The 132,121-nt window shown below is 44.1% G+C and overlaps 1 protein-coding gene across 1 annotated transcript; it reads left to right on the top strand.

Annotated features, from left to right (window-relative positions):
* Nucleotides 1-65,431: 65,431 nt before the first annotated feature.
* PLVAP (plasmalemma vesicle associated protein) lies at nt 65,432-107,297 on the top strand. The gene is made up of 5 exons (XM_077252296.1): nt 65,432-66,018; nt 76,577-76,643; nt 89,783-90,366; nt 94,854-94,898; nt 104,067-107,297. Exons 1-4 carry the CDS (start codon nt 65,641-65,643, stop codon nt 94,890-94,892), a joined length of 1,068 nt encoding a protein of 355 aa, XP_077108411.1. The 5' UTR covers nt 65,432-65,640; the 3' UTR covers nt 94,893-94,898; nt 104,067-107,297.
* Nucleotides 107,298-132,121: the final 24,824 nt, after the last annotated feature.

Genomic DNA, 132,121 nt, shown 5'->3' with positions numbered 1-132,121 from the left:
CCCGTAGGGGTTAGGAAGTGAGTCCTAATAGGAGCCAAGTAGAGCCGGCTCAGTGTTCTAAAAATGAAAGGAATGTTATGTCTATACCATGTATAGTAGCGAAAGGCAGTAGGCCCTGGCTGAACGGGGCGGTCCTGTAAAAGAAAGGAGAGGCAGTAGGTCTGGTGCCATAGGGACAGGCGGTCCTGCAGGTTCAAAGTAGGAGAATGTAAAAGTTAACTTGCCCTGTAATGTGATTATAGGAAGGCCTTTAGCGAGCTAGGAGTGTATGTTCCTTGAAGGCAAGGTTAAATTATTGTTCATAAAATTTGCACTTAGTAGAATACCCGGTTGGGTAATAAGAGTTAATGGTAGCCTGTTGCTATGATGTTTAATTATGTTTGTAACGTTAAAGTGTCCTCACCTCCCATAAAGGGAAGCCTGTTCAAGTATACTTATTGTTTTTGCACTCAACAAAATTGTATGTCTTTTTGCTAACCTGTATTGTTGTTTTCTTCCCAGTCCCGGAGTACTGTGTTTAACCAGGGGGGAGTGCAGCGCCCCAGAGTCCTGGTCGTTGCAGTACTGTGGATCTGCCACTATGGGGAGCCATGGTGCGTTCGATGGCACTGAAGGAGTTCCTCTAATCAGGTATCACAGACACCAATATGTTTCACAGCTGGGCCTCCGGGGGGAGCTAAGGGTTCTATTCATTAGGCCACTCCCCACCATAGTGGGTAAACTGGGGGTCAGGCAGGAAGTTAGAGACAGAAAGCTGACTGGATTGAACGAAGCAACACCTTGTGGCAGAGGGTGTTGTGGAGGAAGAGACAGTAGGGTCTCTGTCAGGGGTGGGATCCTGACAGAGGCTTGGCATTGGAAAGAACGTAACGGGACCGTGCCTGCTCAGCATAGCGGCGGTGCCCAAAGAAATGACTAGAAGCGAGATAGATTGTGCTGAGTGAGAAACGAGATCAAGCAAAAGGAGAATGCCAGTAGGGGTCATGCTGTAGGACCGGAGCAACATCCTACTGAGGCGCATTACCGGTGGCCGGAACGCCGAGGGAGTGGAATAGCATACAGCTTCAAGCCATACTCCAAACAGCGGCAGGGCAGTCGGTTTAAGGCGGGCTGCCTAACACATATCACCTATGAAGTCTTGGGGGGCAATTGCGGGAGAGGGGCGTCTCTAGGGTCCCGGAAGAACTCCAGGCCTACCTGACAAACGGGTGCCGTTCCAACCTGAATAACAGGGAGGGATGGAATACGAGAAGAACATCAATTAGTCGAGTTGTGAGGGAACTTAAGAAACAGACACAACCGTTGTGGGGTACTTTCCGTGAGCACAGCAGGGAAGGACTACAACACACAGCGCTAGAAGGAGGGCACTGATTTCCACCTGTGAGGAGAACTCTGGAAGTGCCATTGGACCGGCCGGACTTGCGCAGCCTGGTGAACCGTATTCTGGACTGAGGACCGAGAGATCTCCAGTAAAGAGGTAAAGAGACTGCAACCTGGTGTCCTCGTTATTTACCGCGACCTGCACCCCACAACTGCACCGCTGCACCACCATTAACACCACGTATTGCATCGGACGTCCCCCACTGACAGACAGGGCCACGGACCGGGTCTAGCCACCGTGACAACCCCAGGACTGAGACTCAGAGGCCCGGCTCCGGGTACCCCTCGGCCCTGCGGCGGTGTGGGGGCGCTCCAATAGCATTTGGGGCCCCATTTTAAACTTTACCTAGGGCCCCACTTTGTCACCATGTGACAAGTGGGCCTGTGTGACTTCAAATGCCAGGGCTGAATTTTAGTCCCAGTCCGGCCCTGACTGTATGTGACTACATAGATCTCACTGCATACCTCCAAAAGCTCCATTCCTGTCTGCTGCTGCTGCTTATTTTCTATATACCTAGATGCAGTTCTCCGAGGCAGTTTTTTTTCTGCTTATACCTGCTCATTTTATTCAAAAGGAATCCATAGCCCCCTTTTTTCAACATTTATTTGCTTGGTCACGCTGCAGACTACAGCCATGTTATTGTAATAGAAGAGTGTGCAAATCTTAGAATTTTTTTTTTGTCCCAGGCATCAGATGTGAGTGCACCAAAAAATCTGTCCTTTTTTTGGTGTAATCTAATATTTTGTAGTGTCATACAACATTTTTGGACACCATTTTGCTGCCCAAAAATCTGTAGCTGGCCCAAAAATATTTAGCTACAGTTCTTAAATTTATCACTGTGAATTATAAGCCACACGCATCGCATATCATTGCGCAAGATATATTTCCATTTTAGTACTCCCTTTTTTTTGTCATAGCCAACTTCTTGACACAATTTTGGTGTGCCCAAAAAAATCAAGGCCACATTTAGATCAGTCTGTTATCTGAGGCTGACGGCTGGCATATCTGTGGTAGAAAAATCTTTTTTTTGGCAGGCATACATTGCATAGTTTGGTCTGCTAGCTGTGTTCTACTCATTTTTTATTGTTTTCAAAAAATCACAAAAACATTTTTTTTAAATATACGTGCTGTTATCTCAGGCTGAGAATGGTTGTATCTGTGGTTGAAAAATTTTTTATTGGCAAGAATAAGTTGCATAGCTCTGTCTGCTAGCCTTGTTCTACTCATTTTTTTTTCAAAAATTTCCAACAAACATAAAAAAATTAATACAGTCTGTTATGTCAGGCTGAGGCCTGGTGTATCTGTGGTGGAAAAATCTTTTATTGGCAGGAATATGTTGCATAGTTCTGTCTGCTAGCTTTGTTCTACTCATTTTTTATTTTTTCAAAAATTACCAACAAACATAAAAAAAATACAGTCTGTTATGTCAGGCTGAGGCCTGGTGTATTTGTGGTGGAAAAAATCTTTTTTTGGCAGGCATACATTGCATAGTTCTGTCTCCTAGCCTTGTTCTACTCATTTTTTATTTTTTTCAAAAATCACCAACAAACATAAAAAAAATTAATACAGTCTGTTATGTCAAGCTGAGGCGTGGTGTGTCTGTGATGGAAAAATCTTCTTTCGGCAGGCATATGTTGCATAGTTTGGTCTGCTAGCTGTGTTCTACTCATTTTTTATTGTTTTCAAAAAATCACAAAAACATTTTTTTTAAATATACGTGCTGTTATCTCAGGCTGAGAATGGTTGTATCTGTGGTTGAAAAAATTTTTATTGGCAAGAATAAGTTGCATAGCTCTGTCTGCTAGCCTTGTTCTACTCATTTTTTTTTCAAAAATTACCAACAAACATAAAAAAATTAATACAGTCTGTTATGTCAGGCTGAGGCCTGGTGTATCTGTGGTGGAAAAATCTTTTTTTGGCAGGAATACATTGCATAGTTCTGTCTGCTAGCCTTGTTCTACTCATTTTTTATTTTCCAAAAATCACAAAAAACATAAAAAAAACATACAGTCTGTTATCTCAGGCTGAGGCCTGGTGTATCTGTGGTTGAAAAATCTTTTATTGGCAGGCATACGCTGCATAGTTCTGTCTGCTAGCCTTGTTCTATTCAGTTTTTGTTGTTTTCAAAAAATCACAAAAAACATTTAAAAAATATAGTCTGTTATCTGAGGCTGAAGCCTGGTTTATCTGTGGTTGAAAAATCTTTTATTGGCAGGAATATGTTGCATAGTTCTGTCTGCTAGCCTTGTTCTACTAATTTTTTATTTTTTCAAAAATTACCAACAAGCATAAAAATAATTTATACAGTCTGTTTTGTGAGGCTGAGGCCTAGTGTATCTGTGGTGGAAAAATCTTTTTTTCAGCAGGCATACATTGAATAGATCTGTCTCCTAGCCTTGTTCTACTCATTTTTTATTGCTTTCAAAAATTACCAACAAACATAAAAAAAAATACAGTCTGTTATGTCAGGCTGAGGCCTGGTGTATTTGTGGTGGAAAAAATCTTTTTTTGGCAGGCATACATTGCATAGTTCTGTCTCCTAGCCTTGTTCTACTAATTTTTAATTTTTTTCAAAAATCACCAACAAACATTAAAAAAATTAATAGTCTGTTATGTCAAGCTGAGGTGTGGTGTGTCTGTGATGGAAAAATCTTCTTTCGGCAGGCATATGTTGCATAGTTCTGTCTTCTAGCCTTGTTCTACTCATTTTTTATTGTTTTCCAAAAATCACAAAAAACATAAAAAAAATACAATCTGTTATCTCAGGCTGAGGCCTGGTGTATCTGTGGTTGAAAAATCTTTTATTGGCAGGCATACGCTGCATAGTTCTGTCTGCTAGCCTTGTTCTATTCAGTTTTTGTTGTTTTCAAAAAATCACAAAAAACATTTTAAAAAATACAGTGTTATCTGAGGCTGAAGCCTGGTTTATCTGTGGTTGAAAAATCTTTTATTGGCAGGAATACGTTGCATAGTTGTCAGGACTCTGAACATTTTTAATTACCTTTTTGTGCATTACTACCCTTTTCCAAGATGGCGTCTTTGGTCTCATGTGCACTGTGTCTTTCTGCTATAAAACTCCACCCCAGCCTTCAGTCTGTGCTAGAGTATTCTGCCTTGCATCCAGCTGCTGACCTCTGGTGACTCCCCGGCTATATACCTGCTCCTGTGAACCTGTTATCCTGCTACTCTGCTCTGAGTTCCTGCTGCATACACCAGTTCCAGTAATCCTCCTTCATCTGCTGCTCGTGTTTACTTCCATCTGCATTTGCTGGACATGTAAGCTGTTTCTGCTTTGCAAGAACCTGAGACTATTACCCAGACCTCCCTGGTTGAGCTAAGATATTATTTGAACTGCCTTATAAGCATATCTATCTGTGTTTTGGAGTAAGCAAGGACTTATTCGTGTCAAGTATCCTCAAGAGTAATTGTGCTTCATAGACTTTCTGCATGATTGCATTTTCCTCTGAAATTTCCTATAGACTGCTGAGCTGCATTTGATGTTTGCACCAAGTGTTGTGGACTTGAGTTTCTCTCTGCACCTGTTTGAATCACCGTGTGATAATATAGCCTTAACCACTTATAAAACTGTGTCCTGTAGTTGTCTTGTTCCACGCAAAGAGTCTCCTGAGTTATCCCCTATAATTATTACAACAGGGATCACTGGTGACATTATACACAGGAGCTCTGTATATAGTATACAGTGTATAGTGTCAGTGTATAGGTAACACACTGACTCACCAGTGACATCTCTAGGTGAAGTCCTTCATCTTTCAACTTTCATCCAGCACAGACCGCCATCACTTCTTCCAGCCAGGACTCGTCTCTGCAGGAAATAACACAGTTATCTCGAGCTCCACTTGCAGAACACATTACTTAATTTTTCCCAACTTCTACATTACACCACATGAAGAAAAAAAGGCGACATAGTTTCACTCTACACAGTAACAGGACCCCCCCCCCATTTAAAACATTATCCTCAAAAAATAAAATAAATACGTCCTTGCAGTAATAATATCCCTTTAATTAGCCCCTATCAGGGCCGGTGTCAGCACTCGGCGTACCCGGGCAAGTGCCAGGGCCCTGGCGAGACAGGGGGGCCCATTTAGGGATGGCGTTAGGGGCAGGCAGCTGCCAGTGCCTAGGGCCCCCGCTCCCCCAGGGGCCCTCAGCTAGCGGCACATCACGCAGCTGCTATGCGGCCCCTGTGAGGCAGGGGGGCCGCCTGTCGCAAGTGTCAACTCCCCCGCCGCCGCTTTGAACTTTACCGGCATCTGCCGGTAAAGTTCAAAGCAAATGATGGAGGAGAGAGCGTCACCTGATGCTCCCTCTCCCATCATTCCCCACTCTGCCTCTGACACTGCCGCTGCGGGTGCGCGATGATGTCATCGTGCACTCTCTGTGTGTCAGGCAGTGCAGCGGCAGCCGCTGAGACCGGAGCAGGGAGGGAGCAGCGCGGCACGGGAACGTTGAGAGGTGAGGAGTGTGGGTTTTTTTTGTAACTAACAGTGAGTACTGGACTATGGTGCCATTCTTGGGGGGAGGGGGGCTATGCTGTATACTACATGTCTGTGCTATATACTACATGGCTGCTCTATATACTACATGGCTATTCTATATACTACGTGGGCCAAGTTATATACTATGTGGGCTGTTATATGCTATGTGGGCTGTGCTATTTACTACATGGCTGTTCTATATACTACGTGGGCCATGTTATATACTACGTGGGCTGTTATATGCTACGTGTTCTGTGCTATACACTACATGGCTGTTCTATAAACTATGTGGGCTGTGTTATATACTATGTGGCTGTGCTATATACTATATGGGCTGTTATATGCTACGTGGGCTGTGCTATATACTACATGGCTGTTCTATATACTATGTGGGCTGTGTTATATAATATGTGGCTGTGCTATATACTATATGGGCTGTTATATGCTACGTGGGCTGTGCTATATACTACATGGCTGTTCTATATACTACGTGGGCTGTGTTATATAATATGTGGCTGTGCTATATACTACATGGGCTGTTATATGCTATGTGGGCTGTGCTATATACTACATGGCTGTTCTATATACTACGTGGGCTGTGTTATATAATATGTGGCTGTGCTATATACTATATGGGCTGTTGTATACTACATGGGCTGTGCTATGTATGATGTGGCTGTGTTATATGCTACGTGGGCTGTTATATACTACATGGCTGTGTTATATGCTACGTGGCTGTGCTATATACTATGTGGGCTGTGTTATATACTACATGGCTGTGTTTATATGCGATCATGAATCGTGGTATGTGTTAAAGGGGGGGCCCACTGAGACTCTTTCGCCCGGAGCCCTCAAAAACCTGGAGCCGGCCCTGGCCCCTATGGTAACAATATTCCCCATCCTGGCCCCTGTGTCTCATTTCTGGCTCCAGCCATATGTTCTCACATCCTGCCCCATCTGTCTCCATAATATCCATCCTGCCCCATGATCCTGCACGATCTGTCTCCAATCCTGCCCCCAGTGTCTTCAATCATGCCCCCATGTCTTTCATGCCCCGTATCTCCATTATGCCCTGTATCTCCAATCATGCCCGTATCTCCATTCTGCCCCAGTGTCTCCAGCATTCTGCCCCCAGTGTCTCCAACATTCTGCCCCAGTGTCTCCAGCATTCTACCCCCAGTGTCTCCAGGATTCTGCCCCCAGTGTCTCCAGCATTCTGCCCCCAGTGTCTCCAACATTCTGCCCCAGTGTCTCCAGCATTCTGCCCCAGTGTCTCCACGATTTTGCCCCCAGTGTCTCCCGGATTCTGCCCCCAGCGTCTCCAGCATTCTTCCTCACCCTCCGTGTCTCCAGCATTCTTCCTGATACCCCCCCCCCCCCGTGTCTCCAGCATTCTTCCTCCCCCGGGTGGTCACCCGCTGCCTCTTCTGCTCCGCTGTCCGCAGCCACGTGGCACACCGCACGCTGCTCTGCTCCGGAATGAGGAAGTGGAGCAGGGCTACGTGTGACGTCGTGAACTGGACCATAATGCACCGGGCCCGGCCGCAGGCGGTGTCTTAAAGCTACAGTGCTCATTTCTGCTGCATTTACAGCACTGTGGGTGTCTCTATTACACCACAGTGTTGTTGGCGTTCGGCAGCCTGAATAAAATGTCAGGGGGCCCAAGCGGAGCGTGGATCGGGCTGCCAGCATGCTCGGGCCCCCCTTTTTGCTCCTCATCACCAGGCCCCATACTGTAGTAATGGCTGTAATGCCCTGATGGCGGCCCTGATTCTGTCCATGGGAATTAGGGCTTGGGTCACATGGGGGGAATAGTACGTCTAATGGCAGAAAGGGGTTAAGCATAAAACAGTATAAAAAATCAAACATACACATATTTGGCATTGCTGCATTTAGAATCACCCGATCTATCAATATAAAAAAAGAATTAACCTAATCAGTAAACGGGGTAATGAAAAAAAACAAAAAACACCAGAATTACATTTTTTTGGTCGCCGCTACATTGCAATAAAATGCAATAACGAGCGATCAAAAGATCATATATACACCAAAATGGTATCAATAAAAACATCAGCTCAGTGAGCAAAAAATAAGACCTCACCCATCCCCAAGTCAGGACTCAGAAAATGGCACCATTTATTTTTACCAAAGTTTGGATTTTTTTTCACCACTTAGGTAAAAAAGAGCCTAGACATGTTTGGTGTCTATAAACTCGTGATGACCGGGAGAATCATAATGGCAGGTCAGTTTTTGTATTTAGTGAAGATGATTAAAAAAAATTATTATGACTAAGGCTGGCTACACACCTGCGATTGGCTGGTCTGCGTATGGCTGCGTACATCCTCCATTAAGCTCCGGCTATGCTCCGCCTATTACCGCATGCATCCTGCGGCATCCTGCGTACCTATCTTTAACATTGGATATGCAGGGACATGCGTTGTATGCAGATGCATCCACATACGGCATTTTGATGTGCCCTTCAACCGCACAAGAAAGCAAAAAGTTGCATTCCACTACTGTCGGCGGGCACGTCAACACGCCGGCTTGTGGCCCTGGGCGTCCAATAAAAGTCCATGTAATAGGGAAATAAAGTTTATGGGGAGATTGTTCGTGACGCCACCCGTGGTGTTCGGCAATGGATGGCCGATGCTGCGGTTCAGGTCCACTGAGGCAGTTGGTGATGCAGCTGGGATGGTTCTGTTCTCAGCAAGTAGAGCTTAGCCCCAGGGCAGTTATGGTGTTGTATGTGATGGTGGTGGTCATAGTGTAGAGGGGCTGGCGCAGCAATAATTCAGAGGACACAGCATGGTGCAGTTTCCACAGTTTAATCACAGTTCTTTTGCAATCCCAGCCGGGTGCTGTGTCCTCCGGGTTTGTGGTCCAGTCAGATCTCTGGTAATTCGGGGCACACTTTACCAGAACCCCCTTCTTATGTTTCTTTCCTGTCCGTCTCACTGCGCTAGTTCCCGCCTCTCCTGCCCGGCGCCTTCACACACAGTGTCCCAAGCCAGCAGCCTCGGGTCTTGTCGGGCGAAGATCTCTGTTGGTCCCCTGGATCCTGTACGGCTGCCTTTTCAGCGAATGTGTGTGGCTGTGGTACATACAGATGCCATAGCCTCCGGTTGGCTATCTGAGCCTTGTAGTTCTACACTAGTCTGGAGCTGGTCCCATACTGCGACCTGGTCCCTCCACCCAACTACGGTCAGCGTGGATATGGGCCCTACGGGTCGATTCCTCACTACCCGTGCCCCTAGGACCCCTTCTTCCTCTTCTTTCTGTCAGGAGCTTCTCTCTATCTTCCTCGTTCTCTCTCTCTGGTCTCTTGTGCTGGGACAAGCTCCTTACTGCTCAAGTCCCCAGCTCCAACTGTCTAACTCCCCCTCACATCTGCTCTGCTCCTCTCCTTCTCACAGATTTACTAACTTTTTAGACTTTTCCCGACTCCTCCTACTGTTTCCATGACAACCCCTCTTACTGTCACTTTCTCCACTACCTCCACCCAAACCCTCTACCTAGCTCCTCCCGGGCCCTGAGAGGACTGGTGTTGGATGTAAGTGTGTGGGTTCTGGATTATGCCCCCTCCTTACCTGAGAGCGGAGCACCACACCTCCGACCGAGGTGCAGTACCTTTGTGGCGACTGGATTTCAGGGGCACCACACATACAAAGCATGTCCTTGTGTACCCAATGTTAAATATAGATATGCAGGACACATGCAGAAGTAGGCGGAGCTTAAGGGAGAATGTACGCAGCCATATGCAGACCCGCCAAACGCAGGTTTGTACTTAACCTAAGACTTAAGTAGAAACCCACTGATCTTTCCTAACTGTGTGACAGTGTCCGACAATGTGTGTCTGTCTTTTATTTTTATAACTTTCAAATAAAAGTTATTTTTTTAGCTACCTACGCCCATCGCTGGATCTTCCCCTTTTTCCTTTTTCAGAGAACTTTGTGGCTACTCACCTCGATCCATGCGGGGCATTGGTCAGCACAGGGGAGAAACCTCACACATATTGGTAAGCTGACTATTCCATTTATTTTTTGTCACTTTGTTATGCCCCTCCACGGTAAACCCACCCAGTGGCACAGTCCACACCCACCAGTGTCATACGCAGAACTAAAGGAAAAAGTTAAATATATAACCAGTAACATATAACATATAGAAAAAGATTGTTTGTCCTTCCTTATGTTTTTGCAGGTTTCCTCTAGATATTCTGGTTTCCTCCCACACTCCAAAGACACACTGATAGGGAATTTAGATTGTGTGCCCCATTTGGGACTGTGATGATAATGTCTGTAAAGCTCTGTGGAATTAATCTAATATATAAAGCTGAATGTGTGTATGTGTGTATGTATGTATGTGTGTATGTCCGGGATTGGCATCTGAACCGTCGCAGCTACAGCCACAAAATTTTGCACAGTCACACGTCTGGACCCCGAGAGCATCATAGGCTATGTTGTGAGGTGAAATTTTAACCCCGCGCTTTCCAATTCACCAAACAATTTTGCCCCTATCTACATAATGGGGAAAAAGTGAAAGGAAAAGTGTTGGAGGCAAATTAACAGCTGCCAGATGTGAACAAGGGGGACTTAAAGAATGACAGTGATGGCGCCAAAGAGTATATACTGTACAGTTGCTAAGGTGGGGCCCCAACATGGGATAATCACCACACCACCACGGGGATATGAACACACACACAAAATGCTCACACACACTACCACGTGCTCGAACACATATACCACCCTCAGCGCACATTTCACCACACATACACCAACCTCGCCACATAAAAGTCGAAACACAAAAGTCGCCGCTCAAAACTCGCCACGCGCAAAACTCTCCACATGCAAAACTTGCCACACGTGCAAAACTCACCTCATGGAAAACTCGCCACACGCAAAACTTGCACACGCAGAAAAATTGCCACACGCAGAAAAATTGCCACATGCACAAAAGTTGCAAGACATGCAAAAGTTGCCTCACACAAAACTTGCACATACTCAAAACGCACCACACATAAAACTCGCCACGCGCAAAACTCGCCATGCGCAAAACTTGCTGCACACAACTTGCTACACTAACCTGTCACATGCAACTCGACACACAAAAAGTTGCTACACGCATGTCGCCACACAAAACTCATCTCACAAAAGTCCCTACATGCATGTCGCCACACGCAACTCAACACACACAACTTGACACACGAAACTCGCCCTAAAACACACACAAGTCTGGTATTATCCTTCAAAAATAAAAATCTGATTAATAAGCAGACAAACTACAAGAGCAACAAATGTACCATATAGGAATCCGGCAGCTGTCAGTCACATGACCAGTCTATTATGTGTATGTGTGAGCTAATATATACTACCAGGGGGTGGGCTTACTGTTGGCTGGGGATTTATCAGGCTGCCATTTTAGCTTACAAATACTGAGGTAAAAATACTGACCAAATAACGTGTGAACGAGGGCTAATACAGGAGGAGATGACATACAGATATATACTATATACAGGAGGAGATGACACACAGGTATATACTATTTACAGGGGAGATGACACACAGGTATATACTATATACAGGAGGATATGACACACAGATATATACTATATACAGGAGAGATGACACACAGGTATATACTATATAGAGGAGGAGATGACATACAGGTACATACTACATACAGGAGGAGATGACATACAGGTATATACTATATACAGGAGGAGATGACAAACAGGTATATACTATATACAGGAGCAGATTACCTACAGGTATATAGTATATACAGGAGGAGATGACATACAGGTATATGCTATGTATAGGAGGAGATGACATACAGGTATATACTATATACAGGAGGAGATGACACACAGATATATACTATATATAGGTGAGATGACACACAGGTATATACTATACACAGGAGATTACATACAGGTATATCTAATATATAAAGCTGAATGTGTGCATGTATGTATGTGTGTATGTCCGGGATTGGCATCTGCACCGTCGCAGCTACAGCCACAAAATTTTGCACAGTCACACGTCTGGACCCCGAGAGCATCATAGGCTATGTTGTGAGGTGAAATTTTAACCCCGCGCGTTCCAATTCACCAAACAATTTTGCCCCTATCTACACAATGGGGAAAAAGTGAAGGGAAAAGTGTTGGAGGAAAATTGACAGCTGCCAGATGTGAACAATGAGGACTTAAAGAATGAGAGCGATGGCGCCAAAGAGTATATACCGTACAGTTGCTAAGGTGGGGCCCCGACATGGGATACTCACCACACACGGGGATATGAACACAAACACAAAATGCTCCACACACTACCACGTGCTTGAACACATATACGACCCTCAGCACACATTTCACCACACACACCAACCTCGCCACATAAAAGTCGAAACACAAAAGTCACCACTCAAAACTCGCCACGCGCAAAACTCGCTACATGCAAAACTCACCATATGCAAAACTAGGCTCACGCAAAACTCGCCACACGTGCAAAACTCACCTCATGGAAAACTCACCTCATGCAAAACTTGCACACACAGAAAAATTGTCACATGTACATAAGTTGCACCACATGCAAAAGTTGCCTCACACAAAACTTGCACATACTCAAAACGCACCACACATAAAACTCGCCACGTGCAAAACTCGCCATGCACAAATCTTGCTGCACACAACTTGCTACACTAACCTGTCACATGCAACTCGACACACAAAATGTTCCTACACGCATGTCGCCACACAAAACTCATCTCACAAAAGTCGCTACATGCATGTCGCCACACGCAACTCAACACACACAACGTGACACACAAAACTCGCCCTAAAACACACACAAGTCTGGTATTGTCCTTCAAAAATAAAAATCTGATTAATAAGCAGACAAACTACAAGAGCAACAAATGTACCATATAGGAAATACGGCAGCTGTCAGTCACATGACCTGTCTATTATGTGTATGTGTGAGCTAATATATACTGCCAGGGGGTGGGCTTCCTGTTGGCTGGGGATTTATCAGGCTGCCAATAGCAACCAATCACAGCTCAGCTTCTATTTTGCTACAGTTAATTAACCTGAGCTCTGATTGGTTAATATAGGCAACAAAGACATTCTCAGTATAACAAAGCTAATATATGTTGTGAAATGCTTCTATTAGCTTAGTTTTTGCCTTTTAATAATTACATTTCTATCTATTTGTTTTGTGGTTTTTGTGTGCAGAATAAATTTTTGTTAACACATTCTATTTTGCTAACAGCAGTCATTAACCCGGGCGAAGCCGGGTAGTACAGCTAGTGTTACTATAAGTGAGCAAAATAAATAATATACATATATATATATATATATATATATATATATATATATATATATATACATAATCATGTGCTGCATATATTTATATAATATTGTACACATCTTTTTTCATTGACTAACTTGTCTTGTGTTTTCTGTATATATATGTCGCTTTATTGCATGTGATGTAGCAGTATTCTTTATTACAGTTACACAAGTATTAACAAAATTATCCACTAGATGGAAGTAACACACTACTACTCTGCACAGGAAACCCAGATAGTATTGAATGTGAAGGAGTGACATTTACTACACATAGCCCAACTTTGAAAAGAGATAGCAGTACAAACTTTATGGGTTTGTGCACATGTTGCAGATTTTGATGCGTTTTCGCAGCATTTTTGGATGCGCAGAATTGTTTCAAATCCGCAGTGCATTGTGCACACAATGTTAATCAATGGGAAATACATAAACGCTGTACACATGCTGCAGAAAAAAACATGCGTAATCGCAGTGTTTTATTTTGCTCAGCATGTCAATTCTTTGTGCGGATCTGCAGCTTTTCTGCACCCTTTGACTTCCATTGTGTCAGGCCAATCCGCAGCAAAACCGCAGATGTAAAAAAGATCTACAGTTCTGCCGCAGATGAAACGCTGCAGATCGGGAAGGGGAAGAGTGTGGGTGGAGTGTGGGCGGAGCTATGTGCGTGTATGTGTGTGTGCCGGTGTCTGCGTGAATCTGTGTCTGTCTCTGTGTGTGTGCGTGTGTCCCTGTGTGTGTGCGGGTCTGTGTAAGCAGCCATTGTCTGATGGGATTACTGCTCCCATCCGGTAATGAATGCTCACACTGACAGCATTACCGATGATGGGAAAGTAGTCCCATCAGACAATGGCTGTGTTCAGTAGTTAAAAAAAACAACATACAGAACATACAACATATAACATCCAGTACATACATATAACATACAACACATAACATAGAGTACATACTCACCAAACACCTAGTTCCCAAAGTTCTCGATTCTCCTGTAATAAAAATAACATAATAAACCAACCTATACTTACCTTTCCGCCGTAGTCCAGTTAATAACGAGTGTCCCATGATGATCTCCCATGTAGAACACTGACATCAGCCTATGTCAGCGCTCTACAGGGTCCCCGCGATGAACTGATAGCTGAGGTAATCTTCCGCAATGAATATCCCTCCGCCGCTGCCGGGACAAAAGTCACTTAAGTTCATTTTCTCGCCGACAACGCTGTGTGAGAAAATTCCCACGCAGCATTGCCATAAAGCGAGATAATGACCTAAAGTATCCTCTTCAGTGATGCACTGCAGGAGCCATTGTCTCCTGTCAGTGCATCACAGGAGGCCTATAGAGCAGTGACATCACCCGATGTCACTGTTCTATAAGAGAGATAAAAATTGAGAGCGTGTGCACAACCAGTTAAGGGTGCAATGGTAGGTTCCCACACCATACAGTATATAAAATAAAAGACCTTGCACTCAACTTAAATGCTCAAGTGAGATATTTTAATGTAGTACTCCACAAAACGTTTCGGTCCAAAACCGGACCGAAACGTTTTGTGGAGTACTACCTTAAAATATCTCACTTGAGCATTTAAGTTGAGTGCAAGGTCTTTTATTTTCTATAAGAGAGATAGTCATGGGACACTCGTTATTAATTGGACTGCGTCAGACAGGGCGTATACGGTTGGTTTATTATTTTTTATTTTTTGCAGGCGAGCGATGGTTTTGGGGGAATTAGGCATTGTTGTAAGTATGGTGAAATTAAGAATATTAAAATACTTTTTTCTGACTGTGTATTTTTTAACCCTTTCAATACTATAGGATTATTAATGGATAGGTGTCTTGTTGACGCCTCTCCATTACTAACCAGGCTTGATGTCACCTTACAATACAAAGGTGACATTAACCCCTTATTACCCCATATGCCACCACTACAGGGCTGTGGGAAGAGAGAGGCTAAGTGCCAGAAAAGGCGCATCTTACAGATGCGCCATTTCTGGGGCGGCTGGGTGCTGGTATTTGTAGCCAGGGGGAACCAATATCCATGGCCCCTCTCTAGACTTTGAATATCAGCCCGCAGCTGTCTGTGTAGCCTTTCTGGCTATAAATTATAGGGGGACCCCACGTCATTTTTTTTGGGCCCCCCTATTTTAATAGCTAGTAAATGCTAAGCAGACAGGTGCGGGTTGATATTCATAGCCTGGGAAGCTCCATGGGTATTACCCTTTCCCAGGCTATAAACATCTGCCTCCAGTCACTGGCTTTCCCACTCTGGACTTGAAAATTGCGTGGGAGCCCATGCAATTTTTTTTCCATTTTTTTTTTAAATTAAGCAGATATTTTGTTTGAGGCCAGGGTCACACTTACGAGAAACTCGCACCAGTCTCGCACCTCAATACCTGGCACTGCTGCCGGCACTTGGGATAGGAGTGTGTGGCTGCATGTATTTCTATGTAGCTGAATGCTTCGGTCCGAGTGGTGGCGGCAGTGCCGGGTATTGAGGTGCGAGACTCGTGCGAGTTTCTTATAAAGTGTGACCACGGCCAACACAGATTTTTTTCTGTCTATAGATAGGTCTATCTATCTATAGATATATCTATCTATTTCATTCCTTCAATCTATCTATCCCATATCTATCCCATATCTATCTCATATCTATCTATAGATAGATAGATAGATAGATAGATAGTAGAAATTAGATAGATAGATAGATAGACAGATAGATAGATAGATAGATAGATAGACAGATATGGGATAGATGATAGTTAGATCTATAGATAGATATTTATTTATTATTATTAGTTATTATTAGTTATTATTTATTAATAGCAAGCACTGTTCACCTATTGTGTCCCCCCCTTTCCTTGTAGATTGTAAGCTTGCGAGCAGGGACCTCACCCCTAATGTCAGTGTTTAAATTGTCTAAACTTGTATTGAGTTTATTGTCTGTGCATGTCCCCGCTTAATTGTAAAGTGCTGCGGAATATGTTGGCGCTATATAAATAAAAATTATTTTAAATTATTATTATACACTGTGTGCAGAATTATTAGGCAAGTTGTATTTTGATCACATGATACTTTTTATACATGTTGTCCTACTCCAAGCTGTTCAGGCTTGAGAGCCAGCTACCAATTAAGTAAATCAGGAGATGTGCATCTCTGTAATGAGGAGGGGTGTTGTCTAATGACATCAAAACCCTATATAAGGTGTGCTTAATTATTAGGCAACTTCCTTTCCTTTGGCAAAATGGGTCAGAAGAGAGATTTGACAGGCTCTGAAAAGTCCAAAATTGTGAGATGTGTTGCAGAGGGATGCTGCAGTCTTGAAATTGCCAAACTTTTGAAGCGTGATCACTGAACAATCAAGCGTTTCATGGCAAATAGCCAACAGGGTCGCAAGATGTGTGTTGGGCAAAAAAAGGCGCAAAATAACTGCCCATGAATTGAGGAAAATCAAGCGTGAAGCTGCCAAGATGCCATTTGCCACCAGTTGTACCATATTTCAGAGCTGCAACGTTGCTGGAGTAACAAAAAGCACAAGGTGTGCGATACTCAGGGACATGGCCAAGGTAAGGGAGGCTGAAAAACGACCACCTTTGAACAAGAAACATAAGATAAAACGTCAAGACTGGGCCAAGAAATATCTTAAGACTGACTTTTCAAAGGTTTTATGGACTGATGAAATGAGAGTGACTCTTGATGGGCCAGAGGCTGGATCAGTAAAGGGCAGAGAGCTCCACTCTAACTCCGTCGCCAGCAAGGTGGAGGTGGGGTACTGGGATGGGCTGGTATCATCAAAGATGAACTTGTGGGACCTTTTCAGGTTGAGGATGGATTGAAGCTCATCTCTCAGACCTACTGCCAGTTTCTGGAAGACAACTTCTTCAAGCAGTGGTACAGGAAGAAGTTGGTATCGTTCAAGAAAAACATGATTTTCATGTAGGACAGTGCTCCATCACATTCCTCCAACTACTTCACAGCGTGGCTGGCCAGTAAAGGTCTCAAAGAAAAAAAAATAATGACATGGCCCCCTTGTTCACCTGATCTGAATCCCATAGAGAACATGTGGTCCCTCATAAAATGTGAGATCTACAGGGAGGGAAAACAGTACACCTCTCAGAACAGTGTCTGGGAGGCTGTGGTGGCTGCTGCACGCAATGTTGAACAGATCAAGCAACTGACAGAATCTATGGATGGAAGGCTCTTGAGAGTCATTATAAAGAAAGGTGGATATATTGGTCACTAATTTTGGGGGGTTTTGTTTTTGCATGTCAGAAATGTTTATTTCTAAATTTTGTGCAGTTATATTGGTTTACCTGGTTATAATAAACAAGTGAGATGGGAATATATTTGGTTTTTATTAAGTTGCCTAATACTTCTGCACAGTAAGGGTAAGTTCACACAGGACGTTTTTGCTGTGTATTTTTTTCTGCAGCAAAACCTGATCATCTTGGCAGGAAAGAAGCGTTTTTTTGGTGCGTTTTTTTTCTCTTTGTCCAGGCTAATGTCCTTGGATTTCCAGCAGCAAAAACGCAACAAATAATGATACCTGTGTTTTTGCTGTGTTTTTGCTGCGCTTTTTTCAACACCCATTTAAGTCAATGGGTGAAAAAACGCAGCAAAAACGCTGAAAGAAGTGACATGCTCTATGTCCAAAAAATGCAGCAAAGCACAAAATACTGATCAAACAAAAAACCAATGTGTGTGCATGAGATTTCTGAAATCTCATAGGCTTTAATGGTACTGCAAAAAGCAGCTGAAAATTAGCATAAAAAAGCAGCAAAAACGTCCTGTGTGAACTTACCCTAATAGTTACCTGCACAAACAGATATCCTCCTAAGATAGCCAAATCTAAATAAACCCCACTCCAACTTCCAAAAATATTAAGCTTTGATATTTATGAGTCTTTTGGGTTGATTGAGAACATAGTTGTTGATTAATAATAAAAATAATCCTCTAAAATACAACTTGCCTAATAATTCTGCACACAATGTAGATAGATCTATAGATAGATCCATCTATCCCATATCTACCGTATCTATATATTTATCTATCCCATATCTGTCCCATATCTATCTATCTATCTATCTATCTATCTATCTATCTACTATCTATCTATCTATCTATCTATCTTTCTATCTGTGTGTGTAATGGAGTTGTGGGTTGGACAAATGTTAAAGAGGAGGTTGGACGAGAAATTACATCACAATTCTTTTTTTTTTTTTGTTCAATAATAGATTTTTATTTAGCTTTCAAAACCGCATACAAATCTATATGAAAAAAACGCATCAAAAATGCATTAAAAGCGCATAAAAAACGCATCAAATCAGCACTTGCGTTTTCTGCCAAGAGATGCAGTTTCTGTGCGAAAAATTCCGCAGGCTAATCTGCAACGTGTGCACGTAACCTAACAGTGCTTCAGATTGTGCTGTTTATGAGTATGAATTTTTTTATTATAAAATGTAACTCTATGTTGTCATGTCGGCACTGCACTGACAGAAGTATATTCTTCCCCTCACAGTACGATATGCCGTTACCTCTAACTGATCAGGAGAACGTGTGACTCCTGATTTCATTGTATCACTAAATAGATGATTATCCCCAATGCCACCAATGATAACATTTTAGTAGCTATAAATTATTATTTCTTACTATAAAAAAAAAACCTCCACCTTATTTACATATGTTGAATTCTGAAATCCTAAACATACAGTGGCATGTAAAAGCTTGGGCACCCCTGGTCAAAATTACTGGTATTGTGAACAGAAGGCAACCGAAGGATAGACCGCAAGGCCTCAATATCATTAGAATCACAAAGAAAAATGGACTCCTAAAAATTAACTACAGGTAATAAGTGGAAGACTAAGGAGCCTCTTAAAGAAGAAGTTACAGGTCTGTGAGAGCCAGAAATCTTGCATGTTTTTAGGTGACCAAATACTTATTTTTCCTCCACAATTTGCAAAATTAATCTTGCCAAATCAGACAAGGTGATATTCTGGATTTGCTTTCTCATTTTGACTATCATAGTTGTGGTCTACCTATGATGTCAATTACAGGCCTCTCTCATATTTTTAAGTGGGAGAACTTGCACATTTGGTGACGGAATAAATACTTTTTTTCACCACTGTAAATTCATCCTGTGTGTTCTGCCTTCCTCCACGTAGGATGCTGTGTGGATTCCAACATACGGCTAAACCTTAATCCACATCCCATTAAACAGACAGTATTGAAGCTCAAGTCTTATTTATTAGGGTGATGATAACATAAACTATAACGTTGAACAACAATGGTGGATAGTATTCATAGTAGATGATCGAATAGTGAATGATGTTGATGTACAAAGTGGATGTTCAGTGAATAATCATAGTGGATGACTGGTGAAAAACTGTAAAGAATAACAGCATATCAGTATATGCACATACAAGGTGCAATCACATAAATAACTGGGACATTACAGCAAGAATTATACAGAGTGCATTACACAGTAATTCTAGCAGCACTGCCCTATTCTATACAAAGATGCATCTATCTACATGCAAGCTGCAGAGCACAAATCTGCCTAACTACATCAGACTATAGGAGCTGCATAAGGCTCAGATACTAACACAAACATAAGATGCATTTAACCCTTTATAAACGTACCGAAATCCGTTAGGACAGGGGTAGGAAAGTAAGTGAGACAGGAGCACGTGTGCCTCCCTTCAGTCCTGAGGAGAAATGGCTACTAAAGCTTGTCTTCCACAAGAAGAATGAGGGCGGAACTTACCCAGAAGACACTGCTCTTCTGGGGAAAGAGTTGGTAAACAACATGAAAAGTAGGCAACTGATGACCTCCAGTGGCCACAACTTGAATAACATGACAATTAACTTATTGCACATTAGGATGGGCAGAACACTCCCCGCTTGGCATCAACAGATGCCACAATTATGTTCTTTTGGGGAAAATAATAATACAAGTTCGGTAACGGGCCTGAGGAACAGTTTGTTCTCCTCAAGCTTGCACACTCTGACCTCTACTTTCCGCACTTTCCCATCTTTGCTGGAAGGGTCTTGATGACTAGGCCGAGTGGCCACTCGTTCCGATGTGACTGACTGTCTTTGACGAGTACAACATCGCCAGATTGAATATTTGGGCGGTCTTTTTGCCACTTTGTCCTGGTTTGCAGAGTGGAGAGATACTGTTTCCTCCATCTATCCCAGAAGACGTTGGACACGCTTTGTACTTGCCTCCATTGTCGTCTGTAGAGGTCTTTGTCATTGAATTCTCCGAGTGGAGCTTTCGGGACACAGGTTTTCTGTGTGAGTAACATCGCCGGAGTAAGGATGGATGGATCTCCGGAATCACTAGAAAGTGCTGTCAGTGGCCTGGCATTCATGATGGCTGAGACCTCTGCCAAGAACGTGATTAAACTCTCTTGTGTAAGTCTGGTGTTAGCTTGCAAGAAGATAGAGTCTAGTATTTTGCGTGCTATCCCTATCATCCTTTCCCACGCACCTCCCATGTGTGAAGAGTGTGGTAGATTGAAAGTCCAGGTACATCCTTGCTCACCTAGATACCTTTCCACATTAGCGATGTCCAGATTGGAAGGGATTTGGAGTTCTCTTGCCGCTCCGACGAAATTCGTACCTCGGTCAGAACGAATATGCTTCACAGGGCCTCTGATTGCGATGAAGCGTCGAAGTGCGTTTATAAAACTTGATGTGTCCATCGATTCGATTACCTCGATATGAACGGCTCTGATGGACAGACACGTAAATAGAACTGCCCAACACTTTGCTTCTGTAAGTATTTTCCTAGTCCGTCTTGTAGCCACAGACCAAGGACCGAATACATCTAGTCCAACGTTGGTGAAGGGCGGTTCAGTACTGAGTCTGTCGGGTGGAAGATTGGCCATCTTTGGATTTTGGAATGTGCCCCGGAGTTTGCGACACGTAACACAGTCGAAGATGAGTTTGCTCACTCTTCTCTTAGCTCCAACTATCCATAGTCCAGCCGCCCGTAGGTTTCCTTTAGTGAACAAACGGCCTTGGTGTCTCACTAAGACATGATGATGTTGAATCAGCAGGGTTGTTATGTGATGACGTCCAGGAATTATTATCGGGTGCTTCTCTGAAACTTCTACCTCAGCTTCTTGAAGACGGCCACCGACTCTCAGCAGCCCATCTTGATCGACAATCGGATCGAGCTTCCTCAGCCCACTGACTTCAGGAATGGGTTGTCTATTTCTCTGCCATAGGTTTCTCTTTGTACGACATGAAGTATTATAACCTTGGCTCTTTCCAGGTCGGGAGCAGTAAGCGCAAGCCTGCAGTGATGCCAACCTTTACAAGGTCTCGGGCTATCAGGTAGTGTTGACTTGTAGGACTGGGTTACATGAAATAGACAAGATATAGCTCGAACAAGTGACTTCCAGGTGGAGAACCTGCTAAACCGGTGAAATTCGAGGTGACAGCTTGAAGTCTCTGTATGTAGAGCAGACACTTGAGGTCGGATCTCTTCATCTGTGTCTGGACCCACTAGTTCGAAAGTATCAGGCCTGCTGATGTGGGGCATCGAACGGTACAAAGAGGGAGGACCTGTGAACCATGTAGTGTCCTTCAGATAACTGGGTGCAACGGATCTAGTCGCATGGTCCGCAGGATTGTGGTGAGTAGGTACGTAGTGCCACTGATTAGGGCCGGTGGATCTTCTTATCCGAAGTACCCGGTTGCTGACGTAGAAGCGTCGAGTCTCGTTACAGATGTACCCCAGTACCACCTTGCTATCGGTGTAGAACTCTGCATCCTTGATCTTCAGATTCATCGCATCTTAGATCAGTTCGGCCAACTCAACTGCAAGGACAGCAGCACACAGTTCCAGTCTGGGTATCGTGTGTTCACGAAGTGGCGCCAATTTCGTCCGGCTCATAACGAACCCGATATGGCATTGTCCGCTTACGTCTATGGTTTTGAGGTATGCTACTGCTGCAATCGCTTTGACTGATGCATCACAGAAAATACAAAGTCTTTGCGTTTTGACCTCTGTGGATGGCACAGGAGCATACGGTCGTTTCACACGAAGGTTGGTCAGGGCTTCAAGAGACTTCTGAAGCTTGTGTCTTAGGGAGATGAATCTGCTGTAGACCAATTCCCTGTTGTTGGGTAGGCGTCTCCTCTGAGGTCGAAATGGTAGAGGTGCGACCCAACTGTTCAATGTATCTTTGACTATTTGTTCATCCATGATGTCCAAGAACATCTTGTCTTCTATAGACATTGCTAGCTTGTTGTCTTCCTTCGTCCTGTGGAAGACTGTACATCCTATGTGGTCTTGTTCACCTTCACAGGCGTGGTCTTCGTTGATAGGAACTGAGAAAGGGCAAGGTAGGGGAATGCTGCTCGGTAGTTCCTTTACCAGCAGACTATTGTGACACGGCTGGAAGAGAGATGGACGTCCATTTTCTAGTGTGCTGGCAAGCATACTGTTGACTGAGACCGGCTTGTGTGCTCCTCCTAGACAGACATCTCCTACAATGACCCATCCAACGTCTTGCCTCTGAGCGTATGGAGCATTCCGGGAGCCGTTGATATATTCTCTAGTCTTGTGGACTCGTAGTATATCTCTTCCCAGAAGTAAAGCTATTGGGGCTTCTGGTTCCAACTCAGGTATCAGGTGGGCTATACGCTTCAGGTGGGGGTGATATGTTGCCACCTCTGAAGAAGGTATCTCCGACCTGTTGTCAGGAATCTGGTTGCACTCCAGGATGGTCGGTAGTGACAGGCAGGTCTGGCCATCTATGGACTCCACTTCGTATCCGGTAGCTTTCCTCCCCGCCGTCTCAACGGTACCTGAACATGTCCTAAGGGAGTAGGGAGAACCGGGGCCTACAATGTTGAAGTTGTCAAAGAAGATGGACCTGGCTAAAGACCTATTACTTTGGTCATCCAGGATTGCATATATCTTGAGCGCTTTGTCTCTGTGGCCTGCTGGATAGACTCGGACAAGGCAGATTTTTGAACAGGATCTTCCTCCTGTGAGTCCCTTACAGATCTCCGTACATTTAGAGATGACCGCAGGGGTGTCTTCGTCGGTGTTCTTCTGCTTCTCATCGTGCTCCTCTGCCTGTGACAACACTCGTGGAGGTGGTCCGGGGTACAAGGCTGTATTGTGATCCGTGCTGCTGCATTCTGCACATTTCACGCTAGCTTCACAGTTCCTGGCGAAGTGAGAGGTTGTAGCACAGCATTTGAAGCAGATGTTGTTTTCCTTGAGGAAACCTTTGTGATCCTCTAAAGTCTTCTCCCTGAAGGCTCTGCACTTTAGTAGAGGATGTGGTTTCCTGTGTAGAGGACACTGCTTACTGACATCCTGAGGTTTGCTCTCTTCCGTAGGGGGCTTAGTTGTCTTGTGAGGAGGACCTGTGGAATCAATATTAGTTTTATGGACTGCCACGGGTGTCTTACTGGGTTTGACACCAGGGGTAGTGGAACATGACAAAGTGAAATCAAAACTAGGGTCATTTCTGATCTTGGCTTGCTGGGTGACAAACTCAACAAATACAGTAAAAGGAGGGAATGGTACATTATGAATTTGTCTATACCGTGAACCATGTATAATCCACCTTTCTTGAAGATTGTAAGGAAGTTTTTGTATTATTGGATTGACACCCCTAGCAGTGTCTAAGAATACCAATCCAGGCAAGTGACCTTCCTTCTGGGCAACCTGTAACTCTATCAATAAATCACTCAATTCTCTAAGCCTTTGATAACCTTTCGGCCCTATCTTAGGGAAATCATCAATTCTTTTGAATAAAGCATTCTCTATTACTTCTATGGACCCATAGCATTCGTCAAGTCTTTCCCACACTTTACGTAGACCTATGTGTGGGTATTCTATGTTAATGTCTCTCAGTCTTTTAGCATGCTCGACCGATTCAGTTCCAAGCCACTTTACCAGGAGATCTAACTCCTCACTACTAGAAAGGTCCAGTCCCTGAATGGTGTTCTGGAATGAAGCTCGCCATGACCTATAGTTTTCGGCTTTGTCTGTTATGATCCTTAGTGGTTGAGGATCACAAATTACTCCAGCTAAGTAACAAACGTAGGACAAGCTCTAGGGAGGTGGTAAACTGGACTGACCGCAAATCTGAACCTATCCAAACACACTAGAAGTAGCCGGTGAACGTGCCTAAAAATCCTAGACGTCTCGAGCCAGCCTGAGGAACTAACTACCCCTAGAGAGAAAGAAAGACCTCTCTTGCCTCCAGAGAAATAATCCCCAAAGATATAGAAGCCCCAACAGATAATAACGGTGAGGTAAGAGGAAGGCACATACACAGGGGTGAAAGCAGATTCAGCAAATGAGGCCCACTAATACTAGATAGCAGAAAATAGAAAAGGGAATCTATGCGCTCAGTAAAAAACCCTTACAAAATATCCACACTGAGATTTCAAGAACCCCCACACCAACTCACGGTGTGGGGGGAGAAACTCAGTCCCCTAGAGCAACCAGCAAGCGAGGAAATCACATTTTAGCGAGCTGGACTAAAAACATAATGAACACTGATAATCAAAAAATGATCAAACAAAAACTTAGCTTGTCTTGGAGAGACTGGGAGCAAGGTAGACACAAGGAATCTGAAGAGCACTGAATACATTGATAGCAGGCAAGGAACTGAGTATCCAGGTGAGCTAAAATAGGAAACCAACCAAGGATAACGAACCAGCTGATGCTGCAACCTGCAGAAAGACAACACTACACAGTACCGCTTGTGACCACTAGAGGGAGCCCAAAAATAGAGTTCACAACAGTACCCCCCCTTGAGGAGGGGTCACCGAACCCTCATCAAGACCCCCAGGGCGATCAGGATGAGCCGCGTGGAAGGCACGAACCAAATCGGCCGCATGAACATCAGAGGCGACAACCCAGGAATTATCCTCCTGACCATAGCCCTTCCACTTAACCAAATACTGAAGCCTCCATCTAGAGATACGAGAATCCAAAATCTTCTCCACCACGTACTCCAATTCGCCCTCGACCAGCACCGGAGCAGGAGGCTCAACAGAAGGAACCACAGGTACCACATACCTCCGCAACAAAGACCTATGGAACACATTATGAATGGCAAACGATGCTGGGAGATCCAAACGAAAAGACACCGGGTTAAGGATTTCCAAGATCTTATAAGGACCGATGAAGCGAGGCTTGAATTTAGGAGAGGAGACCTTCATAGGAACATACCGAGAAGACAGCCACACCAAATCCCCAACACGAAGTTGGGGACCCACACCGCGGCGGCGGTTGGCAAAGTGCTGAGCCTTCTCCTGTGACAACCTCAAATTGTCCACCACATGGTTCCAAATCTGCTGCAACCTATCCACCACAGAATCCACCCCAGGACAGTCAGAAGACTCAACCTAACCCGAGGAAAAACGAGGATGGAAACCAGAATTGCAGAAAAAAGGTGAAACCAAAGTAGCAGAACTAGCCCGATTATTAAGGGCAAACTTGGCCAAAGGCAAAAAAGTCACCCAATCATCCTGATCAGCAGAAACAAAACATCTCAAATAAGTTTCCAACGTCTGATTAGTTCGCTCGGTTTGGCCATTAGTCTGAGGATGGAAGGCCGACGAAAAAGACAAATCAATGCCCATCTTAGCACAAAAAGTCCGCCAAAACCTGGACACAAACTGGGATCCTCTATCAGACACAATATTTTCAGGAATGCCGTGCAAGCGAACCACATTCTGAGAAAATAGAGGAACCAAATCGGAGGAAGAAGGCAACTTAGGCAAGGGCACCAAATGGACCATCTTGGAAAAACGATCACACACCACCCAGATGACAGACATTTTCTGAGATACTGGAAGATCCGAAATAAAATCCATGGAAATGTGCATCCAAAGCCTTTTCGGAACAGGCAAAGGCAAAAGCAAACCGCTGGCACGAGAACAGCAAGGCTTAGCCCGAGCACAAATCCCACAAGACTGCACAAAGGAACGCACATCCCGCGACAAGGAAGGCCACCAGAAGGACCTAGCCACCAAATCTCTGGTACCAAAAATCCCAGGATGACCCGCCAACAACGAAGAATGTAATATTTAATAGATAAACGTGTGCACAGCATATAGCATATGGTGCCCAGGTAGGTTCCAACACCTTACTGATATATAATAAAACCTGGCACTCAACTTATACTTGGAAGTGAATTTAATTTTCCAGCAACAAATTTCCAGCAACAAAAACGTTTTGGTCATTAATTAGACCTTCATCAGTTACTTTAGATGCAATCAAAACAATATACAAAGAAAAAAAAAAAAAAGTAAATAGAACAGAAAAAATTGAATAAAATAAAGTATGTACAAAACTGGACTTCCAGTATATCAATAACATGGCAGGGTAAACAGTAAAATGGTACATAGAAACCGTACAAAATCAACCAATCTTGGCACAATAAAAAAAGGAAATGAATGGCTAAATCATGAGAGAAGGAGAACCTCGGAAATAACTCTGCTGGTCCATCTATCTGGGACAAACAGTCTCTCTGGTAGACAACGGTCAGGTCTATCCGCCTGAAATTTCTGCAGCACTCGTCGCAAATCTGGGGAAATGGCAGACAAAATCACTCCCTCTCTGAGAATACCAGCCAGCTCAGAAAACTCCCGGAGAGTCAGGCACAAAACTCCTAGAAAGTGCATCAGCTTTCACGTTCTTCGGACCAGGCAGGTATGAGACCACGAAGTTGAAACGGGAGAAAAACAACGACCAACGAGCCTGTCTAGGATTCAGGCGCTTGGCAGATTCAAGGTAAATCAGATTTTTGTGATCAGTCAAGACCACCACACGATGTTTAGCTCCTTCGAGCCAATGTCGCCACTCCTCAAATGCCCACTTCATAGCCAACAACTCCTGATTACCAACATCATAATTCCGCTCGGCAGGCGAAAACTTTCTTGAAAAGAAAGCACATGGCTTCATCACAGAGCCATCAGAGCTTCTCTGCGACAAAACAGCCCCTGCTCCAATCTCAGAAGCATCAACCTCGACCTGGAAGGGAAGACAGACATCTGGCTGACATAAGACTGGAGCTGAAGAAAACCGGTGCTTCAGCTCCCGAAAGGCCTCCACGGCCGCAGGAGACCAATTAGTCACATCAGAACCCTTCTTGGTCAAATCCGTCAAAGGTTTAACCACGCTAGAAAAATTAGCAAAACCCAAGAACTTCTGAAGACTCTTAACAGACGTGGGCTGAGTCCAGTCATGAATAGCCTGGACCTTGACTGGGTCCATCTCCACTCCAGAAAAAATAAAACCCAAAAAGGAGACCTTCTGTACTCCGAAGAGGCATTTTGAGCCCTTCACAAATAAAGCATTAGCACGCAGGACCTGAAACACCATCCTGACCTGCTTCACATGGGACTCCCAATCATCAGAAAAGACCAAAATGTCATCCAAATAAACAATCATAAATTTATCCAGGTATTCTCGGAAGATGTTACGCATGAAGGACTGAAACACAGAAGGAGCATTAGAGAGTCCAAAAGGCATCACTAAGTACTCAAAATGGCCTTCGGGCGTATTAAATGCTGTTTTCCATTCATCTCCCTGCTTAATGCGCACAAGGTTATACGCACCACGGAGATCTATCTTGGTGAACCAACTGGCACCCTTAATCCGAGCAAACAAATCAGACAATAGTGGCAAAGGATACTGAAATTTGACTGTAATTTTATTCAGAAGACGATAATCTATACAAGGTCTCAAAGAACCGTCCTTCTTGGCCACAAAAAAAAATCCTGCACCAAGAGGGGAAGAGGATGGGCGAATATGTCCCTTCTCCAAAGACTCCCTTATATAACTCCGCATCGCGGCATGCTCTGGTATAGACAAATTAAAAAGTCGTCTCTTAGGGAATTTACTACCAGGAATCAAATTTATAGCACAGTCACAATCCCTATGAGGGGGCAGGGCACTGGACCTGGGCTCATCAAATATATCCTGGTAGTCAGACAAAAACTCAGGGACCTCAGAAGGAGTGGAAGAAGCAATAGACACCAACGGAGTATCGCCATGAATTCCCTGACAACCCCAACTTGACACAGACATAGCTTTCCAATCTAAAACTGGATTATGAGCTTGCAGCCATGGCAGACCCAAAACGACAACATCATGCAAATTATGCAGATCGAGAAAGCGAATCACCTCCTGATGTACGGGAGTCATGCACATGGTCATTTGCGTCCAATACTGAGGCTTGTTCTCAGCCAATGGCGTAGCATCAATTCCCCTCAGAGGAATAGGAAATTCCAAAGGCTCCAGGACAAAACCACAGCGCCTGGTGTCATGATTCCCCAATGGCATGGGAACATCAGAAACACAAAAATAACTGACTAGCTCTCGGGTGATGGAAACTCAAGCTGACCGTGACCTAAATCTACCACACAACTAACAGTAGCCAGGAAGCATTCCTACGGCTGCCTAGATGCCATGCGCCAGCCGGAGAACTAACTACGCCTGGAAGAGGAAGGAACAGACCTGGCTTACCTCTAGAGAAATTCCCCAAAGATGATAGTAGCCCCCACGTATATTAACGATGAGTTCAGAGGAAAAGACATACACAGTATGAAGGTAGATTTAGCAAAGCGAGGTCCACTTACTAGATAGAGGAAGGATACAAAAGAGGACTTCACGGTCAGCTGAAAAACCCTTTCAAAAACCCATCCTGAAATTACTTTAAGACTCCTGTGTCAACTCATGACACAGGAGTGGCAATTTCAGTCCACAAGAGCTTCCAGTAACAGGAAATGACAAAACTGTAAACTGGACAAGAAAAACAAAACAATAAGGACAAGAGTCCACTTAGCTGATCAGCAGACTAGTAGCAGGAACATGCAACTGAAAGACTTAGGTTTCAATGATGACCGGCAAGGAAGTGACTGGAGAGCAAGGCTAAATAGGGAACTCCCAAAACTGATGGAAGCAGGTGAGCTGAGGCAGAAAAGCACACACAAGTCTCCAGTACCACCAGCCACCACCAGGGGAGCCAAAAAGCGGATCACAACAGTACCCCCCCCTTAAGGAGGGGGCACCGAACCCTCACAAGAACCGCCAGGGCGACCCGGATGAGCCCTATGAAAGGCACGAACTAAATCCGAGGCATGAACATCAGAGGCAGTTACCCAAGAATTATCTTCCTGACCATAGCCCTTCCATTTAACCAGGTACTGGAGTCTCCGCCTGGAAATACGGGAGTCCAAGATCTTCTCTATAACGTACTCCAATTCACCCTCAACCAGCACAGAAGCAGGAGGCCCAGCAGAAGGAACCACCGGCACCTCGTATCTCCGCAACAACGACCGATGGAACACATTATGGATAGCGAAAGATGCCGAAAGGTCCAAACGAAAGGAAACAGGGTTAATAATCTCCAAAATCCTATAGGGACCGATGAACCGAGGCTTAAATTTAGGAGAAGAAACCCTCATTGGGACAAAACGGGAAGACAACCACACCAAGTCCCCAACACGAAGGCGAGGACCAACCCGACGCTGGCGGTTAGCAAACCGCTGAGTCCTCTCCTGGGACAAATTCAAATTGTCCACCACTTGTTCCCAAATCCGATACAACCGATCCACCACAGCATCTACTCCAGGACAATCCGAAGACTCCACCTGACCAGAAGAAAAACGGGGATGAAACCCCGAATTGCAAAAGAAAGGGGAAACCAAAGTGGCAGAACTGGCCCGATTATTAAGAGCAAACTCCGCCAACGGCAAAAAGGCAACCCAATCATCCTGATCCGCAGACACAAAACACCTCAAATACGTCTCCAAAGTTTGATTAGTTCGCTCCGTCTGGCCATTAGTCTGAGGATGGAAGGCAGACGAAAAAGACAAATCAGTGCCCAACCTGGCACAGAATGCCCGCCAAAATCTAGAAACGAACTGGGTACCCCTATCAGAAACGATATTTTCAGGAATACCATGCAAGCGAACCACATTTTGAAAAAACAAAGGAACCAACTCAGACGAGGAAGGCAACTTCGGCGATGGCACCAAATGAACCATCTTAGAAAAACGGTCACACACCACCCAGATAACAGACATCCTCTGAGAGACAGGAAGATCAGAAATAAAGTCCATCGAGATGTGCGTCCAAGGCCTCTTCGGAATAGGCAAGGGCAACAACAACCCGCTAGCCCTAGAACAACAAGGCTTGGCCCGAGCACACATATCACAAGACTGCACAAAAACACGCACATCACGAGACAGAGATGGCCACCAGAAGGATCTAGCCACCAAATCCCTGGTACCAAAAATTCCAGGATGACCCGCCAGCGTAGAAGAATGAACCTCCGAGATGACTCTACTGGTCCAATCATCAGGAACAAACAGTCTACCAGGTGGACAGCGATCAGGTCTATCCGCCTGAAACTCTTGCAAAGCACGTCGCAGATCTGGGGAAATAGCGGATAATATCACCCCATCCTTAAGGATACCTGTAGGTTCCGAATCACCAGGGGAATCAGGCTCAAAACTCCTAGAAAGGGCATCCGCCTTCACATTCTTAGAACCTGGTAGATATGAGACCACAAAATTAAACCGAGAGAAAAACAACGACCAGCGCGCCTGTCTAGGATTCAGGCGCCTGGCAGACTCAAGATAAATCAGATTCTTGTGATCAGTCAAAACCACCACCTGATGTCTAGCACCCTCAAGCCAATGACGCCACTCCTCAAATGCCCACTTCATGGCCAAAAGCTCCCGATTACCGACATCATAATTTCTTTCGGCGGCAGAAAATTTTCGAGAAAAGAACGCACAAGGTCTCATCACTGAGCAATCGGAACTTTTCTGCGACAAAACCGCCCCCGCTCCGATCTCGGAAGCATCGACCTCAACCTGAAAGGGGAGAGAGACATCGGGCTGGTGCAACACAGGGGCAGACGAAAAGCAGCGCTTAAGTTCCCGAAAGGCCTCCACAGCGGCAGAGGACCAATTGGCAACATCAGCACCCTTCTTAGTCAAATCCGTAAGAGGCTTAGCAACACCAGAAAAAACAGTTATAAATCAACGATAAAAATTAGCAAAGCCCAAGAACTTCTGAAGACCCTTTAGAGAAGTAGGCTACGTCCAGTCACAAATAGCCCGAACCTTGACAGGGTCCATCTCAACAGAAGAAGGGGAAAAAATGTACCCCAAAAAGGAAATCTTTTGAACCCCAAAAACACACTTAGAACCCTTTACACACAGAGAATTCTCCCGCAAGACCTGAAAAACCCTCCTGACCTGCTGAACATGAGACTCCCAGTCCTCAGAAAAAATCAAAATATCGTCCAAATACACAATCATAAATTTATCCAGATATTCACGGAAAATATCATGCATAAAGGACTGAAAAACTGAAGGCGCATTAGAAAGGCCGAAAGGCATTACTAAATACTCAAAGTGGCCCTCAGGCGTATTAAATGCGGTTTTCCACTCATCCCCTTGCTTAATTCGCACCAAATTATACGCCCCACGGAGATCAATCTTGGAGAACCACTTAGCCCCCCTTATGCAAGCAAACAAATCAGTAAGCAGCGGCAACGGATACTGATATTTGACAGTAATTTTATTCAGGAGTCGATAATCAATACAAGGCCTCAGCGAGCCATCCTTTTTAGAGACAAAGAAAAACCCAGCTCCTAAAGGTGATGAAGAAGGACGAATATGTCCCTTTTCCAGGGACTCCTTAACATATTCTCGCATGGCAGCATGCTCAGGTACAGATAGGTTAAACAAACGACCCTTTGGAAATTTACTGCCAGGAATCAGATCTATGGCGCAATCACACTCTCTGTGGGGAGGGAGAGAACCAATTTTAGGCTCTTCAAAAATATCCCCAAAATCCGACAAAAATGCAGGAATCTCAGAGGGAATAGATGACGAGATAGGAACCAAAGGTATGTCCCCATGAGCCCCCCGACATCCCCAGCTTAACACAGACATAGTTTTCCAGTCCAGTACTGGGTTATGAGATTGTAACCATGGTAATCCAAGCACTAAAACATCATGTAAATTATACAACACGAGGAAGTGAATCATCTCCTGATGGTCTGGAGTCATACGCATAGTCACTTGCGTCCAGAACTGTGGTCTATTACAAGCCAGAGGTGTAGAATCAATACCCTTCAGAGGTATAGGAACTTCCAGAGGCTCCAAATCAAACCCACAGCGCCTGGCGAAGGACCAATCCATGAGACTCAGAGCGGCGCCAGAGTCCACATAGGCATCCACGGTAATAACTGATAATGAACAAATCAGAGTTACAGACAGAAGAAATTTAGACTGTAAAGTGCCAATAGAAACAGACTTGTCAACCTTCCTAGTACGTTTAGAGCATGCTGATATAACATGCGCGGAATCACCACAGTAGAAGCACAAGCCATTTTTGCGCCTATAATTCTGCCGCTCGCTTCTTGACAGAATTCTTTCACATTGCATTTTCTCTGGCGTCCCTTCAGAAGATACCGCCAAATGGTGCACGGGTTTGCGCTCCCGCAAACGCTGATCAATCTGAATCGCCATTGTCATGGACTCATTCAGACCTGTGGGCGTAGGAAACCCCACCATGACATCCTTAACGGCATCAGAAAGGCCCTCTCTGAAATTTGCCGCTAGGGCACACTCATTCCACTGAGTAAGCACAGACCATTTACGAAATTCTTGGCAGTATATCTCAGCTTCATCTTGCCCTTGAGACAGGGCTATTAAAGCTTTTTCAGCTTGAATCTCCAAATTAGGTTCCTCATACAGCAACCCTAAAGCCAGAAAAAACGCATCCACATTGAGCAACGCAGGATCCCCTGGTGTCAATGAAAATGCCCAATTTTGAGGGTCACCTCGCAGCAAAGAAATCACAATCTTAACCTGCTGAACAGGATCTCCAGAGGAGTGAGGTCTGAGAGAAAGGAATAATTTACAATTACATTTGAAATTCAGAAACCGAGATCTATCTCCGGAAAATACCTCTGGTGTAGGAATCTTAGGTTCAGAAATAGGAGTACGTATAACATAATCTTGTAAATTCTGAACCTTCGTAGCAAGATTATTTAAACCTGCAGCCAAACTCTGAGGGTCCATCCTTAAACCGGAGAGATCAGAGCCATTCAAGGATTAGAAGGAGAGAAAGGCAAGGCTGTAAATAGAGCAGAAATACAACTGAGCCAACTAAGTAGCAAACATGAGAGGAAAAAAAAAAAAAAATCTACAGACTTCTTTTACTCTCCTTTCTTCTGCCAATTACTTTAACAGTGGCCGGTCATACTGTCATGATTCCCCAATGGCATGGGAACATCAGAAACACAAAAATAACAGACTAGCTCTCGGGTGATGGAAACTCAAGCTGACTGTGACCTAAATCTACCACACAACTAACAGTAGCCAGGAAGCATTCCTACGGCTGCCTAGATGCCATGCGCCAGCCGGAGAACTAACTACGCCTGGAAGAGGAAGGAACAGACCTGGCTTACCTCTAGAGAAATTCCCCAAAGATGATAGTAGCCCCCACGTATATTAACGGTGAGTTCAGAGGAAAAGACATACACAGTATGAAGGTAGATTTAGCAAAGCGAGGTCCACTTACTAGATAGAGGAAGGATACAAAAGAGGACTTCACGGTCAGCTGAAAAACCCTTTCAAAAACCCATCCTGAAATTACTTTAAGACTCCTGTGTCAACTCATGACACAGGAGTGGCAATTTCAGTCCACAAGAGCTTCCAGTAACAGGAAATGACAAAACTGTAAACTGGACAAGAAAAACAAAACAATAAGGACAAGAGTCCACTTAGCTGATCAGCAGACTAGTAGCAGGAACATGCAACTGAAAGACTCAGGTTACAATGATGACCGGCAAGGAAGTGACTGGAGAGCAAGGCTAAATAGGGAACTCCCAAAACTGATGGAAGCACGTGAGCTGAGGCAGAAAAGCACACACAAGTCTCCAGTACCACCAGCCACCACCAGGGGAGCCAAAAAGCGGATCACAACAGCCTGGCAAACGACAAATCCATCAGATTCAGGGCAGCACCCGAATCCACAAAAGCCATAACCGGGTAGGACGACAAAGAACAAATCAAAGTAACAGACAAAATAAATTTAGGCTGTATAGTACCAATGGTGACAGGTTTAGCGATTTTTTTTAAGCGTTTAGAGCATGCTGAGATAACATGAGTAGAATCACCACAGTAAAAGCACAACCCATTTTGACGTCTATGACTTTGTCGCTCAATTCTGGTCAGAGTTCGGTCACATTGCATAGACTCAGGTCTCTGTCCAGAAAATACCGCCAAAGGATGAGCAGATTTGCGCTCCCGCAAACGCCGATCAACCTGAATGGCTAAAGCCATAGAATCACTCAGACTTGTAGGGGTGGGAAACCCCACCATAACATTCTTAACGGCCTCAGAAAGACCTTCTCTGAAATTTGCAGCCAGGGCACACTCATTCCATTGAGTAAGCACCGACAATTTCCGAAATTTTTGACAATACACCTCTGCTTCATCCTGACCTTGAGAGACAGCCAGCAACGCTTTTTCTGCCTGATTCTCAAGATTAGGCTCCTCATAAAGCAGTCCAAGAGCCAGAAAAAATGCATCTACATTAAGCAAAGCAGGATCTCCTGGCGCCAGAGAGAAAGCCCAATCTTGAGGGTCGCCACGCAACAAGGAGATAACAATTTTAACTTGCTGAGCGGAATCACCAGAGGAATGAGGTCTCAGAGATAGAAATAACTTACAATTATTCTTAAAATTTTGAAACCTAGATCTATCTCCAGAAAACAACTCAGGAATGGGTATCTTTGGTTCTGACATAGGGCTATGAATAACAAAATCCTGAATACTTTGCACCCGTGCAGTAAGATGATCCACACTAGAAGTCAGAGTCTGAGCATTCATGTCTGCAGCTGAGCTCAAAACCACCCAGAGTTCAAGGGGATGAAAGAAGCTAAACAGACTGCAGCAAAGGAAAAGCGGGAGGAAAAAAAAAATAATGTACTCAAGTCTTCTTTTTATCCCACTTCTGCGATGCATTAAACACTTTTTGGCCTGCTATACTGTTATGATCCTTAGTGGTTGAGGATCACAAATTACTCCAGCTAAGTAACAAACGTAGGACAAGCTCTAGGGAGGTGGCAAACTGGACTGACCGCAAATCTGAACCTATCCAAACACACTAGAAGTAGCCGGTGAACGTGCCTAAAAATCCTAGACGTCTCGAGCCAGCCTGAGGAACTAACTACCCCTAGAGAGAAAGAAAGACCTCTCTTGCCTCCAGAGAAATAATCCCCAAAGATATAGAAGCCCCCAACAGATAATAACGGTGAGGTAAGAGGAAGGCACATACATAGGGGTGAAAGCAGATTCAGCAAATGAGGCCCACTAATACTAGATAGCAGAAAATAGAAAAGGGAATCTATGCGGTCAGTAAAAAACCCTTACAAAATATCCACACTGAGATTTCAAGAACCCCCACACCAACTCACGGTGTGGGGGGAGAAACTCAGTCCCCTAGAGCAACCAGCAAGCGAGGAAATCACATTTTAGCGAGCTGGACTAAAAACATAATGAACACTGATAATCAAAAAATGATCAAACAAAAACTTAGCTTGTCTTGGAGAGACTGGGAGCAAGGTAGACACAAGGAATCTGAAGAGCACTGAATACATTGATAGCAGGCAAGGAACTGAGTATCCAGGTGAGCTAAAATAGGAAACCAACCAAGGATAACAAACCAGCTGATGCTGCAACCTGCAGAAAGACAACACTACACAGTACCGCTTGTGACCACTAGAGGGAGCCCAAAAATAGAGTTCACAACATTTGTCAGTGAACTTTACAAGTCCTTTTGTTACCAGTTCTCGGCGGGCAAAGAACTTTGCCAAGTCTATGGTGGCTTGATCAGTGTTGGTACGAGCCGGTATGTTATAGTCATGTCTAGTGTGTGGTGCATCACCATACCTGTGAGACGCTCTTGGCTTCGAACAGTCTGCATAGTACCTTTCTGGTGAAGAAGATGTCTCTTTAAGGTGAGGTGGGAGCTGTACCTTCTTCTCAGTGGAACGGTAGCTGTGGTCGACATCTCTGTGCTGAACGTCTTCTTGTTTGTAGTAGCGAAGTTCGGGGTTGGATCGATGATAATCGGCGTAGGCTGATCGATGTAGTCTGTCGAGGGTGTTGTCCATGCTGTAGTGTCAATGGACGTACTCTGCAACGCGCTGAGCTGGATCTTGCTGCTCTAGATCTGTTCCAAGAATGTTGCTGCGTCTCCCATAATCAGGATCCTTCATGGCTTCCAAGTACTCTGCCTTAGCTATTGCAGCTGCTGTCTCTTTGTCTGCCATAAGTCTTTCTAGAGACACTTGCAGGCGTGCACTTTCTGCCTCTTGTTCTGCCCGCAAACGTGCGGTCTCGGCTTGCAGGCGTGCACTTTCTGCCTCTTGTTCTGCCCGCAGGCGTGCGGTTTCTGTCTCTTGTTCTGCCCGCAGACGTGCGGTTTCGGCTTGCAGGCGTGCACTTTCTGCCTCTTGCTCTGCCCGCAAACGTGCATTTTCTGCTTCATGCTCTGCTTGTCTCAGCTTTAGATGCATTTCTTTCTCGGCGAAGGAGGACCTCGCTTTGGCTGCTTCAGCTTCAGCACGGGCGACAGCAGCTAGCTCTGCTAATGATGACCTGCTAGAGCTTGCTCGTGATCTCGTCTTGAGTGAGGATGTGCTGTTTTGAGACATTGTGCGCTTAGCTGCGTACTGCTGAGTGTTTTGGCGGGAAACTGAGTCTATGTGCGGTGAGCTTCCTCGTGGCGGGAATAATGTAGCTCTTCTTGGCGGGCTGCAGTATAGTTCTGCGGCTGTATGGTGGCTGCTGTGGTACCCGAATGTGGAGCAGTGTGGGTGTTAGCGGTTCCGTACAGTCGGATCAACTACAGCCTGCGACAGGCTATCAGTTTCACTGAAGGCAGCTAATCTGTTCTTGCTTTACAATCACCGCCTGCGACTGGCGGTCTCGTTTTTCACTGTTCTGCCTTCCTCCACGTAGGACGCTGTGTGGATTCCAACATACGGCTAAACCTTCATCCACATCCCATTAAACAGACTGTATTGAAGCTCAAGTCTTATTTATTAGGGTGATGATAACATAAACTATAACGTTGAACAACAATGGTGGATAGTATTCATAGTAGATGATCGAATAGTGAATGATGTTGATGTACAAAGTGGATGTTCAGTGAATAATCATAGTGGATGACTGGTGAAAAACTGTAAAGAATAACAGCATATCAGTATATGCACATACAAGGTGCAATCATATAAATAACTGGGACATTACAGCAAGAATTGTACAGAGTGCATTACACAGTAATTCTAGCAGCACTGCCCTATTCTATACAAAGATGCATCTATCTACATGCAAGCTGCAGAGCACAAATCTGCCTAACTACATCAGACTATAGGAGCTGCATAAGGCTCAGATACTAACACAAACATAAGTTGCATTTAACCCTTTATAAATGTACCGAGATCCGTTAGGACAGGGGTAGGAAAGTAAGTGAGACAGGAGCACGTGTGCCTCCCTTCAGACCTGAGGAGAAATGGCTACTGAAGCTTGTCTTCCACAAGAAGAATGAGGGCGGAACTTACCCAGAAGACACTGCTCTTCTGGGGAAAGAGTTGGTAAACAACATGAAAAGTAGACAACTGATGACCTCCAGTGGCCACAACTTGAATAACATGACAATTAACTTATTGCACATTAAGATGGGCAGAACACTGTGATTCATGCTGATATTAACAAGACTAAGCATGCTAAAGTATTAGTACCAGGGAATAGCCCAAATTAAATTCTCTTTAGAGTTTATGCATAGGTCAGTGTGAAACAATACATCCAAATATAGTGCCAATTTCAAATATATTCCTCATTTCACACTTCCTAAGTACTAAACCCATTCAGCATTCAAACAAGTAAGCATGCTGCTATATACACAGTTTTCAGACAACTTACTAGTGTATCATAGTCAAGAACACAAATCCATCACAACCATTAAGTCTGAGATTAATTAGAAAAACATGATACTTTTTTGATTGGTACACTTTTAATTGCGTAATAAAAGTTAATTTTTAGGGCTCTATTTTTCTTTGTACTTCTAATGTTATTGAGAACAGTTAAGCAAGTCGAAGATTAAATGATCTCTAAAATGGCTACAGTTAAAGTTGACACATTTCCTGTGGATTTAAGGGAAATAAATATATATATATATATATATATATATATACATATATATATGTATATATATATATATATATATATATAGACAGGTGTTTCTCATGAAATTAGAATATCATCAAAAAGTTAATTTATTTTAGTTCTTCAATATAAAATATATATATATTTATATATATATATTATATAGAGTCATTACAAACAGTGATCTATTTCAAGTGTTTATTTCAGTTAGGCTATGTGCATACGTTGCGGAATTGCGGCGAAAATTTCCGCGGCAATTCCTCAACTCCCTGCAGTGGGAAATACGCATGCGGAATTGGCTTGCATTTTAACGCTAAACACTAGGGTTTTGCAAGAGTAATTAGCTTGCAGAATGCTAGCATTTTCCAAGCGATCTGTAGCATCGCTTTGAAAAATTATTGACAGGTTGTTCACACTTGTCAAACATAGTGTTTGACAAGTGTGACCAACTTTTTACTATTGATGCAGCCAATGCAGCATCAATAGTAAAAAGATATAATGTTAAAAATAATTTTAAAAAAAATAAATCGTGATATTCTCACCTTCCGGCATTCCCCGCAGCCTTCCCGAACTTCACGATGCTCCCGTTCCCAGCGATGCCTTGCGACAATGACCCCAGCATCACGCAAGACCACTACGTCATCACAGGTCATTGTCCCAAGGCATAACTGGGAACGGGAGCTGCAGGGAGCATTGCTAAGGCCTGGGCCGGCCATAAGGTGAGTATATAACTATTTTTTATTTTAATTCTTTTTTAAGGGACTGGAGGAGAGTCTCCTCTCCTCCACCCTGGGTACCATCCACACCTCACATGATCCGCTTACTTTGCGCAGGGTGGGCATAGCCCCATGCGGAATGTAAGCTGATCAATGCATTGCTATGTGTGAAGAGTCACCGCGATTCCACACAAAGAGTGAGCATGCTGCATATTTTTCCGTGGTGCGATTCCGCCGTGGAAAAATATGCAGCATTAGCACAGCACCGGAGATGCCGACATTCGCATCAGCTGCTTAGGAGGATATTTAAAGACGGGCGGTTGTAATAGTAGCACACATACCCCTTATTGCAGAAGCTAGTACGGCGCTGTCGGGGTGTCCGAGGGTGCAGTCAATGGGACTAATACTTATGTAAGTAAATATTAGTGAATTGAGACATGGTCATTGGCATATGGTTGAGCACCAATTTGCACTATGCACTTTATAATCTATATGAGGCTGCAACACAGCTAAGACAATAAGGATTTTTAGCACTGGGCTGTTTCTATATGTGTTGTTAGCTGGGTATTAAATCAATTAGGTGCAAACCGGCATTGATTATATATGTTCCATTGCTCATAGTCCTTGTTTTCTGCTTTACCCTCAGTTATAATTGTGAAATTCCCTTGTTTTATCTTTTAATTTATATTTGTAATAGATTTTTTGAATTTTAATAGTACAACATTTGGGTTTTGCCTCTTTTTCTCTGTGTTACACATGGGGTATTTGGTTGGTATTAAATATTTGGAGGTTGGCATTATATGATTGGACTTTGAGATGTATTAGCACAGCATTGCGGAATCCCATTGAATTCAATGGGTTGTGTTGTGCATGCATTTTCTCCGCGTTTTCGCTGTGAAAAAATGCAGCAAAAACGCATGCAATCCACAACGTGTGCACATAGCCTCAATGTTGATGAATATTGCTTACAGCCAATAAAAACCCGAAAGTCATTATCTCAGTAAATTAGAATAATTAACAAAAACACCTGCAAAGGCTTCATAAGCATTTAAAAAGGTCCAGTGTTTCAGTAGGCTCACAATCATGGGGAAGACTGCTGACTTGACAGATGTCCAGAAGGCAGTCATTGACACACTCCACAAGGAGGGGAAGCCACAAAAGGTCATTGCTAAAGAAGCTGGCTGTTCACAGAGTGCTGTATCCAGTGCTGCCATCAGGGCACTACTGCCCTTACTGGTGTATGGGGCCAGGAGGTCAGCAGGAAAGAGGAGGGCCCGGAAATGCTGGCTGCTCGGGCCCCTCCCCCTTTGCTTCAGCTCACCGGGAACCAGAGGCAAGGGGGCCGTCACGTCACTTACCAACAGTAAGGCTTCTTTACTTTTCACGACTGTGTGCAGCATCTCCCATCTCCTGTCTTCTTCCTGCTCCTCCTCCCGGCTCCTCCTGTCTGTCTGGCACAGTGGCACCTGCTAGATGCCTCCTTCTCCCTGCACTGCACACACTTCCAGCCTGTGCAGAACAGCATCTGCAAACTCGTGGCTGGAGGTAAGCTGTGTGCAGGATCTCAATCACCCCCTGAACAGGAGGTAAAGAACGGCCTGAATGTGTCCGATTGTTTAGCAGAGTAAAGAGTGGAGGCAGAGGCTACAGTCAGAGATTAGAAGCAGTGATTTACTGACTGTGACCCCAGAGGTTTGTGCTTTCTGGTTAGTGTAGGATTCTCATCCACACACAGCACCGACCAGAGAGCTCAGAGCTGGGGAACACTGTCACAGTGTCACTAAATCACTAGCTGTATTCTCTGACAGTCTGCCTCATGTCATTGATACTGTAACAGATCCAGGCTGGGACTGAGCCCATCCCCCAGTGAAGACTTTATTCACATAAACTGTACCTGTTGCATTTAACACACAGGTACAATACATAGACACATAATACATAAATGTATAGTATATCACCAGGGCTGCCATCAGGGCTTAAATGCCATGACTGGTGTATGGGGCCTGATGACTAGACGGGGCCTGCATCGGGCCCCCTCTCTTCTGGTCTGGTCTCTTCTGCAGTAACTGAACCTGTGTCGGAGATGCAGGTTCAGTTAGGCTACTTTCACATTTCCGTTTTTGGGAATCCGTCACAATGCGTCGTTTTGGGAAAAAACGTATCCTGCAAATTTTCCCACAGGTTGCGTTTTTTCCCATAGACTTGTATTGTCGTTGGATTGCGACGTATGTCCACACGTTGCGTCTGTCGTGCACTGGTTGCATCGGGTTTTGGCGGCCCGTCGTCCCAGAAAAAAGTTCAAGGGAACGTTTTTCTGTACATCGCATCCAGTGTTTCAGACTGCGCATGCCCAGCAGGAAATATTGCTCTCACGATCTTTCCTCACCCTGCAGTCTGACGGAAATGTGAAAGCACACACTTCCATCAGTACGTCGCGCCGACGCTTCGTGACGGCCCCGTACCGACGGAAATGTGAAAGAAGCCTTAAACTCTATTGCCATGCGGGCCCGCACAGCAATAGTGAAAAGCTGCCAGCCAAACAGAGGCTGGCAGCTGATGTCAGTGCGCACGTCGCCGGCGTATGACGTCATTGTCATTCACCGGCGAGTGTGCTCCTGGACTGCGTTGAGGGAGCATCGCCGCAGGAGCGTCGCAAGGTAAGAGGAAATATTTCTTTATTTTTATTGAAAGCTGCAAGTCCGGTGCAGAATTGGAGACACAGGGGGAACAATGGATACACAGGGGGAAGTATGGAGACATGGGGAAGTATGGAGACACAGGGGGAAGAATGGAGACACAGGGGGAAGTATGGAGACACAGGGGGAAGAATGGAGACACGGGGAAGTATGGAGACACAGGGGGCAGAATGGAGACACGGGGAAGTATGGAAACACGGGAAAGTATGGAGACACGGGGAAGTATGGAGACACAGGGGGAAGTATGGAGACATGGGGATGTATGGAGACACGGGGAAGAATGGAGAAAGGGAAGAATGGAAACACGGGTAAATATGGAGACATGGGGAAGTATGGAAACACAGGGAAGTATGCAGATTCGGGGAAGTATGAAGACACGGGGCAGAATGAAGATGCAGGGGGAAGCATGGAGACACAAGTATGGGGACACAGGGAAGTATGGAGACATGGGGGAAGAATGGAGACACGGGGGAAGAATGGAGACACGAGGAAGAATGGAGACACGGGGAAGAATGGAAACACAGGGGGAAGTATGGAGACACAGGGGGAAGTATGGAGACACGGGGAAGAATGGAGACAGGGAGAATGGAAACACGGAAGTATGGAGACACAGGGAAGTATGGAGACACAGAAGTATGGGGACATGGGGAAGTATGGAGACACGAGAAGTATGGAGACATGGGGAAGTATGGAAAGGCGGGGAAGTATGGAGGCACAGGGGGCAGAATGGAGACACAGGGGAAGAATGGAGATGGAAGAATGGAGACGGGGAAGTATGCAGACACGGGGAAGTATGGAGAGACAGGGAAGAATGGAGACACGGCAAGTATGGAGACACAGGAGCAAGTATGGAGACACAGGAGGAAGTATGGAGACACGGGGCAGGATGCGAGAAATGGCAGGATGGGAGACACGGGGGCAGGATGGGAGACACAGGGGGCAGGATGGGAGACACGGGGGCAGGATGGGAGACAAAGGGCAGGGTGGGAGACATGGGGCAGGTTGGGAGACACGGGGCAGGTTGGGAGACACGGAGCAAGTTGGGAGACATGGGGCAGGATGGAGACACGGGGCAGGATGGGGACAGATGGGGCAGGATGAAAACAGATGGGGCAGGTTGGAGACTGATGGGGCAGGATCATGGGGCATGATCATGGGGCAGGATGGAGACAGATGGGGCAGGATGGAGACACATGGTGCAGGATCATGGGGCAGGATGGAGACACATGGTGCAGGATCATGGGGCAGGATGGAGACACATGGTGTAGGATCATGGGCAGGATGGATACAATGGAGACAGATGGGGCAGATTCATGGGGCAGATAGGGCAGTATCATGGGACAGATGGGGCAGGATCACGGGACAGATGGGGAAGGATCACAGGACAGATGGGGTAGGATCGGACATCACATGGGGGCAGAATGGATACTCATGAGGGCAGGATGGGAGAACATATGGCTGGACCCAGGAATGAGATACACGGGGGTCACAATGGGGGATATTATTACCATAAGGGCTAAATAAGGGATATTATTACTGCAATGATGTATTTATTTTATTTTTTCAGGATACTGCTTTAAATGCGGGAGGCGGTACTGTTACTGTGCAGAGCGACACTATATCGCCTTTTATTCTTCATCTGGTGTAGTTTAGAAGTTGGGAAAAAATTAAATAATGTGTTCTACAAGCAGTGCTCTAGCTAACTGTGCTATTTCCTGCAAAGACGAGCCCTGGCTGGAAGTGATGGCGGTCTGTGCTGGATGAAGATGAAAAGCAAAGATGAAGGACTTCACCTAGTGACGTCACTGGTGAGTCAGTGTTTTACCTGTAGACTGGCACTGCACACTGAATACTATATACAGCAGTCCTGTGTACAATTTCACCAGTGATCACTGTATTACCTTTACACTGATACTATATATAGAGCTCCTGTGTATAATGTCATTGATCACAGTATAACCTGTACAATATATACAGTTCTCGTGTGTATAATGTCACTGTTGATCACTGTATTACCTGTACACTAATACTGTATACAGAGCTCCTGTGTATAATGTAATCTGGATCACTGTATTACCCGTACACTATACATTGTATACAGCGCTCCTGTGTATAATGTCACCGGTGAACACTGTATTACCTGTACACTGACCCTATATACAGAGCTCCTGTGTATAATGTCACCGATAATCACTGTATTACCTCTACACAGACACTGCATACTACGTACAGATCTACTGTGTATAATAACACGTATGGTGATATTAGTATTGTGGTTTTTTTTAATTAATGATCAGTATTGTAGTGTTCAGTCACTATGTGATGGTAATATGTTGTCCGGCCATGGTGTGGCGGTATTTGTTCCTTGTATGTGCTATTTGGTCACTATGTGGTGGTAATATGTGATCTGGACATGGCGTGTCGGTATTTGTTCCTTGTATGTGGTATTATAGGTCTCTATGTGGTGGTAATATGGTGTCTGGTCATGGTGAGGTAGTATTTGTCCCTTGTATGTGATATTATTGGTCATTTTAAAAATTGAAAAATAAATAAAAATATACCTAGATTGTATTGCTTATTTTAACAAATGATTATTAGTTTACAGTAGAGTAGGGCCCGACCAAAAGAGTCTACCTTGTCGTGGTGGCGGCTTAAAAAATATTTTGGGCAAAACAAAAGCTGCCAGCTATATGTGTGATCTGGTGATGGGAACTGTTAATGTTGATTGGTGAGAAGTGGAGTTTTTCCAAGAGAGCAGTGGGGCTGTGGCCAGTTCGAGGGGTGGAGGCGGGGCTGGGGTGGAGCCTGGGCAGAGTCTCAGGGGGCCCTGAAAATTTTGCCAGTATGGGGCCCCAAAATTCCTAGTGGCAGCCCTGGCTGTATCCAAGCATATTAATGGAAAATTGAGTGGAAGGAAAAAGTGTGGTAGAAAAAGGTGCACATGCTTTCAGAATAAAGCGATGCAGAAATAATTATTTTTTTCCATAAAATAGTTTTTATTGTGTAAAAGTGAATCTCCAAAAAAACAATATCTAAGTTTTAGGGAATATTTTTAACTGTGTGAACATGTAGTCCCTTTAAAAAAATACTTTATTAAATATATCTTAAAATTTCAAAAATCCCAGTGACATAAAGCGAAAAGACAAAATCAAAAACAGGATCAAAAGAGGTGTGAACCTATCCTCACGATATCCCTACACTTTGCTGCTCTCCCTGCCTAACAGTGGAGGTTGGCACCCTGATAGAGTCGATTTTGGCGCCCCCACTCAACGGCGGCTATCCACTGCTCACCCTATCAACCACCTATACACTACAGGTGGGAAAACAATGGATTAATATAAAGAGATGAAATATAGTGTGGAGAGAAAAGCAACAAAAATTAGGTACACCGAACAATTATAAACATCCCCAATCTTGTCCAAAGTATTTTGATACACATGGGACAGATAATAGCAAGGGGAGTAATAGTCCAATATAAAATGGTTCAAAATAATTATACCAGAACTATACACAAACGGCCCATCTCAATCACAGGAAAAACAGGTCCATTATGAGCCTCAATAGCATAGTTAGTGCAGTCTTTTAGTCCTATGGTATCGGCCAGTAGTGTATAGTCTGATATAAAAATGAAGCTATAGCGGATAGCAAGCAGAGGGTAAGATCATCAGATTGAAACACTTAGCTTCCCAGCTTCTCAATAATCACCTCGACGCGTTTCCCCGAACTGTGGTTCATCAGGAGGCAGTCAGGATAGAAACCATTTCTCAAGAGATGCAGGTGCTGTGATGTTCAGCAGACCTGAAGATCCAAGAGGGGTGGAGATCTTTATACCCAAAAAAGGCTAACACCGGTCAGTAATCACCTGCCGGTGGAACAGCCATCCCCCTATTTTCAGAATGACACCGGATAGCTCATAGTCCAGAGATATGGACTAATTGATGTAAAAACGTCTATAATCATATATGGGTCCCTCCCCCACATCTAAAAAGATCATTAGTAACCATAAAGGGCGTTCATAACGTACCGGAGGTGTGTAACATAGGTTGCGTCCTGCAATTCATGCGCGCCATGTGTTATGGACGGCGCCATGTTTCCCATTCCATCTGCGCACGCGCTGGAATGACGTAGTAGCGCATGCGCATAATAGTTAAAGTGCGTGCCGCCCGGAGATATACAGCGCATGACACGGGGCGCTAGCAGCCAGTGCGCAGATGCGTACAATAAAATAGAAACAAACGCTATTTAGCGATGCAGGGTAGCTTTTAAAGCCACCAAAAATCGTTCCGAATGTGCAAACGCACGTCATATGGTAAAGGATACAACAATTGGTGGTGCAAAAAAGATAGATCAAACAAATTCAACATTAAATCTAGCTTAGCAGGGAAAGGGGGGAACAATAGTATCCCTTAGTGCCGAAACTACGCCATAAAGCCAATGTGCAAACATAGATAATAGCACAAGGTAAAGAAACAGAACCGGTACAATACAAAAGATAAGGGAAGCAAAAAAAATTACATAAATATTAGTCCCAACAATAGACTACTGCAACAAGTAGAATGCAGTTTTTATGGCAGTCCCTAGAGTAATTTATCCCCATTGTATATACAGTAGCACATAACGCCAACAAAGTTTATATAAATAAACAACTAAATATCATAAAAAGCAGGTATAGGTCAAAGACTCGTTAAGTCCCCTCGGTGATACAGATTGCATACGAAAGATCCATTCTGCCTCCCGTTTTAAAAGGGCTTTATCAAAGTCTCCTCCTCTAGTTCTTGGTTTCAACAATTCAACCATGCAAAAAGTGATTCCCTCCAGACTCCCCCCATGTACCTGGTTAAAGTGCCTGGCCAATGGGGTGTCCCTCCCATTTCTTATGTCCCCAAGATGTTCACCAAATCTAGTTTTTATCTCCCTGGTGGTCTTACCTATATAGTCCAGGGGACAGGGGCAAGTGATCTTGTATACTACTCCCACTGACCTGCAGTTACCAAAGTCCCTTATGTCAAAACACCTTCCACTTGCAGCACTAGAAAATTGCCTTGATGGTTTAACATACTGACATTTAGTGCAGTTTCCACATTTGTAGAAGCCCAGTGGTTTCCTATCAAGCCATGTACCTTTTGGCTGTGGTCTCTGGTATAGGCTATGTACCAACCTATCCCCGATGGACTTCCCCCTGCTATACGTAATGCTGGGTGTATGTGGAATGATATCCCTTAGGCCTGGATCCGCCCGGAGTATCCCCCAGTGTCTTTCCAAGTGTATCTCCGGGCGGCACGCACTTTAACTATTATGCGCATGCGCTACTACGTCATTCCAGCGCGTGCGCAGATGGAATGGGAAACATGGCGCCGTCCATAACACATGGCGCGCATGAATTGCAGGACGCAACCTATGTTACACACCTCCGGTACGTTATGAACGCCCTTTATGGTTACTAATGATCTTTTTAGATGTGGGGGAGGGACCCATATATGATTATAGACGTTTTTACATCAATTAGTCCATATCTCTGGACTATGAGCTATCCGGTGTCATTCTGAAAATAGGGGGATGGCTGTTCCACCGGCAGGTGATTACTGACCGGTGTTAGCCTTTTTTGGGTATAAAGATCTCCACCCCTCTTGGATCTTCAGGTCTGCTGAACATCACAGCACCTGCATCTCTTGAGAAATGGTTTCTATCCTGACTGCCTCCTGATGAACCACAGTTCGGGGAAACGCGTCGAGGCGATTATTGAGAAGCTGGGAAGCTAAGTGTTTCAATCTGATGATCTTACCCTCTGCTTGCTATCCGCTATAGCTTCATTTTTATATCAGACTATACACTACTGGCCGATACCATAGGACTAAAAGACTGCACTAACTATGCTATTGAGGCTCATAATGGACCTGTTTTTCCTGTGATTGAGATGGGCCGTTTGTGTATAGTTCTGGTATAATTATTTTGAACCATTTTATATTGGACTATTACTCCCCTTGCTATTATCTGTCCCATGTGTATCAAAATACTTTGGACAAGATTGGGGATGTTTATAATTGTTCGGTGTACCTAATTTTTGTTGCTTTTCTCTCCACACTATATTTCATCTCTTTATATTAATCCATTGTTTTCCCACCTGTAGTGTATAGGTGGTTGATAGGGTGAGCAGTGGATAGCCGCCGTTGAGTGGGGGCGCCAAAATCGACTCTATCAGGGTGCCAACCTCCACTGTTAGGCAGGGAGAGCAGCAAAGTGTAGGGATATCGTGAGGATAGGTTCACACCTCTTTTGATCCTGTTTTTGATTTTGTCTTTTCGCTTTATGTCACTGGGATTTTTGAAATTTTAAGATATATTTAATAAAGTATTTTTTTAAAGGGACTACATGTTCACACAGTTAAAAATATTCCCTAAAACTTAGATATTGTTTTTTTGGAGATTTAAATTTATTGTTATGGCAGGTTTCCTCTCAGGTCCCATTAATACGGATATATGGGCGCAGGATGCAAACTTAGTTTTTTCAACTAGTGGTAATTCCCTCCAGAACACTGAAAACCCTTCTCTGCAAAACCAGTTTAAAGATATCTATCTCTGCTATAAAGACAATATAAAATCCTGGTGGGAGATAAAAGGACTGGAAAATTATATCAAAAATAGAATAGTACCCAAAGGGTTACGCATTGCTATTAGGCCCTCCCCCCGCACTACAAATCCCACTGTGTTGGCAGCTTGGACAAAAGAGTCCATTGATTCCTCCGTACGTTTCATGCAAATATTACTGACGGAGGAAAAAATATTGTTTGAAGAGTCTGGTAAGAGGTTGAACCTACTGATAGAACAGGTACAGAAGCAAAAGACGGACCCAGACTACAGTAGGAGAGAAAATTTCCTACAAACATCTATTGAAAAATTTCAAAATAGGCTTAAAGAGAGGAAACATACACAGTTCATAAGGGATTTGGCTGAGTTTAAAGACAACAAAGCCTACGACTATCAATCCCAAAAAACTGTGGATCCTTCCTCATCGGATGTGGATACATCAGATACGGAGAAATCAGAATCAGGTCCAGCCACATATACACATCGTGGTAGCATTCCTAATACCAGATGGCGTTCGAACAAAAATCAGCGCAAACAGAGGGGAAGAGGAGGAAGAGATGGGGGAGGAAGGGGTCCTATGGGCCTAACCTATGGCTCTATGCAACAAGCATCTCCCTTGCCGTCTACATCCTCGTCTTTTTTAGACAGCAGACCGATAGTAAATTACGATCTGAGAAAGAGACATCAATAGTACAAGGCCAGATCATTAATCTTACTCCTTATGTTTTTTCAAGAGAGGAGTATGCTGTGATGCAGAGAGGACTCAATTTTGTACCCACAAATACATTTAATTGCTTCAATTGGGTGAAAGACGTAAACCTGTTCGGGCGAAATCTCAAATGGAAACTATTTTTCCAAAAAAATGATCTAGAAAGATGTAGGGAATTGGGCTTGACTCAAGATGATCTGGAGGGATATCATGCTTTATGTGGTCTCCTACAGGAAAATGAGAGAAATAGGGGTGAAGGGCCGTTCACTACTTTGAAGAGCAGGAGTAAAAAGATGCCACCGGGTAATGAGGTCACCAGTGTTGACATCTTTGTCAAACTAGTAGAAGCAGACTTATGCAAAATCTCTAATAATAACATAAAAAGGGAATACAATATGACGGCTAGTGAGTCTCAGGTTTTGAAGGGACTGGAAAAAAATACAGACTTGATCTTTAAATCATCCGACAAGGGTGGCAACCTGGTGGTCATGAACCATACGATATACTTAGAAATGTGTGGCCTACTCCTAAATGACAGAGAAACGTATGAAATTCTATCAAGTAATCCAACAACAGCATATTCTGATGAACTGGTATGCATTTTGAGCTTAGCTCTGTGTAAAAAACTCATATCACAAAATGAGTGTACCTTCCTCACCCCGTCTTTTCCATCAGTGCCAACATTTTATGCCCTCCCAAAGGTGCACAAGGGCCTTTCCCCACTCAGAGGTCGCCCAATTGTAGCAGGGATAGATTCTGTGTCGCAGAATGTGGGCGTATATATAGATCATATTCTGAGACCCTTTGTACTCTCATTACCATCATATGTGAGGGATACATCCCACCTATTGGGTATGTTGGAGGATGTTGTTGTGGAACCTCATGTTAAACTTGCCTCCATTGATGTTGAGGCGCTCTACAGCAGCATCCCCCACGATGGGGGGATGAGAGCGGTGGACCATTTTCTCAAAACAAGAGCCATCGAGTGCAGAGATCATAATGTCTTTGTCAAGGATCTTCTTCACTTTGTGCTCACCCGGAATTATTTCATCTTTAATGGGAAGTACTTCCACCAGCTCAGGGGCACGGCGATGGGGAGCCCCTGTGCCCCCACGTATGCCAATTTGTTCCTGGGCTGGTGGGAGGAAACCCATATTTTTCCGGGTGAGGATAGATGGTGGCATCCCTTTGTCTGCCTCTGGGCCAGATACATTGACGATATTTTGGTTCTTTGGTCTGGCTCAGAGGTGGAATTCGGGAGGTTTATGGAGGAAATCAATATTAATGACATTGGAATGAGGTTTACGTCTGATTTTCAGGAACAAAGTATCGCCTTTTTGGATCTTACCATCACAAAAAATGTAAAAGGGGGCATTACTACATGTACTTATCGCAAACCAACGGCAACAAATAGTTTATTGCAGTGGCAGAGTCATCACCCAACTCCCCTTAAACGTGGCATACCGAAAGGCCAGTTTCTTCGTATCAGAAGAAATTGCTCTGATGATGCCACGTTTAAACATCAAGCTAACGATCTGCATCGCAGATTCAAAGAGAGGGGATACCCTACAGGTGTTTTGAAAAGTTCTTATAATGAGGCGCTGGGTAGGGATAGGTCCCTTCTCCTAAGAACTAATGAGGAATCTAGGGTTGCCCCAGGTCCCGTTAGATTGATAGGGACGTTTGACAATCAGTCCGAAAGAATACATCAAATCATGAAAAGACACTGGGGGATACTCCGGGCGGATCCAGGCCTAAGGGATATCATTCCACATACACCCAGCATTACGTATAGGAGGGGGAAGTCCATCGGGGATAGGTTGGTACATAGCCTATACCAGAGACCACAGCCAAAAGGTACATGGCTTGATAGGAAACCACTGGGCTTCTACAAATGTGGAAACTGCACTAAATGTCAGTATGTTAAACCATCAAGGCAATTTTCTAGTGCTGCAAGTGGAAGGTGTTTTGACATAAGGGACTTTGGTAACTGCAGGTCAGTGGGAGTAGTATACAAGATCACTTGCCCCTGTCCCCTGGACTATATAGGTAAGACCACCAGGGAGATAAAAACTAGATTTGGTGAACATCTAGGGGACATAAGAAATGGGAGGGACACCCCATTGGCCAGGCACTTTAACCAGGTACATGGGGGGAGTCTGGAGGGAATCACTTTTTGCATGGTTGAATTGTTGAAACCAAGAACTAGAGGAGGAGACTTTGATAAAGCCCTTTTAAAACGGGAGGCAGAATGGATCTTTCGTATGCAATCTGTATCACCGAGGGGACTTAACGAGTCTTTGACCTATACCTGCTTTTTATGATATTTAGTTGTTTATTTATATAAACTTTGTTGGCGTTATGTGCTACTGTATATACAATGGGGATAAATTACTCTAGGGACTGCCATAAAAACTGCATTCTACTTGTTGCAGTAGTCTATTGTTGGGACTAATATTTATGTAATTTTTTTTGCTTCCCTTATCTTTTGTATTGTACCGGTTCTGTTTCTTTACCTTGTGCTATTATCTATGTTTGCACATTGGCTTTATGGCGTAGTTTCGGCACTAAGGGATACTATTGTTCCCCCCTTTCCCTGCTAAGCTAGATTTAATGTTGAATTTGTTTGATCTATCTTTTTTGCACCACCAATTGTTGTATCCTTTACCATATGACGTGCGTTTGCACATTCGGAACGATTTTTGGTGGCTTTAAAAGCTACCCTGCATCGCTAAATAGCGTTTGTTTCTATTTTATTGTACGCATCTGCGCACTGGCTGCTAGCGCCCCGTGTCATGCGCTGTATATCTCCGGGCGGCACGCACTTTAACTATTATGCGCATGCGCTACTACGTCATTCCAGCGCGTGCGCAGATGGAATGGGAAACATGGCGCCGTCCATAACACATGGCGCGCATGAATTGCAGGACGCAACCTATGTTACACACCTCCGGTACGTTATGAACGCCCTTTATGGTTACTAATGATCTTTTTAGATGTGGGGGAGGGACCCATATATGATTATAGACGTTTTTACATCAATTAGTCCATATCTCTGGACTATGAGCTATCCGGTGTCATTCTGAAAATAGGGGGATGGCTGTTCCACCGGCAGGTGATTACTGACCGGTGTTAGCCTTTTTTGGGTATAAAGATCTCCACCCCTCTTGGATCTTCAGGTCTGCTGAACATCACAGCACCTGCATCTCTTGAGAAATGGTTTCTATCCTGACTGCCTCCTGATGAACCACAGTTCGGGGAAACGCGTCGAGGCGATTATTGAGAAGCTGGGAAGCTAAGTGTTTCAATCTGATGATCTTACCCTCTGCTTGCTATCCGCTATAGCTTCATTTTTATATCAGACTATACACTACTGGCCGATACCATAGGACTAAAAGACTGCACTAACTATGCTATTGAGGCTCATAATGGACCTGTTTTTCCTGTGATTGAGATGGGCCGTTTGTGTATAGTTCTGGTATAATTATTTTGAACCATTTTATATTGGACTATTACTCCCCTTGCTATTATCTGTCCCATGTGTATCAAAATACTTTGGACAAGATTGGGGATGTTTATAATTGTTCGGTGTACCTAATTTTTGTTGCTTTTCTCTCCACACTATATTTCATCTCTTTATATTAATCCATTGTTTTCCCACCTGTAGTGTATAGGTGGTTGATAGGGTGAGCAGTGGATAGCCGCCGTTGAGTGGGGGCGCCAAAATCGACTCTATCAGGGTGCCAACCTCCACTGTTAGGCAGGGAGAGCAGCAAAGTGTAGGGATATCGTGAGGATAGGTTCACACCTCTTTTGATCCTGTTTTTGATTTTGTCTTTTCGCTTTATGTCACTGGGATTTTTGAAATTTTAAGATATATTTAATAAAGTATTTTTTTAAAGGGACTACATGTTCACACATATTGTGTAAAAGTGCCAAAACATAAAAAAAAAATATAAATGAGCTATCGCGGTAATCGTACTGACTGAAAGAATAAACTACCTTATCAAGTTTACCATGCATGGAAGGGATTAAACCCACCCACCCCCCCACCCCCCCCCAAAGAAATTCCTGAATTTTTTGTTCATCCTGCCTCAGAAAAAAAATCAAAAATCAGAATAGAAAGCGATCAAAAAATGTTATGTACCCATCAATGGTACCAATAAAAACGTCAACTCGTCCCACAACAAGACTGTGGGCTAAGATAAGGAAATATTATAGCTCTCAAAATATGGTGATGCAAAAACTATTTTTTGTAATAAAAAGCGTCTTTTATTGTGTGACAGCAGCCAAACATAAAAACCCAATATAAATCTGGAATTGCTGTAATCGCAGCGACCCGAAGAATAAAGTCGCCTAATCACTTATACCACTTATAATCATGAGGAACAGCACAAAAGATAAATAAAACCAATTCTTCACCTATTGTTAATTTTTTTATTCTGCCTCCCAAAGATTGCAATAAGGCTTGGCGCACATTTATCCTGCGCAATGCATTGAGCGCTTGCACCGGGGTTTCCGTGTAAATCTCTGAAATACGTGATTCAGATGGAACCTCTGGCGGAAGATTCCCTATATGGAGGCAGATGGAGGCACTGTGGATGCCATCTGACCTGTTGTCACGAGGTTACGGTGACAGTGTGGAGCCAGAACACGACAGCATCTGATTGCTCCTACACTTGCGCTGAGAAGAAGCACTTCTTCATTTGAAATGTGTTTATTTCTTATGGCAGAAGAGGGGTTAATCGACCATGTTGGAAATCCCTGTGCTCACAGCTGAGCTCGGTTAGCCACTCCTTTCCCCTTTATAATTTGGGCTCTGATACAAATCCTGGTCAGAGCTAGCATTATTGCTGCATGGCTAACGTAACAGAGGGAGAGGAGTTCTTATAAGAAGGAGAGTTGGATGAGTTATTAGTGACTGTTGCTTGGTTTGTATGCGTGGTAATTCCTTATCCTTCTCTATTTTGGTTTATTCCCCTTCCTTCACACCTGGTGCATTCTTCTGTTATATGTGACTGAATATTTTGTATGCTTGGAGTTTTCTGTTATCCCTTGTTTGTTTTGCCTTGTTTGTCAGGTTGGTGTGCTAGGGGGCATAGGATTGCATAGAAGTGCCATCGGCCACGGTTTTGTGCAATTCTGAAAAGACGGACATGGCTGAACAGCCAGACGGAGTCCGGAGTAACTCTGCTGCCTCATTATAGTGAATGACACACGGTCCGTAAAAACACGCTGACATGTGCAGAGACACATTGATTTTAATGTGTCTATGTGTGTCAGTGTCTCCGGTATGTGAGAAAACTGTCACCACACGTACCGGAGCCACTGACGTGTGAAACCGGCCTAAGGAGTACTCCACTCCAGTAAGCTCTGATCAATTTCCATAACACAGGTTTAGTACTTTTTTTTTATTTCTTTTATTCTGTGTGATTGTACGTACTGTATTGTTTTGCTCCCATTTTGTAACATCTTTGTATATTTTGTATAAACACTGCATACCTTTCCATATTACATATATAAAATGTAATAGCTCTGTTGTTCTTGCTCTGTAAACCGCACCCCTGAAGCCATACGTTACCTGTAATAAGTGTTCAATTGGTCTGTATAAATGATTGATGGTGGCAGGTAGTATTTCCTTTTTTATTGTAGAGTTGGTAGTGATCGTAATGGGTGATATATATATTCCATGCATTGGAATAGGAAGTGTATAGACTATACACTCACCGTGAGTTCCCCAATAACCAGCATAGCAGCGGCGGCCTTCACTTGTCAGTCAATTGCGCAATTGTCCTGATGATTAGCCCTGACAATCTGGTGGCAGTTGTGGGATCTGTCGATTCCCCCTGCTTCTATCCATGAAAAACTGGTGGCAACGGTGGGATCTGCATGATCGCTCAGGTGTTCTCCATAACAATGTGTTTTTATCGCATTTTTGACACTGCATTTTTGTCTCTTGTTGGTGTATCATGCTTTAAATAAAGCATATTTTTGGTACTGGTATTTGGCTTTGACAAATCTTTTTTGATACAGTCAGGCGTGGGTTGCATTACTGTAGTGGAAACGCAGTATAAGGGTATGTTCACACGTTCCTGATTTCAATCCTTTTTTTTGAGGACTAAAACCGCAGCTCTTGGCAGAAAACGCAGGTGCGTTTTTGGTGCGTTTTTGATGCGGTTTTTTATGCAGTTTTCTCTGCAGATTGTCTGTGTTTGACACAAATAAAGCTTTAACTGCAGTGGGGGGAAAAAAAAAAAAATGATGTCATTTTCTTGTCCAACCCTTTTCTTCTTCCATCCTCCATTTTGGGACTAAACACCAAAATGAGTTGGACGTGTTTTGAATGACAGCGCTCCGCAGAGTGCTGAGCGTAGGCCAGATCACAGCCCGCGGATCCAGCTCTATCCAGCTATTTAAGTATACGTTCACATTTGCGGTCTGCGCCGCAGCGTCGGGCGCCGCATGCGTCATGCGCCCCTATATTTAACATGGGGGCGCATGGACATGCGTCGCACTTGCGTTTTGCGCCGCATGCGTCACTGCAGCGCACGCATCCGGGCGCAGAGGACGCAGCAAGTTGCATTTTTGCTGCGTCCAAAATCAATCAAAAAAAGGACGCATGCGGCGCAAAACGCAGCGTTGTGCATGCGTTTTGCTGCGTTTTTGTTTGCGTTGTGTGTTGCGGCGCCGACGCTGTGGCGCACAACGCAAATGTGAACATAGCCTAAGTGCCACGTATTTCAGTGCCACGTATTTCAGTGCCACGTATTTCAGTGCCACGTATTTCAGTGCCACGTATTTCAGTGCCACGTATTTAAGTGCCACGTATCACGTGTTTAAGTGCCACGTATTTCCGTGCCACGTATCACGTGCCACATATCACGTGCCACGTATCACACATATATATAACGTATAACACACTGACAGGAGCCATAGTTCCTGTCGGTGTGTCACTGCGCATGCGCGAGCGAGTTTACCTGCGGTCATTGACCCCGGCACTCTCGCTTAACGGCAGTGCTGCGTGGGAAAGTTCAACGCAGCTGTACTGCCGTTAACCGAGACGCCGGAGCCATTGAACTCTGGAACAGTACGCGATACACTGCTAGGAGCTTCGCTCCTGGCAGTGTATCGCCGGAGAGCAGCCGACCGGCGTGGGACACTCGTTTTATGGATTCTGCGGACAGGGAGTATGAATTTGATTTTTTTTGGGGGGATTTTATCTAGGGGATCGAGGGCTTCGCCTACCAGTGTGCTGTTGGTGAGTATATACTCTGTTATGTGTTGTATGTACTGTACTGTGCGTCATGTATGTGTATTGTGTGTAGGTGTTTTGTGTAACTTTACAATTGTGCTAAGTCGCCGGACACAGGGACAACTCTCCCATCCTAATACCGGATGGGAGTAGTAGTCACATATGGCGACTTAGCACAATGGTGGCACTAGCGTCTCATGGGGACACACACGCATACACACACACACACACACACATATACACACACACACATATACACACACACACACACGCATACACACACACATACCAAATCAATCAAACGGCCAACACGATCCCCATGCGACGGTACGCCTCCATGTCTCTCCGCCCAAGCACTTCCGCCCACGCACTTCCGGCCGCTTCCCCGCACTTCCTGCTGCAGCGGTTCTGCACCACAAACCGCAATAAAACCCGCTGATATATTTTTGATCTGCGTGTTTTACTGCGGGTTTGACCTCACAATGGAGGTCTATGGGTGCAGAACCGCTGCTGTTCTGCACAAAGAACTGACATGCTCCTTCTTTTTTCCCGCAGCTATTCAGCGCGGCTTTTTTTTGGAAATTCAGGATCGTGTGCAAAGTGGTTCCCGTTTTCCATAGGGTACATTGTACTGTACCCTGCATGGAAAAAAGCTGCGGAACCGCAGCGGCAAAACCGCTGCGGTTCCGCGGTAAAAAACGCACTGTGTGAACATGGCCTAAATGCATGTATGTTTTTTACCTGTGGATTTTCCATATCTAATGCAATTCTATGGGGAAAATCTGCTCAGAAAATTTAGCGTACCCGTAAAGAAATTCATGTGTTGCGGATTTGAAACGTACACCGCAGGTCTGTTTAAGCTGAGTAAAAAAAGCACAGTGGGCATGTAATTTTTTAAATCCCATCTACTTTGCTGAAACTGTAGGATGCTGCGTTTTTGACGGAGCTAAAACATGCAGCATGAACAGTCACCAAAAGCTCATCGTGGACGCACAGCCTAAGGCTTCTTTCACACTAGCGTCGAGCCGAGGTTCCCGACGCTAGCGTTGTATACGCCGCACAACGGGGACAGCGGATGCATTTTTCCAGCGCATCCGCTGCCCCATTGTGAGGTGCAGGGAGGTGGGGGCGGAGTTCCGGCCGCGCATGCGTCGGCGGCAAAAAACTTTACATGTAGCGTTTTTTTGTGCCGACGGTCCGCCACAACACGGCGCAACCGTCGCACGATGGTGGCGACGTGTGTCAATCCGTCGCAATACGTCGCTTAATGTTAGTCTATGGGGAAAAAACACATCCTGCAAGCACTTTTGCAGGATGCGTTTTTTTGGCCAAACGACGCATTGCGACGGATTGCAAAAAACGCTAGTGTGAAAGTAGCCTAAGACGATACATTTTTTCCTCAGCAAAAATAGGTAGCATCAAAAACTCACAAAAAACTTTTTGTGGGAACTTAATCTTAACCCCTTAACCCCCAAAGCTTTTTTCAGTTTTGCATTTTCGCTTTTTGCTCCCCTTCTTCCCAGAGCCATAACATTTTTTTATTTTTCTGTCAATATAGCCATGTGAGGACTTGTTTTTTGCTGGAGGAGTTGTACTTTTGAACAACTCCATTGGTTTTACCATGTCATGTATTAGAAAATGTGAAAAAAAATTCCAAGTGCAGTGAAATTGCAAAAAAGTACAATCCCACACTGGTTTTTTGTTTGGCCTTTTTGCTAGGTTCAATAAATGCTAAAACTGACCTGCCATTATGATTTTCCTGGTTATTACGAGTTCATAGACACCAAACATGTCTAGGTTATTTTTTATCTAAGTGGTGAAAAAAAATTCCAAACTTTGTTAAAAAAAAAAAAATCTGATACCCGTAGCGTCTCCATTTTTCGTGATCTTGGGTTGGGTGAGGGCTTATTTCTTGGGAGCCACGCTGTAAATTTTAATGAGACCATTTTGGTGCAGATATGATCTTTTGATCACCTTTTATTACATTTTAATGCAATGTCGCAGCGACCAAAAAAAAACTTAATTCTGGCGTTTTTACTTTTTTTTCTCACTACGTCGTTTAGCGATCAGGTTAATCCTTTTGTTTATTGATAGATCAGATGATACCAAATATGTGTATGGCCGGCGTCACACTCAGCGTATGAAAATACGGTCCGTTTTTTACGGCCGTAATACTCAGAAATGTTCCCAAAATAGTGATCCGTATGTCATCCGTAGGCAGGGTGTGGCAGCGTATTTTGCCCATGTCATCCTCCGTATGTAATCCGTATGGCATCCGTACTGCGAGATTTTCTCGCAGACTTGCAAAACCGACATCTAATGGATTTTTGGGCTCAAATGTTCGTTAAAACATATATACAGTCTCTCTCTCTCTCTCTCTCTCTCTCTCTCTCTCTCTCTCTCTCTCTCTCTCTCTTTCATTCATTCATTCATTCATACACATATATATATATATATGTCATTGAGACACATAATATATATATATAATTACTGTATTTATATTTAATTCAGCGCGAGATAGCATAAAAGCCGGTAATTCAATTGCCGGCTTTTGCTATCTTCTTCCCAAACCCGACATGATATGAGACATGGTTTACATACAGTAAACCATGTCATATCCCCCTTTTTTTTGCATATTCCACACTACTAATGTTAGTAGTGTGTATGTGCAAAATTTGGGCGCTCTAGCTATTGGTGTGGGCTCCCGCGCAATTTTCTCAACCAGAGTGGTAAAGCCAGTGACTGAGGGCAGATATTAATAGTCTAGAGAGGGTCCATGGTTAATGGCCCCCCTGGCTAAAAACATCTGCCCCCAGCCACCCCAGAAAAGGCACATCTGGAAGATGCACCTATTCTGGCACTTGGCCACACTCTTCCCACTCCCGTGTAGCGGTGGGATATGGGGTAATGAAGGGTTAATGTCACCTTGCTATTGTAAGGTGACATTAAGCCAGATTAATAATGGAGAGGCGTCAATAATGACACCTATCCATTATTAATCCAATAGTACGAAATGGTTAATAAAACACACACATTATTACAAAGTACTTTAATGAAATAAAGACACAGGGTGTTGTAATATTTTATTATTCTCTTAATCCACCTGAAGACCCTCGTTCTGTAAAAAAGAAAAAATCAACAATATCCCATACCTTCCGGCGTTCTGGAACGTCCAACGATGTAAATCCATCTGAAGGGGTTAAATCATTTTACACCCAGGAGCTCTGCTAAAACAGCTGTGCTCGTGGCTGTAAAAATACGGGGAATGAATGGAATGCAGGGGAATGTCCTGTAGTTACCTTGAGTTGCAGTGATGCGCCCTCTGCTGGATGTCCTCATATGAACTCGAGCGTGGGAACTTTTCGCTGTATGAAATATAAATATATATATATGTGTCTCACTGATATATATATATATATATATATATATATATATATATATACCTACCTATTCTATGTGTAGACATTTATTCTACCTATGAATTGCCGGCTTTTCTAGAGAACACCGGTGCGTATTTCTCGCAAGTCACACGCATGGTCCGTGTGTAATCCGTATTTTTTTCGCCCCCATAGGCTTTCATTGGCGATTTTTTTTTTTCGCAATACGGTGACAAACGCAGCATGCTGCGATTTTCTACGGCTGTACAAGACCGTATAATACAGTTCAGTAAAATACGGCAGATAGGAGCTGGGCCATAGAGAATCATTGTACCGTATGCAATCCGTATTTTCTGCACCTCTCATACGTCCGTAAAACTCGCTAGTGTGACGCCAGCCTATGTCTGATTTTTTTTCTTTTTATTGTTTTATTTTGAATGGGGCAAAAGGGGGGTGATTTGAACTTTTATATTTTTTTATTAACTTTTTTTTTTACTTTTGACATGCTTCAATAGTCTCCATAGGAGACTAGAAGCTGACACATCCTGATCGGCTCTGCTACATAGAGGCGATGATCAGATCACCTCTATATAGCAGATTTACTCACTTGCTATATGCGCCGACCACTGGGTGTCGCTCATAGCAAGCTGGCACTGACAACCATGGAGGTCTCCAGGAGACCTCTGGTTGTCACCGATGTGCATATTTCCAGCGTGATTGCCGGAAGCGCTTGTTAAATGCCGCTGTCAGAGTTTGACAGCGGCAATTAACTGGTTAAAAGCCACGGGTGGGTCATGATTCCACCCGCGGCTGTTGTGGGCACATGTCAGCTGTTCAAACAGCTGACATGTCCCCGTAAAGATGTGGGCTCACCACCGGAGCCCACATCAAAGGGAGGGTGTCCGACATTGGCGTACTACACTGTGTTCCAAATTATTATGCAAATTGGATTTAAGTGTCTTAAAGATTTAATTGTTTTGTTTTTCAAATAAACTCGTGGATGGTATTGTGTCTCAGGGCTCAATGAATCACTGAAATCAATCTTAAACACATGTGATAATTAGTTTTCCAGGTGATTCTAATTAAAGGAAAACTACTCAAAAATGATGTTCCACATTATTATGCAGGTCACAGGTTTCAAGCAATATGGGAAATAAAAAGGATCTCTCTGCTGCTGAAAAGCATTAAATAGTGCAATACCTTGGACAAGGTATGAAAAAATTAGATATTTCACGAAAACTTAAGAGTGATCATCATACTCTGATGAGATTTGTGACTGAAACAGAGCACAGACAGAGTTCATGCAAATAAAGGCATAATGAGGAAGTTTTCTGGCAGACAAATTAATTGGATTAAGAGAGCAGCTGCCAAAATACCATTACAAAGCAGCAAACAGTTATTTGAAGCTGCTGGTGTGTCTGGAGTCCCTCGAACCGCAAGGTGTAGGATCCTTCAAAGGCTTGCTGTGGTGCATAAACCTACTATTCGGCCACTCCTAAACAGTGTTCACAAGCAGAAACGGTTGCAGTGGGCCCAGACATACATGAAGACTAATTTTCAAACAGTCTTGTTTACTGATGAGTGTCGAGCAACTCTGGACGGTCCAGATGGATGGAGTAGTGGATGGTTGGTGGATGGCCACCATGTCCCAACAAGGCTGCGACGTCAGCAAGGAGGTGGAGGAGTCATATTTTGGGCTGGAATCATGGGGAACCAGCTGGTAGGGCCCTTTAAGGTTCCTGAAGGTGTGAAAATGACCTCAGCAAAGTAAATAGAGTTTCTGACTGACAACTTTCTTCCATGGTCTAAAAAGCAGAAACGTGCCTTCAGGAACAAAATCATCTTCATGCATGTCAATGAATACCTCTGAGTAATTAATTGGCTGCTATGGGCATAAAAGGAGATAAACTCATGGTGTAGCCACCATCTTCCCCTGACCTTAACCCTATAAAAGAACTTTTGGAGTATCATCAAACAAAAGATCTATGAGGGTGGGAGGCAGTTCACATCAAAACAGCAGCTCTGGGAGGCTATTCTGACTTCATGCAAAGAAATACAAGTAGAAACTCTCCATAAACTCACAAGTTCAATGGATGCAAGAATTGTGAAGGTGATATCAATGAAGGGCTCCTATGTTAACATGTAACTTGGCCTGTTAGGATGTTTTGGAGTTAAATAGCTTTTTTGTTCAGTGAATGTGACCTCCTAATGCTGCAAATTCCACAAATGAGCATTTTCAGTTCTTTAAAATATATCAAATGTTTAGAAATACTACTGTGCCTAATAATTTGGAACAGTGCATTTTGAGTTTTTATTCATTTTGGAGATTATACTGTTATCATTGGGAGGTTTCTTCATTAAAATACGATGTATACTCTAACGTGTGATGACTTTTATTAGACTGACTGTCATTTGCACTGACCATTTAGGAAAATCAGACAAAAATTTCATTTGCATAATAATTTGGAACATAGTGTATTACACCTGATGTCGGAAAGGGGTTAAAGAGGTTGTCCACTACTTTTTCATTCATGACCTATCTTATACTAACTTGCAGAGCTGGCCGTCTTATGATAATGTCCGCCGCATGGTAATAGGAGGCAGATGTGCAGTACCAAGCCTCGAACACTACCAGATGACGACCAGAACCACAAGTGAGTACTTTCTGCCGACACCACTCATAACAGCTGATCAGCAGGGGTGCCAGGTGTCAGACAACGGCCAATTAGACATTGATGACCTATCCTAAGGAAAAGTTCTCACAAAACATTTTTGGTAAGTTTTTGATGCTACTTATTTGCACTGAGCAAAACCGCAGCGTCAAAAACTCATTGGGGGATCCTAACCTTAACTATAAGGTTTAGTTAAGTTTTTAACCCTGCATTTTTTTGTCAGCAACAATAGACACCAACAATAGAGGGATCTTAACTTAAGGCTACGTTCCCACAGTGAGCTTTTAGTGTGCTTTTGATGCTGCATATTTTTGCTATGCCAAAAATGCAGCACCTTACAGTTTCAGCAAAGTGGATGGGATTTACAGAAATCTCAAGCCCTCTGTACTTCATTCTAAGGCCTGTCCCACACGTCCAGATAATTCCGGTACCGGAAAAATCGGTACCGGAATTGTCCGTGTGCCCGTGCGTTTCTGCGGCACATCAGTGTGGCACACGTGTGCCGCCCGTGTGCCGACTGGGTACCACACACACCGTGTAGGAGACAGCGCTAGAGATAAGCGCTGTCCCCCCCACGTGGTGCTGAAGCCGCCATTCATATCTTCTCTGCAGCAGCGTTTGCTTTAAAGAAGATATGAATAATTATTTTTTTTTTTTTGTTTCTCGTGTTTAACATAAAGATCTCTGTCCCCACTCCCCTCCCCCTGTGCGGCCGCCCGCTGTTATTAAAATACTTACCCGGCTCCCTCGCAGTGTCCTGTCCTGGCCGCAGCTTCTACTGTATGAGCGGTCACGTGGGGCCGCCGATTACAGTCATGAATATGCGGCTCCACCTCCCATAGGGGTGGAGCCGCATATTCATTTCTGTAATGGGCGGCCCCACGTGACTGCATACAGTAGAAGCTGCGGCCAGGACAGGACACTGCGAGGGAGCCGGGTACATTTTTTAATAACAGTGGGCGGCCGCACAGGGGGTGGGAGGGGGTTGGGGACAGGGATCTTTATGTTAAACACGAGAAACAAAAAAAAAAGGATTATTCATATCTTCTCTACAGCAAACGCTGCTGCAGAGAAGATATGAATGGCGGCTTCAGCACCATGTAGGGGGGACAGCGCTTACTGTAGCGCTGTCTCCTGCACGGCACACGGACAACGTCCGTGTGTGGTTCGTGTTTTACACGGACCCATTGACTTTCATGGGTCCGTGTAATACGTGCGCTCCCACGAACAATTACATGTCTCCGTGTTTGGCACATGGAGACACGGTCCGCAAAAAAATCAATGACATCTGCACAGATGCATTGATTTAAATGTGTCTACGTGTGTCAGTGGCTCCGGTACGTGAGGAAACTGTCACCTCACGTACCGGAGCCACTGACGTGTGAAACCGGCCTAACGCAGTGTGAACTCATCTGTGGTGTGTGTTTCAAATCCACAGTATGTCAATATCTCTTGTGGTTATGCTGAGTTTATGTGCGGATATTCCCTATAGACTTTCACTGGGTGTGGAAATTCCGCAGGTAAAAAACGCACATACGTTTTAAGTGCGTTTCCACAACAGAAACACGTAAAAAATGCATGTAATCCACACCTAAGTATTTCAATAGTTTTGTCAAAGCCAAATGCCAGAAAATATCAAAAACAAAGTAGCTTTATTTAAAGCATGACACACCAACAAGAGACAAAATTTGCAGTATCAAAAATGCCGCAAAAACACGTTAAAAAATCCTACACAAAAATGCAATAAAAACTAAAAGTAACATAATTTAAATAATAGGTGTGGAAATTCTGTAATATCAAAAACTCAACAAAAGGTTGTTCTTGAAACGTAGCCTAATGTAGCTAATCTGCGTGTAGCTCCATGCAGCAGTATTTAAATGCAAAGTGCAAAATGGATATACAGTTTTCCAACTGAAAATGGGAGTGAGTTTGGTGGGTGGTTTTTAGATTCCAAAATAAGTATAAATAAAACTCTGTGTGATCATATCCTTGGGGTGTGTTTGTGCTGCATCTTTTTTCTGGTGCTCAAAAATATCAGTTTTGCAAGCGAAAGATGCAGGACTTTTTTTCTGGCATTTTCTTGGCGTTTTGCAATGTTGAGCAATTTGTTGTTAGCATTTTTTGCTCGGTTCCTGAAGGGCTTTATTGACTTTTTTCCTTCTGCATTTTTAGTTAACATTTTTTGAGTGTCTTACATTGGCATTTTTCTGCTGTTTTTAGAAATCCATTTAGCAATAAATAAAACAATCAGAATTTTTTTTTAGTGAATACACTTACAAAAAGACACCTAGTTTTGTCACTTTTTTTAAACATTTTAAACTGTTTGAAGCATTTAGTCATAAAAGATGCACAAAAGCTGGAACAAATAAATAGCAAGTCATGTTCCCATACAATTAGGACCATTAAACATCAGATAAAAACGCATTATGAAATTACCCTTACGATTAGGTCTAGTGCAATTTTCAGTTTTTATTGCAGTCCTGTACTACAATTGTTTTACAATTTATATAAGACAGTAGAAAATATCAAACACGACTACCATTAGTTCCCCTAAAAACAATGTTTATTACCTATTGGTTAAAATACCCACAAAGACAAAAAAAAGTATTTCATTCCTCAGATACACATGCCAAACTAGTAGTCATCCTAAAAAGTCGACAGAGGATCAAGGAAAAACTGTGATAATGATGGATAGTCCACGTAGATCTGAAAGTATAAGGGGACAAGCAGAGGAATAGTGGTAGCCCTGTGTTACTAAACAGTCCATAATTATCAAACTTTCTGGAATATCAGAAAGGAGTGCCACTGTACAATCTGTTAATAACAAGGCACACATTCTGGGTTATTGGATAATTAAAAGCATAGGTTGATACCACATTGCTTGCTTGAGAGCCGTTCATTAAATCCAGGTCTTTTCACAGGTCTGAATATTATGACAAATTTGAGGAAGCTGGATGCATCCTGAGCAGCAGGAAGGAGCCAGACTTGCGAACTTAAAAAAACTAATATAAACAGTATGTCCAAAAACTTATTGTGACTGACCCCGCCCTGTCCTACAACCTCCTTCTAGATGAAGTGTAAAGATGCCAAATTTACAGCGCCTCCTGTGAGGAAGGATCACAGTTTTCTGATTGCTATCAGTAGTCAAAGAGTGAGACATTAGCAGAGAGCCAGCCATGGACCCAAGCTATGCAATGGCCAAGTTTGGATTGGAGTCCAAGAATACCCTCAAGTCTAAACACAGAGGCTGCTGGTATTATACCAAATATTTCTTCTTTTTCTTGTCCATAATCCAGTTCCTTATTATCCTTGGTTTGGTTCTTTTCATGTTGTATGGAAATGCCCATGTTACCACAGAGGTGCGCCTGACGAGCGTAGAGAATCGCTATATAAACCTGACCCTCGATTACAACTGGTTGAACGGCAATTTCTCTCAGTTGAAAGGCAAACTTACCAGCATGGAGAAGGAAAATCTGAACTGCTCAAACATGTTAACTACAGCACTAAAGCAACTACAAAACAGAACCTCAGTTGTAAGACCTGTATTACCCGTGGTGAGTACTAACATTTTTTGTCTATTTATGATATGGTATTTATCATTGATGTTCAATCAAATGTTGACTGAAAACTATTTACTTACATTTTCACTTGTCTAAGTGAATAATTTTCCACAAAAATAATCTAATTAAAAACATAAAGGTTGTAAAGTGTATGCAACGCATATTTTTATGAGTACAACTCAACTCTTTTGTGCCTTGATACACATTGATAGTAACAGTGATATTTAGCTATGTAAAATCAATATCTGGGCCAAATTCCACATCAAGAACTAGTAAAGATATTGATAAAAATATATCAATACGTTGACTTATTTTTATAAGTTTTCTCATTTGTACTAGCATGGATACAGCAAGGATTGTGTGTTAATTCTGGTAAAGTTCTTAAGAATTTCAAACATTTGGCCAGTGTCCGAGAAGCCCTAATTCCATCAATACTGGGGATTTTTTTGAATTATTACAAAAAATGGGCTGCAGATATCTACAGTATGTCCAAATGTTTCCCTGTACTGTTCTATTATGACAACAATACACAAGAGGAAAAACAAGTGCTATTCTGTTGCCACAATGTCCAGTAATAATTTATGGGCATTGTTGACAACATTTTCTAAAAATGCAGGCTTGGTGACGACATTTTAGATGTATGCGAAAATATGTTTCCTTATTTATGTAACAATAGTCTAGAAAGAAAAAATTGCCAGTAACCACACATGGCAGATTGTTGTTGGAGAAGTTTCCTCCGCTGTAAATTGTTTCAATCGTATGAATAGGTTTGTGTTTGTGGGAAGAACATGGATATCTCAAACCCTATTAAGGTGTATTAACAGTCTCAGAAATGTCTGCAATAAATCTGCCATTTGATTATATCCTAAGACTTCTGTTCTTAGCATTACCATGACAGCTGAGACATATCCCAACAAATCCTGACAGATCCCATTGATTTACTATGGGATCCATTAACTGCTTTATCAACAAAAATAGCACAAACTACAATCCTACAGAACCTAAGATAACCTAAAGCTCAATGTATTATAGAAGGATAGTAGTGTAAACTGAGCCTAAAGACATAGAAGTTCAAGGGAACTTTTTTTTATTTTCTTGGTATGTTATTCCATTCTGGTTTCATTGAATTAGCTTAAGTTAAATGGGTCCATATACAAAACACATCAAAACTTTTAAAACTTGTAAACTTAGGTTAGTTTGCTAAGTAAAAGATACAGTGAGAACTTAAAGGAAATCTGTCACATCTCAAAGTGCTATTATCATGCAGATATTGTGTTAATCTGCAGGCTAATAATGCTCTAAAGCTGCCAGTCGCTGCATTGAAAGATCCACTACCACTAGGAATTGAACTGTATTCCTCGTGGCAGCCTAAGGCTACTTTCACACTAGCGTTGTGCACTGCACGTCGCTATGCGTCGTTTTGGAGAAAAAACACATCCTGTAAAAGTGCTTGCAGGATGCGTTTTTCTCCATAGACTTTTATTAACGTCGCAGTGTGACGCATTGCCACCAGTCGCAACCGTCGTGCGACGGTTGCGCCGTGTTGCGTCGGACCGTCGGCACCAAAAAACGTTGCTTGTAACGTTTTTTGGTGCGTCGTTCCTGTCTTTTCCGACCGCGCATGCGTGGCCGGAACTCCGCCCCCTCCTCCCCGCACCTCACAATGGGGCAGCGGATGCGTTGAAAAACATAATCCGCTGCCCCTGTTGTGTGGCGCTTCTACAGCTAGCGTCGGTGCGCCGCAACGTCGCATAGCGACGTGCAGTGCACGACGCTAGTGTGAAAGTAGCCTAAGACTACTTTCACACTTGCGTTTTTCAGCTTCTGTCACAATCCGTCGATTTTTGAGAATGCAAGATCCTGCAAAAAAATGCATTTTCCTATAAACTTGTATTAGCGACGGATTGTGACGGATGGCCATCCGTTTCATCCGTCGTGCACTGGATCTGTCGGAAAATAGCGGTCCGTTGTGCAGAGAAAACGTTCATAGGAACGTTTTTTTTGCACGTCGGAAAATCGGTCAGCGACGCATCCTGCGCTGCCCGTCGTCGGCTATAATGGAAGCCTATGGATGCAGGATCCGTCGCTGACTGTCACACACTGGAATCCAGCGACGGATCCCGTTTTTCCCCTCTGAGCATGCCCGGAAGGATTTTCAAATCCAGAAGAAAGTCTCACTCTCTCTCTCTCTCGTCCCCGGACATTTAATTCCCGGAATTTGTGGACGATGCATCTGTCATTACACTGGATGCATCACACACGTTTTTCCCTATTTTCGTGATGTCCGTCGATACGTCATTTTGCTGCACAACAACGGACAGCAGAAAACACAAGTGTGAAAGTAGCCTAAGAGATTCAGTCGTAGATGTGTGGCCGAAGCAGCTCAAGTAACCTCTCTGTACATAGTGGGCAGCGGATGTAACCTCGCCCCTGGCACTGAACCACAACTGGTTCAGCAGAGCATCAGTGCAGGGCTGGCTGTCAGACAGTGTCAGGCTGTGGTTACAGGCGTCACTCACTATGTACTGACTGGTGGCTCAAGCCGTGCCGGCCCTGAAATGACTGAAAGCTAGAGGCTGCCAAGATGAATAAAGTTAATTTCCTCCAGGCTTTCTGTGCAAAGGCTGGGCAGATTTAGAACACTATGAACTTACAGTTTAACACCATATCTGCAGATTAATAGTATTTTGTAGATTGTGAGCCCTCGCGAGCAGGGCCCTCTCTCCTCCTGTACCAGTTGTGACTTGCATTGTTTAAGATTATTGTACCTGTTTTTATTATGTATACCCCTCCTCACATGTAAAGCGCCATGGAATAAATGGCGCTATAATAATAAATAATAATAATAATAATAATTTTCAGACTTGAAAGGTTCCCTTTAAAAAACAAAGATTGGTTAAAAACAGGAAAGCAGTAAAGGAATTGAGAATATGATCACTATCACTTTGTGCCAGAGTATATATATATATACTACACACCTTGTAGCTTTGGTTGATTATTGCTGTATTTTCTTACGCTTTCTGTTTAGCTGCCACTGGTGAATGAGCCTCACCAAATGTTAAGTGACATAACAAGTAGTGTATATTCACAGCATTACAATTGCTAAATCATGTCTATTTAAACAAGAATTTAAAAAATGATCATATATGGTGTGGTAGATTGGCTCACTCGGCTGCACACGGAGGTAGAGATGGGTACACTGAGGCTTTAAGAACTTCCCTTGGTTTATTGTACGCAGCATAAACCAAGGTGTAGTAAAGAAAATACAGTTCTCTGGGCAAAACAGGAAAACAAAACAAAATGGTGGCGGAACTAACACAGTCCTTCTGTGAGCGGGGTTCCTCCCACTCACAGCTGGCAGAACACGCATTGTTCAGGTTCACTAGTCCATGCAGCACTCTCCTGCAGTACTCCTTCTTCAGGCACACACACTGAACACTGAAAGCTCTGACCTTCAGCCATTTAAGCCCAGACCTTATGACTCCTTCATCATGTGACTGATCACATGATACTGACATCACACAGGTCCTGTCAGGACTCTGCAGGTGGAGATACGGTGGACCCCCTCCAACCCGCTCTATGGAGGTCCACTAAAACCAGCCCATAACATAACTCTCATTTAATCCTCTCAACATGTAGTGTGCTGAAGGAAACTACTCTGGTTTTACATCACTGACGCCATTATGCGCAGTGACACGTATCTCCCTTCCATCACTTCACCAGTCAGCAGGGGAGCCTGGACAGGGCATCTGCGTTCCTATGCAGTTTCTCTGGCTTGTGCTCGACTTGAAAATTGAAATTCTGTCATGCTAAAAACCATCTATTCACCCGAGCATTTTTCCCCTTCCTTTCCCTCATCCATCTCAAGGGCGCATGATCTGATACTAGCCTGAACTTATGACCTAGAAGGTAGTACCTCAGGGTGTCAATTGCCCATTTGATGGCCAAGCACTCTTTCTCCATGGGGGAATAATTCTTTTCACAGGAGGAGAGTTTCCCTCTCAGGTACAGGACTGGGTGTTCGTCCCCATTTATTTCCTGGGACAGCACAGCTCCTAAACCGACTTCAGAGGCATTCGTCTGGCGCAAAACCTCCTTAGTGAAATCTGGTGCAACCAAGACTGGCTGTCTGCACAGGACGCGCTTCAACTCCTGGAATGCCAACTCAGCTTCAGCGAACCATTGGATCATCGTCGACTTTGTGCCCTTGAGAAGATCCGTCAGGGGATGGCTATCATGGTGAAATTTGAGATAAATCGCTGGTAATATCCCACAATTCTCAGAAATGCCTGAACCTGCTTCTTGGACAATGGCTGTGGCCACTTTTGGATTGCCTCCACTTTGTCTACTTGGCTAAAGTCACATCTTAAAGCTAAAGCCCTGCCATCATTCTGGCAACGGAATAGTCCTTGGAGCCCCCATGAATAGTGTTGAGCGATACCTTCCGATATCCAAAAGTATCGGTATCGGATTGGATCGGCCGATATTCGAAAAATATCGGATATCACCGATACCGATACCCGATACCAATGCAAGTCAATGGGACCAAAATATTGGAATTAAAATAAACCCTTTCTTTCCTTGTAGGTTCATTCTACATGAAGGAAAACAACTAAGAATAATGTAAGATGTATTGGGGGAGGTGGAGGAGACATTAAAGGCATACAGAGACCGTGCAGACAGCCGTGAGCGGCGCTGCAAGGCCAAAAAAAGCTCCTCTATGTAATCCTATATAGTGTTTTTCCACAATCTAGCATGATATGGATGGAAAGCCACTAATAGGATAAATTTGAAAAAATGTGCAGCAGGCTGCACTAATTGATAAAAGGACAATGGAACAGTATGAGGCAGTGACGCACGCTGAGCTGACTACAACCAGCGGTGGCTGCAGACCAGACTACAGAGTGAGCTGCACTCACACACACAGACACCTTGCAGACAGCCGTGAACAGCGCTACAAGGCAACAACAAGGTTCTCACACAGCGGTTGCTAAATTAGCCTGGGTAAAGCACAATGAAGCAAATCGCTATCTCTAAACTGGCCCTCAGTCAGAACACAGCGTCCTGTCCCTAACTGAATTCACAGCAGAGTGAACCCAAAATGGCGGCAGCGGCTTTTATAGTGCATCATGACATCATTTCAGCAGCCAATCACAGCCATGCCAGTAGTTACATGCCTAACATGCAGAACAGGATGTGCCCACACTTCTAATGATTCCTCATTGGCTGAATTCTGGCTCTTTGAATTATGGGAACTTCCGATTCCGGTATCCGATATACTGAAAGTATCGGAACTCGGTATCAGAATTCCGATACCGCGAATATACCCGATACTTGCGGTATCAGAATGCTCGTGAATACAGTGGATGCCCATGTTTTTCCCTGGAACCAATTGGTGTTTGAGTGTGGCCCTTATCAGGGTCAGCAAGCTCCCTGAGTCTAACAGTCCTGACACCAGCACTCTGTTCATGGTCCCAGAACATGACTGCGGCCTCTCTCCGGGCTAATAGTCCATACTGCAAGAAGGATATGCATAGTAGGAGCAGTCCATCTCTTCGAGAGACAAGGGACAGCGGGCGGCTATATGTCCTGGACCGCAACATCTCCAGCAAAGCAAGTCTCTCCCCGTGGCCTTTGACAACCCCTCAGCGACCCCTTGGGATCTATGACTCTCCCCAATGGTGGCTCTAATACCCCTGTTTTGGGGCTCAGGTTCCCGATGGATACCCCAGTATCCCCCCCCCCCCCCCCCGGTTTCCTTAGAGACCTTTTGACCACCTGGAACCGTTCTTCTAGGCCCACCAGTTCATCTGCATTTCGGGGATCTCCCTGGGCAACCCCGGTCTGGACCATACTAGGAAGGCAGCGCACGAATCTGTCCATGACAACCGGCTCGACCATCTGGGCTAGAGTGGAGGATTCTGGCTGCAGCCATTTTTGCATTAGATGCAGTAGGTCAAACATTTGGGACTGAGGCAGTTTATCCCCATAATATGCCCAGCTGTGAACCCTTTGTGCTCTCACTGACATAGTTTACCCCCTCCCACCAGCTCTATGGAGGTCCACTAAAACCAGCACATAACAGGACTCTTATTTAATCCTCTCAACACGTATTGTGCTGGAGGAAACTACTCTGGTTTACATCACTGACACCATCATGAGCAGTGACATGTATCTCCCTTCCATCAATTCACCAGTGACTCTGTGACAATAGTTATTAACTTTGTCATTGATGATTATAAAAAGTGATCTTTGCTAGGATCCTTGTGCTTCAGGTTCATTGCCATCTACTTTTGTTTATTTCTGGTTTTCTTTTCTCTAGCTATATCTGCAGAACCATCTTGAAAATTTCGATTTCCACCTATTTTGTTTTTTCCTTTTTTTTTGTCACATGTTTGTAACATAATACCAAACAATTCCGATCAGGTTTTAGTAAGGAATTGTTATTCAGCATTTTAGTACAGAAATTGGATACTTTGAGGATAACTTATTTATTAGATCTTTGAAACTCATAGGCTTTTTCATCAGTGTAAAGTCTTTGCTTTTTCCACTACAATGATATTGGTGACTAAATCTTATAATTGGTCACGAATATCAGAATCTCATTGATCAGCTATCAAATAGGATCTAATCTGCAGTACCCAGCACTGGTGTTCACTATTTACAGTTAGGTCCATATATATTTGGACAGAGACAACATTTTTCTAATTTTGGTTATAGACATTACCACGATGAATTTTAAACAAAACAATTCAGATGCAGTTGAAGTTCAGACTTTCAGCTTTCATTTGAGGGAATCCACATTAAAATTGGATGAAGGGTTTAGGAGTTTCAGCTCCTCAACATGTGCCACCCTGTTTTTAAAGGGACCAAAAGTAATTGGACAGATTAAATAATTTTAAATATAATGTTCATTTTCAGTACTTGGTTGAAAACCCTTTGTTGGCAATGACTGCCTGAAGTCTTGAACTCATCAACATCACCAGACGCTGTGTTTCCTCCTTTTTGATTCTCTGCCAGGCCGTCACTGCGGTGGTTTTCAGTTGCTGTTTGTTTGTGGGCCTTTCTGTCTGAAGTTTAGACTTTAACAAGTGAAATGCATGCTCAATTGGGTTGAGATCAGGTGACTGACTTGGCCATTCGAGAATATTCCACTTCATTGCTTTAATAAACTCCTGGGTTGCTTTGGCTTTTTGTTTTGGGTCATTGTCCATCTGTAGTATGAAACGATGACCAATCAGTTTGGCTGCATTTGGCTGGATCTGAGCACACAGTATGTCTCTGAATACCTCAGAATTAATTTAGCTGCTTCTGTCCTGTGTCACATCATCAATAAACACTAGTGACCCAGTGCTACTGGCAGCCATGCATGCCCAAGCCATCACACTGCTTCCGCCATGTTTTACAGATGATGTGGTATGCTTTGGATCATGAGCTGTACCATGCCTTCGCCATACTTTTCTCTTTCCATCATTCTGGCAGAGGTTGATCTTGGTTACATCTGTCCAAAGAATGTTCTTCCAGAACTGTGCTGGCTTTTTTAGATGTTTTTTTAGCAAATTCCAGTCTAGCCTTTTTATTCTTGATGCTTATGAGTGGCTTGCACCATGGAGTGAACCCTCTGCATTTATTTTGATGTAGTCTTCTCTTTATGGTAGATTTGGATATTGATACGCCTACCTCCTGGAGAGTGTTGTTCACTTGGTTGGCTGTTGTGAAGGGGTTTCTCTTCACCATGGAGATTATTCTGTGATCATCCACTAATGTTGTCTTCCTTGTGCTCCCAGGTCTTTTTGCATTGATGAGTTCACCAGTGCTTTCTTTCTTTCTCAGGATGTACCAAACTGTAGATTTTGCCACTCCTAATATTGTAGCAATTTCTCGGATGTTTTTTTTTCTGTTTTCGCAGCTTAAGGATGGCTTGTTTCACCTGCATGGAGAGCTCCTTTGACCGCATGTTTACTTCACAGCAAAACCTTCCAAATGCAAGCACCACACTTCAAATCAACTCCTGGCCTTTTATCTGCTTAATTGAGAATGACATAACAAAGGGATTGTCCACACCTGTCCATGAAATAGCCTTGGAGTCAATTGTCCAATTACTTTTGGTCCCTTTAAAAACAGGGTGGCACATGTTAAGGAGCTGAAACTCCTAAACCCTTCATCCAATTTTAATGTGGATACCATCACATGAAAGCTGAAAGTGTGAACTTCAACTGCATCTGAATTGTTTTGTTCAAAATTCATTGTGGTAAAGTCTATAACCAAAATTAGAAAAATGTTGTCTCTGTCCAAATATATATGGACCTAACTGTATATCCGGTCATTGCCAGCACTTATGACAGCTGATTGGTGGGGGTGCAAGGTGTCATACCCCTTCCAGTCTGAAACTGGTGACCGTTCATAAGGATAGGTTGACATCAATGTCATGGAAAACCCCTATAATTCGTTAAAGGGAACCTGTCACCCCCAAAATGGAAGTTAAGCTAAGCCCACCGGCATCAGGGGCTTATCTACAGAATTCTGTAATGCTGTAGATAAGCCCCAGATGTATCCTGAAAGATGAGAAAAAGAGGTTAGATTATACTCACCCAGGGGCGGTCCCGCTGAGGTCCGGTCCGATAGGTGTCGCGGTTCGGTCCAGCGCCTCCCATATTTTTACGATGACGTCCTTTTCTTGTCTTCATGCTGCGGCTCCGGCACAGGCGTACTTTCTCTGATCAATCAGGGGCAGATCAAAGTACTGTAGTGCGCAGGCGCCAGGCCTCTCTGACCTTTCCCGGCACCTGTGCATTGCAGTAATTTCCTCTGCCCTCAACAGGGCAGACAAAGTACGCCGGAGCCGCTTGAAGACAAGAAGAGGACGTCATCGTAAGAAGATGGGAGGCCCCGATCATCGGATCGGATCGGACCGCCCCTGGGTGAGTATAATCTAACCTCTTTTTCTCATCTTTCAGGATACATCAGGGGCTTATCTACAGCATTCCAGAATGCTGTAGATAAGCCCCTGATGGTGGTGGGCTTAGCTCAACTTCCATTTTGGGGGTGACAGGTTCCCTTTAAAATATGCCTATTTATGAGAAGGCAATAGTATATCTCAAGGCAAATATTGCTAAAAATTATACATTTTAGACATTTTGGTTTGACATCCCAGGACTTTTATAGGAAAGAGTAACACCTATTCCCTAATGGTTACAGCCTTAAAGGGGTTGTCCAGGCTTCTGATGAAAATCCACAGTCACTCAATGTGACTGCAGGATTCTGAATCCCTGGGGCGTGTGCATTGCAAACTGTCAGGATTCTCTGGTGTTGCCGGTGAGAGAGGATGTTCATGTGACCACAAGTGTGCAATTTGCATACATGTGGTGGCATGCCAATTAGTCATGTTTGTTCTTGCTCAACGCGACTGAACCAAGCATGGCTGTGGTCTAGTAGGAATGTGACTGGAAGCATGCAGCTCGCATATGTGCAGTCACGTGAATGCCTGCTCTTGCTGGCAACATTTATGAATAATGACAGCTCGTCCGGCACATGCTGTAAGGATGCAGGAGCCTACAGTCACATAGAGTGACGGCAGACTTTCATCACAAGATTGGACATTCACTTTAAGAATAGACTATCACTATCATATATGGATCCAACAGTGCTTTATCGCAATAAGGCTTTAAAAAACTGAAATGAAAGTAACACAACATACTGTATCAGACCAGGAACAGCCTAAAAGGTACGACAAAAAATATGATTTATTTCTCAAATTTGGCTGAATTGTAAATATACCATTACTTAACAATATTGGATGATTACCTATTCTGTTATGACATTTTTTACTGTTATCCTCACTACACCAATGCCCAATTATCACCCCTTTGAATTTCATAACATTAGGTCATCATAAGTGTTATGCCCATATTGAATATTTCTACCGAACAAGGCCTACCTCCCAATGGACTGGTGGTGACCTCACATTTGTGGCATGCTATCACTGTTAGGCTTCTATAACCTTAATGTAGAGTATTTGTCCATGTCCATTTTTACATTACAAGTCAATACTGTGACCACTAGTCGCTCATTGATGACTTACTTGTTTGGTATGTGCTCAAAGTCAATTTCTCGACAATCATTCATTGAAAAACAATTGACCAGAAACAATTATAACAAGTTGTATTATGTGCATCTATTAAATTACATGGCTTGTCAGTTAATCTACATATGTTACTGTCATCATTGCAACATGCTAAAAGTGCCACATCAGTTAGCATTTACGGTAGTGTAAGAGTCACTGGAGTCACATTATGATAGTTTTATTGACTAACAAGTAGTCTTGTAATTACTATCGGTGCATATGGATATGCAGACTTGTCATTCTAGAGTGGCCAAACCCTTTAATTTTATGCTCATGTTTGTAAGGTAGATCATTCTGATAATAGAATAGAACTGAAAATCCTATTTGTAAAAATGTCACTAAATGCTGCTAGCCATTTTTTTCTTTATTTATAAAACTAATAATGCTTATCCATAAATATTAACTTTTACAAGATAATTTTCTTTTTAGGCTCTATTTCCAGAAGTCTGTAAAGGTTACCAAAGCGCACTAGAACGGTGTAACACAACCTACATAAGTAAGTAATTATTTCAGATTAAATAGTTATCTTTGAATAAGTAGAAATTTTATATATGGTATATAAATAAAGGGTTATTCTTATCAGGGAACCTGTAATTTGAGTCATGCTTCCCAACCTTGTCAGCCAACTGGAGTGGTGTCAAGAGAACCCGGCTAGGGACAACACGGGACTAGCCTCGTCCCTGTATTCCCCGGCTGACTCTTTAAACAATGTTTTCTCTCAAACATCACAGTGTTTGAGAAAGAAATGTAATTGGCTGCAATAGTTGCCTAAGTCACAGGCCACTGCTGCTGTCTCTTTCCAATAGAGCTAGTAAGCGCTGCACAGACTAGCCAGGATAGCTGGAGCCCACTAGTGCGGGACTTGATACTATGCTCCTTCATTGCTGCAATGACATCTGCTTGCAGCATCAGAGAACGTACAGTTGGGGCCGGTAGTGTAAAAATTAAGGAGCGCAGCGCACCCCAGCTATCAAGAATCCGAGAGGCTTGGAAGAAGTGGGCTCCTGAAAAGCAAGCATGAGAACAATCCTTTAAAGGTTATAGTGTGTCTTTTCTATGAGTTTTATTTTTGTCAGCTAAACATCTGTAAATTTAGAACACCGAAGAAAGTTCTTCTCAATATAATATAAAGCATCTCTCAAAGACATATAGAACCAAGAAAAAAATAAATAAGGGGATATAGCAGGAATAATAAATCAATTATAATACTTTATTAAACATGATTATACAAAAAATACACAAAATTAAACAAGAAGGTGAAAAAAAGGTTGGAGAATTCTTAATGATATAAGGATATATATAGAGACACAAAATAAGTGGAGTATGGCTACATGGCGAGTGTAACAATAGAATATCATCCATTAGATAGTAGAGGGTATTAGCACATATGGAGGGTATGGAATGACGCTGAATCAGATAATCACTCAGTCTGAAGCAGAACAAAATAATTACAGCAAAAAAGCAGAATATAGATAACTATCAATTCATATACCGGTAATTTAGCAATAATAAGTAGACACTAGTGATGAGTGAGTGTGCTCGTTACTCAAGATTTCTGAGGATGCTCAGGTTGTCTACGAGTATCTTGGGCATGCTCGTAGATTATGGTTGTGTCTCCGCAGCTGCATGATTTGCAAACAGGCAATCCGCACATGTATTCAGGCTATCTAGCAGCCGCAAATCATGCAGCTACTTCGACATAAATTAAATTTCCGAGCACGCTGAAATACTTGGAGACCACCAGAACATGCTCGGAGAAACTCGAGTAACGAGCACACTCACTCATCACTATTAGACACTTAACACAATGTAAACTTGCTGTCATAGTAATATAATAGTTGCCAGTATCTCTCCATATATTTAATATAGGATTAAGCAGTGGTCGATGAATGCTGTCATGATGGTGTAATGATTGCCAGAGTCTCCCCAACCAAAGAGAAATCGCATCAGTAAATTTAATCTATACTAAATTAGATTTACGGTAATTTATTAGGTTGGACAAACACATGTTTAATGAATGGAACAGCTTAGTGCCAGGGATGGTTAAAGAAAATGTAATCCAAAGTTTAAATATATTGAGAATTTGTACTGACATCAGCATTATGTTATGCAGGTTGCGAAAAAATGCAAATATCTGTAATACATTTAAATTTTCACAATCATCACTATGACAGAAAGAAAGCAAAAGATACTATTTTAGGGCAGGAAACTTCTTAAACACCAGACTTTGAAATACAGACTTTAGAGTCACCGAATGTCTGCTTGGTACACAGAATTTATTTAGTAAATACTGTATCTTCTGTCTATAGCAACAATATTTTGTACCATGTTAGAAATAAAAGAATAAAGTTTGGACTTCAATAAAATCAAAATTATTTGGTCTAAATAAATTTCCCTCAATTCAGATATATTACTTACGGTAATTTGTCTAAAAGGCCTTCTATTGTCCAAATAATGACCATCTTCCTGGTTTGCTTCGTTAATGCTTCAGGTCGCTTCGTTAATGCTTCATGTCTAAAATATGTTGATTGAACTGTTGATTAGAGCCCTCAGCTTGTCTACTAAGTGGCTGCCAAAATCAATGAGACACGAGATGCATAATCATACTAGCTAGGTCATCAGGGAGTGGTCACACGTGGTACAAAATCAGTAGTCTGGATTATAATTAAGAACAAGAAGAAATCAGTGAAAGCAAGCATCGACAAGGCTCAAAATTGTGATGCAGAAATAATTGCTACAACAAGAGATCTACAGCAGAGAATGAAAATTTAGAGTAAAATCTGACTGGTTGTCTGGCCTTGGGGTACAAGTCTGCAGTCACTATAAGTGACTGCAAGCTTGAGAATCCTCTCCCCAGGAGTGGGCGGTCATCTGACGGAAAGTATGCAATTTGTATGCTTCCGGGCACATTCCAACTAGATGTGTCTGGCCTCGCTTCATACACTTGCGTTGAACGAGGCTGCGCACTTCTAGTTGGGACGTGATCACATGTGTGTGCAATGTGGGGCGGTAGCCATGAGCGAGTTACTCGTCTATTGCGTCCTGACACTTTACATGAATATGGGGGTCCTGGCTGTGTGTAGATTTGTCCAGGTGTTGGACAGTTTAATGAGGTAGAACATCATTCAAAAATAAACCTTTTTTTGCCTGCTGCCAGCACAGGGTTAATGTGTAAATAATCTGTACATTTACTGATCTGTAAACAGATAAAAAGTAAAACATTTTGGCTAAAAAAAACTTTTTAGTGAACTTCTCTCTCTACTCCTCTGTAGTCACTGTTTCTCACTACTTCACCTAACACGTGGCTTGACACTACAGTCTTGTTTAGCAAGAGTCCTTTAGTTGACCTGTGATTCCACGTCTTCTTGTCTAGTGCTGATGCTCTGAAACTCCCACCCAGGGCACTCTAATAGTCTTGCGTACTCAGTCCTGTATAGGCCCATTACCTTTAGGAGTTATAAACTCTGGGCCTTACTGCTAGGTACCTGCCAGTACCCGTGTCTGGAAAATCACTCTGACTCACAGTCACTTCTGCTCCGGATCTTTCTATCCCTTTCCTCTGGTTTCCGCTCACTTTAGACACACAATAATGCAGCACTGTGGACATTGAACCTTAGGTCCTTTCTCTACGCACTCCAGGCACCATCTGAAGTCTCATTAGGAAACCGTCTCTTGTCGCTTCAGCTTAGCCCTTTACACTCTGGGCAAGTCCCAACCATTGACTCTAACTGTCCCTGTTAACTATCTGTTGCTGGGCAGAACACAGCTTTGTCACTAACAATATAGATCATTACACATAACACATATCACTATTCACATTACACAACATTACAATATCACTCATTTCTTCAAGGGGGAATGTGGGCAATATGTCAATCTTCTTACATATGCAAATCACATACTTGTGGTGAGGAACTCGCCTCACCCGGCACCTGAGAATCCTCACAGCGCGCAGTGACTGCAGACTTGAACCATAAGGTTGGACAACCACTTTAAAAGGGGGTGTCTTTGACACTGAAAAATATTTCACAGCAGTTGTAAAAATGTATCTATTGTCCACTAATAAAATATTTAATTGTGAGGATTTCATTGCAGACTTCTCTAGCAGGTGCTAGTATGGGTCTGCCCACTCCATTATCCACCCAACTGCTTTGTATTTATGGAACGTCAATCAGGCATGCAAATGATACTCTTATAGATTTGACCAAATAATACCAACATACAAGGACTTGATAATACCACCATGAAGTGACTGAAGAATACTGCCATACTGTGATTAAATAATACAATAGTGATGAGGGAACGTACTAGAACATATGTTTCAAGCACACTGAAGTCACTCCGTTAGCACCCCAGCATACTCAGATAACACCTCGCTCATCACTATAATACAACTATGCAATGACTAGTGCAACCTATTAAAGATTCCTCTATTTAAAGTTCTTTTGTTTCATGACAGTGAATAATAATACCGCGATACTATGACTAATAAAGGCACCAATAATGTCACTTAATCATACAGTCATACAGTGCCAGAACATGCTTCCTATGCTTTTGATCTGTCATAGGCATTTCTCCAATTATTAGCTGATATAAATACCTTTAGACTTCTGTATTTAATGCATCCCTGTTTGCTGATATGCCTTTATACAATGAATCATTAATACCATCATACTGTGACTAAATAATGCATTTCGGAATCAAATATAGATTAGCTATTTTTTTTAAAACCAACAAAATAGGCAAGTAAGCACTGCAATCATGCCTCACCCTTGTGATCCTTTAGTACCTGCTGAAAGACCCCTTTGTTGCCCTGTTGGTTCTCCTGTGAAGTCAAGACTGAAGCTTGTCTTCATAGGAGGCCATGATTTTTACTATATACAGCAATACTTATAGTACAAGTGATCAAACAATCACAGGTCTGAGGGGAAATGGGAAAAAAGTTATAGTTTAATGACTGGGCCATTTAACCTTGTTCTTGACGAGGCACATTTCAGTTTTCTTCGTCTTCACACATGGGGTTTAACCCCTTTACCCCAGAAGGTGGTTTGCACGTTAATGACAAGGCCAAATTTTACAATTCTGATCACTGTCCCTTTATGAGGTAATAACTGTGGAACGCTTCAATTGATCCCAGTGATTCTGACAGTGTTTTTTGGTGATATATTGTACTTCATGATATTGTTAAAAAAATTTTTACATGACTTGTGTTTATTTGCGTTTAAAACAGAAATTTGGCAAAATTATTGAAAATTTTGCAATTTTCCAAAATTGAATTTTCATGCCCTTAACCCCCAAGGGTGGTTTGCACGTTAATGACCAGGCCAATTTTTACAATTCTGACCACTGTCCCTTTATGAAGTTATAACTCTGGAACGCTTCAACAGATCCTAATGATTCTGACATTGTTTTCTTGTGACATATTGTACTTCATGATAGTGGTAAAATTTCTTTGATATTACCTGCATTTATTTGTGGGGAAAAAAAGGAAATTTGGAGAAAATTTTGAAAATTTCGCAATTTTCCAACTTTGAATTGTTATGCAATTAAATCACAGAGATATGTCACACAACATACTTAGTAAGTAACATTTCCCACATGTCTACTTTACATCAGCACAATTTTGGAACCAAAATTTTGTTTGTTAGGGAGTTATAACGGTTAAAAGTTGACCAGCAATTTCTAATTTTTACAACATCATTTTTTTTTAGGGACCACATCACATTTGAAGTCATTTTGAGGGGGTCTATATAATAGAAAATAGCCAAGTGTGACACCACTCTAAAAACTACACCCCTCAAGGTGCTCAAAACCACATTCAAGAAGTTTATTAACCCTTCAGGTGTTTCACAGGAATTTTTGGAATGTTTAAAAAAAAATGAACATTTAACTTTTTTTCACAAAAAAATTTACTTCAGCTCCAATTTGTTTTATTTTACCAAGGGTAACAGGAGAAAATGGACCTTAACAGTTGTTGTACAATTTGTCCTGCGTACACCGATACCCCATATGTGGGGATAAACCACTGTTTGGGCGCATGGCAGAGCTCGGAAGGGAAGGAGCACTGTTTGACTTTTCAATGCAAAATTGACTGGAATTGAGATGGGATGCCATGTTGCGTTTAAAGAGCCCCAGATGTGCCTAAACATTGAAATCCCCCACAAGTGACACCATTTTGGAAAGTAGACCCCCTAATGAACTTATCTAGATGTGTGGTGCGCACTTTGACCCACCAAGTGCTTCACAGAAGTTTTCATGTAGAGCCGCAAAAATAAAAAATCATATTTTTTCACAAAAATTATCTTTTTGCTTCCAATTTTTTATCTTCCCAAGGATAACAGAAGAAATTGGACCCCAAAAGTTGTTGTGCAATTTGTCCTGAGTACCCCCAAGTGTTTCACTACAGTTTATAACGCTGAGCTGTGAAAATAAAAATTATTTATTTTTTTTCACAAAAATTATTTTTAGCCCCCAGTTTTGTATTTTCCCAAGGGTAAGAGGAGAAATTGGACCCCAAAAGTTGTTGTCCAATTTGTCCTGAGTACACTGATGCCCAATATGTGGGGGGGACCACCGTTTGGGCGCATGGCAGAGCTCGGAAGGAAAGGAGCGCCATTTGGAATGCAGACTTAGATGGAGTGGTCTGCAGGCGTCACATTGTGTTTGCAGAGCCCCTAATGTACCTAAACAGTAGAACCCCCCCAAAGTGACCCCATATTGGAAACTAGACCCCCACAAGGAACTTATCAAGATGTGTTGTGAGAACTTTGAACCCCCAAGTGTTTCACTACAGTTTATAGCGCAGACAGTGAAAATAAAAAATATTTTTTCCCACAAAAATGGTTTTTAGCCTCCCAAATTTTTATTTTCCCAAGGGTAACAAGAGAAATTGGACCCCAAAAGTCATTGTCCAATTTGTCCTGAGTACGCTGATACCCCTTATGCTTGGGTAAACCCCTGTTTGGGCGCATGGGAGAGCTCAGAAGGGAAGGAGCGCTGGTTTACTTTTTCAACGCAGAATTGGCTGGAATTGAGATCGGACGCCATGTCGCATTTAGAGAGCCCTTGATGTGCCTAAACAGTGGAAGACCCCAATTCTAACTAAAACCCTAACCCAAACACACCCCATACCCTAATCCCAACTCTATCCATAACCCTAACCACACCCCTAACCCGAAAATGCCCCTAACCCTAACCTCAACCACACCCCTAACCCCAACACACCTCTAACCCTAATCCCAACCCTAACTACACCCCTAACTCCAACACACCCCTAACCCTAATCCCAACCATAACCCTAACCACACCACTAACCCTGACACACCCCTAACCCTAATCCCAACCATAACTGTAATCAAAACCCTAACCCTGACTTTAGCCCCAACCCTAACCCTAACTTTAGCCCCAACCCTAACTGTAGCCCTAACCCCAACCCTAACCCTAGCCCTAACCCTAGCCCCAACCCTAACCCTAACCCTAGTCCCAACCCTAACCCTAGCCCCATCCCTAACCCTAGCCCCAACCCTAACCCTAACCTTAGCCCCAACCCTAACCCTAGCCCTAACCCTAGCCCCATTTTTAACCCTAATGGGAAAATGGAAATAAATACATTTTTTAATTTTATTATTTTTCCCTAACTAAGGGGGTCATGAAGGGGGGTTTGATTTACTATTTATGGCGGGTTTTTTTAGCGGATTTTTGTGATTGGCAGCTGTCATACACTAAAAGATGCTTTTTATTGCAAAAAATAGTTTTTGCGTCCCCACATTTTGAGAGCTATAATTTTTCCATATTTTGGTCCACAGAGTCATGTGAGGTCTTGTTTTTTGCAGGACGAGTTGACGTTTTTATTGGTACCATATTTGGGCATGTGACATTTTTTGATCGCTTTTTCTTCTGATCTTTGTGAGGCAGAATGACCAAAAACCAGCTATTCATGAATTTCTTTTGCGGGGGGCGTTTATTCCGTTCCACTTTTGATAACATTGATAAAGCAGCTTCATTCTTCGGGTCAGTACGATTACGGCGATACCTCAATTAGATCATTTTTTTATGTTTTGGTGCTTTTATACAATAAAAACTATTTTATAGAAAAAATAATAATTTTTGAATCGCTTTATTCTGAGGACTATAACTTTTTATTTTTTGCTCATGATGATGTATGGTGGCTAGTTTTTTGCGGGACAAGATGACGTTTTCAGCGGTACCATGGTTATTTATATCCGTATTTTTGATCGCGTGTTATTCCACTTTTTGTTCGGCAATATGATAATAACGCGTTGTTTTTTGCCTCGTTTTTTTTTTTACGGTGATCACTGAAGGGGTTAACTAGTGGTGATAGTTTTATACGTCGGGTCGTTACGGACGCGGCGATACTAAATATGTGTACTTTTATTTATTTATTTTTTAGATTAAGATATGTATTTATGGGAACAATATATTTTTTTTACTTTGTTTTACTTTATAACATTGCCCCGGGTGGGAACATCATGTTATAGGGTCAGATCGCTGATCTGACACTTTGCAGTGCACTGTGTCAGATCAGCGATCTGACAGGCACAGCAGGGACGCTTGCAAGCACTTGCTCTGAGCAGGTGCCTGCAAGCCACCTCCCTGCAGGACCCGGAAGCATCCCCGTGGCCATATTGGATCCGGGGCCTACAGGGAGGAGGTCTCAGGGAAGCACGCAGGGAGCCCCCTCCCTGTGCGATGCTTCCCTATACCGCCGGAACACTGCGATCATTTTTGATTGCAGTGTGCCAGGGGTTAATGTGCCAGGAGCGGTCCGTCACTGGGAATTAAGTCCCAGGTCACCGCGACGGGATAGGAAGTCATAGGGGATTAAGGGGTTAAATCACAGAGATATGTCACAAAAAATGTTTAATAAGTAACATTTCCCACATGTCTACTTTAAATCAACACAAATTTGTAACCAATTTTTTTTTGTTAAGAAGTTATAAGGGTTCAAAGTTGACCAGCGATTTCTCATTTTTACAGCACAATTTTTTTTAGGGACCTCATCACATTTGAAATCACTGTTAGGGGTCTATATGATAGAAGATACCCAAAAAGTGGCACCATTCTAAAAACTGCACCCCTCAAGTTGCTCAAAACCACATTGAAGAAGTTTATTAACCTTTCAGGTGCTTCACAGGAATTTTTGGAATGTGGGAAAATATGAATACTTCACTATTTTTTCCAAAAAATAAAAGACTTTATTCTGGCTGTGTTTTTATTTAACCTATAACAAATATAGGATTAGTAATGGACAGCTGTCTTATTGACACCATTACTAAGCCGTGGGCTTGATGTCACCTTACAATATAAAGGTGACATCAACCCCACAACTATTACCCCCACTTGCCACCGCTACAGGGCAAGTGGGAAGAGGGAGGCTAAGTGCCAGTTTTGCTGGTTTTGGTGCACAAAAATAAGGAAGTTGCATCATGTCTTTTTAGTGGCGCACTAAACTTTATCAGCATGCACAAGAAACAATATAGCCGCAGCAAAACCTGCTTTATGTAAGCAGCTTCTTTTTTACTGACAGGAGAGCAGGTTTTGACTACAGATAAAAAAGTGCAGCAAAAACATAACTTGTAAGCATAGCCTAGGAGTTTACCGTGGGTTTTCATATCATTAGAGGCAGGATTACAATGATAGAATTTACCTTTATGCCCAGCTGTACACAGGATGGACCAATCACAATGGGTGATGTCACAGCTGGCTCTGCTTCCTTCCTTCACAGTAAGCCGGGATCACACATGCGAGAAATATGGCCGAGTCTCGCATGTTAATACCCGGCATTGCCGCCGTCACTCTGGAGCGAAGCGTGTGGCTGCACAGCAATTCATGCAGCCATACGCTCCACTCCTGAGTGACGGCAGCAATGTCGGGTACTAACAAGTGAGACTCGGCTGTATTTTTCGCATGTGTGAGCCCAGGCCTAAGCTTTACACTCACTCATTGGATGTATTAATATAAAGATAGTCTGGGGTCTGCTCATTGCGGCAAATGTGCATGTGAAGTTACAGTCTAAAAAAACCCATCGGCCAGTGTGAAAATGGCAAGATATCTACATTTTAATAAAGATTTTGATATGAAAAAAGAAAAACATCCAAAACTCTGATTTAAGCAATAGGTCATTTTTGATGACACATTCCCTTTAATCTCTTCCCACCCTCCGATGTAGAGCTACAGCACTGTCAACTGTATTCTTAATGGCAAGTGCTTTACATTCACAGCACTGATTTAACCATTTAATACCCACTTTAATAACCTGGTGCCGGTGATTACATATTACAACTCCTGAGAACCAATTAATTGTGCTGGCACCATCTTCCCAACCAGTAGTATAGTAAACTAGCTGTTTCTAGCCAGCTAACGCTCGGCACGCTCATTGCTATCTAATTAACGCTACTGGTGATTAACCTAAAGTAAATAATGACAACATTCAATAGCGCTTACGCAGGTGGTAAATTAACTTAAAATGAAGTTAATAACAATAATAATCATTAAAAATCTGAATAATACTAATAATACATTTTATTCACAGTGTAAAATCAAAAACAAACTGGATTCAGTAAGATGTGCGTTTTTTATTCATTCCAGCATCTAAATAAATTTCATAGCGAAACATAAATTGGTGGGGGCGGGATTATGTGTGGTAATGGGGTGGGGGGCGGAATTATGTGTGGTGATGTGGTGGGGGGGCGGGATTATGTGTGGTGATGTGGTGGGGGCATGATTATGTGTGGTGGGGGGCGGGATTATCTGTGGTAATGTGGTGGGGGAGTGGGATTATGTGTGGTATTGTGGGGGGCAGGATTATGTGTGGTAATGTGGTGGGGGCGGGATTATGTGTGGTGATGTGGTGGAGGGGCGGGATTATGTGTGGTGATGTGGTGGGGGGCGGGATTATGTGTGGTGATGTGGTGGGGGGGCAGGATTATGTGGTAATATGTTGGGGGGACGGGATTATGTGTGGTAATGTGGTGGGGGGGCGGGATTATGTGTGGTAATGGGGTGGGGGGCGGAATTATGTTTGGTGATGTGGTGGGGGGGCGGGATTATGTGTGGTGATGTGGTGGGGGCATGATTATGTGTGGTGGGGGGGCGGGGGGCGGGATTGTGTGGTAATGTGGTGGGGGGCGGGATTATCTGTGGTAATGTGGTGGGGGAGTGGGATTATGTGTGGTATTGTGGGGGGCAGGATTATGTGTGGTAATGTGGTGGGGGCGGGATTATGTGTGGTAATGTGGTGGGAGAGCGGGATTGTGTGGTGATGTGGTGCGGGGGCGGGATTATGTGGGGGCGGGATTATGTGTGGTAATGTGGTGGGGGGGCCGGATTATGTTTGGTGATGTGGTCCGGGGGTGGGATTATATGTGGTGAAGTGGTGGGGGGCGGGATTATGTGTGGTAATGTGGTGGAGGGGCAGGATTATCTGTGGTGATGTGGTGGGGGGCAGGATTATGTGTGGTGATGTGGTGGGGGGTGGGATTATGTGTGCTGATGTGGGGGGCTGGATTGTGTGTGGTAATGTGATGGGGGGCGGGATTGTGTGTGGTAATGTGGTGGGGGCGGGATTGTGTGTGGTAATGGGGTGGGGGGTGGAATTATGTGTGGTAATGTGGCGGTGGGACTGTGTGTGGTAATGGGGTGGGGGGGCGGGATTGTGTGTGGTAATGTGGTGAGAGGGCGGGATTATGTGTGGTAATGTGGTGGGGGGCGGGATTATGTGTGGTGATGTGGTGAAGGGGGGATTATGTGTGGTAATGTGGGGGGGCGGGATTATCTGTGGTAATGTAATGTGGGGCGGGATTATGTGTAGTAATGTGGTGGGGGGCGGGATTACGTGTGGTAATGTGGTGGGGGCAGGATTATGTGTGGTAATGGGGTGGGGGGCGGGATTGTGTGGTAATGGGGTGGAGGGGCAGGATTATGTGTGGTAATGTGAGGGGCGGGATTACGTGTGGTAATATGGTGGGGGGCGGGATTATGTGTGGTGATGTGGTGGAGGGGCGGGATTGTGTGTGGTGATGTGGTGGGGGGTGGGATTAAGTGTGGTGATGTGGTGGGTGGCGGGATTATGTGTGGTGATGTAGTGGGGGGGTGGGATTGTGTGTGGTAATGTGGTGGGGGGGCGGGATTATGTGTGGTAATGTGGTGGGAGGGCGGGATTATGTGTGGTAATGTGGTGGGAGGGCGGGATTATGTGGTAATGTGGTGGGGGGGCAGGATTATGTGTAGTAATGTGGTGGGGTGCGGGATTATGTGTGGTGATGTGGTGGGGGGGCAGGATTATGTGTAGTAATGTAGTGGGGGCGGGATTATATGTGGTGATGTGGTGGGGGGGCGGAATAATGTGTAGTGATGTGTTGGGGGTGGGATTATGTGTGGTGATGTGGTTGGGGGCGGGATTATGTATGGTGATGTGGTGGGGGCGGGAGTATGTGTGGTGATGTGGTGGGGACGGGATTGTGTGTGGAATGTGGTGGGGGGTGGGATTATGTCTGGTGATGTGGTGGGGGCGGGATTGTGTGTGGTGGGGGCGGGATTGTGTGTGGTGATGTGGTGGGGGGGCGGGATTGTGTGTGGTAATGTGATGTGGTGCGGATTGTGTGTGGTAATGTGGTGTGGGGCGGGATTGGGTGTGGTAATGGGGTGGGGGGCGGGATTGTGTGTGGTAATGGGGTGGGGGGGGCGGGATTATGTGAGATAATGTGGTGGGGGTGGGATTGTGTGTGGTAATGGGGTGGGGGGTGGGATTATGTGTGGTGATGTAGTGGGGGTTGGGATTATGTGTGGTGATGTGGTGGGGGGCGAGATTATGTGTGGTGATGTGGTGGGGGGGCGGGATTATGTGTGGTAATGTGGTGGGGGGCAGGATTGTGTGTGGTAATGTGGGGGGGGCAGATTATTTGTGGTGATGTGGTGGGGGGCGGGATTATGTGTGGTGATGTGGTGTGGATTGTGTGTGGTAATGTGGTGTGGGGGCCGGATTGTGTGTGGTAATGTGGTGGGGGGGCGGGATTGTGTGTGGTAATATGGTGGGGGGGTGGGATTGCGTGTGGTAATGTGGTGGGGGGCGGGATTGTGTGTGGTAATGTGGTGGGGGGCGGGATTATGTGTGGTAATGTGGTGGGGGGGCGGGATTGTGTGTGGCAATGTGGGGGTGGGTTTGTGTGTGGTAATGGGGTGGGGGGAGGGATTATGTCTGGTAATGTGGTGGGGGCAGAGCTACTGTGCAGGGGGCGGGATTAGCGAGTAATCACGATGCCTCTTATATATATAGATAGTGACAGCAAAAAAGAAGGCAAGCATCGCTGTCATGTGCACATGCCTCATGGAGTACATTTTAAAGCAATAGTCTTCAACCTTTGATTGCCAATCTGTTGCAGAATTATGACTCCCAGCATGCCTGGACAGTAACTGGCTGTCTGGGCATGCTGGGAGTTGTGGTTTCCCAACAGTGGGAGACCACTAATTTAGGGCACATATGGTAAGTTCCTATACTAGAATTCCTAGTAGGTAAAACTTCGGGAACACCAATGGCCAGATAGTATGATTACTGTGGAAATAATATTATTTGTTCTAGAGTCTCTCCTCTCTAATTGTCTTTTTTTTTCTGGGCAGTTGAAACACTTCAATTAAGGCATGGACAATTAATCCTTCAGAGGGACTATGACCGGCTTAAAGAGAACTGCGACCAGACAAATACCACACTTGCAATCAAACTCTTTGAAGCCACCTCCGAGAAGGAGAAGTTTCAAAATGAGAAGAAGGACCTGCAAACCCAAGCAAAAATGTTACAGGCTGTTTGTACAAATATAAACCAGAGGTTTGACAATGAACTAGACCGTATGAGAAATCGCTTTTCTAGCATCATCAGCTCCAATGAACCTATCCATTATTCAAAATGCTGGAACATTGATGGTGAAATTAAAAATAATATAGACCAAACCATAAGCAGGATGAAGCAAGATGTGAACAACGTCATGTTTGAGAACAGTCAGCTGAAGACGGACAAAGACCGACTGACCGATAGCTTTCAGAAGTGCAGCCAAGAAAAGATGGCTGTAATTGCAGAGAACAGTAATCTGTCCAAAGAAAAGGGAGAACTGGGAAAGCAGTTGTTTGATAAAAAGGAAGAACTTTCAAAGTCTTACTCAAAATATATGAAAAAGGAGGAAGAACTGGAGACCTGTCGTAGGACACAGGTAGGTGGCATCTAATGTGGGTGGTAACTGCATGTACAGCAAAGGCGCTGTCACTACAAACCGCTGACTGATGGGACTGCTGAATGCCAAGCCCAGCTGGCGAGCCAGAGGTATCAGAGACAGTGGCTACGGCGGTACTTCTAGCTGCAAACCATCTATTTAGCAGTGGTGGTTTAGGGTATTGTGGCATTGTACTATTCACTATTCACAATGAGATAATGCCAAGCCCAGCTGCTGTTAAAGGTAGATATCAACAGAAATGACCTATTGTTTAAATCAGACTTTTTGTATTGCATGTATTTAAAAAAAAATTGTCCATTTTTTTCTTACTAAAAAAAATAAAATGTGGAATGTTGTAATTTTCATACTGTCCACTGGGGCTTTTTTAGACTCTTAAGGTACCTTCACACTAAGCGACTTTGCAGCGAGAACGACGACGATCCGTGACGTTGCAGCGTCCTGGATAGCGATCTCGTTGTGTTTGACACGCAGCAGCGATCTGGATCCCGCTGTGATATCGCTGGTCGGAGCTAGAAGTCCAGAACTTTATTTTGTCGCTTGATCACCCGCTGTCATCGCTGTATCGGCGTGTGTGACGCCGATACAGCGATGTGTTCACTTGTAACCAGGGTAAATATCGGGTTACTAAGTGCAGGGCCACGCTTAGTAACCCGATATTTACCCTGGTTACCATTGTAAAAGTAAAAAAAAAAAACAGTACATACTCACCTTCTGATGTCTGTCACGTCCCCCGGCGTCCACAGGGTTACGCGCTGCTGCCGAGAACTTCCTGCACTGAATGTGTCAGCGCTGGCCGTAAAGCAGACCACAGCGGTGACGTCACCGCTGTGCTTTGCTTTACTGCCGGCGCTGACACATTCAGTGCAGGAAGCTCTGAGCAGCAGCGCGTAACCCTGTGGACGCCGGGGGACGTGACAGACATCAGAAGGTGAGTATGTACTGTTTTTTTTTTACGTTTACAATGGTAACCAGGGTAAATATCGGGTTACTAAGCACGGCCCTGCGCTTAGTAACCCAATATTTACCCTGGTTACCCGGGTGCTGCAGGGGGACTTCGGCATCGTTGAAGACAGTTTCAACGATGCCGAAGTCATTCCCCTGATCGTTGGTCGCTGGAGAGAGCTGTCTGTGTGACAGCTCCCCAGCGACCTAAACAGTGACGCTGCAGCGATCGGCTCGTTGTCTATATCGCTGCAGCGTCGCTGAGTGTGACGGTACCTTAACTTCGTGCCCGTTCAGGAGGAGTTTACAGGAGTTTTCTTATAAGAAAGAAAAAAATGGCAAAATAAAAAAAAAAAAGACATTAAACACAAAAACTTAATTTAAGCAATGGGTAATTTCTGATGGTAGTTTTCTGTTAAGTAGACAGGAATATGCCAGGCCAAATGATATGATCATGGCAAACCTATTGGCAGTCGTTTAATGGCCATTTAATGACTGAAAACACTTCTGTGCACACAGAGCAATTGTTAATTCAGTCGTTTTGTGCACATAGGAGATGTGATGCTGGTAACATGGTATTCTATCAACACAGGTCATTTTTAAGTCAACTTAAAAATCATTGCACCCAAGGCTGATAATTGGTGACAAACATTTATTTCCCGATTCAGCCTGTCGAAACAGTCATTTAAATTGCTTAAAGGGACTCTGTCAGCACAGAATGACTGTTCAAAGCAATTACACGTGCTTGGTGCACCATGGCGGGGCCAATCCTTTATATTCACCTTCCCACCTGCTTGGTTTCCATCTATCTCTGGCTCTATGAAGCCTCAGCTGTCAATCATAGTAGAGCGGGAGGAGACTAAGGGAAAACGAGCAGGTGGGAGGGTGTATACAGGTCCTTCTCAAAAAATTAGCATATAGTGTTAAATTTCATTATTTACCATAATGTAATGATTACAATTAAACTTTCATATATTATAGATTCATTATCCACCAACTGAAATTTGTCAGGTCTTTTATTGTTTTAATACTGATGATTTTGGCCTACAACTCCTGATAACCCAAAAAACCTGTCTCAATAAATTAGCATATCAAGAAAAGGTTCTCTAAACAACCTATTACCCTAATCTTCTGAATCAACTAATTAACTCTAAACACATGCAAAAGATACCTGAGGCTTTTAAAAACTCCCTGCCTGGTTCATTACTCAAAACCCCCATCATGGGTAAGACTAGCGACCTGACAGATGTCAAGAAGGCCATCATTGACATCCTCAAGCAAGAGGGTAAGACCCAGAAAGAAATTTCTCAACAAATAGGCTGTTCCCAGAGTGCTGTATCAAGGCACCTCAATGGTAAGTCTGTTGGAAGGAAACAATGTGGCAGAAAACGCTGTACAACGAGAAGAGGTGACCGGACCCTGAGGAAGATTGTGGAGAAGGACCGATTCCAGACCTTGGGGAACCTGAGGAAGCAGTGGACTGAGTCTGGTGTGGAAACATCCAGAGCCACCGTGCACAGGCGTGTGCAGGAAATGGGCTACAGTTGCCGCATTCCCCAGGTAAAGCCACTTTTGAACCATAAACAGCGGCAGAAGCGCCTGACCTGGGCTACAGAGAAGTAGCACTGGACTGTTGCTAAGTGGTCCCAAGTACTTTTTTCTGATGAAAGCAAATTTTGCATGTCATTCGGAAATCAAGGTGCCAGAGTCTGGAGGAAGACTGGGGAGAAGGAAATGCCAAAATGCCTGAAGTCCAGTGTCAGGTACCCAGTCAGTGATGGTGTGGGGTGCCATGTCAGCTGCTGGTGTTGGTCCACTGTGTTTCATCAAGGGCAGGGTCAATGCAGCTAGCTATCAGGAGATTTTGGAGCACTTCATGCTTCCTGGCACCTGCTCACAGTGCCAAAACCACTGGTAAATGGTTTACTGACCATGGTATTACTGTGCTCAATTGGCCTGCCAACTCTCCTGACCTGAACCCCATAGAGAATCTGTGGGATATTGTGAAGAGAAAGTTGAGAGACGCAAGACCCAACACTCTGGATGAGCTTAAGGCCGCTATTGAAGCATCCTGGGCCTCCATAACATCTCAGCAGTGTCACAGGCTGATTGCCTCCATGCCACGCCGCATTGAAGCAGTCATTTCTGCCAAAGGATTCCCGACCAAGTATTGAGTGCATAACTGAACATTATTATTTGATGGGTTTTTTTGTTTGTTATTAAAAAACACTTTTATTTGATTGGACGGTTGAAATATGCTAATTTATTGAGACAGGTTTTTTGGGTTATCAGGAGTTGTAGGCCAAAATCATCAGTATTAAAACAATAAAAGACCTGACAAATTTCAGTTGGTGGATAATGAATCTATAATATATGAAAGTTTAATTGTAATCATTACATTATGGTAAATAATGAAATTTAACACTATATGCTAATTTTTTGAGAAGGACCTGTATAAGTGGTTGCCCGGCCATGGTGCACAGAGTGCTTGCACTTAGTTTGAGCAGCCATTCTGTGCTGACAGAGTCCCTTTAATGTAAAAATGGAAGCAGCATTAGTAGTGGCACTGAAACCCCCTGAACATAACCGAGCACCCTGGGTGCTGATAGTCTGATTCCCGCCAATCTGATATTGATGTCATATGCTAATCATTTAACATACATGTGGGATTAAACTTAAAGGGGTTATCCAGGACTTTTTTTTTTTAGGCTAAGAACTGTCATGCAAGTAGTTACTATCTGCCTGTGTGTTCTGTCCAGTGCCAGCTCAGAGCGATCACAGACAACTCACAATTCTCCTGCCTCATGGAGATCGGCGCCGGGCACAACAGGCAGGTAGTTAGCAACTTCTTAGGCCCACGAAAAAAATATAGTCCATGATAACCTCTTTGAGAACTCTGACGCTAATTTTTTGGGAGACAAATCTTTCATAAATCAAAGCATATATTTGTCCCTTTGTGGCGCAAAATTAAAATGAAGAGATTAGTGGTGATGCATTACGACTGGTATAGTAAACAACAGTCTACATTAAGCACACTGACCCGATTCATTAAGTGAATGAGGTGCGTTTGGTACCCAGCGCACGTTGTTACCAGAAATGCGTGCCAGTCATGGGGCTAGTGTACATTTGTGGAGTAAGTTATGCCACTAGAATAGTGTACCTTCTGATGAATCTGATGGGCAGGCGTGACCACTTTATTTGGGGATTGATTCTCCTACCACTAACTACTTGACTTTCCTCACTCCCAAGGCTAATTTGACTAGCTCACTGACATCGCTGTAACAAAAGTTTATTCGCAGAATTCCATCTAAACATATCATTTCCTTTATCTACATATTGTTATACCCTATTTTTGCTTCCCAAAATTTCAAAAGATGAAATATATTTAATTTTTTATACGCTTTCTACATAGATTTAGAGAAAAAAAACGATAAAGTATTTTGAAGTTTACATATCTCAACACGCTTATTAATATAAATTGAATAAATACATTTACTATTGTCTTTATTTTCTTTTTAATTTAGACTGGGGGACGCATGCCTGGCATATTTCCAAGAAATTAAATCTAGGTAAGTATATCATATGTACAGGGCTGGCTCCAGGTTTTGATGGGCCCCAGGGAAAAGAGGAGCCCCTTTAATACTTACCATGATTTATGATGCACAGATACGGCAGTGAAATATAGATATAGTACCATGCCAAAAGATTTCACTTACTTCTTACATTACATGAGTAATGTCTTTTGTATTCTACAATGGCTCAGAAACCGCAGAGAACAGTACATACACCGAAGATTCAAAAGTCTGCAATCACACAGAGTGACTGCAGACTTTTAATGATAGACCAGACATTATAGCCCTCCATACAATACTATGGGCACCACACAGTCCTCCATACAGTATTATGGGCACCACATAGTCCTCCATACAGTATTATGGGCCCCATATATTGCTCCATACACTATAGTGGGCCCCATATATTGCTCCATACCGCTCCATACAGGTTAATGAGCCCCATATAATGCTCCATACAGTATAATTGCCCCATTTAATGCTCCATACAGTATAATGGGCCCCATATATTACTATTATAGTATATAATGGTCAGATATAGTGCTCCATACATTATAATGGGCCCCATAAAATGCTGCATACAGTATAATGGGCCTCATATAGTGCTCCATACAAGATAATGGGCCCCATATAATGCTCCATACGGTACAATGGCCCCATATAATGCTCCATACAGTATAATGGATCCTATATATTGCTTCTATAGTATATAATGGTCACATATAGTGCTCCATGCAGTATAATGTGCCCCATATAATGCTGCATATAGTATAATGGGCCTCATATAGTGCTCCATACAGTACAATGAGACCCATATATTGCTCCATACTGTATTATGGGCCCATATAATGCACCACACAGTATATAATGGACCCATATATTACTCCATACAGTATAATGGGTCCCATATATTGCTCCTTACAGTATAATGGACCCCATATATTGTTCCATACAGTATATAATGGCCTCATATAGTGCTCCATTCAGTATAATGGTCCCATATATTGCTCCATATATTATAATAGCCCCATATATTGCTCCATAAAGTATAATGGCCCTATACATTGCTACATACATAAAAACTAAATAATCAAATACTCACCTCTCCTCATTCCCAGCTGCTGTGGTCACCTAAAAGTCTTATGACTCTCTGCAGTGCTCAGGACAGAAGGCGCACTGTAGTGACATCATCACGCCTTCAGTCCTGAGATGTCACAGAGTGTCAGAAGATGCTAAACAGACTGCAGTAGTGTGAAACAGGGAGAGGTGAGTATTTGAGGCGGGGAGGTGACTCACGGGCCCAATAATAATAATCTTTATTTTTATATAGCGCTAACATATTCCGCAGCGCTTTATAGGTTAATCGTGTCGGTGTCCACGACGGCAAGTGGGTCTCCCATTCGTCCAGGGCCCTGGCACTTGCCCAGGTGCACCGGGTGGTGACGCTGGCCCTGCATATGTATGATACAGTTTACAGGGCAGCTTAAGAATTTCACTATAAAGTTAACAAAAGAAACTGAAAACAAATTTGAGTAGAATTTACATTAACTACACAAAAAAAAATGCTAGGGCTAGATCCTGTTTTTATAGTAACTGGGACTACTTGAAATGGTCCAGCCAAACAAGCCTTACCTGAACAGTCTGCCTTTGACTGGCAGTTAAAAATAGCAATAAAAAAATTCTATAAATTTGGGGATTCAGAACCCCAACATGTTGTGACAAAACACATACCAACAGTACAGGAGAATTTAGTCCTAGTATATACAGCGTACATCGCATATATAGAAATACTGTTATAAACTGGAAGCTAGATGATTTTCTGTGTTCATTTCTGTGGGATTTGATGCTGCTCTACACTCAAAAGAAAATAGCGTATTAAAGTGTTTAGCAACAAAAAATTTACCAAATAGAGAGAATCATGTTAGGCGGGCTGTGGGAAATGAAGCGCTTTAGAGCTTCAGATTAGGTTTTATTAGTACCAACGCGCTTTGGCGCCAGACCAGCGCCTTTCCCAAGGTCAAAAGACTAAATAGCAACACAAGAAAAATCTACAACTATAGATGAATCCACCAATATAGATGAATCCACCACTATAGATGATTCCACCACTGTAGATGATTCCACCACTATAGATGAATCCACCACTATAGATGATTCAGCCACTATAGATGAACCCACCACTATACATGATTCCACCACTATACATGATACCACTATAGATGAATCCACGACTATAGATGAATCCACCACTATAGATGATTCCACCACTATTGATGATGATTAATAATAATAATAATAATAATAATTTTTTATTTATATAGCGCCAACATATTCCGCAGCGCTTTACAACTTATAGAGGGGACTTGTACAGACAATAGACATTACAGCATAACAGAAATCACAGTTCAAAACAGATACCAGTAGGAATGAGGTCCCTGCTCGCAAGCTTACAACCTATGAGGAAAAGGGGAGACACGAGAGGTGGATGGTAACAATTGCTTTAGTTATTTGGACCAGCCATAGTGTAAGGCTCGGGTGTTCATGTAAAGCTGCATGAACCAGTTAACTGCCTAAGTATGTAGCAGTACAGACACAGAGTGCTATTAACTGCATAAAGTGTATGAGAACATGATGCGAGGAACCTGATTATGTTTTTTGTTTTTTTTTTATTAGGCCACACAGGGATAGTTAGGTTAATGCGTTGAGGCGGTAGGCCAGTCTGAACAAATGCGTTTTTAGGGCACGCTTAAAACTGTGGGGATTGGGGATTAATCGTATTAACCTGGGTAGTGCATTCCAAAGAATCGGCGCAGCACGTGTAAAGTCTTGGAGACGAGAGTGGGAGGTTCTGATTATTGAGGATGCTAACCTGAGGTCATTAGCGGAGCGGAGGGCACGAGTAGGGTGGTAGACTGAGACCAGAGAGGAGATGTAGGGTGGTGCTGAGCCATGGAGTGCTTTGTGGATGAGGGTAGTAGTTTTGTACTGGATTCTGGAGTGGATGGGTAACCAGTGTAATGACTGGCACAAGGTAGAGGCATCGGTGTAACGGTTGGTGAGGAATATGATCCTGGCAGCAGCATTCAGGACAGATTGGAGCGGGGAGAGTTTGGTAAGAGGGAGGCCGATTAGTAGAGAGTTACAACAGTCCAGACGAGAATGAATAAGTGAGACAGTAGGAGTTTTTGCAGAGTCGAAAGTAAGAAAAGGGCGAATTCTAGAAATGTTTTTGAGATGCAGATAAGAAGAGCGAGCCAATGATCGGATGTGGGGGGTGAAGGAAAGCTCGGAATCAAGGATGACCCCAAGGCAGCGGGCATGTTGCTTTGGAGTAATCATGGAACCGCACACGGAGATGGCAATGTCAGGCAAAGGTAGGTTAGTAGAGGGAGAGAACACGAGGAGTTCAGTTTTTGACAGGTTCAGTTTCAGATAGAGGGAAGACATGATGTTAGAGACAGCGGTAAGACAATCACTGGTGTTTTCTAAGAAGGTCGGCATGAAAGCAGGAGAAGAGGTGTATAATTGGGTGTCGTCAGCATAGAGATGGTACTGGAAACCAAATCTACTGATTGTTTGTCCAATAGGGGCAGTATACAAAGAGAAGAGGAGGGGGCCTAGGACTGATCCTTGAGGAACCCCAACAGTAAGGGGAAGGTGAGAGGAGGAGGAACCAGCAAAACATACAGTGAAGGATCGGTCAGAGAGATAGGAGGAGAACCAAGAGAGAACGGTGTCCTTGATGCCGATGGAGCGGATTCCACCACTATAGATGATTCCACCACTATAGATGAATCGACCACTATACAGGTCCTTCTCAAAAAATTAGCATATAGTGTTAAATTTCATTATTTACCATAATGTAATGATTACAATTAAACTTTCATATATTATAGATTCATTATCCACCAACTGAAATTTGTCAGGTCTTTTATTGTTTTAATACTGATGATTTTGGCCTACAACTCCTGATAACCCAAAACACCTGTCTCAATAAATTAGCATATCAAGAAAAGGTTCTCTAAACGACCTATTACCCTAATCTTCTGACTCAACTAATTAACTCTAAACACATGCAAAAGATACCTGAGGCTTTTAAAAACTCCCTGCGTGGTTCATTACTCAAAACCCCCATCATGGGTAAGACTAGCGACCTGACAGATGTCAAGAAGGCCATCATTGACACCCTCAAGCAAGAGGGTAAGACCCAGAAAGAAATTTCTCAACAAATAGGCTGTTCCCAGAGTGCTGTATCAAGGCACCTCAATGGTAAGTCTGTTGGAAGGAAACAATGTGGCAGAAAACGCTGTACAACGAGAAGAGGTGACCGGACCCTGAGGAAGATTGTGGAGAAGGACCGATTCCAGACCTTGGGGAACCTGAGGAAGCAGTGGACTGAGTCTGGTGTGGAAACTCACCTGACCTGAGCCTGACCTGGTACTTTTTTCTGATGAAAGCAAATTTTGCATGTCATTCGGAAATCAAGGTGCCAGAGTCTGGAGGAAGACTGGGGAGAAGGAAATGCCAAAATGCCTGAAGTCCAGTGTCAAGTACCCACAATCAGTGATGGTGTGGGGTGCCATGTCAGCTGCTGGTGTTGGTCCACTGTGTTTCATCAAGGGAAGGGTCAATGCAGCTAGCTATCAGGAGATTTTGGAGCACTTCATGCTTCCATCGGCTGAAATGCTTTATGGAGATGAAGATTTCATTTTTCAGCACGACCTGGCACCTGCTCACAGTGCCAAAACCACTGGTAAATGGTTTACTGACCATGGTATTACTGTGCTCAATTGGCCTGCCAACTCTCCTGACCTGAACCCCATAGAGAATCTGTGGGATATTGTGAAGAGAAAGTTGAGAGACGCAAGACCCAACACTCTGGATGAGCTTAAGGCCGCTATTGAAGCATCCTGGGCCTCCATAACATCTCAGCAGTGTCACAGGCTGATTGCCTCCATGCCACGCCACATTGAAGCAGTCATTTCTGCCAAAGGATTCCCGACCAAGTATTGAGTGCATAACTGAACATTATTATTTGATGGTTTTTTTGTTTGTTATTAAAAAACACTTTTATTTGATTGGACGGGTGAAATATGCTAATTTATTGAGACAGGTTTTTTGGGTTATCAGGAGTTGTAGGCCAAAATCATCAGTATTAAAACAATAAAAGACCTGACAAATTTCAGTTGGTGGATAATGAATCTATAATATATGAAAGTTTAATTGTAATCATTACATTATGGTAAATAATGAAATGTAACACTATATGCTAATTTTTTGAGAAGGACCTGTAGATGATTCCACCATTATAGATGAATCCACCACTGTACATAATTCCACCACTGTAGATGATTCCACCACTGTAGATGATTCCACCACTGTAGATGATTCCACCACTATAGATGATTCCACCACTATAGATGAATCCATCACTACAGATCAATCCACTACTAGACATGATTCCACCACTATAGACGAATCCACCACTGTAGACGAATCCGCCAATATAGATGAATCTGCCACTATAGATGATTCCACCACTATAGATGATTCCACCACTATAGATGATTCCACCACTATAGATGAATCAACCACTATACATGATTCCACCACTATATATGAATCCACCACTATAGATGATGAATCCACCACTATAGATGAATCCACCACTATAGATGATTCCACCACTATATATGAATCCACCACTATAGATGATGAATCCACCACTATAGATGAATCCACCACTATAGATGATTCCACCACTATAGATGATTCCACTACTACAGATGAATTCACCACTATAGATGATTCCACCACTATAGATGATTCCACCACTATAGACGAATCCACCACTATAGATGAATCCACCACTATAGATGATGAATCCACCACTATAGATGAATCCACCACTATACATGATTCCACCACTATAGATGAATCCACCACTATAGATGATTCCACTACTACAGATGAATACACCACTATAGATGATTCCACCACTATACATGATTTCACCACTATACATAGTAACATAGAAAAATAGTTATTAAGGTTGAAGGAAGACTTTAAGTCCATCTAGTTCAACCCATAGCCTAACCTAACATGCCCTAACATGTTGATCCAGAGGAAGGCAAAAAATATAACCTGATGAATCCACCACTACAGATGAATCCACCACTACAGATGAATCCACCATTGTAGATGATTCCACCACTATAGATGATTCCACCACTATAGATGATTCCACCACTATACATGATTCCACCACTATGGATGATTCCCCACTACAGATGAATCCACCACTACAGATGAATCCACCACTACAGATGAATCCACCACTGTAGATGATTCCACCACTATAGATGATTCCACCACTATAGATGATTCCACCACCATAGATGAATCCACCACTATAGATGAATCCACCACTATACATGATTCCACCACTATAGATGATTCAACCACTATAGATGAATCCACCACTATAGGTGATTACACCACTACAGATGAATCCACCACTATAGATGAATCCACCACTACAGATAATTCCACCACTATAGATGAATCCACCACTATACATGATTCCATCACTATACATGAATGCAAAACTATAGATGATTCCACCACTACAGATGAATCCACCACTACAGATGAATCCACCACTATAGATGATTTCACCACTATAGATGAATCCACCACTATAGATGATTCCACCACTATACATGATTCCACCACTATACATAGTAACATAGTAACATAGTTATTAAGGTTGAAGGAAGACTTTAAGTCCATCTAGTTCAACCCATAGCCTAACCTAACATGCCCTAACATGTTGATCCAGAGGAAGGCAAAAAAACCATGTGGCAAAGAGTAAGCTCCACATTGGGGAAAAAAATTCCTTCCCAACTCCACATATGGCAATCAGACTAGTTCTCTTGATCAAGGCCCTATCAAGGAATCTAGTACATATAACCTGATAATTCCACCACTACAGATGAATCCACTACAGATGAATCCACCACTGCAGATGAATCCACCACTACAGATGAATCCACCACTATAGATGAATCCACCACTGTAGATTATTCCACCACTATAGATTATTCCACCACTACAGATGAATCCACCACTATACATGATTCCACCACTATAGATGAATCCACCACTACAGATGAATCCACCACTGTAGATTAATCCACCACTGTAGATGATTCCACCACTATAGATGATTCCACCACTATAGATGAATCCACCACTATACATGATTCCACCACTATACATGATTCCACCACTACAGATGAATCCACCACTATACATGATTCCACCACTATAAATGAATCCACCACTATAAATGAATCCACCACTATACATGATTCCACCACTATACATGATTCCACCACTATAGATAGTAACAGTAACATAGTTATTAAGGTTGAAGGAAGACTTTAAGTCTATCTAGGTCAACCCATAGCCTAACTTAACATGCCCTAACATGTTCATCCAGAGGAAAGCAAAAAAACCATGTGGCAAAAAGTAAGCTCCACATTGGGGAAAAAATTCCTTCCCGACTCCACATATGGCAATCAGACTAGTTCCCTGGATCAAGGCCCTATCAAGGAATCTAGTATATATAACCTGATGATTCCACCACTACAGATGAATCCACCACTACAGATGAATCCACCACTATAGATGAATTCACCACTATAGATGAATCCACCACTGTAGATAATTCCACCACTATAGATGATTCCACCACTATAGATGATTCCACTACTACAGATGAATCCACAACTATACATGATTCCACCACTATATATGAAACCACCACTACAGATGAATCCACCACTATAGATGAATCCACCACTACAGATGAATCCACCACTATAGATGAATTCACCACTATAGATGAATCCACCACTATAGATGAATCCACCACTATAGATGATTCCACCACTATAGATGATTCCACCGCTACAGATGAATCCACCACTATACATGATTCCACCACTATAGATGAAACCACCACTATAGATGATTCCACCGCTACAGATGAATCCACCACTATACATGATTCCACCACTATAGATGAAACCACCACTACAGATGAATCCACCACTATAGATGAATCCACCACTACAGATGAATCCACCACTATAGATGAATTCACCACTATAGATGAATCCACCACTATAGATGAATCCACCACTATAGATGAATCCACCACTATAGATGAATCCACCACTATAGATGAATCCACCACTACAGATGAATCCACCACTATAGATGAATTCACCACTATAGATGAATCCACCACTATAGATGAATCCACCACTACAGATGAATCCACCACTATAGATGAATTCACCACTATAGATGAATCCACCACTATAGATGAATCCACCACTATAGATGATTCCACCACTATAGATGATTCCACCGCTACAGATGAATCCACCACTATACATGATTCCACCACTATAGATGAAACCACCACTATAGATGATTCCACCGCTACAGATGAATCCACCACTATACATGATTCCACCACTATAGATGAAACCACCACTACAGATGAATCCACCACTATAGATGAATCCACCACTACAGATGAATCCACCACTATAGATGAATTCACCACTATAGATGAATCCACCACTACAGATGAATCCACCACTATAGATGAATTCACCACTATAGATGAATCCACCACTATAGATGAATCCACCACTATAGATGATTCCACCACTATAGATGATTCCACCGCTACAGATGAATCCACCACTATAGATGATTCTACCACTATAGATGATTCCACTACTACAGATGAATCCACCACTATAGATGAATCCACCACTATAGATGAATCCACCACTGTAGATGATTCCACCACTATACATGATTCCACCACTATAGTTGATTCCACCACTACAGATGAATCCACCACTATACATGAATCCACTACTATAGATGAATCCACCACTATAGATGATTCCACCACTATAGATGAATCCACCACTATACATGATTCCACCACTATACATGATTCCACCACTATAGATGAATCCACCACTATACACGATTCCACCACTCTAAACATCAGTAGCTAGTATTATAAATAAAATGGCACTGTATTAATAGCTGACTTTTTCTTTTTTTATGCAGATGTTTGAAAGATGCAAAGAAAGGTGTTTAGTTCACAGAAAAAAAGATGCTTACAACAACCCTCATTAGCAGTTTTTGTAATTGCAGAAGTCGAGTGTTATTTTTTGCTTCATATACCAGTAACCACACAGTAACATTCATCATTTAGAATAAAATTCATCAACCCAGGAAAAAAAAGTTACATAAAATTGTGTTGTATTGTATTGTTTAAGGTTTAAAAATTATATAAATATCTTTCAATTAATATGTTTATTGTTTTAGTAAACCACAGAATGTTGTCAATGCATGTATCCCAATTACTAAGTATTTTACTAATTCATCATTGAAGATGATTGTATTTTGTATAGAATGTTGTATATAAAATTTCACAGATGACTTCTCTTTATTAGACAATGAGCTCAATCGAGGCAGACCCCAATTCATTATCATGACAAAATGCCCTGAGAAATGGTACAATGGAATATGTATCAATTTTATTAAAGTGAATCTGTCAGCAGATTTTTGCCATGCAATCTGATGTGGGGACAAAGACCCTTATTCCAGTAATGTAGCACTTAGTTTACTGGGTGCAGTAGTTTTGTTAGAATAATAGATTTCTCTGCTGCAGCTCTAGCAGAGGTCAGAAGGTTGAGTCCTGTGTAACCCCCCACTGCTGATTGCTGTTTTCTGGATACATTGCATATTGACAAAATGCTGCAGATCAGCACTGGGGGCATAGTTGGACTTGGAGGCACAAGGCAGTTTGTCCTGCAGTGATAACATCCTGCTGATAAAATACTAATTTTATTTAAACAAAAAGACACAGCCTTGTATATGACACACTGCTGAAATCAGGGTCTCAGCCTTTAGATCACTGTGTCCTCAGATTACATAGCGAAAACTTGTTGACAAATTCCCTTTAAAGCAGTTGTACCTACTGAATAACAGCAAATCAGGTTTACCTTCTTCTGTCAGTTTGCTAAAAAGTTTCTTGTTGCTTAAAGCTGGCCATACACATTAAATGACATCGTTTGGCCAGAAATCTCGCTCATCTCTCCCATACACATGAACACTTGACAAAGTCACCAACAGACACCTGTGCCGGCAGCTTATCTCTGGGAGAACAAAGTGATCAGTCCAAAATCTGACAAGCCCAATCAACTTCGGCACATGGTCACTTATATAGTGTTGATATCAGATTAGTCAAATGTGTATGGGGCGCCATCTCAGTCTGCATTAGCAACTCTGGAAAGCTCAAGCTGAATTGCCATACAAGTATCTACAAAAGCACATTAAAAAATGCAATTCCAACAGAAAGGAAATAGCAGCTGGTTACGGTGTGAAAACAATAATAAATCAAAGAAACAGATGAAGATTCTCGGTTAATTCGAATCTGAACAAACTGACAGAAAGGTGATTGCTGTATTGGTAATAATAGGTGATAGCACCAAACCATTGCTTTTACTTTGAACTAATCTTATGACCAAGTATAAGCCGATAATATTAAATGTTCGCACATGTAATGTGGGTTTGATACATTTGTTACAAAGATTAATATAAAATGGATACCTTTGGGACATTTTTTATACTTAACTGCATATATTTTGGACTAAAAAAATGTAAAATTGGGTTGTATTAAACATTTTGCACCATTTACCCATTAAGTGCTCTGTATCGCACTGTCTGGCAGCAGAATGATTTAATCTGATCTTATCTAAGAATCTGTTAGTGAGCTCATTCTGAGGAGATAGTTTGTTAATTTTTTATGTGTCTTTTTCGGAACGCCACTTGGTTGATTAGGACTACAAATTATATGAAAGTTGAGCTGAATTTTGAGCTCAGTAATCAGTTGAAAAAAGCTCAGAAAAGGCCAGACAATGACAGGCTCAGACTAGCCCACAGGGGAACAGGTGAATTTCCCACTGGGCACCAGTGCAGGAGTGGACCCGCCACTCCTTTTATATGCGCAGTAGCTGGCCCAATATATTTGATTCACTACATAGAGACAAAAGCAGCATGTCAACTTACAGTTCCTATCTACCTGCCTGTTTTGCAAGGCACCGATCTCTGCCGGCTAAGAGCGATCACAGACTGCTCCTCCTGGCAAGTCTGTGGATTCTGGTGACATCACGTCGACAGAGTAGCTCCTTCTCTTCCACTCCGCTCTATTTATGGGGTGTTACTGCCGACATTATGATGACTGACAACTGGTTCCCCATTGCAGGGAGCTGACTGTCAAGCAGCATAATGTCAGCAATGACCCCCTGTTGAAAGAGCGGACCAGAAGAGGTAGTGTTGCTCTGTTGACGTGAGGTCAAATGAAGCAGGAGAGTCACCACCTGGCCCATTAGAGACTGGCACTAGGCAAGTAAGTTCTTAGACACATTTAAAAAATAAGCAAAATCCCAGATAACCCCTGTAACAAAATATCTAGTTTATAATTATTTGGAAGAATGGTACATTTGTGAATGAGAACAATGTAATGTTTGCATATAGCTGAACTGTAGGCTCCCAGAGGCATTGTTACCAGTGGACCCTTTGCACCCCAGTCTGACACTGGATAAAAGTTACAAACTCTCCTGTGGAGAAAGCTCTCTGAGTGTTCTTAATTAACTAATTAAGCAGCCTGCAATATGAAGGGACATAGGGAAACAAAACGCCAAACAGTGCTAACTTTTTCATGAAAAATCAAATTGCAGAAATGATTTTAGTCCAAAATACATGTATTTAAGTAAAGAGAAATGCCCCCAATAGCGTCCAAACCCTTTCAGCTGAAACCAAGACAAATAACTTGTATTGTTTCATTTATGTTTTTGATTTTTTTTGGTTTTGGATTTAAAAAAAATGCATTAAAAGCTGCACTAATGTCCTATCTGCAAATTGTAATGATGTCCTTCTGTATATAATACTATAGACACACCATAGCTGAGCTTCGTTTATCTGCGATATCACAACAAAGCTCCAAAAGCATTAGCTTACTCTGAAGGAACTTGCCTAATTGAACATCTAACCAAGAGCACCGTTTTCTGTGAAATCGTGTTCCTCCCTGCTGCCAAGAACTTTCCTGGATACTTCTTAGAAACTATGTATGGTGATTAATACACTCATTATTACAGGAAACCCTACTGTTGGCCTCCGTGTGCTGCTGTTGTTTTCTTAGCAGGCGACATGAACGCACGTACATTGTTCTTTTTGTAAATATTTCTTTACTTTTGCGGATATAAAAAGTAAATGCTCAAGTTATTGCTGACATTCCTGATTGTGGTCATGATTTAATGTCTCGGGAAAGACCTGAAATAAACACAGCCGTAAGGGTGGGAAAAAGGTCATATGGGAAAAAAAGGTGATGTGCTGTGAAACCTGTTTAGATGATAAACTGATGAATTGGTGAAAAAAAACAACATTTTTCCTGATTTGTTTATCTTTAAAAAAAATTACAATATTATTAAACTTTCAGTTTTTTAATTTTTTAACCCCACTCGCGATCATCACAGCGCGCACACAATTACTGGTATAATAAATATACTGCAATACATGTTAACCCCTGATGCCCAGTAACCCATTGCTACCCCGCCAATGGGGTGACAGAGGAAGCCTAAAAAAGTCAAATAATGTATGTGCATTTTACATGCCATCAACATTTACCTCCATAATGTAAAAATGTAACAGCACTAGATTAAAACGTAGTCCATACAAAATAATGTGATGATATAGTGTAACATTTCTGTGTACTTTTAAAGAAAAATATTATACCTCATAAAACAAACATTTAACATTTTGTTGACTTTAAAAAAAAATGTCATAAATGCCAAAAGGAATTATTACAACCAAACCGCTAAACACAACTACAAACAGAAACTTAGGGGCACACAAAGTATACAGCATAAAATCATTGGATCATTTAGATTTTAATAACCAAGTTCAAAAGATAAATTGACTTTTCAACATCCTATTGTTGATTATTTAAGTGGTTTTCCATTTTTGATAAATGGATAACCTATCCTTTCGGCCCCCTCCTGTTGATCCACCCTGCTGACGCAACTAAAATGACAGAGTTATGTCGTACTCGTATGGAGTACTGTAAAAAATGATGGTAACATGGTGCACCCAATAACTACATCTGTAAAGGTATGCGAGTATGCATCTATTGGCTCTAAAAATGCATATAATAACTTATGAGTATTCTGCTGTACTTTAGTGGAATAATAGGCAAGTATAGGCAATAACCGTGGACAGGCAGAACAGGACAGAGCATGCAAAGAAAAATATACAAACCTAAGATGAGTAGCTAAAAAACAGAAATCAATACACAGGAAACCAAGCAAACTCAGAAGACATGCCAATAAGAGTTGATGTTAAATGGAGTAGTAAGTTCCCTAACAGGAGATATATAGGCACACATAGGGTGAATAATATGATAGTAGTGGAAAAAAATACCACTATCATGTACAAAATTAATAACTCACAACGTTTTCAATCCCCCATGGCTCTTCCTCTGCCCAAAAGACGTGTAGGCAGGCCGACACGGGTAAGTATTGTCACTGGTGTCCACCCACTTCAGTCACATAGGCCACATGGTCTGAAGCTGTATTTACACTGAAAGATAATCATAAACAGGAATTCTTAAGAACGCTTGCTGACCACCCAATGAACGAGCAAAACACTTGTTCTTCTGTTGAGATGATCTTTTGCGCAGTGCAATCTATGATCATTCTCGGCAGCATATCTTAATGGGTAATCAAGGCTTGAGCTGTCCTGTTTACCCAGTATGCTGCATGGTCGAGAACGATAGCAGCCTATGCTCACTAAGGCTAGGTTCACATTAGCGTTTGAGTCCGCAGCGTGGTGTTGGGGACTTCTTTCCTTATGTTCTGCCTACTTCCACATGCGTCCTGCTTATCTACCTTTAACATTAGCGATCTGTCACAGTGCACATTATTTACTTTGTTCTGAGGCATACCAATTAGTAGTCTCATGGCGACTGTCGGTCCATGTACAATAAATAGATCCTTAGACTACCTATTGCCACTAAATGGAAGACGGTCTGAAAGTCACAGTGGGTTATGAGACGTGACTACCACAGGGAACAGTTAACTCACTCCTTGGAAGTAAAGGTACCTTCACACGAAACGATATCGCTAGCGATCCGTGACGTTGCAGCGTCCTCGCTAGCGATATCGTTTCGTTTGACACGCAGCAGCGATCAGGATCCTGCTGTGATGTCGCTGGTCGCTGAATAAAGTCCAGAACTTTATTTGGTCGTCCGATCGCCGTGTATCGTTGCGTTTGAAAGCAAAAGCAACGATACCAGCGATATTTTACACTGGTAACCAGGGTAAACATCGGGTTGCTAAGCGCAGGGCCGCGCTTAGTAACCCGATGTTTACCCTGGTTACCAGCGTAAAAGTAAAAAAAACAAACAGCACATACTCACCTGCGCGTCCCCTGCCGTCTGCTTCCTGACACTTACTGAGCGCCGGCCCTAAAGTGAAAGTGAAAGCACAGCGGTGACGTCACCGCTCTGCTGTTAGGGCCGGAGCTCAGTCAGTGTCAGGAAGCAGACGCTGGGGGACGCGCAGGTGAGCATGTACTGTTTGATTTTTTTACTTTTACGCTGGTAACCAGGGTAAACATCGGGTTACTAAGCGCGGCCCTGCGCTTAGCAACCCGATGTTTACCCTGGTTACCCGGGACCTCGGCATCGTTGGTCGCTGGAGAGCGGTCTGTGTGACAGCTCCCCAGCGATCAAACAGTGACGCTGCAGCGATCGGCATCGTTGTCGCTATCGCTGCAGCGTCGCTTCGTGTGAAGGTACCTTAAGAATGCAGTCCTGGCATATTTAAATTGGCTGTTACAACGGACAGTATCTTTATCTGGTCAATTGATCTCTTGCTTTTACTCCATTATGATTAATAACAGTTATAAAAGTATTTTATTTTCATTTTTGAAGCGGTCTTTATTTCTAAAGAAAATAAAAGAGCATTTTATTCACGTAGTTTCACCAAATTAGCATAAATGTTGATTTAAAAGGCCATTGTTGAGAATTACTATGCTTAATGCACCAGAATTCTGGCACTATTTTTGTGGAAAAAAACTGGGTACCAGCTTTGACCAAGATTTATCATGTATTTTAAATAATTTCTACACCTTGTAAGAGAAGGGGGAGTAGTTTAGGCAGAAAAGTTGTCTGAAGTAACCCAGCCAAGATATGGCACAATGTGGTGCTTATTATAAGATTATTTATATTGTTTCTCCCTTCTACTAACCTCACTCTACCTAACATCAAAATAACCCTGGAGGGTTTAACCATAACTCCCAAGCAGCATGCCCACTGTCTTGGGGTCATATTCGATACTGAACTTTCCTTTTCTCCTTATTTCCAATCACTCACTCGCTCTTGTCACCTGCATCTTACAAACATCTCCAGAATCCGACCTTTTCTCACATTTGAATCTGCTAAGACTACTGTCACTCTTATTCATTCTCGTCTGGACTACTGCAACTCTCTTCTGATCGGTCTCCCTCTTACCAAACTTTCTCCTCTCCAACCCATCCTGAATGCGGCAGCCAGGGTCATATTTCTGTCCAGCCGCTTCACTGATGTCTCCATCTTGTGCCAGTCATTACACTGGCTACTCATTCGCTACAGAGTCCAGTATAAACTCATCTCTCTCACCCACAAAGCTCTCCACAGTTCTGCACCGCCTTATATCTCCTCTCTCATCTCTGTCTATCGCCCTACACGTGCCCTCCGTTCTACAAATGACCTAAGACTAACATCCCCTGTAATCTGAACATCGCACCTCCGTCTCCAAGACTTCTCTCGTGCTGCGCCAGCTCTCTGGAATGCACTTCCCCAGATGATCAGACTGATACCTAGCCCCGACCTATTCAAGCGCGCTTTGAAAACCCATCTCTTCAAACAAGCTTACCACATCAACTAACTTTGCCCTGTTCCCTCCTTCCAAATATTATTCTGAATCTGCACCCTACTAGTCATCTGTCTCCACACCCTCCATGCACACGATAACTGCACTTGATACTTGACTATTGCACTTAAACACACAGGCTGATGATCGGATCATGCAGCTTTGTATGAAAATCCCTATTTATTATAATTGCCAGACCTGAAATAACAAGCACTTTTCACCTATTGAGTCCCCCCATTTCCTTGTAAATTGTAAGCTTGCGAGCAGGGACCTCACCCCTAATGTGACTGTTTAAATTTTCTTAAAGGGAACCTATCACCCCGTTTTTTTCGGTATGAGATAAAAATACTGTTAAATAGGGCCTGAGCTGTGCATTACAATAGTGTAGTTTGTGGACCCCGATTCCCCACCTATGCTGCCGAAATACGTTACCAAAGCAGTCATTTTCGCCTGTCAATCAGGCTGGTCAGGTCGGATGGGCGTGGCTTCTTCCCCCAGATATTGCGTAGTTTTCCGTTGGTGGCGTAGTGGTGTGCGCATGTCCAAGGTCCCCAATCCTGCACGGGGGGGTGAAAATAGCAGCGATGTCCGTTATTCCATTGGTGGTCGGTGGGCGCGGCCATCTTGCTTTGGCCGCGCGTGCGCAGAAGCGGCGCTCTGCTGGCCGCGGCTTCAGGAAAATGGCCGCCGCGATCTCCATCTGCGCACGCGCGGCATCCCGCGGCCATTTTCCTGAAGCCGCGGCCAGCAGAGCGCCGCTTCTGCGCACGCGCGGCCAAAGGAAGATGGCCGCGCCCACCGACCACCAATGGAATAACGGACATCGCTGCTGTTTTCACCCCCCCGTGCAGGATTGGGGACGTTGGACATGCGCACACCACTACGCCACCAACGGAAAACTACGCAATATCTGGGGGAAGAAGCCACGCCCATCCGACCTGACCAGCCTGATTGACAGGCGAAAATGACTACTTTGGTAACGTATTTCGGCAGCATAGGTGGGGAATCGGGGTCCACAAACTACACTATTGTAATGCACAGCTCAGGCCATATTTAACAGTATTTTTATCTCATACCGAAAAAAACGGGGTGATAGGTTCCCTTTAACTTGTATTGAATGTATTGTCTGTACATGTCCCCGCTTAATTGTAAAGTGCTGCGGAATATATTGGCGCTATATAAATAAAAATTATTATTATTATTCCTAGGAGCGCTCATTAACCAATAACACAGGTCAACAAAAAAAAAAAATTTTTCTGGTGTCCAAAATATTTTAATGAATTTGGGGTATTTTTGGGGTGCTGATTCTGAATATGCTATCAGTTTTGCCAGATTGGCTCAAGTTTTTGACATTTTTGGTATCTTAAATATAGCACTTGTTGGTAAATGCGACGCATCATCTCATTAATTTCTTTGGATTAGTACTTGAACTGAGCAGTTCTCAATATAGTTTTGTGTTAATTAGTGTTCTAAAAGTTTGTTCATAGCTTGATTTTTGCACTAACTTTATGTTGTTGTCTGTTTTCCAGTGAAAAGCATGAACTCATCAAGAAGAAGTTGTCTTAACGATCCAGACTCATTCTGTTACATTTGTGGTGAATACACACTGCCAAAACATAGAAGAAACATAACAGACTTCGTAAAAAAAGTGTATTTTGCCTATTTTGGGGTTATGCTTGGGGACCAAGACAAGTTTTGGGCACCACACATAGTGTGCAAAGCATGTATCGAATTATTACGAAAATGGAGCAAAGGACAAAGAAAAAGCTTCAAATTTGGTGTTCCAATGGTGTGGAGAGAGCCAAAAAATCATCATGATGACTGTTATTTCTGTGCAGTGCAAGTGCAAGGATTCAATAAGCATAAGAAACGAAAATGGGAGTAACATGGAATCTGCAAGAAGGCCTGTCCCTCATTGTGAAGATGTGCCTGTACCTGTGTTTACCATAAATAACAGTCATCATGGTGATTTTTTGGCTCTCTCCACACCATTGGAACACCAAATTTGAAGCTTTTTCTTTGTCCTTTGCTTCATTTTCGTAATAATTCGATACATGCTTTGCACACTATGTGTGGTGCCCAAAACTTGTCTTGGTCCCCAAGCATAACCCCAAAATAGGCAAAATACACTTTTTTTACGAAGTTTGTTATGTTTCTTCTATGTTTTGGCAGTGTGTATTCACCACAAATGTAACAGAATGAGTCTGGATCGTTAAGACAACTTCTTCTTGATGAGTTCATGCTTTTCACTGGAAAACAGACAACAACATAAAGTTAGTGCAAAAATCAAGCTATGAACAAACTTTTAGAACACTAATTAACACAAAACTATATTGAGAACTGCTCAGTTCAAGTACTAATCCAAAGAAATTAATGAGATGATGCGTCGCATTTACCAACAAGTGCTATAAATAAGATACTAAAAATCTCAAAAACTTGAGCCAATCTGGCAAAACTGATGACATATTCAGAATCAGCACCCCAAAAATACCCTAAATTCGATGAAATATCTTTGGCACCAAAAATGCTGTTGACCAGTGTAATCAGTCACTGTAAACAGGCTGCCAATGACCAAGAAATGAGCAAAACGCTTGTTTGTCAGATGAAATTATTTTCAAGCTTGCGCCACTCAATGTATTCAAAAACCAGATTGAGAAAGTTTGTTAACCCTTGAGGTGCTTTGCAGGCATTAACGTAAAGTGAAATAAAAATATACAGAAATAAGATTTTTTACATTAAATTTATTACTTTAGCCCCAATTTTCTTATATTCACAACAGTAACAGGATAAAAAGGACCCTACAATTTGTTGTACAATTTTTCCTGAGCCAATACCACATATGTGGTCGGAAAGTATTTTTTGGGCACTTGGCAGGAATCGGAAGCAAAGCACTATTTTACTTTTGAAGTGCAATTTTGACTAGAACATGTTGCACCTGAAAAGTACCTGGGTGCCAAAACAGCAGAAAACCCCTACACTGAACCCCATTTTAGAAACTTATCCACTCAAGGAATTCATATAAGGTTGCAGTGACCATTTTGCACCAACACGTGATTCACAAAAGTTTATAGCATTAACCCTTTCCAACCTTAGACATATAGTTATGTCTAAGGTTGGCACCCCCTGCTTGCTGCGGGCTCCAGCGATGAGCCTGCAACTTTTACGGCAAATGTCAGCTGATTTGAACAGCTGACATGTGCCCCTAATAGCCACGGGTGGAATCACGATCTACCCGCGGCTGTTAACATGTTAAATGCTGCTGTCAATCTCTGACAGCAGTATTTAACATGCTCACGCTGGAAGTTTGTCAATAATCCCGCCCATCAGCGCCCGTATCAGATGATCGCGGGTCGCCAATGGGTTGGCAAGACAACCCGGGGTCTGCTGCAGACCCCTGTGGTTGTCATTGCTAGATTTCTGCTACATAAACCAGGGCTGAAGCCCTGCTCTGTGTAGCACAAGCAATCGGATGCTCACAGCTTCTAGTCTACCATGGAGACTATTGAAGCAAGTGTAAAGTAAAAAAAAAATGTTTTTAAGAAAAATATCAAAGTTCAAATCACCACCTATTCGCCCCATTCAAAATAAAACAATTAAAAATATATGAAAAATACACATATCTAGTATCGTCGAGTTCAGAATCGCCCATTCTATAAATATATAAAAAGAATTAATCCGATCAGTAAACGGCGTAAAAAGATATCTTGAGATGTTGCCTCAGTGTTGCCACATAATCTTCTTTTCTCATGATGACATCTATTTTTGTGAAGTGTGCCAGTCCCTCCTGCAGCAAAACAACCGCACTGCTACCCCAGTTTTTCACAGTTGGGATGGTGCTCTTAGACTTCCAAGCTTCTCCCTTTTTCCTCCAAAAGTAACGATGGTCATTATGCCCAAAAAGTTCGATTTTAGTTTCATCAGACCACAAGACATGTCTCCAAAAATTAAGGTCTTTGTTCCTGTGTGAATTTGCAAACATTAATCTGGCTTTTTATATTTCTTTTGAAGTAATGGCTTCTTCCTGTCAGAGTGGCCTTTCAGGCCATGTTGATACAGTACTCATTTAACTGTGGATATTGACAAAATCTATTCAGCTTCCACCATCATCTTGACAAGGTCTTTTGCTTTTGTCCTTGGGTTGATATGCACATGTTGGACCAAAGCACATTCATCTCTGGGACATAGAACCCATCTCCTTTCTGAGCGGTATGATGGCTGGACATTCCCATCTTGTTTGTACTTGCATATAATTGTTTGAACAGATGAATGAGGCACCTTCAGGTGTCTTGAAATTGTACCCAAGGATGAGCCAGACTTGTGCAAGTCCACAATTCTCTTCCTGATATCTTGGCTGATTTCTTGAGACTTTCCCATGATTTTACACAAAGAAGCAGTGCGTTTCAGGTGTGCATTAAAATACATCCACAGGTGTGTCTCTAATTAAGTCAGATGTTGCCAAAAGAGAAGCTTCCAAACACATGACATCCTCATATGGGCAGTCCAGAGTTGTTTAAAGGCTTAGTAATCTTAGTGTATGTAAACTTTTGACTTTGCAGTAAGCAACATTCTCTCTCTCTCTATTATTCTGGCATTTGGCAAATATTAATAATTATGATAATCCAAATTAACCTAAAATGGGTAAGTTTTATTCTGATTTCTTGTCAGATATTGAGAAAAACTTGCATATGGGTCTTTTTATATAGTGTATGTAAACTTCTGGTTTTAACTGTATATATGTTACTTACTTTTCCTGTGGTGTATACAGGTGTAATTTGCAGTATCTATATTATTCTGTATATACAAACTGCATAGTACTACTTCTCCTGTCCTGTATAGTAGGTAATTCTCAGTATCTGTATTATTCTGTATATCCTGTCCTGTATAGTAGGTAATTCTCAATATCTGTATTATTTTTGTATATATACACAGTGCACAGTATCACTTCTTCTGTCCTGTATACCGGGTGTAATTCTAAGTATCTGTATTATTCTGTATATAGTTGGAGCGCCCCCGCACCGCCGCAGGGCCGAGGGGTACCCGGAGCCGGGCCTCTAGGTCTCAGTCCTGGGGTTGTCACGGTGGCTAGACCCGGTCCGTGGCCCTGTCCGTCAGTGGGGGGGACGTCCGGTGAAGTAGGTGCTGTTAACGGTGGTATAGCGGTGCAGTTGTGGGGTGCAGGTCGCGATAAATAACGAGGACACCAGGTTGCAGTCTCTTTACCTCTTTACTGAAGATGTGGGAGACCTCAGTCCAGAGCGCTGTTAACTGGGTTTTCAGAGACCGGCCGGTCCAACGACACATCAGGAGCTCTCTTTACAGGTGGGAATCAGTATCTACCTTCTAGCGCTGTGTGTTGTAGTTCTTCCCTGCTGAGCTCCCGGGATAGTCCTCACAACTGTTTCTTTCTGTCTCTACTGTTCCTTCTCCGTCCTCCAGGTGATATGGTAGGACGCACCCGTATGACGGGGTAGGCCTGGAGTTCTTCCGGGACCCTAGAGTCGCCCCTCTCCCACAGCTGCCTCCGTTGTCTGCTTAGGTGTTAAGTGAGACAGCCAACCTGTAGTTAGCTGCCCTGCCGTGGTTTGCAATGTACTTAAAGTCTCTTACTTGCTCGGCGTTCCGGCCACCGACTGTTTGCGCCTCAGAAGGATGTTGCCTCGGTCTAACAGCAAGACCCCTTCTGGTATTTCTCCTTTTCTGTATTCCCGTTGTGCACTGGTTAGTTCTGCTCTGAGGAGTCTGCCAGGATCCCATCCCTGACAGGTCCTCTCACTAGCTCTTCCCAGCTACTTCTCCCTGTCTTCCTGTCCAACCCCCAGTTTTACCAGAGTTGTGAGGAGTGGCCTACTAGATAGGACCACCCCCCCTGGTGGCCGGAGTGTGAAGTGTGGTGTGAGTGTACCTGATCAGAGAAACTCCCTAGTGCAATCAGACGCACCATAGCTCCCCGTAGTGGCGCAGCCACAGCACTGCAACAACCAGGACTCTGGGGTGCTGCACTCCCCCCCGGTTAAATCCAGTACTCCGGGACTGGGAAAACAAGAACAATAATACATGTTAACAGAAAACACACAAATTTTTGAAATAGCATAACAATTGAACATAACAGAGCTTCCCTTTACGGGAGGTGAGGATTCTTGAACGTTGCGAAAGTTTGGTCATGCACAGTTTATGACTCTCAGTTCAGTGGTTGAAACAGCGGGGACCCCGGGTAAACAAAGGGGCCCCCCTTGTGGAAGTTTTTGAGCAATTCACCGTCCATTACTCTAGTGTCCATTTAAAAACCTGTAACAAAAGGATATGCATACAAACATTTTCAATTACATAGCAGCCCTATCAATACCTCCAAGTTTTGTAGCGGAGGGGAGTTTGATTTTGAGTGCTGCGTGTGGACCTTCGCAGCGCAGGGGTTGCTATTGGTCTAACAGGGCCCGCTATGCTTGCTACCGCTGGTGTAGTGCGCTGTTTTCTAACTACACTTCTAGTGAGTCTGGGTAGCACTGGCAGGTTGGGGCTCTCAGAGCTGCTGCTATCAACAGTGGGTACGGCAGGCTCACTGATGGCAGAGGGAGGATTTGCCGGTTCAACGGTTGGCATGGCTTCTTCAGGCAAGGCTTGTTGAGGTTGCGGGACCGGATGATCTGGTACCACCATTGTTTCTGGTGGGTCCGGCTGTGGAAACGTTAGAACAGGTACCGCGATGGCCTGATTTATCTGAGTCCAGGACTGGGGAAAATCACCAAGGACAGTATGGAACATCTTCTCCTTTTCCACCGGCGGGGAGATTTCTGGGGCCGTGCCCCTCTCTTTCAACTTATCGGGGCAGACCTTAAGGTGATCCCTGGATACCGCTGTCGAGGTCTCCCCTCTGTCCTTGCTGATGAGACAGACCTTAGTGTTGTCGAAGTCGGATGGCAAGATGGTAAACGGTTCCGCTTCCCATTGGTCATCAAGCTTGTGTAACCTCCTCTTTCGTTTAAGCACTTGCTCACCAGGTGACAGGGGAATCGCAGGAGCGTGTTGATTGTAGTCCCTTTCTTGTTTCTGCCTAGCCTGGGCGAGACTTCTCTCCACACACTCCTGTACTTCGCGGTATCTTCGCTGCCTTTCTGTATCCCAATCTGCCTCCGGCGAGGTATCTTCGGGTACTAGGACCCCCATGTCCAGATCAACGGGTAACCGACTAGACCTTCCTCGCATCAGGTACGCTGGAGTACAGTTGGTGGAACTTACTGGGATGTGGTTGTACATATCCACCAAGTCAGGCAACTTTGTCGGCCACAGGTTCCGTTCCTCCACAGGCAAGGTCTTCAATAAATCGATTACTACCTGGTTCATCTTCTCGCACATCCCGTTGGTTTGGGGGTGGTACGGTGTAGTTCTGATCTTCTTACACCCGTACAGCTGGCAGAATTCTTGGAACACTTCCGCTTCGAATGCAGGCCCCTGATCGGTCAGTACTTTCTCTGGGTAGCCATGGGGTCTACAAAAGTGCTGCTGGAAGGCCCTGGCGGCAGTCCTAGCTGTTAGATCCTTGACAGGCACAACCACCAAAAACCTGGAGTAGTGGTCCACGATGGTAAGGGCGTAGATATAGCCCGACCGGCTAGGCGTCAGCTTCATATGATCCAGCGCGACCAGTTCGAGCGGCCGTTTGGTGATGATAGGCCGCAGGGGAGCCCGTTGACTGTCACGGTCCTTCCTTCGCAGACTACACGGACCACACTCTCGACACCACTTCTCAATGGTTCTCTTCATGCCAATCCAATAGAACCTCCCTCGGAGCAGCTTCTCCAGCTTCCTCCATCCGAAGTGTCCGGCTCCATCATGGTAGGCTCCCAGAACCATGGGCGCATCTCGCCTTGGCACCACTATCTGCCACACCAATTCATGAGTACGTGGGTCGATGCTCCTCCTGCACAACTTGCCATCATGGATAAACAGTTTGCTTCTCCCCTTCCACAGCTGTTGGGTTTCTTGTGGGTCATCTGGGCCAGGGTGCAACCCAGCCTGCGTCAAGAGTTCCTTCACCTGACGGACCGCGGGGTCACTATCCTGGGTTTCTGCCCATCCGTGGTGGGGCAGGGGATTCAGCGTGGCATCCGGTTGGTTCTTGTGCCTGTTCTTCACATGGTGAGAGTTCTGAGTGGCTTTGGGGCGATGGAAGGCAGGCAGCTCCACCTCTTCAAGTGCCTCCGGGTCTTCTCCCACTTCTGGTAGATTGGGCATTCGGGACAGAGCATCGGCATTGGCATTCTGGTGTCCTGCCCGATATTTGATGGTGAAATCATAGTTGGACAGCCGGGCCATCCACCGCTGTTCCAAAGCCCCGAGTTTGGCAGTACCCAGATGCGTTAGCGGATTGTTGTCCGTGAAGACGGTGAATTTCGCGGAGGCCAGGTAGTGCTTAAACCTCTCTGTCACTGCCCAGACGAGGGCCAGGAATTCCAGCTTAAAGGAACTATAGTTGTCAGGGTTCCTTTCCGTGGGACGGAGTTTCCTGCTGGCGTAAGCGATCACCCTTTCTTTGCCGTTCTGAACCTGGGACAGCACGGCTCCTAATCCCACATTACTGGCATCTGTGTACAGCACAAACGGTTGATCGTATTCGGGGTAAGCCAGTATCTCTTCTCCCGTCAGTGCCGACTTCAAACAGGTGAAGGATTCCTCCAGCTCTTCGTTCCAATCAAAGGGGGTTTTCCTCCCCTTGGTCTTCTTTGGTTGGCCCACCAGCAGATTTTGCAAGGGTGCGGCCTTCTTGGTGAAATCCTTAATGAATCTCCGATAGTAACCTACCAACCCGAGGAACTGCCGGACTTCGTGGAGGTCACTAGGCTTTGGCCAGTCCTTGATCACTGTGACCTTGTCGGGGTCTGGGGCCACTCCTTCAGCGCTCACCACATGGCCCAGGTACTGCACTTTAGGTTTGAGCAGATGACACTTGGACGGTTTCACCTTTAAGCCGAATTTGGACAGGGCTTCGAACACCTCGGCCAGGTGCTTCAGATGGTCTTCGTAGGTCTTAGAGAAGACAATGACATCGTCCAAATACAGCAGCACAGTTTCAAAGTTCATGTGTCCTAGGCAGCACTCCATCATCCTCTGGAACGTTCCTGGAGCATTGCACAGTCCGAAGGGCATGTAGTTGAACTCGCAGAGACCCATTGGTGTCGTGAAGGCCGTCTTCTCCTTGTCCGCCTCTGCCACAGGAACCTGCCAGTACCCACTGGTGAGATCTAAGGTAGAGAAGTAGTTAGCAGATTTTAAAGCAGCCAGAGATTCCTCTATCCTGGGCAGTGGGTATGCGTCCTTATGTGTAATGCGATTCAACTGCCTGTAATCAACACACATCCTCATTGTACCATCTTTCTTTTTAACGAGGACTAACGGAGCTGCCCAGGGACTACAGCTGTCTCTCACCACCCCAGCCTCCTTCATTTCCCGCAACATGTCCTTGGCACACTGGTAATGAGCTGGGGGTACAGGGCGATATCTCTCTTTTATGGGTCGATGATCTCCCGTGGGGATGTGATGTTGGATCCCTTTCACCTGCCCAAAATCTGAGGGGTGTTTGCTGAATACCTGCTCGTACTCGTGTACCACCCTGTAAGCCCCCTATATTTGATGAGACGGGGTAGAGTCAGTGCCCACATGCAGTTCCCGACACCAGTCTTTCGAGTGCTCTGCAGAACCTTTGTTCTCCGCCACGTTTGACGGGACCAAGGGTTCAGGTGTCTGTATTACACTATTATTGACAGTGAACAATTTGGCGAGCGTGGTATACTTGGTTAGGTGGACCTCTTCCTCCCCACAATTGAGAACACGTACGGGCACTCTCCCCTGTCGGACGTCAACCACCCCCCGGGCTGTCAGAACAGTAGGCCTATTGTCTGAATATACAGGTTCCACCAAGGCCTGGTAGTCCTTACCCCTGAGGCCTATGGCTGCTCGACACCATATTAACATTTCACTCTTGGGAGGTATCGCGATGGGGTTTGAATCACTTACAGTGACACGACCAATCTCACCACCAGTCAGCTCTACCTGCTGTCTCTGCATCAGAGCTCTGATTTCCTTCTGCAGGGCACGTTGCTCACTGTGGCCAGCGTTTTCTGCCACCTGTTGCAACAAAACAATCACTTCTGCAAGACAATTTTCTATAACATTAGTACCAAGAGTCATCATGGGATTACATTCTCGACGATCAATATCTACAATCACAATCCCTTGGGCTTTCAATTCCACCCGCCCCACTTTGATGGTGACCTCCTTATACCCCACTTGTGGCAACGGCTGACCATTACTGGCGATTATGGTGAAATCATCGTCAGGGCCACGAGTAATATCAGCGTCCTCCCAATACCGTTTGTAGAGCACGTAAGGTATAGTCGTCACCTGAGAACCGGTGTCCAGCAAAGCATTCAAGGGGATTCCATCAATCACTACAGGGAGGACTGGTCGTCCTCCAATATACTTGGTTCTCCAATGCTGCGGGCCTGACCGTCCTACTCCTGGGGGTTGGCCCTTTGCCCCAGGGGTTGCTCGTTTAAAGGACAGTACCTTGCAAGATGGCCCACCTGATGACAGCGGCGGCAGATGGGTCGTCCATCCTGGTGGAAGCGATCGTCGGGCCGGCTCCTGGTCGGCGGAGTCCTCCTCCGTCGCATCCAAGGGACATCCTCCGGGCTGGAAGCCAACTGGATCTTCTCTTTGGGGGCCTCCTGTAGGGACTGCTCCGTCCGGGCCAGGGCAGCAACGCTCTTGGTTAGCTCTTGCATCTGGAGACGGAGTCCTGCAGGGGAGTCGTCCTCGAAGCTCTGGGCGTCGGCCTCCGCGGCAACTGGGGTATCCGATGCCACCTCCTGGTGGTAGGTGAGAGCGGGGCGCCTGGGTGGCACTGCGCGGCTGGGCTGCCGCTCCTGCAATGCCTGGATAGCTTTATCTTTAAACTGCGCAAAAGTCAAGTCTGGATTTTGCATGGCCAGGAAGTGCAATTGGCCCCGTTGGTGACTGCACAGGAGCCCCTCGATGAACCGCTCCTTCAGGGTTTTATCCTCATCCTGCATGCTGCCGGGGTCACTCTGCTTAATGGCCCGCATCGCTTCCTGGAGATTAAGGGCATAGTCCCGTAAGCTATCCTGCGACCTCTGTTTGCATCCATAGAAAGTCAGTTTAATCTCTGTGGCAGTGCGAGTATCAAAGGTGGCTTTAAGCTTGGCGAAAATCTGTTGTGCAGTTCCTTTATCCTCAGCGGGCCAGGATTTCACTTCTCTCAGAGCCGCCCCAAAGAGTTGACCGGTTATCATATGGACCTTCTGAGGCTCGGTTAGGGGATAGAACTCGAGTAGGCTGCAGAGCCCTTCTTTAAAGTCAGTGAATGTATGCGCCTCCCCAGAGTATCGTGGGAGCCAGGTCGCTCCGGGCAGGTAGGGCATGGAGAAGGGCATTATGGCTTTTGCGTTAGCGGCGGTGTCCGACTGGCTGATGGGGGCAGCGGGCTCTGCGGCAGCCAGTGGCGGTATTAGGGCCGCGGCTTCGCCCGCTGCGGGGACCGGAGCTGCCCCTGCGTCCGCGGCTGCGACCGCCACCTCCTCTCCTCCCGACTCGGACATGGCCGTCCCTTCCTCCCACTAACCTGCTGGAGGTCGGAGTTCCTCTTCTGGGATTGGCGTCTCACCGCGCTTTCCGTTCCGCGCTTCTTTTGGCCGATTCCGCCCACGTAGCTAAGGCTCCTCCCTCCGCGCGCGGCAATGGCGAATTTTGGCGGTAACTTTCTGCGGCAAGCAGTAGCACACAGTTCTCTCAATAAAGTACAGTTCAAGTACAGTAAATCACAGTCTCTAGGCACACATGACCTGATTCTTCAGGCTTAAGTAGATCCTGTTCGTGACGCCAAGTTGGAGCGCCCCCGCACCGCCGCAGGGCCGAGGGGTACCCGGAGCAGGGCCTCTAGGTCTCAGTCCTGGGGTTGTCACGGTGGCTAGACCCGGTCCGTGGCCCTGTCCGTCAGTGGGGGGGACGTCCGGTGAAGTAGGTGCTGTTAACGGTGGTATAGCGGTGCAGTTGTGGGGTGCAGGTCGCGATAAATAACGAGGACACCAGGTTGCAGTCTCTTTACCTCTTTACTGAAGATGTGGGAGACCTCAGTCCAGAGCGCTGTTAACTGGGTTTTCAGAGACCGGCCGGTCCAACGACACATCAGGAGCTCTCTTTACAGGTGGGAATCAGTATCTACCTTCTAGCGCTGTGTGTTGTAGTTCTTCCCTGCTGAGCTCCCGGGATAGTCCTCACAACTGTTTCTTTCTGTCTCTACTGTTCCTTCTCCGTCCTCCAGGTGATATGGTAGGACGCACCCGTATGACGGGGTAGGCCTGGAGTTCTTCCGGGACCCTAGAGTCGCCCCTCTCCCACAGCTGCCTCCGTTGTCTGCTTAGGTGATTTGTGTGAGACAGCCAACCTGTAGTTAGCTGCCCTGCCGTGGTTTGCAATGTACTTAAAGTCTCTTACTTGCTCGGCGTTCCGGCCACCGACTGTTTGCGCCTCAGAAGGATGTTGCCTCGGTCTAACAGCAAGACCCCTTCTGGTATTTCTCCTTTTCTGTATTCCCGTTGTGCACTGGTTAGTTCTGCTCTGAGGAGTCTGCCAGGATCCCATCCCTGACAGGTCCTCTCACTAGCTCTTCCCAGCTACTTCTCCCTGTCTTCCTGTCCAACCCCCAGTTTTACCAGAGTTGTGAGGAGTGGCCTACTAGATAGGACCACCCCCCCTGGTGGCCGGAGTGTGAAGTGTGGTGTGAGTGTACCTGATCAGAGAAACTCCCTAGTGCAATCAGACGCACCATAGCTCCCCGTAGTGGCGGAGCCACAGCACTGCAACAACCAGGACTCTGGGGTGCTGCATATACATATTGCACAGTACCATTTCTCCTGTCCTGTATAATGGGTGTAATATTCAGTATCTGTATTATTCTCTGTATATGCACTGCATGGTACCTCTTCCCCTGTCCTGTACACTGGGTGTAATTCTCAGTATCTGTAGAGGCCATGTTCACGCAATTAGTATTTGTTCAGTATTTTACATCAGTATTGAAACCAGGAGTGGGTGAAAAATGCTGAAGTGATGAGTAAAGGACTGGGTGGTGGAACCACTGTGCCATGGCCTGAGGAGGGACGAAGGTGACAGAAACAGGTGCTACACCAGGACTGACCTCGAGTAGATGGCAACTGACCTCCAAGTGACAGAAGGCAGGAATAGCCAGGAATGGTAGATTTAGCAAGTACTGGCTGGCACAGCTGATATAGTGACTGGCACGATGGACACACAGGCAGACAGGTACTGACGGGCATGACTGGTATACTGGTAGTCAGGTGCAGGTGGGCACAGCCAATATACAAAAAGGCAAATGGGCATGGCTTAAAGATAGGCAGGCAGGCACGGCTGATATACAGGCAGGGGGGCTGACAAAAAGAACAGTTATACTGGGATACGAGCACTGGGACCTAAGTACTAACAAACGTGTTAGAAACAAACTACAACGTTGCACATGCACCTGCATGCAGGTGGAGGTGCTTTAAATACAACTTTATCTCCCAGTCATTGGCTGGGGACACTTTAGGACAGTGCGCACAAGGCATCTTTAAGAAGGAAGGAGCGCATGCACACCATAAGCACAGTGCCTGGGGATCTGCGCGATGTGCACTCGCCTCGGACATCAACTGCAGGAGAGGAGGGAGGAAGTGCGGGACCACAGCGGTGAGTAAGTCAGAGTCTCTGCCAAGGAATGGAGGCAAAGGAAAGTGATGCCGATGCCGCATGGTGCACATTTCCATTATAGTTTTTCTCTGATTGTACCACTCCTGATTTTGGCTTACAAATACTATTGTAAAACACTGACCACATACTGAACGGATCTTTATGCTGCGTATATACACTGGACAGTACCATACAGTATGTCCGGCCCTGTAAACTGGGTGTAATTCTCAGAATCTGTATTATTCTGAATACTAGATGGAAACCCAATGCTATCACATCGGGAGGGCAGTAGTGTCACAATGGGGGCAGACACGTGGTGCTGTTGTGATAATGTAATGACTTTTGCATCAGGGGACTCATGTGCTTGACTCCTACGCTTATGTTGTTTTTGTCCCAGTGATGCTGTTGCTCTTCAAGAGTCTCATTTGCCCTTTGTTGTCGTCGATGTTGTGCCTTTGCTGCTTTCCTTTTATTCTCATTGGCATACTTTTTAGGAGGAGCCATGTTGGCATTGATATTTGCTTTTTAAAGGGGTTTTCCCACTAACAAAAGTTAATTTTAAAAATTGTGTATGTCTGACCGTGTACTGAACATACCACAGCTCCTGGGCAGGGGATGAAGCAAAAGACAATACTGACATTACAGCAGGAGATCGCAGAGGATACATTTTGTGAGGTAAAATATTTTTTCAAAACAGTCAGTTAAATATTTTACCTCACAAAATGAATCCACGGTGATCCCCTGCTGTAATGTCAGTATTATCTTTTGCTTCCTCCCCTGCCCAGGAGATGTGGTATGCTCCGTACACGGTCAGACACAGTCAGCCGAATGATTCACTGCACCTGCGTGTAATTCGTGCAGTCCCAGTAAATCAGACCTTTGTGCAGAGATAGCGGCGGTCACATTAACACTGTGCATGCGCTCCTCCTGTACAAAGATGGAGGCAGTCAGTGAATGATTCGGCCAATCCCGGCGGCGGTGTGTTCGCGACAATGATCCACTGGTGGTACCGCGCAAGAGACTGTGTGAGTGCATGTGTGTGAGTGTGTGTGTGTGAGTTTGAGTGTGAGAGTGTGAATGTGAGTGTGAATGTGAGTTTGAGAGTGTGTGTGAGAGTGTGTGAGTGCGTACGGCGTATAGAGTGTGTGTGTGGTGCGACAGTGTTCCGCTGGTGGTACCATGCAATAGGTTGGTACCAGCAGCAGTTTCCATATTCCTCCACTTTGAATTCTGGGATATGGTGACATCTGGACAGAACATGAAATTAAAACATTACAAGACAATTATATAAATAGATATGCCCTTCACAGTGCCACTTCTCTTGTCCTGTATCCTGAGCCAGGGTCACACTTGAGAGTGTGACGCGAGAAACTCGCACGAGTCTCTCGCATCAATACCTAGCACTGCAGCTGTCACTCAGGACCGGAGTGTGCAACTGCATAGAAATACATGCAGCCACACACTTCAGTTCTGGTACTGCAAAAATTCTGTTGTAACCTTGGCCAGATCTGTGCCTTGCCACAATTCTGTCTCTAGACTCCTTGGCTAGTTCCTTTGACCTCATGATTCTCATTTGGTCTGACATGACGTGTGAGTTGTGAGGTCTTATATAGACAGGTGTGTGCCTTTCCAAATCAAGTCCTATAGGATTAATTAAACAGCTGGACTCCAATGAAGGAGTAGAACCATATGAAACCGGTTCACAAGGCAATGGACACCATGTGACTTAAATATGAGTGTCTGAGCAAAGGGTCTGAATTAGTGATGAGCGAGTATAATTGGAGTGCCCTCGTGGGGCAGTGGGATACTCGGTACCGGGCCCTTCGGTTCACAGGGGGGATGTCACAGTGGCTGGCCCGGTCCGTGGCCCCGGGGACGTCCGTGTAAAAGGGAAAGGTCTTTAAGGGGAATATAGTTTGTGTTCATGACGCCACCTGTGGTATTTGGTCAGGGAGACCGAAGTTGAAGGGGTCCGCTGGGGTGATGTTATGGCAGCTAGATGGTATACCTTCCCACAGGTGAAGTGTGTCCCCAGGGCTTCCCAGTGTGTAGATGGTGGATGGTGAAAGGTGCAGTGAAGAATGAGGACACAAGGTTGCAGTCTCTTTACCTTTACTGAAGGCTTCAGCATCCACAGACCAGAGCACCAGATCACAAGGCAGACAGAGTCGGACTGGTTTGGAGGCAAGTCCAGAGTCCCCTTGTCCAGATGGAAATCAGTAGCCTTCCTCTAGCACCGTAGTGTTGTAGTCCCTTACTGCTAAGCTTCTCATAAGGTCCTCACAGATGTTGTAGATGTTATGTCTCTCTCTCTCTGTCCCCCAGATGGATAGGACAAACCCGTATGACCGGTGGCTTGAGGCGTTTTACAGGGACTCTATCATGCCCCAGCCTCTAAAGGGTGCCACCTTGCCTCCTGGGTGTAGGGGCGGACAGGTAACATGAAATAAGCTGTCCTGCCGGTCTCTGGAGCAAGGCATAAAGATCGTTGCTCCCTTGGTGTTCCGGCTACCGGGATCCTGCGCCTCAGAAGGAGGCAGCCTGTGTAGGGCTGAACGCCTCCTGGATTCCACTCCTTTGCTACGACTTCTTTCACCCTCTCTGCAATACAGTTCTCCTTCAATGTCTCTTTCTGGAAGCTGCAGCTCTCAGGGCATGCACAGCTCCGTGTCCTTCTGTCTCGATCTCTGACAGCATCCCACCCCTGTCAGGGACCAACTACCTGAGCGAAGCTCAGCCAGCAACTCACTAACTTCCTCCTCAGGCAACCAGTTTTACCTAAGTGTGAGAAGTGCCCCAATAAATAGGAGCAGAGCTCCCCCTGGTGGCCTGGAGTGCGAAATGTGTTGCATGTTTGTGATACCTGGATGCAGTTGTCCTTCTTTGAATCCAAAAGTAATATCACTCTCCCCTAGAGGAAAATGACATTACTGCAATGACCAGGACCCTGGGGCGCTGCATACTCGTTGCTCGGGTTTTCCCGAGCACGCTCTGGTGATCTCTGAGTATTTTTAAGTGCACGGAGATTTAGTTTTCATTGCCTCAGCTGCATGATTTACAGCTAATAGACAGCTTGAATACATGTAGAGATTCCCTAGCAACCAGGCAACCCCCACATTTACTCAGGCTGGCTAGCAGCTGTAAATCATGCAGCTGCGTCAGCAAAAACTAAATCTCCGAACAGTTACAAATAGTGTTGAGCGATACCTTCCGATATCGGAAAGTATCGGTATCGGAAAGTATCGGCCGATACCGTCAAAGTATCGGATCTCGCCGATTCCGATACCCGATACCAATGCAAGTCAATGGGACGAAAATATCGGAATTAAAATAAACCCTTTCTTTCCTTGTAGGTTCATTCTACATGAAGGAAATCAACTAAGAATAATGTAGGATGTATTGGGGGAGGTGGCAGAGGCATTAAAGGCATAGAGGTTTAGCCCAATCAAATAGAATAGCAGGAATTTAAAAAAAAATTTAAGACGTTCGGAGTTACAAAGATATTGACTATGTTAAGTTTTTTTTTATTTTGTCAGATATTGATGTTTCACTACTTCCACGCCCTTCACCCTCTTTTTCTCCCACACTTTCTTCTTCATCATCATCATCAGCATCTTTGACATCAAGTTCTTCTTCACCTTATTCATCTTCTTCTTCATCTTCTACCTATAATTATTTTTTGTTACATTGTTCATATTCTTTTTATTTAACTCTTATTCTTCTTCATATTCAAGTTCTTCATCATATTCTTATTTGTGACAACTGACAGGCATTCCCGTAGTTGTTATCTATAAAAGTTTGAAGATTACACCTTCCGATCTGCCTGTCACAAAAGAGTTACATTTGTCTGCGTTCAGTTTGGCCTGCAGCATCAGGCTTTATCCAGGAGCACCACGAGGAGGAACGGACTCACCCCCATACACTGCTTAGTCTTCTTCTGCTTATAATTTAGATAATATCTTTTGCTCTGATATTTAGTGTTATGCTTAATGTTCTTCTGCTCTTTGTTCTGCAGCCTCTTGTTCTTCTGCTTCTCGGTCTCCCATGTCGTCGTCGTCTCCAGGGTCGTCATCTCCGGGGTCGTCGTCATCGGGGTGGTCTTCAGGGTCATCGTCTCCAGGGTCGTCGTCATCTCAGTGGTTGTCGTCTCTGGTGTCGTCGTCATCTTAGGGGTGGTCTTCCGGGTCGTCGTCTTTAGGGTCTTGAACTTGGAAATGTAGCAGAAGGTACAAGAAGGCTGAGAAAATGCTGAGAAACAGCTGATGGAACTGGAACTCGGATGGCTACCCAAAGGTCCAAGAGCCAATGGTACTACTGAGGACCAGCTGACGTTACTGGAACCCAGTTACTAAGCAGGAGGTACCCGTGCCTGAAAGCACTACCAAGGACCACCTGACGTTGGTGGAACTCAGATACCCAGAAGGAGGCACCTAAGCCAAAGGCTCTGCCCGGACCCAGCTGACGGTACTGGAACCAGGATGGGGAGCAGAAGGTACAAGAGCAAAAGACACTGCCGAGAACCAGCTGACGGTACTGGAACCCGGATGGGTAGCCGAAGGTCCAAGAGCCAATGGAACTACCGAGGACCAGCTGACGTTACTGGAACCCGGTAACTAAGCAGGAGGTACCCGTGCCTGAAAGCACTACCAAGGACCACCTGACGTTGGTGGAACTCGGATACCCAGAGGGAGGCACCTAAGCCAAAGGCTCTGCCTGGAACCAGCTGACGGTACTGGAACCAGGATGGTGACCTATTCAAGCTTGTCTTCTTACAGCCCCAACTAGTGGGTTTGGAGCAAAGGGTCAGAAGGGGGAGCAGAGTGTAGGCCAAAGCCTGCACTGGAGGCATTTGGAGGTCTGTTGTGTCTGCGTGGCATTTGCAGGACACGTTGCCAGCTACACAGCAGGGGAACAGCTGGCGGTGCTGAACCCCACTGACAGAGTGGCGGGTGTTTTGCTCTGTGCAGCCAGCACTTCCGGGCACCAACTGGCAGTGTTAGAGCCCAGGGACAGCAGGAGGAGAGGGAGCAGAGTGTAGGCCGAAGCCTAATTGAACCAATTTTAAAGGTAAATCGAATGGGATTCATGGCCTTGCGCAGTACATATGTTCGCCTCTCACACTCGGGTCCTCACACCTGCTTCAGACTGTGCGGCGTCAGCTGATCCCTTATCGCATGCCACGGCCATGAAGCCACACAGTCTGAAGAAGGTGGAAGGAGATGAGTAACAGCCTGGCGAAGATGTGCACTGCTCATGCCCGTCAATCACACCCTCGCAGTCAAAATAAATAAGACACCGAGGGGCGTTGTGTCGGGCAGGGCGGCCGCAGAGGCGCAGCCAGCCAATCAATGATGTGAGAAGACAGGCAGCGCTACCAAGGGGGGTGCAGCGTGTCATTACAAAGGAAAGTCACACCTCAGGGACGGTTTCATAGTCTCAGAGGACACATTTTTGAAGTGTTTCGTTCGGCGCGTGCATGGAGAATAACTTAGTGAGCTACCTTGCACAAATGCAGCATGACTGCTGTACAAGGTGGCTGTAATACATACAAACGCCTAGGGGGGGGACAGGTTCCCTTCAATTTCAGTTCTTGTGTCTGCGTGGATTTTGCAGGACACGTTGCCAGCTACACAGCAGGGGAACAGTTGGCGTTGCTGAACCCCACTAACACATTGGCGAGGTGTTTGGCTCTGTGCAGCCAGCACTTCCGGGCCCCAACTGGCGTTGTTAGAGCCCAGCGTCAGCAGGAGAAGTAGAGGGAGCAGAGTGTAGGCCGAAGCCTGCACTGGCGGCAGCTTTGTGTCTGCGTGGCTTTTGCAGGACACATTGCCAGCTACACAGCAGGGGAACAGCTGGCGGTGCTGAACCCCACTGACAAATTGGCGGGTGTTTTGCTCTGTGCAGCTAGCACCTCTGGGCACCAACTGGCAGTGTTAGAGCCCAGGCTCTGCGGGAGGAGCAGAGTGTAGGCCGAAGCCTAATTGAACCAATTTTAAAGGTAACCTTTAACCCCCCCTCAGGTGTTACAAACTAGAAGAGCCACACCTTGGGCAGCAGTAATGCTGCCCAAGTCAAAGGTTGCTCTTTTAATTTTGTTCCTTGCACAAGCTGAATGTAACACGTACAACATTTTGGCCCTTATACAGTCAATCTGTCTTGTAGGCGGGAGTTCCCTTCGTAATGAGACGCAGCACAACTGGCAAAAATACCAACTTGGTGCTTGGCGCGGCCTCCTGAGCATCGCATTTTGATGTACAGGAGTCTGCGCTGTTGCGTTATCCCTTGGCCATGCGCTGCCCGTCTTTTGACATCATTTCATGTCGGCTGGTGCGGTTCGCGATGCCCATGAATCCCAGCCCAGCAGTGTCTTTACATTGTTTCACACTGCGGGGCTGGGATTCATGGCCTTGCGCAGTACATATGTTCGCCTCTCATTCGTGTCCTTACACCTGCTACAGACTGTGCGGCGTCAGCTGATCCCTTATCGCATGCCACGGCCATGAAGCCGTACAGTCTGAAGAAGGCGGAAGGAGATGAGTGACAGGCGAAGGTATGCACTGCTGATGCCCGTCAATCACACCCTCGCAGTCAAAATAAATAAGACAACGAGGGGCGTTGTGTGGGGCAGGGCGGCCGCAGAGGCGCAGCCAGCCAAACAATGATGTGAGAAGACGGGCAGCGCTAACAAGGGGGGTGCAGCATGTCATTACAAAGGAAAGTCACACCTGAGGGACGGTTTAATGGTCTCGGGGGACACATTTTAGACGTGTTGCGTTCAGCGTGTGCAAGGAGAGTAACTTAATGAGCCACCTTGTACAAATGCAGCATTACTGCTGTACAAGGGGGCTGTTCTACATGCCAACGCCTGGGGTAGGGGGACAGGTTTCCTTCAATTTCAGTTCTTGTGTCTGCGTGGCTTTTGCAGGACACGTTGCCGGCTACACAGCGGGGGAACAGCTGGCGTTACTGAACCCCACTGACACATTGGCTGGTGTTTTGCTCTGTGCAGCTAGCACTTCCGGGCGCCAACTAGCGGTGTTAGAGCCCAGGGTCAGCAGGAGGAGCAGAGGGAGCATAGTGTAGGCCGAAGCCTGCACTGGCGGCAGCTTTGTGTCTGCGTGGCGTTTGCAGGACACGTTGCCAGCTACACAGCAGGGGAACAGCTGGCGGTGCTGAACCCCACTGACACATTGGCGGGTGTTTTGCTCTGTGCAGCCAGCACTTCCGGGCCCCAACTGGCGGTGTTAGAGCCCAGGCTCTGCGGGAGGAGCAGAGTGTAGGCCAAAGCCTAATTGAACCAATTTTAAAGGTAACCTTTAACCCCCCCTCAGGGGTTACAAACTAGAAGAGCCACACCTTGGGCAGCAGTAAGGCTGCACAAGTCCAAGGTTGCTC

The sequence above is a fragment of the Ranitomeya variabilis genome, chromosome 1, assembly GCF_051348905.1.
Source record: "Ranitomeya variabilis isolate aRanVar5 chromosome 1, aRanVar5.hap1, whole genome shotgun sequence".
In the NCBI taxonomy this organism is placed as follows: domain Eukaryota; kingdom Metazoa; phylum Chordata; class Amphibia; order Anura; family Dendrobatidae; genus Ranitomeya; species Ranitomeya variabilis.
The sequence above is the reverse complement of the archived record's forward strand: the minus strand, read 5'-3'. Positions and strand labels throughout refer to the sequence as shown.

Coding starts and splice junctions, on each gene's coding strand:
- PLVAP (XM_077252296.1), top strand. CDS start 65,641: ATGGACCCAAGCTATGCAATGGCCAAGTTTGGATTGGAGTCCAAGAAT. Junction 66,019..76,576: donor TAAGACCTGTATTACCCGTG/GTGAGTACTAAC, acceptor TTTTCTTTTTAG/GCTCTATTTCCAGAAGTCTG. Junction 90,367..94,853: donor AGACCTGTCGTAGGACACAG/GTAGGTGGCATC, acceptor TTTTTAATTTAG/ACTGGGGGACGCATGCCTGG.